This window comes from Barbus barbus (assembly GCF_936440315.1).
Source record: "Barbus barbus genome assembly, chromosome: 23".
NCBI lineage: Eukaryota > Metazoa > Chordata > Actinopteri > Cypriniformes > Cyprinidae > Barbus > Barbus barbus.
Window position 1 is genome coordinate 22,018,077 of NC_136751.1, and position 116,841 is coordinate 22,134,917.

The 116,841-nt window shown below is 37.2% G+C and overlaps 6 protein-coding genes across 10 annotated transcripts; 2 read left to right on the forward strand and 4 right to left on the reverse strand.

Annotated features, from left to right (window-relative positions):
- The first annotated feature begins 1,663 nt into the window (after positions 1 to 1,663).
- LOC306843108 (pleckstrin homology domain-containing family G member 7-like) lies at positions 1,664 to 19,775 on the forward strand. Its single transcript, XM_079374381.1, has 17 exons — positions 1,664 to 1,964; positions 3,462 to 4,191; positions 5,355 to 5,377; positions 8,731 to 8,849; positions 9,016 to 9,056; positions 9,428 to 9,526; positions 9,997 to 10,143; positions 10,350 to 10,445; positions 10,614 to 10,715; positions 11,177 to 11,290; positions 11,690 to 11,864; positions 14,174 to 14,289; positions 14,394 to 14,481; positions 14,575 to 14,654; positions 16,023 to 16,176; positions 16,354 to 16,451; positions 19,033 to 19,775. Exons 2-17 carry the CDS (start codon positions 3,583 to 3,585, stop codon positions 19,135 to 19,137), a joined length of 2,166 nt encoding a protein of 721 aa, XP_079230507.1. The 5' UTR covers positions 1,664 to 1,964; positions 3,462 to 3,582; the 3' UTR covers positions 19,138 to 19,775.
- On the reverse strand, positions 19,205 to 45,492 carry LOC306843107 (early endosome antigen 1-like). Of its 4 annotated transcripts, XM_079374377.1 has the most exons (30): positions 45,313 to 45,492; positions 42,799 to 42,873; positions 39,517 to 39,629; positions 39,261 to 39,315; positions 39,030 to 39,101; positions 38,850 to 38,883; positions 38,433 to 38,537; positions 38,153 to 38,274; positions 37,863 to 38,018; positions 36,102 to 36,116; positions 35,412 to 35,528; positions 33,544 to 33,882; positions 33,052 to 33,201; positions 32,699 to 32,818; positions 32,129 to 32,332; positions 31,838 to 32,038; positions 30,979 to 31,092; positions 30,721 to 30,876; positions 30,276 to 30,415; positions 29,233 to 29,563; positions 28,947 to 29,048; positions 28,638 to 28,832; positions 27,944 to 28,126; positions 27,677 to 27,862; positions 27,290 to 27,421; positions 24,781 to 24,966; positions 24,386 to 24,624; positions 24,185 to 24,305; positions 23,961 to 24,059; positions 19,205 to 22,842 (listed from the first exon to the last, which is right to left on the reverse strand). In XM_079374377.1, exons 1-30 carry the CDS (start codon positions 45,334 to 45,336, stop codon positions 22,720 to 22,722), a joined length of 4,209 nt encoding a protein of 1,402 aa, XP_079230503.1. In that variant the 5' UTR covers positions 45,337 to 45,492; the 3' UTR covers positions 19,205 to 22,719. The 4 variants fall into 4 exon arrangements, with proteins under 4 accessions (XP_079230503.1, XP_079230504.1, XP_079230506.1 ...); XM_079374378.1 differs by lacking the exon at positions 36,102 to 36,116; XM_079374380.1 differs by lacking the exon at positions 36,102 to 36,116 and having other exon boundaries at positions 38,128 to 38,274; positions 45,313 to 45,475.
- Positions 45,493 to 46,587: 1,095 nt separating this feature from the next.
- On the reverse strand, positions 46,588 to 62,174 carry LOC306842662 (diphosphoinositol polyphosphate phosphohydrolase 3-beta-like). 2 transcript variants are annotated; one of them, XM_079373657.1, is made up of 5 exons: positions 61,541 to 62,133; positions 53,513 to 53,623; positions 50,860 to 50,904; positions 50,578 to 50,665; positions 46,588 to 48,268 (listed from the first exon to the last, which is right to left on the reverse strand). In XM_079373657.1, the coding sequence occupies exons 1-5, from the start codon at positions 61,766 to 61,768 to the stop codon at positions 48,063 to 48,065; spliced, it is 678 nt and encodes a 225-aa protein (XP_079229783.1). In that variant the 5' UTR covers positions 61,769 to 62,133; the 3' UTR covers positions 46,588 to 48,062. The 2 variants fall into 2 exon arrangements, with proteins under 2 accessions (XP_079229783.1, XP_079229784.1); XM_079373658.1 differs by having other exon boundaries at positions 46,589 to 48,268; positions 50,578 to 50,662; positions 61,541 to 62,174.
- Positions 62,175 to 62,766: 592 nt separating this feature from the next.
- On the reverse strand, positions 62,767 to 72,359 carry LOC306842531 (ubiquitin-conjugating enzyme E2 N). Its single transcript, XM_079373461.1, has 4 exons — positions 72,080 to 72,359; positions 67,874 to 68,120; positions 65,022 to 65,162; positions 62,767 to 63,997 (listed from the first exon to the last, which is right to left on the reverse strand). Exons 1-4 carry the CDS (start codon positions 72,107 to 72,109, stop codon positions 63,951 to 63,953), a joined length of 465 nt encoding a protein of 154 aa, XP_079229587.1. The 5' UTR covers positions 72,110 to 72,359; the 3' UTR covers positions 62,767 to 63,950.
- Positions 72,360 to 77,105: 4,746 nt separating this feature from the next.
- On the forward strand, positions 77,106 to 78,092 carry LOC306842879 (complement C1q tumor necrosis factor-related protein 4-like; the record flags this gene model as incomplete). The annotated part of the gene is made up of 1 exon (XM_079374032.1): positions 77,106 to 78,092. One exon carries the CDS (start codon positions 77,106 to 77,108, stop codon positions 78,090 to 78,092), a length of 987 nt encoding a protein of 328 aa, XP_079230158.1.
- Positions 78,093 to 80,099: 2,007 nt separating this feature from the next.
- On the reverse strand, positions 80,100 to 108,020 carry LOC306843024 (chitin synthase chs-1-like; the record flags this gene model as incomplete). The annotated part of the gene is given in 11 exon segments (XM_079374264.1): positions 80,100 to 80,321; positions 80,437 to 80,547; positions 81,618 to 81,817; positions 81,820 to 81,879; positions 82,452 to 82,631; positions 85,798 to 86,082; positions 86,159 to 86,359; positions 87,730 to 87,871; positions 87,964 to 88,065; positions 88,147 to 88,321; positions 107,917 to 108,020. Coding segments are annotated over 11 exon segments (1,782 nt in total).
- Positions 108,021 to 116,841: the final 8,821 nt, after the last annotated feature.

The following is a 116,841-nucleotide window of genomic DNA, read 5'->3' on the forward strand; positions in this document are numbered from 1 at the left end:
ATAGTAGCCTGCAGGTAAATGGACAGACCCCAATATTGGCCAATCACAGCACATAGTATGTGAATTCTGTTGACATCCAAATACAGTAGTCATCATTGACTAAGCATTAGCTTCTCATGACTTCATCATGTGTGTGGCACCTCAACTAAAGTGGTGACTTGCTCCTTTGGAATACTGATAAACAGTGTGTTATTAATGATGGCATAATTGTGAAATGACATGAATATGAACATGAAAATTCAAGCTTTTGCACACAATGTACTGTGGACACAAAGGGACTTTGATCATGACTTTCTACTTTATTCTTAAACAGTATAACCCAGTTAAATCAACAGTAATGCCTGGGAAGAGCTGAGAAGGAATTCAGTACATACCATGAACTTTAAGTGTCTGTATATCTGAAAACTTTACAAAACCATAAATAAAAAGATGAAACAAGGTTTCACAAACAGCATGGTCTTTTTTTAAGGTAAGGAGACACCTTTTAGTGTAACAAGCTACTGATGTGGACTCCTCATTGAATATTTAATGTTGAACAAAAATAAACTGATCAAATAAATGGCACAAACATGGCAGTACATATACAAACTTGTCCTTTATAGGGTATAGAGTGCAGAAAACAGAATTATATGTTTATTGCAGGGGGTTTTGTGAGCAGGAGCCTACAGGAGCCTACCTTCAGCTATCTTAAAGAAAAAATGTATGGTTTTGTAAAGACTTTTCAGATATACAGACACTTAAAGTTCATGGTATATGAAGTCACCACTTTAGTTGAGGGGCCACACACATGATGAAGTCATGAGAAGCTAATGCTTAGTTAATGATGACTACTGTATTTGGATGTCAACAGAATTCACATACTATGTGCTGTGATTGGCCAATATTGGGGTCTGTCCATTTACCTGCAGGCTACTATGAAGAAGATATGAACATGATTAATAACTCATATAATATTTAATGAAAAACATTAGTTCTCACATTAAATGATATACTGTTCTAGCCTGTATGCATGAGGTAATGTGGATTTTTGTATATTCCTTTAATAATTCAAGTATTCTTACAATATAATGCTTTTTTGAATCATGCACCAAAAGCATAGCCTTATCCACAATGGATAGTAAAGACCTTATTTTTTGGTGACCAAAGAAAACATCATGATCATGCATAATAAATCATGATGATGTACTCACCTTAGTTAATGTCTTAATAAAGGTGTTGTTCATCAGGAAGTCATGAATGAAAGAATTTGAACTATTGTTAGTTCCTGATAATTCATGAGAAATTAATGCATGAAGTAATGCATAATTCACATATTTATGCAGGAATTCATGTACCCTTACATGTTTTTTGAAAATAGATTCTACAATATCAGCCATCCTAATTCATCACTGACCCTACTAACGTCTAATAACTATCTAAAACTAAGTAAACTAACTGACTGTCCCTATTAATAACTAAGTACTAACTAAATAAATGAATAAAGGAACAAACAAACAAACAAATGAGCAATCCTATCACGTGGTCACACAGAAAGGAAAGCTAAGATGCTTGACATTTGCTCAGAGTTTCCATGAGGTTTCAGCTCATGTGAGACTAAGTCATCTAACCTGTCTGCTACCTGTCATTGACTTTCTTACCTATCTCTCTAAAGAAACACGAGGTCATAACGCAGTAGGCTACTGCTCGCTGCACACCGCACACTCGCACATATATCAACACAATACAGCTATGCTCCACCTCCATTGACCTTAGGCGACAAGGCAGCAGACCTCCCTCACTCACACAATACCTGCTGAGCCACACAGCCCGAGCATGCTTATTATCACAGTTTAAACGGAGCTGGATTCTGTTGTTGCGTGTGATATTTAGCGGATAAACCTCCTGCGTGAAACTATAACAGAGACATTGTATATTTGGTCCAGCTGTTTTCCCTCCAGCAGCCCGATTCTCAGATCGACTAGGCGGTAAGTGGCATAGTCTTATAGGATCGAGACTTATCAGAAATAACTGGCTTGTCTGAAATCATCTGCGATTTAAAGCGATCGCGCGATTTTGCTTATTAGAAGTAAGTAAGCTAAGGTAGTTTACAGCATGTTTTATTACAACAGCGTGGCTTTGACTGTGGTAAATAAAGTGGATTAAAAAAAAACAGATCTTCACCGTAAGCCTACACTAGTTGCCCATGTCTTAGAGCAGGATCAGGTGCCTTTGTTTCCCACGCTGCCCTGTCACAGTGATGGTGCGAGTCAAAGTTTCTTTATAATGCACAACAATGAAGCATGCTGTAATCAAATACAGGCTAATGCTGAAAATGTACTGTAGTTGGATCCTTATATAAAGGTGGCCTTTGCGTTTCCCATGAAAATATGTGTAAACAATGACAAAACATGGTTTTTGCTGTTATTAAAGGTACAGTACATTATTGTTGTCCTTCTGTATGAAGGATGCGCTTTGCTTAATTAAACAATATAGTATTTATATTGATTTATCACTCTACATATTACCTGACCTTAAAATATTAACCGTGTTACCATAATCTGTATGCAAACATTATTATTGTAAATTTGATATTTCTAAAATGATTACTGCAAACTTCTATTTTGAATTCTGTTAGGTTGATCTTATATAGTCAACTCTTAAATCATGATTTTGTACCATAAACAAATATCGAAAACTAGATTTTTGTGGAAACAGCAGCATTAAATTCCCTTTCTAATAAATACCTTGTAGATACATGACCTTCAGCACCAGGATTGTAGTGACTAAATTAACTGTAAAATTATTTTTTAATGTAGCTGATGTGTATATATAAATGAAATATGCTTTTAAAAATAAAAAAAATTAATGGAAAAGGCACCCAGTTTCATGTAGCTAATGGCCCAGTTTCTGCAGGCTCCACAGAAGAAAACAGACAGGCTAATAGGTAAAAGTTAGAAACTGGACATACAGCATATAAACACACATAAGTACATACTAATGATATAATAAGTATATATACAATATGAACTCAAGAATATCAGTTAAAGAATACTGAATGATAAACTACAAACTGCCTATTGAGAATGTGGTAAAAAATAATCCTCCTGAATTGTTGAAAATTGCATAACGTTTATAGGGGCTTTCAATGTCTGGGTGCTTAACGTCATAGGTATTGGTAAATGCAGATTAACCCGTTTAATCCAATTTGTGTACAAAAGTTATGTTGGAATTTTAAAGGCCTTAAAGATGTTGTTGTTGCAGGTTTTGTGGAATTTATGTAAACATAATTTTATTCCCTTTTTCACCAACACTAATTAGTAGAAAAAATAATATTTTGTTACTTTATTGTTTGCAATTGTTCATTGGGTCTTATTAAATACATTTCTGTAGATGCAAAGGGTGGTCATACTGTACATGGCTAGTTCTACAAGAATTGAAATAAACGTAGTGGGTGGCTTTTCTAATCCTTTCTTGCTTTTCAGAAGCTCCAGAGACATGGATTTTGGGATTGGACACATTTTTGTGGGAATGACTCAAGCCAAACTTGCATCTGATTCTTAATTAGTCTTCTGTTGTTGGATACATAATGCCGGATTACTCAAGATGACGGAGTTGAATTTTGCTTTCATAAGTGAAAACGGGAAGGAAGTGGATAAAACTTTGGACTGGAGTAACATAGACTGGCATGAAAAGAAAACGGTCAGAGGGACAGATGCACAGACCCAAACCCAATGCGTGCAACGTGAGGAGAAAGACACACAAACTGCTAGTCCTTTAATAATGCGAATAGATTTAGGAAGGACGCCATCCAGACTGAGGTACGGTTCCCTTACGGAGTCTGACCGCATGCCTCCACACTTATTTCAGTTTGACAGACAGGCCCCGGCCCGCATCTCCACGTCTCCCACTCTGAGGAGGATGAGGAGTACGAGAATGTCCTACCGAGATCCAAGCAAGTCAGACGGTCCTTTAGGAGAGGAGTCTCCCACTCCCACGAGTCCCCTTTCTCCATTATTCCGGCAGAAATCTCCTCTGGCGGTTCAGACGGATGGAGAAAATGGGAACTTTGAACCTTCAGTGTTTCAGGGAACAATGAGATCACACAGATCAAAAACCCTTGACAATGGCGTCATTTGCAAAAGCAAAGAGTCTCGTGATTCAAAAGAGCCAGTTTCTGATGATAATGAGAGCACAACTGATGACAATGACCAGGTATACAATGAGTTCAAAAATTCAAATGTGCTTTAAAAAAAAGTTTCAAAATTAAAAATGTATTTTCTAATATAGCTTTTGCATTCCTAACCCTAAATAAATATGAACCGTAATTATGAAACTTCACTGAAACTTTTACACAGCACTCAGGATACTTGACTCTGATTGGTCAGTTGCGCTATCTAGCGATCTAATATTTTTTTAATATTCCATGCTGTCCATGGTAAATGCAACTGGCACCTTCCTCGGTTTTACGGTATTATCGTTTTTATTTTAGCAGAAGGTTTAAGGTAATATACAAGTAAAATAATGAATTAAAAACTCATGCAAACTTATCTCCACTTATATATTTATTATATTTATTTAGTAGTAAAATTAGCTTATTTAAAAAAAAATAGTTTAGTTTTCATTTTAATATTTTGTGTGCTTTTGCCAATTTTTTATATTATTATTTATTAATTCAGTTTTAGTTTTTATTTATTTATTATATATTTTATTTATTATAGTTTTAGGGCTTCAGCTTTCCAATTTTAAAATAAGTTTTTCATATAATATTCATATTTTATTTGAGATTTATTTTAATTAACAAACATGTTTTTTAATAGTTTTAGTTTCTCTTAACAATATTAACCTGATTATCTGCTGAATTATTATTATTGTCCATTTCTGCTGGCTTTATATTATCCAATTCTAAGTTGATAATAATCAGTTTTGTTTGTTATGATATGTGATGATACAATCTTTTTTTCAAATGGCAAGAATCTTTCCACTCTTAGCAAAGAAAGCCTGTCTAATTCTTCTTCGAAATCTCCAAGTAGCAGTTCACAATAAAATCTTTTGACAGGAATTGAATCAGTCACTTCATGCACTGACAGCTTCGAGCAAACCCTCTGATGAGACTCTTTTCATCACAGTCAGCAATCACCAAATAATGGAAGGGTCAGTGAAGGATCAAAAGTATAAAAAAGAAGCTCCATTCACGCATTGATCCAAGCCTTGCCACAATAGAGTGAGATATCAGTAGAAGTGAGAACTTTAGGGGTTTTTAACTCGCACATTGTATGATGATATCCTCTGAAATTGATATTTTGCAACTGATGACCAGTGTTTTTCCCTCATCAAGTACTTTGCTCACGTTTTGCTGTATCTTCTTTTTATTACAGGTCAAGGATCCCTGTCATAAAAGGTTTGTGATCTGTCTCTATCTAATGTTTTGCATAAACTGTCCCCACCTGAGTAATTTTTGCATGTGAACCGTAATTCTGCCCTCAATGTCCTAGTCACTTTGTTCTGTGTCAAACCAGCATTTCCTTGTTCACTTAAACTATTTGTCCTGTACTTGTTGCTCAACATCTCTAATTTGTAGTGTTGTTTCATTAATCCAAGAATTTGTTTGTGTGGAAACACATTATTTGTGGTAATGAGGCCAAAGCAGGACACTTTTTCAGTAGAGCGCCACCGTGCTGACGCAGGGGGAGCTGGGGTAGAGGGAGGTTCATTGTTCATTGTATTACTGCTTTGTTAGCTGCACATGAACTTTTAAGAGAGAGCTATTAAGAGTCCCATCATTCAGCCCAGACAAACTCTCATTAGTGCTGCTTTTCCCCCCGTCGGGCCCACTGTGCTTGGACCATGGTCGTCTTTTCAGCGGTGGATAATTAGGTAGCTATTGTGGCCTTAATTACAGTATGGCACCGTCTGATTGCAGTGCTCATCCCTGGATGGCGATTGGACGGGACAGTTATTCATTATTCCGTGGAGGTGCGAGGACAAAGCTCCCTTCTTTGTGGCTGTGCCGTGGTTGGGATAGTGAGGATAGAGGGCTGCTTCATTCTAGGACTGCATTGTGGATGTGCCTCTAGATAACAAGCCATTAGCAGTGACCTGTTTTTAATGTCGGTAAAAAGGAGATGCTAAGGGATTTTAACTTGTAGGGTTTCAAAGCCTAATGTACTGGCATCTGTGTTTCTGTTTGCACTTGCAAAAGAGAAGTTAGAAGTGTAAATAGCGAACACATGAGGCTTTTTATTAGCCTGTGTATCTCTGAAAAGGTCCAAAAGGATGCAAATGATCAAGTAAAACGTTAATAAGGAAGTATTTGATGGGTTCATTGTGCCAGGTGCTGTGAGAATGGGTGTTCACTTTATAATGCTGAAGAATTTCTATCTCATAGCAACTGACTATGACTCAAGTGTTTATTGGTATATGATCCCATATTTACTGTGATGAACACAGACAGACTGATAATAGTATCTGCAGTTGTTATTATATTTAGTTCTTCAGTTAGTGAACTTATGACAAGCTCAAACTTTGTACACCAATGTTGTCACAGACCTTCAGCCTTACCATCCGTCCGTCCATCCGTCCGTCCATCCATCCATCCATCCGTGATGGACTTAAATTATTATTTACCAAAAACTAAATTAAAGATTTAATTTAGCCTAAAACCCAAACCAAAAACAGTTAGCCAGTTAATAAATTAATCAACAAATGTTAATAATCAATACTTGATTTTAATAATCAGCTGAATTGTATATAAACATAATTCAGTTTTTAACTTAATTATATCAATATGTTTCTACTGCAGTTTTTTGTTGAATTCTAAACATTTAAATGATGGCTATTATAACGTATTGACAGATCTATTCAAAAATGCATCAAATAATTAAGACAACAAGTTAAGTAAAAATGAATTAATATGATATAGCGCATATTATTAAAATCCTCATCTTGGGAGTTATTGGTCTAGCTAAATAATGAGCAATGGACATTAAATGGGTTTTCTGAGGTAAATGTGACATTGTGTTACATCATATCCTTCATGAACTGTTTTATTGACATCTTTCCACCTTTGAAACACTGTGATTACATGAGACGTGATACATTTCAGTAAGTTGTACAATTTTTCTCAGCATATTTTCTGATGTTCATTCATGTTTATTTTGTGCTATAACTAGAAGTAAAGAGGAAAAGATGATCAATCTGTTACGCCACATTGAAGTGACATTTATTGTTTGAATTTCGCAGTAAAACTGACTTAATTTGAAGGCGTACTATTTGTACTGTGACACTATTTATCAGTCCTATACTGTATATAACTTTCAAATTTCTTCAGATAAAGATTTGTCAAGCCAACAGTCAACTTTGTCTTGATCAACTTTAGCTTCTAGTAGTAACAGAATGGTATTTATTACATAGATGGAAGGTACGATTAACTTTTACTTCCAAGCTCTTATTGCTCTCCCATACCAGCATCTGAAGAAGAAAACCCCTGTAAAATGTTTATTGACACACATCACATAGTGGCACATCATTGAGTCTCTGTACAGCTGGATGTGCACAAAGCTGAGAGTAACTCAAACAAAAACCAGACTGTCCAGTTGTCTGTGAAAACAGTCATAGCTCTGCCTAAAAGCCCTTAGGATTTTATGTCACACTGTAACAGAGGAACTGAAGCAGAGCAACACAAAATCACTATACGGAACTATAATCTTGTTTAATCTAAGTTATTGCTGATAAGCTATAATGACAAGGAACTGCACAAGAGAACAAGACCAAAATGCAGGTTTTTCTATATTGTTTCCAATCCATGAGTGAGTTTACGATTTATAATCATGACATTTACATTACATGTAAACCATTTTAATTTTAATACCAATTTAGTTTAAATTTGAGTTCATTATACGTTTTCAGAATTATTGGAACCTATGTTTTTATTTTAGTCACTGTTTTAGTTTTGCAATTAACGTAAATATTTTAACCCACAATGTTTGTCATAGTTTTAGCTTTCCTGTGTATTTAACCCTGGTTAATACACAAAAGCACTAGGAAAAAAACAAACATTTGACTTGATTAACAACGACTTCGCTCCTACGGCTGCAGGCAAAAAATCAGGATGCTTTTCCACCCCTGCTGCTCTTTGTTCTTAACCTGTGGATATATTCAAATTTCAGTCTTTCAATATATCCAACTGTTCAGGCCTGTAGATCCACTATGCAATGGTGTGTGTGCACAGCTGATACATGGTATGGTTTTGTTTATCATCTTTGCCATGCAGTTTCGGCCACCAAATAATAGCAAGGCATGTTAGAAATGTGAACATGGAATTCTTTGATTTCCTGCTAAAGCAAATCTGCCTTGAATTTTCAAGTTTAGCATGGCTTGGCTCTGCATAAAAAGATTACAACAGCGCATTGGCCAGGGTTTATCAAACCTTCTCTGATTAATTTAGTGGAATAATTGTTTTCTGTGGTCTAAAGAACTATTGTGCTATTGTGGACTGGAGTAAAGTTAGAAATAATTTGGCAGAATTGCAATTCACATGCAGATTTACCCTCTAAACTTGTCCGGCTTGTGGCGAACTTGTAGGAAGAGTTGTTATACAAATACGAAGCAAATAAATCTTAAATATGATGCTCTGTGGTTAACCAACATTATTTCAGTGAGCATCCATCATGCATAACTTTGAACGGCTGGCTGCCTCAGGGGCCAGAATGTTCTCCGAACTCACCTGTTCTCTTCTGGTTTGCTTTTTCTCAGGCTGCAGGAGAGGAGGCGGAGCTCCGTGGTTGTGAGTCTTCCTGGATTGGACGTTTCCCCTGGAGATTTGTTTGTGTCCAATGGTGTTGCTGATATTTTAAATAAATCAGCCTATTCAGGTTGGTCATGCCTCAATGTCATGACTACTCTCGGTTTAATATTTTTTTGGTAACATATACTACTGTATACCTGTAGAATATATATGTATACCATCTCCAACTAGCAATACTTCATAAAATGCATGACTTTATGCAGAACATTTAGTTTTATTGCACTCTTTTACAGACACTAAGAAATCAAAGTGGCCTTTCTCGAGGCGTAACACAGTAAGTGCAAATATTCGCATATTTTACCGTTTCAATACCATCATGCGGAGATCTCTTCCGTGAAATTTTGATCTTGTGCCAGTTCTGTGGTTGTTGCCATCTGCAGATACTCGTAATTTTTTTTAGATGCTTCGGATGATATCTAGCACATAGTGTTCACTGACCCGCTTTGAGCTAAATCAGATTTGAATGCACGCACCCCGTTCCCCCAATCAATTCCATTTACAGTAAACAACAACAAAACGGCACATCTAACAGAGCTCAAACATGTCGTGCTATGCAATCTGCTCCACAGTTTGTGCTCAAACACAAAGAGACCTGTCGAGAGCAGGGCGCTGTGATGTTGAATAAATGTGAGTGGTGTTTTCCAGCAGACAAAAGGGAAGACTCACAGCGTAGCTGACATTGACAAGTGTCTGGCTGGCATTCAGATCCAGGAATGGCGAGACACAGACCTTCAGAAATATAAGGTAAGTGTTCAAAACTGATGCCTCAAAACTGCTGTGAGGTGAAAACTCCCTGAGGTGAGCACATTAGTTTTTATGCAAGGCCATGGTCACACCCCAGGTTACTTGGTTAAAAAAATAACAAATAGGTATTACCATACTTCCTTGGTTGGTTGATTACATTAAGTATTGCAAACTTTTTTGTATTACACTTTTTCTGTATTGTTATGTTTAAATGTGCAAAAGAGGCATTATCTAATTAACTGCACTAATAAACACATTTCCATAACAGAAGTCTAAACATTGAATTCAATTTGGTTCAATTTGTTTACATGTTAGTTTCTTTGTTTTTTTTATCACTCCTTAATATGTATATTATCATATGTATGAATTGTAATTGAAATTTACAGATGCAAATAAACACTTTCATTTTTTCCACTAGTCTTTGCCTGTAATGTCTTGCCTAAAGGAGTCAGTTTTCTATCATTTTTCAGGATATGTCTTTGGAGGACTTTTTGAGAGGTCACTCTAAACTGGGAGCAGCGGAGAATCCAAAAGCCTACCGTAAACAGGAGGCAATTTGGGAGCTTTTCACCAGTGAATGTGTCTACTTCCTTGATCTGCTCATGGTTTTAAAAGAGGTATGAACACATGCCTTCAGAATTATGGAATGGCATGTCCTCCAGTGAAAGAGACAAACTGTCTAAACTACTGTATGTCGCATGGTTACAGTAGCTGTAATTTAGTAGCGAACTATTAGCTAGCACAAATGTTCTGGGGCCAACAGACCATTTAATTATTTTGTAAGAATAGAACTTACATGTGTTTGCTTCTGTTCTGCATGTAGGTGTTTTTGACCACACTAACAGACCTTCAGATGAGAGAGTGTCTTCAGGATATCGACTCCTGGAGGCTCTTTGCAAATCTCAATGAGCTCTGTCTGGTAAGACTTCAATGAATTAGGTGGAAATATGTGACTGGAAATTAACAGCTTTTTTAAACTTCGTTGGATGCAGTTTTTTGTTATAATATGAATAATATTATTAATATTAATATAATATTATAATATGAAATGTTATAATGTCTCAATTTGTTTCTTACTGTATTGCAGGTTAGCTTTGGCTTCCTTACTAGTCTCTTGCGTGTCATTAAGGAGATGTGGACAAATCCAGACAGCTATAGTACTCAATCTCTTCTTGAACTCCTAAAAAAGGTAAAATACTATAGGTTGATATTTTTATATATAGCGTATGCATAAGATGTTTTAAATGTTTATGACAGGTCTCTTATGTTTAACAAGGTTGCATTTATTTGATAAAAAATACAGTAAAAAGAATTTTCTGCATTCATTACTCCAGTCTTATGTATCACATGATTAGAAATCATTATAATATACCAATCCAGTGCTTTTATAATATTATCAACGTTGAAAAAAAAATGCTCATAGAAATGGAAAGTGATGGTCAGTGACCTTTAAACATAATGTATAACTGCGCAAATTTAGACTATTATATTATGCAGTTAGCAAATGATTGTTCTAGAAAACAAAAAAGGAAAAAAAAAACTGAACACCATTAAACATTTGTTCCGTATTTGCTGAAAGATAACAGTGTTTTCTCTAATCGCTATTGTTCTCTTCTGATGACTCTCCTATATGGACTGTTTGCTTTGCAGGCGTTTGGTGACAGCATTTGCCATTGTCTACAGAAATACTGCCTGAATTACAGTACGGCCATCCTTTATCTGGACAGCCTGAAGCTCAGGGAGGACTTTGGCTCTTTCGTGAAGGTAACTGTGACAAGCGTGATTTGACACGGTAAATCAATAATGACAAGATCTAGGGAACAGGGCAAACATTACCATGCAGGTTCTTGCCACTGTTGGGTGCTTGTCAGGAACCGTTGTTTTTCACGCAGGAATGCGGTGACCAGCTCGCTGGTGAAAGAGTGTTGACTCAGCTACTTTCCCTTTCTTACATCATCAGCTCCCGCCGAGTATTGTTCCCTGTTGCATTCTTAAGCTGTCTTCACATCAATTTTGCCCTGTCACTTCTAGCTTATGCACTCAGTTGCACACAAGGGATTTTGTTTGTCAGCTGGCTTTATATTCAAGACAAAATCAGTACAGTCTCATTAGACGCTTTACATTCTAAATCTCCTCCTATGCTTGACTTTTTCTCTCATCCAGTGGTGTGAACAAAACGAGCAGTGCCGCAGGCTGCAGTTGAAGGATCTGCTGGTGGTTCCTCTACAGAGGTTTACACGGTACCCGCTGCTGTTGAAGAACATCGGGAAAAAGAGTTGCTCGGAGGCCGAGGAGAACACCATTCAGAGCATCGTGGATCTCGTTGACAGAGAAATATGTAAGTTGGTGGCATTTTTGTAACAGATGAAAGGACAGGTGCACTGACATAACAACTCTAGCCAATACCATTAAGCAGATCATTAATTTCCTGTTATTATAGCTGATAACTTTGGAAGGCTGTTTCCGCTACAGGATAGAAAAATTAAAAAGGACTTCAAGACATTTTTACTCGCAATTCTTAGAGAAATAGTATCAGAATTGCATGATATAAACTCGCAGTTCTGAAAAAATTCTGAATTGTGAGAATTTCCTTTTATTCCGTGGTGGAAACAAACAAACAAAAAAACCAACAACAAAAATTGCAAGATGAAAACTCACAAAAATGATTCTTAAAAAAAGACTTGTGAGATAAAATGACCTTATTTTTTATTTTGTGGCAGAAACAGCTTCCAGAGGTAACAATATTAAATATTAATAAATGGGCAATATTAAAATTATATGCTGCTGTTTCTAAATAAGTTTTACAAATTTTAAAAAGTTTTAAAAGTTTTTAAATGCTACAAGTGAATTTAGACATCAAAACATTACATGTATGATATGAAAAATGTTCATTTTTTGATAACATTTAACATTTTTAACAAATAATTGTAAAAACAGGGTAAATAAATATCCAATATTGGCCAATACTTGTCCAATTGGCTCCATAATGAAAAAAAAAAATATCAAGTGAATTTAGACATCAAAACATTACATGTACGTATGAAAAATAATTTTTATTTTGAGATAACATTTAACAGTATTATTAAATGATTAACACTTTTATAGTCCAACTTTTATTGAGCATTATATGATAGCAAAGGTAGGTAAATAAACATCCGGTGTTGGCCAGTATACTGTATGTCTATTTGGCTCCATATTGAAATTGAAAAATAAAACAAAAAATATAGTATCAGCTTTGAGTATTTTTTCCAATAGTTGGTTTTCACTTTCAACAGTTCTGACTGAAAAGCTTTGTTTCTCAGATGAGGACACTTTGATCTTGTTTGGGTAAAACACTCATGTCAAACCAGGTGACAGGTGACTTTTCCTGTTCTCTGACTGCCATCACAGGGAAGCTGTTTGTGAGGCGTGAGAAGCCACTGTGAGAAATGATATGCAGTGACTCTGTGAAAGAGAGCTATTTTTGCCTCAGAGATGTGAGCCAAAACAGCTGAAAGAACGCCATGTTTTAGTAAGCTATGAAAATGTGACATTTGAATTTACATGTCCAAGCCCAGTAACCTTTTATGAAGCATTACACAACTTCATAAATCCATTACGTGTTTATCAAGTACCTTGTTTGATAAGGAAGTGAGATTAATATACTATTTTGTTTCATCCATTTCCATTAGCCCTTTTAAACTGTTGAAAATACTTTTGTTTACAGTATTTTTATACACATTAATTAATTTGTTGTATATAAGGTGTTATCAAATATATTTATTAAATACTTTGTTTTTATAAAATAGTTTTATTAAAATATATAATTTACTATGAAAAAAATAGTAATTGAAAATGCCCCATGATGGTAATGACGGTGTATGTTGTGGTAGTGATACAAGATTTTACTGATGACACAAAACAACAAAATATTTGTAGTAATATTAAAGGGCAAAATATTTTTGTATTATTTTACAACAGCTAACCTAACAACTGATTCTTTGTGATGGTAATGACATTTTTTATAGCAAGCTAGCTGGCATTAATTTAACTTTTAACCAAAAATACACTGAAATTTGCTGTTATGAATTCAATAATATTTTCTACAGTGCTTGAGGTGATGGTAATGATCAAACTTGCCGTCCTGTGACCTGTCTTGACTTGTTGACCTGCTCCGGGTCTGATTTATGGCTAGACGGGCTTGAAATGATTAATAGGTTAATCTTCTATACAAAAGCTTTCTTTTCTTTTTTTTAATTCAAAACGTTCCAGGATTGCAACAGCTCATTTCAACACACTTTATGACACCATTCCCATAACCAATATAAGGGTGTGTGTCCAACTCTTCTTGGTGACTTTCATGCAATTAAAAAAAGCGTATGAAGAGTCGTCAGATGGGTGTGGGGCTCAAACAACACGATTGTGTCATTGTTGATGAAAGCGCCTATACTTGGAATCCAGTAGGAAGAATTATCTACCATTAAAATGCAGTTGATTGTCACCAACTGAACAACCAAAAACAGGATCTGTGGTTTTACAAAAGCAGTAATGTTTGTTTGGGGAGGTGTGGATGAACATGCTAACCTTTCGTAGCCAACCGCCTTTGTGTAGGCTGATGATACAATAGAGTTCCCACCCAAATCTCTTTCTCTCTGTGTCTCTGTACAGATGATCTAGAAGGAAAAGTGAAGTGGTTGGACAACTATCAGAAGGTGAAGCAGCTGAAGGAAGCGCTGGTGTGGCTTCCTGTTTGGGAGCAAGACAAGAGGGCGCATGTTCCTGAGGTTTATGTCAAAATCTGTATCTTCAAGCATGCTGTGTTAATTTTAGTTTAATTTGAACTGCGGTCATACAGATTTTAAGGCTTTGTGTGTTTGATCCTTCACAGAACCTGAAGCACTTGCTAAAAGCGGTAACCCTTGAGAACCTGGTGTCTCATCGTAGTCTTCTGCACGATGGGAAGCTCGTTCTCATAGGTCAGATAAATAAATCCATTTTTCTCATTGGTCCATTTAGGCTTTTAGGACGGCTGTGTTGTGTTTGCTTACATTATTTTCTTTTGCACACAGAAAATGCAAAGATGCATGAGGTCTACCTGTTTCTATTCTACGAATTTCTTCTAATTACAAAGATCAAGCGAAGCAAAAAGGTGCGGTTATTGATCAGTATTAAGTACGTATGTAAAGATTGAAGGAAAGTGACGATTGTTTGGTGTTATTACTATGAAAGGCTTAGCAGCCCTGTCTATGTTGACATAAATCAAAGCATGGGCGTGTGGTCAGAGCGTGTGGCGGTGATGTGAAAATAGATTTGTTGATTCTGGCTGGGAGTGATTATTGATTCAAGCCATTACTATCCTTTTACACGCTAAGGTTGAATAGAGATCAATGGATTGTGTCAGATGATAGTACTGTACTGACGACTGTAAATGGAGATTAAAAGTAAAACATTTATATGAACATATTTTATCTTATATATGAGATGCTGTTAAATTTACAATAACTTTAAGTTTGCAAGATAATAATGCTATAAAATGTAAAGTACTGAAAAGTAAACATGAAAAAAGACTCCATATGCTTTTTAAATACACTACTATTCTAAAGTTTGGGGTCAGTAAGATTTTTTTTTTTTAAAGAAATTAATACTTTTATTCAGCAAGGAAACAATTAATTCATCAAAAATTATAGTAACCATGTTTATATATATATATATATATATATATATATATATATATATATATATATAAACTATATTAGATTAACTTTCTATTCAGGTATCCTGGAAAAATGGTCTACACAAAAATATTAAGCAGCACAAATGTTTTCAACATTGATAATAATTAGAAATGTTTCATGAGCGCCAAATCAGCATATTCAAATGATTTCTGAAGGATGATGTGACAATGGAAACTAGAGTCATTGCTGCTGAAAATTCAGCTTTGCCATCACAGGATAAATTACATTTTAAAATATATTAAAATAGAAAACAGTTATTTCAAATTGTAATAATATTTCACAATATTGGTGTTTTTTCCCCCTAAGTAAATGCAGCCTTCATGAATATAAGCTGCTTCTTTTAAAACCATAACAAATCTTACCTCTTTAAATGGTTATGGACAGAATTTTTAAAAATGTCTTTTAATAAAACAATGAAATATAAACTAAAAAATAAATCATATATGTAATATAACATTTGGCCTCATTAAACATAAAAAATATTGTTTGATTTTAATTTAACATTAGTTAACATTTAATGTATATTTCAAAGATGTAGCATTCAGGTCTAGAGTGGAAGGGCCACTTTTCACAATACAATTAACTCTTGGAAATTATGAATGAAAAAGTAGATGGATACAAGTCCAATCTCATCCTATATTTATTATATGTTTAAATATTTTCTTTCACTTGGAAATACAGCACAATAAAGAAGTAAAATAGATTTCAAGTGCTTACTTTATGCATAAGTTTGGCAAAACTTTCAAACGGCTAATATCACAGGCTTGTGCTATGTATTGTAGAGGTCTGGCGTGGTGGAGTCGAACCCCCTGCGTTCGGCTGCAGGCCAAGAGCTTGATCTATTATTACAGGAGAGCTGTAGTTTCATTGTCCTGGACCAGCCCATCTCTCTGGACCGCCTGCAGTTAAAGAACATAGACCAGCTCAACGCCACAGGTGCCAACAGCACACACAGATATACCATGTTGCAGTTGTTATGTAATTGTTTAGTAATCCAGACATTTCCATTGAGGGTGGACCAGTCCATGTGTGATCAGCACTGATAATGATGTAGATACAAACGCTGAAGTTCTCACTACTGATGGACTGACATTTTGTCTCTGAATGTTTCAGCATCCGGTCTGCCCAATTCTTTCATAATAATGCACCAGAATCGTTACCAGCAGTGCATCGGAGTCTTCATTCTGCAAGCCCAGACTGAATCTTTGAAGGTGAATATTTGATCCTGCTAATGTTTTCTCAAAGGCTTTGATTTTCAAGCAACACCCATAATTCACAAACTTAACCAGTGCTGACATGTCAAACATTATCAGTGTTAATGTCAATTTGGCATGACATTACTTTTTTATGTCAATGACAGATGCTTTCTCTTTCTATTCATTCTGGGAAGAAAATGGTTTACATAAATATATTTCAACATTGATAAAAATAAGAAATGTTTCTTGAGCACCAAATCAGCATATTAGAATGATTTCTGAAGGAACGTGTGATAGGGCTGTGGTCGAGTTGTCCAAGACAAGGACTATCGAGTCCGAGTCAAGACCGAGCCCAAAGAGGTTCGAGTCCAAGTCAAGTCCAAATGAGACAGACAAAACAGAAAGAAACATACTTAACTATTGATAATTTATGTGATACGAGAGACAGCATATATTCTATTCTAACATAAACATTTTGCATTATTATTTGTAATGATCTAAAAGCATGTGCAGCAACACTGTAGGATCAAATTAGGCTATTTTATTTACTTTAGGTTTAGCAATTTCATTAAAGTCACATAAGCTGAAGTGCAACTTAACATTTTCAGCATTTTTATTATAGTGATCACATGCTGGGCTGCCAAAGGAAAATATTACAAATAACAAACAACATAAGTGTAAAAAAAATCAACATGTTCCCATTCTTGAACTTGTTACTTGTTCTAAAGCAGGGTGTCCAAACTCAGTCCTAGAAGGCCGGTGGCCAGAGTTTAGTTCCAACTTGCCTCAAAACACCTGCCTGAAAGTTTTTAGTATGCTTAGATTAGCTGTTTCAGGTGTGTTTGATAAGGGTTGGAGCTGAACTCTGCAGGACACCAGCCCTCCAGGACCAAGTTTCGAGGCCTCCGTCCTAAGGAAACCATAGTACAATATAACCCTCCCAAGCAAGGCTGTGTAGCATATAAACACTTTCAGATCTGTGTGTCTGTGTGTGGCCGTGCATGCATTTGTTTGCTGTTTGCCTTAGGCCATATAATATAGGTGCTATATAATATAAAGTAAAGTAAAGTAAAGTCGTGACGTATTGTCAAGTATGGTGACCCATACTTGAAATTGGTGCTCTGCGTTTAACCCATCCCAGCAGTGAGTAGTGAACAAATGCGCACACACACACACACACACACACACACACACCCGGAGCAGTGGGCAGCCACACACACACACACACACCCGGAGCAGTGGGCAGCCATGCTGCGGCGCCCGGGGAGCAGTTGGGGGTTCGGTGCCTTGCTCAAGGGCACCTCAGTCGTGGTATTGAGGGTGGAGAGAGCGCTGGACATTCACTCCAACCACCTACAATTCCTGCCGGCCGGAGACTCAAACCCGCAACCTTCGGGTTACAAGTCCAACTCTCTATCCATTAGGCCACGACTGCCCCCTATATATACAGGGGGTATGGGGGATATAGACAGGTGTTCATTTAGAGAACAGATAATTAAAGATTGAAAAATTAAAGAAATTAAAAATTTGAAGTTTTGTTTATTTGTTTCTATTGCTGGGTAATATGGCAAAAAAATTAAATCTTGATTTGCTCAGATCATTTGTCCAATTCTCGATTTTGTACGATTTTAACTAGTCAACTTGAAAATGTAACTACAACATGATTCAAGCAACGTTTTCTTTATTAACCCTCTAGTTAAAGAAAATTATATTCTAAGTGCACCACACATGAAGTTGTCAGTTGTAAATGTTCAACATGTTCAAAAACAAATCACTAAATATCTTTGCAGAAAAGATGCATGAACTACAACTACATCTTGTACAAACTTTTCTGATGCATATTATATGTTCAGAAATAATACAAGAAAAATGCTTAAAAAATTCTCAAGTAATTCAAATTCAAAATGACTGAAGGTATAACACTTACCCCTGGTTTCAAAGACAAGGTTTAAGCCTAGTCCTAGACTCAAATGTAAATCTGAGCTGTTTGAACTGAAAGAAACTTGCACGGACTGATCTTAAAACATGTTAGTGCCTTTGTTTTGTCTTAAGATGCACACCAGCAATGCTTTTTTCCAAGGCATGTTCATAAAAATGACTTAAATGTCCTGGCTTAATCTAAGCCCTGTCTGTGAAACCGGGCCCTAGAGTGCTATTATTAACTATAAAGGCTCTGTAAAACAATGAACAGTAGTTTTCATTATGTCACCCTGATGCAAATATGAAATATCAGACATAGAGTAGTAGTTCTTCACAGGTTTTTTATTCGAGTACGCTGCTTTTCCATTGTATTTTCTATGCAAACATGGACACGTTTGACTGTTGTGCTCGTGTCTCTTGCAGCGTCTCGTGCATGAAACGGCATTCTAAAAACGCGGTGCTCTAGTTAAAAGATGTTTAACTCCCATCATCTTGCATTTTTTCCTATTTCACTGCCCGTGTCGCATCTTTGTCAACACAAAAGCACATTCTGTGTGAATGGCACCTAGAGAGCATCACCCTGAAATCTTATCAAGGTTACATAGCTTTTAGCGCAAACCACAAAATAATAAAAAAAAAAAAAGTCTTATCAGGCTGTATGTTGTGTATGTTTCAGAAAGCGTGGGTGTCGGAGATCGAGGATGCCATCAATTCTCTGCTGAAGCAGGACTGTCAGCAGCCGCGGGTCAAGAACTCGTTTCTGGAGTCTTCACAGATTTAATTTATATAGAGACTTTCTAGAGAACTTTTCCAAGATTGCCAATGAACCACAGCAGTGCACAAAGTTCACCCAAAAATCATTTATTCCAAACATGACAGGCTTTTACGAGAATGTCTGTTCTTTTCCATACAGTAAAGTAGGACTGAAGCTGTCAAGCTCTTAATAAGACAGAAATCACCATGAAAGTATTCATGTCTTCTATATGACTCAAATTGTGCAAAACGTCTTTTTTATGTTGTAGAAAGAAACCATAAGGGTTTGAAACAACTTTTTTTTTTGCTACAAATGGAAATACATCACCACTGTAACAGTAGCAACACCGAGCAGTTTAAAGTTCCTCAAAAGAAACAGCTTTTCAATTCCCTTTTTTCATTTTTGGAGAACAGAATGTTGCCCAACACAAACAAATAAAGATGAATTTGTGTGTGTCAGAGTGACACGGTGTTGTGGGGAAAGTTAAATGCTTAGATACAGTAAAGAACCTACTGTATGTGTTGTAATACAGTGTGCAAGTTAGCTAAATTCTCATTTGTATAAATTCAAATTGTCTTTAAAACAATGTTATGCATTACATTGTTTTGTGAATAATTTACTTGTTTGACCATGAAAAATTAAATATTAAGGTTTTATACATAATGAATAAAGTATTTCATTTAGTAGTATATAAATAATACTAAACAACACTGCGGGACACTGAATGAAAATAGAAACAGCTAGTTTATTTACTTTTAAACATGATGAAAAATTAGAAAACAATACCATTGAACATTTTTTTTCCTCAAACCAAATCTTGGGTGGTGAAGTAGTTTAGCTGTTCCTCATGAGAGTCAGGACTTTCAGGCAAACAAACCAATTAACCTGAAATCACCTTCAGTTTGTGATATTTCACACTTCTGCAATCTTTATATTTTCGAACTCATTTTTCAGATTTTTTCATCCATTTCCGATACTGCTTTCACATGGCAAATATGTAGGAACCTGCTAAACAAATTAACATGTATCTGATGGGTTTTGCCGGTTAAGACGTGTCTGCATTCAAAAATGCACCAATGTGACAGAAACAAACCTTGATATAAGGCACACAAACACATTACCACAACATGAATGTGAACACCCTGCTGTTCAGCACATCAAAAAATATGAATCAATCAATAATAATAATAATGCATGACAACCATATACAGATACTGTTAGTGAGTAGTGCTGATTCAAAAGCCTACAAGTGATGCACTTTGCATATTGCGGTCACAAATTAGCTTTATTTGCAAGCTGCACAACCCGTTTTTCTTCAAACACTTTGCTAATAATTAAAGCATTGTTAATGGTTAGAGAAAACAGGAAGTGATGTCAGATGAAGGGTTTTGACCAGTTATATGGCACTGAGTGTCTTCTATCATACTGTTGTTGATTGCAGCATACATTTAATCCAAAATCAAGTTAAAGGGCTGTTATTCATATAATACTCAATTTTCTGAAATCACGTCACATGACTGAGCTGGTGATGAGCGCAAAACATCCTGAGACACTTTTGATTCATCCTGGGATACATATGAATCACTATGCATTATGCTCCTGAATCATCTACCGACACAAACAGGAAGTAATCAATACCTCAGAATCACACTGACAGCAAACAGTGCCATCAACACTGCAAGCCACGTACAATCTCTTAAGCAGAGGGAAAACATCAGAACGTGGCTATTGCATAAACCGCATACAGTGAAGCATACTTTACAGCAGTTAGTTGTAGTGCACTCGCTCGCATTTAGTTCTACGCTAAGCGCTTACAATGACGCTCGCCACACTTTAAGCTTCTAATAAAGGAATAGTTCACCAAAAAAATGTAATTCTGTCATTTACTCACCCTCATGTCATTTCAAACCTCCATGACGGGGAGATGTCTTGAAAAATGTGTTTTTTTTCTCTATACAATGGAAGTCAATGGGGTCCAAAACAATCTTTTGGACCCCATTGACATTCACTGTTTGGACAAAAATAAAATGGAAGTCAATGGGAACTGAAACGGTTTGGTCTTCAACATTCTTCAAAATATCTTGTTTCGTAATCCACAAAACAAAGAAAACAAGACAAAATATTTTGAAGAATGTCGGTAAATAAAGACTTTGGGTTCCATTTGACTTCCACTGTTTGGACATTTTTGTTTGTTTGGTTATCAACTTTCTTCCAAATATATTTTTTGTTCTGTTAAATACGAACAAACAAGGAAAACATATTTTGAAGTATGTTGGTATCTAAAACAGTAACAAGACATACAATAAGATACTTTGAAGAATGTTGGTAAATAGTTTTGATTCCCATTGACTTGCATCGTATAGACTTTCTTTTTTTGTTTGTTTCTTCAAGTAACTTTCTTCAAAATATTGTTTATGTTCTGTCTAACAAATAAAGAAAAGAAGACAAATTATATTTTACAAATGTTGGTAACTAAACTGTTTCGGTTCCTATTGACTTTCATTGTATGGACAAAAATACAATGGAAGTCACTGTTTGGTTTTCGACATTCTTCAAAATATCTACTTTTATTAAGTCTGTAATACAGGTTTGGAATGACATGAGGGTGAATAAATGACGACAATTTAAGTTTTTTAGGTGAACTACCCCTTTTAGTCTAAAGTGTTGGCTTGCAGCATTGTATTCGCTTAATTGCGTAGATACCATGAATGAGAGAATCCGCTCAAGTTGATGAGAAATGTAGCAGCTGATATTTCAAACACAATCAGCAGTCTGTCATTCATTTTCAATATACTATCACACAAACAATCACACCCAATGCACAGTTATTGCTTAAAAGCAGGGCACGTACATCCAACATGTACAAATTGATAAAAGAAAACAAAAAAGATGTTTGTGTGCATAAATCTTTAAAAGAATCACCAACTTCTACTGGTGAGATTATGAATGCAAAACAAACATCAAGTGTTTCATTTCAACAGACATAAGAGCAGCAAAGCAAGCATGTACGCTACACCCACATACCTTGTTAACATGCCCACATTGAATGAACAATGATGCAGTCTCCGTAGAGTGACAGTTATATATGAATTATTCACATGTGCCTCTTTTGTCTGTACATTTACTTACAAATATGATATATCAAATAAGGACCCTGCGAACAGCTTTGGTTCTACTCAGATTCGCTCCGACCCACATCTCTTACACTTAAATCTTTTAAAAGACGATATCAATGTAAAACTCGATCCTGAGTGCCAAAGCTGCTGTACTGTAGCACAAAACTTCTGTAAGGAACTGGTTTTTATATTACAAATTATACATCTGCTTACGCTGTCCCTCCCTTTTGATTCCTCTGGGTCTGAAAGTGGCCCCATAAGTGGCAAAGGCACTGGACAGATGAGGACAGCCGTTCTGGCCGGTTTAATTTAGTGTTCCCTCTATCTGAATGGCAGCATCGCGTGACCACCATGACATGCTGCTCCTCAGTGGTCCCTGCAGCTTCTGCGTCTGCCCTCGGCTGGCCTCTCCTGGTGCTCATGTTTTCTGGGAAGAGGTCAGGGAGAGCGGGGCGCAGAGGGCTGCAGGGGATGGGGTTGGGAGAGAGGGAGATCAGCACTGGAGCTCCTCATAGCAATTGTCACAAACTCGGACAGCCTTCTTGGAGGAGGGTGTCAGGGCATTGCGGGCGGAGCACTCCGCACAGAAGATGTTGCCACAGTGTCGACAGTGGTGCTGGGGGAAAAGAGAGACACGGGGTCATGATTCAGGTCAGGTCGGTAAGTTAGATTAATGTGACATTGATTAAAAACTGAATGGACGTGACAAGTTAGATGCTGGTATTGTTAGGCCTGGGTATTGGCACTGATTCGATTATGAATATTTGATTCGCACTTCCATTTGGTTCATTTGGAGAAAGTCTGGTTATTCAGATATTTCTAGCTCAAACAATGGTGTTTTGATGCACATTTTGGAAAGTTTATTTATTCATCTTAAGTGTTTCCATCCATGTATTCTTATGTAAATGCCAAAATGTGAATAAAATTTCCAAAATGCAGCTACAAATGTCTCACATAAATGACTAACCTGCAGGATGGCGGCACGCAATACAAACATGTTTTTATTATATTATATTATAAATTATTTGTAGCTCATCACCTGCCTTGCAGGTTAAACATTTATTTAAATAAATACATTAATAATAATAATATTATTATTATTATCATGAAGCATTATTGGTAGTGCCTTAATAATAATAATATATAAATAATAATATTGGTATAATTATTAAACAACAACAACAATAATAATTGCAGATTAGTCATTTATTTAATTAAATTATTATTATTGCTGTTGTTGTTGTATAATTATATCAATATTATTATTATTATCATCATCATGAAGTATTATTTGTAGTGTACCTTCCATCCTGCAGGTCAGCCATTTATGTGAATAAATAATAAATAAATAAACAATAATTATAATTATATGCGTTCATTGTAAAAAGGCATAGACTAAAATACTGATGTTTTAAGAATTAATATCAGATAATTCAAATGAAAATGACTAAAAACAAAAACAACCTTGTTTTTTTGGCTAATATAAATATGACAGAGCCTGATGTGGATGTAAGAATGATTCATTGCCAATGACTTCCTGAGAACATCAAACAGACGTATTTGTTGGTGGAACGTGCTTTGATGCACCATGTCATGTGATCACACAGTCCTTTGAACGCAGAAGCGCGGAACAATAGGCTAGATCATTAACACTGTATTAATCTCATACTTTGATCCATTTGAGTGGCTGCTTCATCAAACAAGAATATGAGCGTGTGTGTGCATGATGCAGACCTTTCTGACAGTGACAGAGAAGCCTTTCCCACAAGCCATACAGTTCTGCACCTCGTGATCTTCCGCCCACTTTCGCGTGAGAGACTGCGACTGTTTTATCTGGAACAGGAAAAAGGAGCCACATTTGACTAAAAACTGAAGTTTCCTTAGCTAGAGATGCAAAACAACACCAAAACTGAATTGTAAGTTCAGTAATTTCAGTCTGGGGTTGGCGTCAGTCTGACCTGTAAGGACTGGTTCTCCCGGCCAAGCTCCTGCATGGCGGCTGTAGTGTCATCCAACTTCCTGCGCATTTCCAACAACTTAGCCTGAAGCTTCTCGATCTCACCCTCACCCTGGACACACCTGGAAAAGAATCAAATTGAAAGTGATCATCACTTTTTCTCTGTGTATTTATGCCGAAAAAGTTTCTTGAGCATTCAAACCTCTCCAGCAGTGCACGCCTCTCATCCTGGTTGTTCTGGACGGTGGCCTCCAGCACGGCAATCTCCCCTCTTAGCTCATCTGTCTGTTTCTCCAGCTCACCCACTCTCCTCTGGCTGCTCTGCCACTCTCGCTTCAGCGTCGCCACGTTCTCGTTCAGTGCTGCCACCTGCAAAGACATCTTCACCTCCGCCTCTTCCCTCTGCTTCTCCACCTCCTCTTTAGCCTTCACTTCTGATGCCTGAGAAAGAAGAGAACAAAACTTTTCTGTGGAAAATTTAGAAAGCATCTTAGCTACTGTATTTAAGTCAGCAATAGAGGTTACTTACTAATGATTAATAATAACAATAATAGTAATATTACAGTAATAAATCAATGAAGTTGGTATTATAAGTACCAGTTGCTGTTGTAGTTTGTCCGTCTCAGCTTTGAGCTGCTGCTGTTTTTGTTTGATGGAGTCTCTGGTCTTCTGATGCTCTCTCTGTTCCTGCTCGAGAGATGCTTGAGCTGCCTCCACCTTCCCTTGGAGCTCCACCTTCTGCTGGATCAACAGCTGCTTTGCAGCCTGCAGCTCCTTCAGCTCCTGCAAGTGATATACAAACAATTCTTTCAGTTATAAACATAGTTGGATGTTAACATATAACACTATCGATACAAGCCCAGATCATCAAACTATGCTACACAATTCATAGGAATCCAAAGGTCATCAAAATACTTAAGGTAGTGGAGAATGAAAAACAATGATATGCCTTTTAAAGGTGCACCAAGTTTTGTGTTCATGTATCAGAGTTTTCACAAAAATATTAAGCAGCACGTTTTTTTAACATTGATAATATGAAATGTTTCTTGAGAACCAAATCTGCATTTCAGAATGCAATTTCTGAAGGATCATGTGACAATGAAGACTGGAGTAATGGCTGCTGAAAAGTAGCTTCGCCAGAGGAATAAATTAGATAAAATAAATAAATATATATGTGTGTGTGTGTATATGTATGCCCTCCATAAGTATTGGAACAGCAAAAGACAAAATTGCTCTGTTGGCTGTGGAGTCAAGACATTTGCAAATATGATTAAAAGATGAATATGAGACAAAACTACAGAATGTCACATTTTATTATTAGCCGTTTCAACACATACATGTTTTACCAAATAAAAAGAACAGCACTTTTAGAGTTCATCCCACTCATTGATGTGAGCATAAGTATTGGGACAGTTGAACATAAGGCAGATATAAAAGATTAAAAGCTATTATTTAGTTGCAGATCCTGTGCGCACAATCCCAGCAGTCTGTGACCCATATACATCACCAGACTCTTGGTCTCACCCTTTGAAATGCTTTCCCAGCCTTTAATGCAGCCAATTCCAAATTTTGCTTGTTTTGGGGAGTTTCTGCCTTTACTCTCCTCTCCAGCTGGTGAAATTCATGTTCAATCAGATTTAAATCTGGAGATTGACTTGGGCAATCTAAGACTTTCCATTTCTTTGCCCTTATAAATTCCTTGACTGAACTGGCAGGGTGTTTTGGGTCATTGTCCTGATGCAATATGAAGCACTTCCCAATGAATCTGGTGGCATTTTCTTGAATATTGGTAGGCAAGATGGTTTTGTACCCTTCCAAATTCATTCTGCTACTGTTATCATACATTAAGTCATCAGTAAAGTTGAGAGAGCCTGTTCCAGAGGCAGCCGTGCATGCCCATGCCATGACACCACCTCCACCATGCTTTACAGATGAGTCTGTATGCTTGGGATCATTGCAGTTCCCTTTTTCTCTCCACATTTTTGCTTTCCCATCACTTAGATAAAGGTTCATCTTTGTCTCATCGGTCCATAAACACAGTTCCAAAACTCTTCTGGCTCACCTTTGTGCTTTTTTGTAAACTCTAATCTTGCCTTTCTATTTTTGGTGCTGGTCAGAGGTTTGCATCTTGCTGTGTAGCATCTGTAATTCTGTGTTAAAGTCTCCTGAGGACAGTAGATTGTCAGAGCATCACCCCAGCTTTCTGGAAGCTGTTGGTGATTTTACAGACACGTCTTTTAGGGTTCATTTTCACAGCTTTTATGATTTGTCTGTCATCAACTACTGTTGTTTTCTCAGCCGATCAGGTCGTTGTTGGTTGCTGGTGCTGGTTGTTTCCAAACTCTTGATTTCTCCATGCCCTTTGTTTTTGTTATAGCTCTAATTGACTTCCTCTTTTAGCATCCAAATCGCTTGCTTTTCTCTTAAAGTCAGCTCCCTCATCTTCATCCTGGTTTGTGTGCGTCATCATCGAATGCAAGATTCAGAATACAGAAGTAATGGATATAACTGATACGACACATTTCCTGCTTTTAATATCTGAACAATTAATGGAACAGGACACAGCTGATCACTTAGAAAGACCTGTGAGGCAACTTCCAATACTTATGCTCACATCAGATAGAGGGATGAAACTCTAAAAGTGCTGATCTTCTTAGCTGGTAAAACATCTATGTGTTGAATCACCCAATAATTCTGTAGTTTGCCTCTTTTAATCATATTTGTATATGTCTTGACTCCATAGCCAATAGAGCAATTTTGTCTTTACTGTTCCAATACTTTTGGAGGGCACTGTATATATATAAATAAATGTATTTAAAAAAAAGTTAGTAAAATAAACAAAGTACTTTGGCTGGACATTAAAAAGTATTAATAATAAGTCTCATCAAGGGCGTCCCCATCATGGGGTGTCTCTGCTTAGAATAAAGCAGCTGTTTTTAGGACACTGATAGGATTCATTCAAAGTACTAACATTTTATGGGAAAAATAGCAATTAATTAATTATGGTAGATATTTTACAGTGAAACAACATATAGTGCACATTTCAGATTTTAAAGGCTGCTATGATTCATAAAAGTGATTTGGGGTCAGAGGTGATCAGTCTGACCTTCTCATTCTTCTCGACCAGAGTTTTAAGATCAGTAGACAGTTTGTTTTTGTCCTTCTCCAGAGTGCTCTGGCACTCTTTGAGCTCCTCGCATTGAGCCTTCTCCTTCTTCAGCTGCTCCTCAGTTTGTTCCTGAAACAAAAGATACAGTCAGCTGAACAATGTCTGTGTTGGTAAGCAAATTAAAGTTATAACAATTCCTGCTCACAACAGAAGGTTGTATTGTAGTCTCACTGTGTCTGGAACAGACTCTTTATTTATCGCCACACAATCGAGCCCGACAGCATTTGTTTCCGTAACCTTCACACCACAGGAAAATCTGTGGTTCAAAGGCTTGCTTGAGGGCACAACGGTGATATCTCAAAAATTTGCAGCATATTTCGATACCTGTTGTTGCTGGAGCTTCTGTAGGGCCTCCACCTGCCGTTTGATTTTCTCATCTCTCTTGCTGAGGTCTTTCTCCAGCTCTGTGCGGGCCGTCTTTAGCTCCTGGATCTGGGTTTCGTGAGCACTAAGCTGGTTTCTGTTGGCCACCAGCTCCTCCTGAGCTAGAACCAGCTTCTCCTCACACACCTACATGACAAATAATAAGATAGTAATCAGATACTGCATGTAATCATTTATTAAGATGTGCTCGTACTTTATAAAACAGACCTTGAGGTCCTGGCGTACAGCAGAGAGCTCAGACTCTTTGCCGTAGTAATCAGACTGAAGGGTGGCGAGACTTTCTTTGGTGCTGTCACTGGTCTTCTGCAGCTCTGCACAGCGATTCTTCTCAGCGTTGAGATCTTTAGACAATGTCGTCAACTGCTCTTTCAGCTTGGCCTCCTCTTCAGTCTGAAACACAATTCAATTGATTCACACAAAGTTCAGTCATAATGTCCAACAACATGGCAGGGACTCGTCCTTATCAAATCTGTACGACTTTCTTCTGTAGAACACAAAAGAAGATATTTTGAAGAATGTTGGTTCTCATTGACTTTCAATGTATGGACAAAACAACAACAACAAAAACAAGTGGGAACTAAAACTGCTTGGTTATCAACTACTCTTCAAAATATCTTCTTTTATGTTCCAGAGTGCATAAAATACAATGGAACTGGATGGAAATCAAAACCATTTGGATACCAACATTCTTCTACCAACATTATCTTCGGCTATGTTTCACAGAACAAAGAAAAGCATACAGGCTTGAAACAACATGAGGAAGAGTAAATAATGACAGAATGTTAATTTTTGGGTGGACTATCCCTTTAAGAACAGAAAATAAATCAGTCAATTTGGGTATGCTATGAGTACATTTAAGTGCATTTTATGACACATAAGTGTCTAAGGAAACTCTACATGCCTTTTTAGCGAGGGAAGTCTGCAGCTCGGACACTTGAGCCTTAAATTTCTTCACTTCCTGGCTTAAGGACCCCTGTGTGATCTTCATCTCTGCCTGTAGCTGCTGTACACTATTTTCTTTCTCTTTCAGCATATCTTGAAACTGTTTCAGTTGAGTGTTCAATGCGGTCAGCTGAGATTGAAGCCCCTTTTCTGCCTAAAAGATTCAGCATAATTGCAAAATATCATGATTCCATTAACATGGGTTTAAATAAAGGTCATAATCAATACTTTTTGAAATATAAATGGGAGTTATAATTCCCAATCTTACCTCTAGCGATTTCTCCAGCTGACCTTTGACATGGCTGAGCTCTTTAGAAGCAGTCTCTGTGTTTTTCTGAAGCTCTTGCTGTGCTTTCTGATAAAACTTCTCCTACAAATTAGAGAAAGCTTGATATTTACATTTCTGTGAAAAGGTTTGTATGAAAAAGTGTGTTTGTACTGTACTACTTTTAAATAAATAGCAAAGGATTTGATCATTTTTATGTCATACTATGAATTAATTTTTTTTGTACATACACAAGTATCCAAATATTTTTTGGGGCCAAACTTCTCACCTTCTCCTCCAAAGTGGCCTTGCTGCTCTTCTTCTCTGCCTCCAACTGAGTCTGGCTCTCTTTGAGAGCTTTAGAAGCTTTGCTCAGAGCCTCTTTCACCATTGCCATTTCTTCAGTCAGAGCTTCCTTCTCCTCCTGAGCTTTCCTAAGATCTACACACAGACCCTGAACTTTCTTGTCCAGCTCTGCTTGCCGCTTCTGACCCTCCTGAGACAGTTTATCCAGGCTGGCCTGCAGGGTTACACGCTCCTGCACTGCCTTCTCCAGCTGTTGTTTTGTTTCGGAGAGGGCTGACGTTTTCTTCTTCAACTCCTCTTGCTGGGTGGCAGCACTGAGACAGAAAGGAAAGGGAAGACTGACAAGTCACACCTGTGATCTATACTCATTAGATTCAAAGTCTGGGGTTGGTTACATTTGGAATGTTTTCCATTCCAAAAAGTTCTCCAAGGCTAAATTTATTTAATCAAACATACAGTAAAAATAATTTTGTGAAATGTTACTACAATTTTAAATCATGGTTTTTAATTTTAATATATTTTACCGTTTTAATATATTTTAAAGTAAGCTACATTTTATTCCAGTCTTCAGTGTCACATGATTCTTCAGAAATCACTTTAATATGCTGATTTGGTGATCAAGAAACATTTATTTTTATTATCAGTGTTGAAAACAGTTGTGCTTCTTAATATCTTTGTGAAAACCTTATTTTTTTAGGATCCTTTGATGAATCAAAAGAAAAGCATTTATTGGAAACAGATCTTTTTTTATATTATGTGTCTTTACTGTCACTTTTGATCAATTTAATGCATTCTGTATAAAAACTATTTAAAAAAAAAAAAAAATACTGACCTCAAACTGTTATATTAGTATACTCTTAAAATTAAGCATGTACACGTATATGTATAATCTTTTTCTTCAGAGAAATTAATAAACTATATTTTACTTAAAATCAGATCAAGGAAATAAGCCAAGATTGGAAAGAAATCTGCTAATTAAACCTTTCCATATTCAACATTGTACATTTTCCCATATGAGGTACCTACCCTTGTTTCTCAGAGTCTAAAAGATGGTTCAGCTCCTTTGTCTTCATCTCCAGCTCACTGATCTGCTTCTTCAGCATCTGCTGCTCCTTCTGAGCCTGTTCCCTTCCAGAGCGGAATTCAGTTAACTCTACCTCTACTTTCTATATAAGACAAAAACACAGAAAAAACATCTGATCACAGAAATTTCAATGCATAATGCAATGCATATTGAAAGATTAAATTAATACAATGGCATGAAGCTTTCAAGTATTTCTCAATCAAATAAACACTGCAATTATTTCCATGTAAATAGTTAAATAGTTAATAACAAACAGCAAAGAAATAATTCAAGACCATTTCCTTATCAATATAGTCGTTTGATATCTGTAACAATCACAACAGGCCTGTGACATTTTCAAAATGAAGTCACAATGACGAAGCAGAAATGTGCTGCAGTGACACTGACCTTGGTCTGGGTCTCCAGTGTCTCTATCCTCTGCTCTGCAGTCAGCAGTTTGTCTCTGCTGTCCTTCAGACTAGTCTCCAGCTGAGAGCACTGCTCCTGCTTCTCCTGCAGCCTGCGCCCCTGCTCCTCCAGCTGAGCCTGCACTTTACTCAACTCCTGCAGAAACACACATACACCAAAAAAAAACAAAATGACATTCTTGTATTGAACAGATATTAATACACTATGTTCAAATGGTGTCAAAGCAATAGTACATACTTGTTGCTTATCTTGCAATGCATTCTGGGCGGTCTCTAGGTGGTTCTCCAAGTCGGCTCTCTGGGCATTTTTTGCTGCTTCAGCAGACAACAGCATCTCAGTCTTGGCTTTTAGCTAAAAGACAAAAAAGTAATATATATAAACTTTACTGGTATTTTTTTAATACTTAATTTGGTGACAATAATTAAATATTAATAAACTTTAATAATATTTTAACACATCTATAAATCATTAGACTGGAATAAATCCAATTTAAAAGCACTATAATGTCACTTTGCATTAAAGGAATGGTTCACAAAAAAATCTGTTTTACAATGGGGGGGGGTATTTTTTTTTACTATTATTTCATGTATATACTATAGTGCTGTAAAATCGATTTATCACATCTAAAATAAATGTTTGTGTTTACATAATTTATGTGTGTGTACTGTGTATTTATATGTATATATACCAGTAAATACACACACATACATGTATATATTTAAGAAATATATGTACCTGTAATATACATGATTTATGTATAATATAAATCATTAATAAAAATATATACACCCAAATGTAAATATTTGCAAACTTTTATTTTGGATGCGATTAATCAATTTGACAGCACTAATATACTATTATATTATTTATTAATATTTTGAATAGTCTTTTAATTCTATATTTTCTATTTCCATTTAAATTTTGTTAAAGTTTTAGTCATTTTGTTCTGTACTTTTTTCATTGATAGTTTTAGTATTATATATATTAAGTTTTTCATCTCTTATTAAGATTACTTAATTTCAGCTTTATGGACATCATTTTCATGTTTGCATTAATTATTATTTGAAATAATAATGAACAATCACAGCACAAGTACCTGTGTGTCTAGCTGGGCAATCTTCTCTTTGCTCTCTGTGAGCTGTGTGGTAAGCTCAGAGATGGTGGTCTCTAGGCTCTGGCAGCGGTCTTGTGCTGAGCGCAGGTTGGTCTTCTGCTCCTGCACCTGCTCGTGAAGGTTGTCCTGAGCCTGTTTGTGGCTCTCAGACTGGTTTTTGAGCTTGTCGGTAAGCTGTGTAATCTGAATTAACACATGGGTGGAAAACAAGAATGAGCATCTGCCCTGTTCAAGAGTAGGATTGTGCACTCACACTAGTCCAGTGTCCAATACCTGTTCCTGTAGTGAGTGATTTTTCTCTTTTAGTTGGTTCAGCACAGCTGCCTCTCCTTCACCGGCCTGGATCTTTGCACACAGATCCTCTCTCTCTGTCTCCAGCTGGCTCACACTGTCCTTGCTCTTCTGCAGCAGAGCTTCAAGATTCTGGATCTTCTGGTCCTTGTCCCCGATCTGACGCAACACCTGCTCCAGGTCGTTCTGCATAGGTCAAAGGAACACAAGTTTCCACAAAAATATTAAGCAGCACATTTATTAAGCATTTTCAACACTGAAAATAATGCTAAATAATTCTTGAAAACCAAATCAGCATATTAGAATGATTTCTGAAGGATCATGTGACACTGAAGACTGGAGTAAAGGCTGCTGAAAATACAGCTTTGCAATCACAGGGATACATTACATTTTAACCTATATTAAAATAGAAAATAATTAGTTTAAATTGTAATCATATTTTACAATATTATTGCTTTTACTATATTTGTTTTCCTGCATGGTAAAGCAAATATAGCTTTTTATAGAAACATTCACTGATAGAACTCTTAGAGATGTGACAGTTATGTTTACCTGTGCTTCCCTAAGTTTGCCATTAGTGCTCTGTTGAAGTGTTTGTAGTTCTTGGTGCTGCTGTTTGGATTTGTCCAGCTGATGCTGCAGGTCAGTAGACTTGGTAGAGCTCTCTTTTAACTACACACACATAATCACAGTTATGCAGTCACAGAGAGAAAGACAGACAAGTGTAGTATAGTAATAATTATTTGGTCTGGGTTTTGCATGTAAACACACATTATAAATTAACACGCTGACTACTGCAGTAATTATTCTTAGGGTGCTTTACTGCATTCATGTGATCCATGTCTTCCAGCTTGTATGTGCAGTGCTGTAAAAATTTGTACTAATCAGCTGTTTTTTGTCTTTACCTGTACCTCCAAGCGAGCGAGTTTAAGCTGCAGGTCTGTCACCTGCTGCTCCCGATCTTTGAGTTTCTCTCCTGACAGCTGTCTCTGCTCTTTCAGCCGGCCCTGCAGCTCCCCCAACTGACGCTCGGTTTCCAGCAGCTTCGCGTGCAGCTAGAGAGGATGGACGTATGAGAGCTTGATTACAGTACAAGTACAAATGTGTAATGGATCAATGGGTTTGATTCAGGATGGGTGGATCTGATTCTGAAAATTTTGATTCTGGATGAATTTGATTATTATTATTATAAATAAAAAGATAGAATTGCATGGATGAATGGATGGATATGTTTGATTGACTCTAAACAGATTAAATTGATTCTGAAGTAAAGTATGGTCAGATTTGATTCTGATTCTAACCTGATGAATTTGATTCGGAAGTAAAAGATGGATGGAATTGATTCTGATTCTAACTAGATGCATGGTTCTTATAATATTGTCCAGTTATTTACTAACCTGGCTGATCTCACTTTGCTGCTGCAGGCCCTGGTTTTCTTTATCTTCTCTTTGCTGTTGAAGTTGCTTCCTCTCTGCCTTCAACTCCTGGTGGTTCTTCTCCAGCTCACCGAGTTCCCGTCTAAGTCGTGCAGCCTCCTCACCACGTTCGGTCAATTCAGCCTGGGCCCGACTCAGAGCTCCTTCTCCCGATGACACCCGGGCTTGGCTTTCCTGGAGCTCCAGGTCTTTCTGGTGCAGACTAGCCTGAAGACTCTTCTTAGAGGCCTGCTCCTGACCCAGACGCTCCTCAAGTTCCTGACTCTCCTTCTCCTTACGCGAAAACTTCTCTGACAAAAGCTGAGGAGTGACAGAATAATTAGACCAACTCACTCATACAAAACTTACTGTCTTATTATAACAATTAATTAAAATGCATTCTTCACACCAGCGTATGCTCACTGTACAGAGCACCAATATCCAATAAGATGCCAAATAACAGTGTTGTGGCATGCTGACAAATATTTGGGAATTCTGGGATAGCTTAGGGATCTCTTTTATGAGGGCAGGGCAATTGTGTTGTGACCTTTGCCTGTGACAGCTATTAAAAAGGGCAAGGTAGATAAGGTCGCATTTGGTTATGTGTTGCTGTTAACAGTGTCCCATTTTCTGTTTGGTCCTTCAAGTGTACGAAAGAGTCTTAAAGGGATAGTTGCCCCCAAAACTGAAAATGTCAACATTAACAAGCTGATCTAAAGCTGTATGACTTTTTTTTTTCTAGTCACCCATTTTAGAGCAGTGGTTCTCAACCAAAACCTACTTGAGGTAACTTGCAAGTGGACTGCAAAATGTCTTAATTATTAAAAATAAAGAATGTTAGATAATTTAACAAAAAATGCCTGCTTATATATTTATATAAAGGAAAAAAATTATGTAATGAACCTAATGAATACATGCATAATACATATAGAAATATGTAAAACTGCTAAAATGCATAAAAAATATAAATATCATGAACTAATAACAAACAACACTTTTACAACATTTGTCAATCTAGATTAATATTAAATCTGTATACACTAATATATATTTAAAAATTTTAGTTGTATAAATTAACATACATTTTTGTATTCTGAAACAATAGGAATTAACAATGAATGGCATACGCTAGTTGAGACAAGATCACTGTCAAGTTTTAGTTTGCCCTCTTTCTTATTCCTGTCCTTGCATGCATCTTCCTTTTGAACTTGAAATTATCATTTATATTTATTCCGTTGGACACTTCACAGGGATGGTTCTATTAATGACCTCTTAATCGCTCCTATTTCATTTCCAATCAGTACCATGGTCCACATTTTTTCAGAAGTCAGCCAGCTTTGGAGTCTGATCTCCTAATCCCGTCCTGACAACTTGAACGATGGACTAGACTAGAGAGTTGCGGGTCATTACCTGTGGCTGTATATCGCTCTGACTGCTACAACAGGCACGCGACGAATCACTCCCTGCTGCTTTAATTACACAGCATCTGTGATGTGTCTGTCAACACTCTTTAACAGCCAATCAAAACACACGGTGTGCTGACAGGTCAATGGGGCGACTTTGGACTGGACACACAGGGCCAGCAGCCCGAGAAGCTTCATATAAAATGTGTTGGGCCATTTCCTGAAAGCCAGCAGGTGACGCTTGTAAACGGCGGTACAGTAAACTTATATTTGGAAGTGGGTCTTAACATAGCCAGCAATGGCGTGTGCTCTGTGAAGCTGTAAAGTAGGCCATTAAAATATACAGCTGGATTTGCTGTGAGCATACAGCACATGCCTTGTTGCTTAGGGTGGTCCAGTAACTTCAGACACAACATATCTCTATCTGTTTGTGTATGTGAGTGTCACCTGGGTCTGCTGCTGGTAGTTGTTGAGGCTGCTCTGTAATTGGTGGATTTGTTGGGTGTAGACCGCTGCCTCCTGAGGACCCTTCTCCAGTTCTGCCTTCAACTGAGCAATCGTTTTCTGCAAACAAGCAAGCAAATGTGAGATCGCCAAAGCAAACAAGTCTAGTCAAAGTATAGCCCGTAATTTTTTTGAAGAAAACAGAAGCTGTGAGGGATAGAGGTACAGTCACGTAGGCTTAGTATTGTTGTTCATTTTACTGTAAATTTTACTCAAAAATGCTACTGAAATATTCATATCGTAGAGCCCAGAATGTTCTTTCAAATTCTGTGAAAATCTGCAAAGACTGTGACTATACTTTCGTCCTTCACCGTGTCATTTAGGTCCACATTAATTATAATATGCCTTCTACTCTGGCCAAAGTATGATATTTTTGCACATGGCAAAACAAGAGAGCAAGAAAAGAATTTCATTGCACACTACATTTTTCATTGGATGAAAATGAAAAGAACATTACGGTGGTAAAAAATTCTAAAGCTGATGACACGAAGAACATAAAACACAGACATTAGGAAAGACTACTTCAATGTTGCACAACATCTAGTAACTTAAATTTCTAAAGATAAAAAGGGCATTCAGGTAGAATTATGAAAAACAACTGACACTGAGGAATTCAAGAGGAGAAATTGTTACCTCCAGTTTACGAATCTCCAAGAGCAAGCAAAGCAGGTGCAGAGTTAAGTGAAGGGTGAACGAGGGAGAAGGACACACAAACACAGAGCAGTGAGGTGAGACAGGACACACAGTACAGAGACAGAGGTGCCAATACACTGCGTCTACAGGTTATGACAAGTACTTTAGGGCAAAACACTGGCTGTGTTTCAAACCCTGCAGAGCTGCTCACCTAGAACGCCCTTGTAGACAAGCTTCTAATGATAAAAATAGTAAATATACACTGTTCAAAAGTCTGGTGTTGTTTTTTAAGAAATTAATACTTTTCATCAGTAAGAACACAGTAAATTGAATAAAAGTTATAGTAAAGATTTTAACATTGTTCCGTTGTAATCAGCATATCAGGATTATTTTTGAAGGATCATGTGACACTGTAGACTGGAGTAAAGGCTGCTAAAAAATCAGTTTTACCATTACAGGAATAAATTACATTTTAAACCCTCGGTTTGACAGACAAGGCCTATAAGCCTAGTCCTAGACTAAAATGTAATTCTGAGCTGTTTCAACTGAAAGAAACTTGCACTGACTGATCTTAAAATATATCAGTGCCTTTGTTTTGTCTCAAGATGCACACCAGTAAAGTTTTTTCTAAGGCATGTTAATAAAAATTACTTAAATGTCCTAACCTAACTGAACTATGGCCTAATCCTGGCTTAGTCTAAGCCCTGTCTGTGAAACCAGGCCAAAATGTACTGAAAATGTTTGTTTTTTTATTGTAATAATATTTCACAAGATTAATATTTTACTGTATTTTTGATCAAATGAATGCATCCTTGGTGAGCACAGGAGACTTTTGAAAAGTAGCGTGACTATTTTATTTAGTGCTAAAAAGTATCGAAAGAAAACATCTAGTTCAGAATATAAAGGAGAAGTTCACACACTTTGTGTGTGATTCATGTGAGGAACAACTCAGTTATTAGGCTGCATATTATTGCTTAACTAGACAGCTCTCTATAGGGCCTAAAACAAACACTCTGAAATAATGGATCTATGGAGGCATATTGTAAACTAAAGAATGATGTCAGCAACCTTAACATTTCATTGTACCGTACACTAGATGGCAGCCTTTGTATTAGGTACACCAACTAAAGTCAAAACGGAATATCTGAAAAAAAGTACACTACAGTGACCTGTTTGTAATGATCTATGAATCTGAACTATTCTGCGTTTGTGGGACCTTATATAATGAAAAGTAATTTTTAGGTCAGAAGAGTAGGCGATTACAGGCATGTTTACAGGAAACACTCAGAGGTGGGAGGCCTGCCAGTGAATTAATGGTTAACCTCAGGAATCTGTTTGAGAGGACAGTCAGTGTGATCCTTAGATGTTTAGCAAACACGTTGGGATACGACATTACGATTGTAACTTACAGTACGAAATAGCTTGCAAGTTTTAATGGCTTCACAGTTTTTGGGTATATCACCAAACCTGCCATTTGCAGTCGTACATTATTTCGGTTTGCTTCAATGGGCGAAGTGACGTCACTGTTGCACCCATTCAAAGGTCAGCTGCTTGTCGCTGTCTCTAAATAACCTTTCATTATCTCTGCCTTCACAAGCTATTGATTCTGGCATGAGTCTCCATATTTGTCCGCTTCTATCAATACTTACATTTTCCGAATAAACAGCAGAGATTGACTGTTTGTAAAGCAAAGCATCATGGTAACTCTGTCCTTATGTTAGTTATACAGTGTAGACAAGGTCACAGCAGGTTTGAGCTCACCTCTGAGGTAGTGAAGTTGGCCTGCAGCTGTTCGTATTGGCTCTTGAGGCGCTCGGACTCCTCCTCCCTCTCACGGGTCATGTTGTCCATGAGTGTCTGCACCTGCACCAGCTCTTTCTTCAATACCTCCACGTCTTCCACTCCAGGCCTCTGGAGCTGGAGGAGAGCCAGTGACAGACAGGATTAAGCCGGGAGAGATTGATGTGGTAAGATGTTGATGAGGTATGGGCAGCAGCAGCTGAGAGGATGCAAACTCATTAATTACCATGAGACAATAAATGTGACATTACCAGCTCTGTCGCCAGTTTCTCCTTCTCCTGTTTCTCTTTCTGCAGATCTTGGTTTAAATTGGCCAGCCTTTGCTCCAACGCTTCTCTCATGCTTTTCTCCTCATCATAACGAGATTTGATGTCTGGGATATGAAACACACGCTCATTTAAAGCTACTTTTTAATTTCATTTTAGAACTGGCCTTAATCAGATCTTTTTTTTTTTTTTATATAAATGTTTTTATATCATTTTAACACTCTCACATAAATATAAAATGCAGGAACTTTCCTGCAAAACTTACCTACTATCTCAGTTGCAAGCTGAGCAGCTTTCTGTTCAAACAAGTCTTTCATCTGTTTGACGTGGAATTTTTCAGTCTCAGATTCGTTAAGCCTCCTCTCGAGCTCTGAGAAGAAAGAAATACTGACTGAAACATCACAAAATGAACGATTATGCTTTAAAACAAAACATTTGTACAAAATTCAAGACAAGATACACTCTGTTGACAGCATTTGCACTGCAAACTATTTTGATATATCCCTTCATATTACATTTTTTTTTAACATGGTTATAGTATATATACACACACATTTAAAAACTGCAATATCCTGTGCTAATTTGGCAATCAATGTAATGCCACTGAGCTATTGATTGAGCTTAACTTGTATTGAACCCAGTACATTCCTTTAAAGAATGAAATGAACACTACTCAACTAACCTGATTCTTCACTAGTACCATCACTCTGTGGGCCCTAAAATCAATACAAATCCAGCAATTTAATTAGCGAACACAGCAAACATTCCTTCAGTAATCAATAGACATCATGAAAAATGAAATCTCTTCTTTATTCGTCTTTGATCTGTTTGAACAACCAAGCAAGCATTTCAAAGGATTTACTTTGTTAGTTGCTAGTTGTCCTTGTACTTTGTCTAATTCTTTTTTCAATTCCTCAGAAAACCAGCGCTCCTCCTGAAAACACACACCAAAATTGCACATCAGCAATTTTAAACCCAATACACATATCCAGTGGAACTGATATTATTGAGTAATGGTGCTACGAGTAATGCACAATTCATGCATGCTAGGGCTGATAAGATAAAAGAAGGGTGGGAGTCAAAGGTAGAATACCTTCAGTGAAGCCTGTAAATCTTGGACTTCCTGTCGAAGATGGGTTAGATCCTCCCTTAACAAGAAAAACACAAGCCTTTATTATATATATTTCATATTAATGACTAACAATATGACTATTTCATTATTTCTGTATTGCTTAAGTCTTAGTATAGTTCGCTTTAAGATTAAATCGATTGCTAGATTATCTGGCTGAGTGACTGAGTTTCTCTGACAGTAAAGGCAGCAAGAAGGTTTCAATATTACAGAAGCCCACCTGCCAGGGCTGAAGGGGGACGGCTGGTCTCCTGGCTCATGGAACACCTCATAATGTTTGAAGAGCTCCTCAGCAGAGTTATGTGACTTCATACACTGGGGACAAATGAAGCCCTGTTGACAAACAAATTAACACCACAATGAAATCAGGCGAAGATACAAAACACCAAAGAACACGCAACTTAACATCATCGTACATCAGTCACTAAAAAGAGAGTTAAAGGGAGAGTTCATCCAAAAATTAATATCCTTTGATTATTTATTCACCCTCATTTTATTCCAAGCTCATTTCTTGCTGAACACAAAATACGACGTTCATGCTACTCTTTACTATATTAAGAAGACATTCTCAAGAATGCATTTTTACATTTTAAAATGGAAGAAACTGGTTTTTTTAAAGTTTAAATACTTCTTGTGTGCCTCATTTTTAGAAAGTTGCATCATGTGCAAGACACTGGAAAATATGTTGGCCTAGCATGTTTATATAGAAAAATGAGGGAAAAAAAATATTTCTTTGTGGACGGTCCCAAAGAAAGTAAATGGTGACCAAAAATGGGCAATAAAATACCAAAAATATCTTAATGGATAGTTCACCCAAAAATGAACACTCTGTCATCATTTCCTAATGTTGTTCCAAATCCATAAAACTTTGCCTAGTCTTTAAAACACAAATTAATATATATTTTTAACGAAACCTGAAAGGTTTTTGCCCATCCATTGAAAGTTCAGGTAACCAAAGCTTTAAAAGGATCCCTGGGTATTAAGACTTGTATAGCTTAATATAACGTAAATTATGTCTCTTACTGAAATATGTAGTAGAAAACGCATCAAAGATTTTAATTATTTTTAAAAATCACATCGTTTTATATATATTTTGAACTATGGGGGCGCCATTATTCTGATGACGTAAAATGGTTGCACTCGGTGAGCTACTAGCGCTACCTGTTGCTATTTTTACCACAACACATCTCGGAATAGACAACTCGGAAAATAAAATACTTATATGATTACCAAAGCTACTGAAACAGCTTACATGTGGCGATGGATATAAGTATAGGTTTAAACCAAATGCTGTACCATCGATTTTTCCCCACAAGGAGTCTAAATGCCCCGGATATTGAGGGAAATCAGCACTGAGGAACTCCTCTAGCAGCCTTTATCGTATTTAATAATAAATAGGTAAGATTTTATTAGGTGTAGCCTGCCAAATAAATTGATAAGAAATTCATTGACCCAAGATAAGTTTCCTAATCAAGCTAGTCGAAATAACCGGTCTCAAATTTTTCCCAAGAATTCTATTTTTAAATTAAGAACCATGTATCTTCTCTCCTTTCCCATACCCCCCCAAAGCCAAGGAAGTACACTTTAAAAATTTGAATGATATCTATCCATCTTTAGAGTTTCTTAGATATAGATTTAATATTGATCACAATAATTGTACCTTTTGTGATGTTGATACTGAAACGACTGTACATTTATTCTTTGACTGTTCATTCAGTAGAGCCTTTTGGTATGAGACATTCGAGTGGCTTAAAGATTCAGTCAAGCCGTCTTCTCAGTTTTCTAAAAATTATATAATTTTTGGTTCATTAATGGAAGATGTATGTACTCAATTTATAATGAATATTATTCTCATTTTGGGCAAATTTTATATTCAGAAATGTAAGTGCCTTAAATCAAAGCCATTGTTTTCTGTTTTTCAAAAGGAATTTTGGATGTACTGTAAGTTTGCTAAAATGTAAAACTGGAAGAAAACGGTATAGTTTATTAAACTTTTAGAAGACCCTATTGTGTAATTAATTCTCTTCATTTATTTTTTTCTTTTGTATTTTATTTTTTTCCTTCATTTTGTTTGCTACTCTGTTCTCAAAGATCGTATTGTGATCTTGCATTGCCTTATTGTGTTTGTGTTTTTGCAATAAAAAATTCCAAACAAAAAAAAAAACCTCATGATTAGCGTCGGCATGTTTACATGTTAACAGATGGCATCTAGCGTTTCTTGTCTCAGCCGTTTGTAAGCTCTTTCAGTAGCAGTGGTCTACTAAGACTCAAAGGCATCAGGGCTAAAGTGGAAAGAAAAAAGAAGCGGGTTTTATGACGTTTTATTCGTCCACAGGCATCTTCCCATGCTTTTCTCCTCCTATTATCACTAGGAAAGCAGTCTTACATTGCTTCTCTTGTTGCCCTTTGAGTTGTGTTGCGGTAAAAAGCCAAAGATCATAGAAATAAGCGCCAGTAGCTCACTGAGTGCAACCATTTGATGTCATCGACGCAGAATATACTGTGCACATAAAATAATGGCGCTCCCCATAGTCCAAAAACGATGTAGATTTTTTTTTTTTAAATAACATACATTTTCATGGGTTTTCTATTACATATTTAAATAAGAGACATCATTTACGTTATATTAAGCTATACATATCTTAATGGGGGGGATCCCTTTAAAGATTCAAAACATTATAAATTAAGTGAAGTAAAAAGCTAAGTAAGAAGGCACTGTAAAACAAACCCATATGAATCAAGTGGTTTAGTCCAAGTCTTAATTTAGACTTTCATTCACATACTGTATAAACATGCATACAGCGAATCATATTTGGTAAACAACAAAGCCTGTTCGTTTACCTGGACTTTCATTGGAGGGACAGAAACCCCTCTCAGGTTTCATTTAAATTTCTTAATTTGTGTTTCGAAGATTAACCTCTTATGTGTTTGGGACAACATGAGAATGAGTAAATGATGACAGTTTTAATTTTTGGGTGAATTCTTTTTTAAAATTCGTACAATTCGAATATATGCATATTCATATTTGGCACGCTGTGGTTGATTATAAGACACGCGATAACCACTAACATTTAGCATCTGATAAAAACCTTGTATGCAAGTGTTCCTTATGTGAATATATAGACACGCATGAACGAGATTTGAGATCAACAACTTAAATTTCAGTCTGTTCCTCACATAAAGGACTTCAGAAGACTTGACTCATATGGACTCATTTTAAGGTGCTTTTTGTCGTTTCTTTGCTTGATGGCATCTGGATCTGGTCACCATTCACTTTCATTTTATGGAAAAAGAGCAGCATGGACATTTTGAACTTCTAATTTTAATAGCAAATCTACAGTTTTAGAAAAAAAATTTAAGTGAGTAAATGATGACAGAGCTTTCTGGGTGAACTATCCCTAAAACAGGCTTGAATCATTTCAGCAAATGAAAGAGAAAGACTTTAAGGCAATAAGGCATTTAGCCAGTAATATGGTAGGGCTATAAATTTAATTTGGCTTACCTCTGAGGACTCGTTATTCATATCAGCAGACGGCTGCTCGGACTCCGAACTCTGGGAGCCTCCTTTCCCAGGAGTCTATTTCCACAAAGATACAGACAGAGAAAGGAAGAATTTGAGTCAGTGTCAGCTGTGATAAAATTCATCTTATTACATCACACTATTCAGGTCTGGCTCAGCTGATCAGGTATCTAGGAAGCCGATCAAGACTGAGTCCTGGTTTGGCCTACTCACTGCATGCCATTCACAAGGTGTAAAAGCAAAGATCGGTTTGTTCGCTTCTTGGGATGTGCTTGGCACTGCTGTCATTCATACGACAACGTACATCGGGCTGAAACAAAATACTCAGCAAGAGGGGCGTTTAGTATTTCCCTCGGTCTTGGCTACGAGAGCGCTATGATGTCAAACAATGCTGTTTTCTAACACTGATATGCCCTTGACATTTCATTTGTGTCTACTGTGAGATGTCACAGTGGTTGGAAACTGCTCTTTAATCACTATTGGATCTCACGCTCAGCATAACATAACATTGGCCTGTTTCAAAAAATCATTCTTCTTTGATAAAAAGTTCTGTCTATGTCCAAATATGCAGCCTTATAGGCAAAAAATCAAATCAAATCAAATAAACCGTATAATAAGCAGGATGTTTAAATCCTTGTTATTAGAGAAGGGAGTTGAGTGAATCTCACGAAAACCTGCCAAGAAGCATTGATGTCACACCTCAAAACCATAAGGAAAAAGATCATTTATTTTGCATAATTTTATTTTGATATAACCAACTATTAGGAACCAACTATTGGGCTGTTTTATTATTTTCAGGATAATTAGTAACATTTCATCCCCAATTCCCATTATTGTAATAAAGTCTCTCTATCTTTAAAAAAAAAAAAATAAATAAAAATAAAAAAACTTTATTACAGAACAAATACCATTTTACGATGATTTAAAATTAATTACATTTTTAATAAAGGCAGTGCAGCAAATGCTAACGAAACCTTGGATGTTAAAATAATTATATAATAAAACATACATTTTTAATTTATTTACTATTGATTTAATTTGTTGCAATAAAAATAAAATACACTATCATTCTAAAGTTTGTTAAAAGACTGTTATTAAAGAAATTAATACTTTTATTATCCAAGGATGTATTAAATTAATCTAAAGTGACATTAAAGGCAGTTATACTAGTAGTTATTAGTTATTTATTTCTATTTCCAATAACTGACTTTCTTTTGAATTTTCTAATCAAAGAATCCTAAAATAAATTAATGTTTAAAAAAAAAAATATTAAGCAGCACAACTTTTTACAACACTGATGATGATGATGATGATAATAATAATAATAATAATACATTTTTCTTGAGGATCAAATCAGAATATTTAAATTATTACTAAAGGATAATGTGAAGACTTGAGTAATGGCTGCTGAAAATTCAGTTCTGACGTCAAAAGAATAAATAACATTTTAAAATGCATTAAAATAGAAAACATTGACATTTAGTCATTTAGCAGATGATTTTATCCAAAGCGACTTACAAATGAGGACACTGGAAGCAATCAAAATCAGCTAATAATTCTAATAATTAATAATAATACATTCTAACATTATTTGAGAATATTACTGTTTTTACTGCATTTTTAACCAAATAAATGCAGCAAAAGAGACCTTTTTCAAAAACATTAATACAGACCACATTACATGCTTTTTAATGGTATGCCAAAGCATTTTTTAAAAGTCACGTGTTATTATCATCGTATGTCCAAATAAATAAATAAATAAATATCTAACAGTTATATTACCATGGTGGATTCCACAAAATGGTACGTTGCCTGGTTCTGGACCAAAACCTATTGTAGATCTTTTAGCTAATGTCACATGACATAATGAACACGTTTTTCTTGTTATGGTAGAACGAGAAGATAAATATTTAATGATTCAATGAACTGCTGAATTACTCCCATGCATGACAACTGACAATCATTAAGATCAGAGCTTACAGGAATATTAAGCAGAAATGATGGATTCCTGGGCTGGCAGCTGCTGCTTTAAAAAGGGAAGGCTGTATGATTATAGCAAGAGGATCTGATACACCAGACATTTCACTTAATGGAGATATCATCTAGTGTGAGTCACATGTCACTGCAAAATACACACACACCAGCTATTTCAACAAAACACATCTTTTGGACAAAATTAACAAAGCTGACACCTTGTCGTTGCTTGTTGATAATCATAAAACGGCTTATTAATAAGTAATTGTGCAAAGCTATGTAGCCTGCTAACAAGCTAACAGCTCAGTCTCCATGTCAACATTTACGCAGAATGACATTATAAGGATATTTACTGTTCCTCAAGAACAAAACAGGTCTTCTTCATTCGCAATTTGAGGCTGTCCTCAAGAAACCACAAGCGAAAAGTCATGTTTAATCAAACTCGCACAAGGCCATCATCACAAGGCCGACGAGCTACAAATCACATGCAACTGAATGAGTGTCTGTGAGGATTTCACTCACCATCTGTAATATTCTTCTTAACATTTTGATCCTTTCTCTGGCTAGAACTATGAATAATCAAATCTTAAAAGTTTTGTGCTAATGAGGGAGTGTTTTAATATTTTGTTGTTGACACCTGCAGACACACTCTGCTGCTTCTGTACAAACGCACCCGTTTTCCGATAAGTCCCGCCCTTCACCGAATCATTGTTTGCCTGATTGGACGGCTTGCATGAGGGGCTTCTAAAATGCCCAATCATAGGCTGTCTGTAAGGAGCGTCCACCAATCAGTGGAAAGAGAGATTAGGTCAAAGGCGGGATTTGTCGGAATGGAGCCCAACAGTGACCGCCCACTTTTTCAGTGGCCTTGATTCCGGAAGTATTTTCCCATTCATTTTTTTCATTCAAGATTTAAAAAAAAAAAATCCACAGTAAAATGTTCAATGTTATAAACACAGCCATCCAGCTCAGAGATTGTTTCTAATATAAGCAAACATATATTTGAAAACCGGAGAACCCGAATTTAACGTATCAGGCCATGAACTACGTATCCCATGAATCATTTCGAAAGACGTAATATAACGTTCTTAAAGCATTTAAGTGCAGAAATAGTCAAATATACCGGTATATAAGTTGTTTGAGAATATGGGTCGTCTGATTCAATTTTATTTCGATATTTGTATATTTTTGTATGCAAAAAGTATGCTGCTCTGTTGATGCATTTTGATAGGGGTTCCCAAATCGTTTCAAGCTCTTTCACCCGAATAGAGAGGTATAATCAATCTCGAGACCCTTTTTAAACTTTTTAAACAGATATATTAGGGATAATGCATTACTTTTAACATTTAGAAATTCAGGGAAGATGGAAGATCAGCTAAGAACAAATTGTGGTTTAATGTTTTTTTTTTCTCTCCAGCAGATTTATAGTAAGGATAAAGATATTTACATTTGGAAAATAGAGAAATAGCCTGCAGCTTTTGAACAGAAGACCAACATACTTGCATGTTTTTGCAGCCTCATAATAAACTCATACTTGTAAACTATATGCCTCCAGGAGAGGGCTTGCCACATGACTTTCCAAGCAAGTTCATAATTCTCTTTGGAAAGTTTTTAAGGGTGTTTTCCGATTATAGGTTATCCTATGCTGCTGAATCCCTCTTTCAAACATGTTTACCATTCATCGTTGCATTAAAGTGCTCATAAATCACATTTAAAAACCCATCTGGTATTTACCTCAGGGAGTTGAGCTATCATTCCTCCCTGTAACCACAATCAGCACCATTTACAGAGATCATTCCAACTGTAACACAGAGATGAGTTTATTTCGTTTAAAAGTTGTCAGGGTGTTTCTGATTTTCCGAAGACAGGCAAAACACATTTTTGCCATTTCGGTTAAATCACATAGGGGACATTTTAATACCGTAATCTTTTACATATTAAATGTGTTAAGTAAGCCTCACTGATAAACAAGTAAAGAGCTGAGGTGCCTGTGTTTAGCAGTGCAATTCTTTAATCCTGTCTAAAACAAACTGTGGGACTAAATAAACTACTTAGGCAGAAGCTGACATTTTTAATATCAAAACATATTTACAACCTAACATGCAATCTTGCCTCTGAGGAAAGATACAATGTTTACCATTTACAGTCTTAATAAAACAGTTTGGCAACATATTCCATCCCATTCAATGAATTCCACATAAAGTTCATTATGGAAGATTGCAAAGGCCCCAGTTGAAATAAGTAGTATGCAAAATTAAATGAAATTCCTCCTTTGAGTTATTGATGTGAGAATTGTTAATATAATGACAATACATGTGTATTGCATTTCTGTGGCCTTTAGAAAACACTGGTTTGACTAGATTAGGGTTTAAATTGGGCGTTTTGCCTTCTCTTTTTCTGAAATATTCAGAATATCACTTCAGGCAATATAGACCTCATATACATTCCATAGTCTTTCATGGACCAATGACACCAGGAGCATATTTTTTCTTTGTTCACATTTTACCAAATGCCATCTTGTTTTAAAGAGACAGCGGCTGAAAAGTAGTTCTTCTGCCTTACAGGATATGGAAAATTAAAAATGTATGTGCAAAAAGAAAGAAGGGTGATCAGATTGCACCGTTTAATGTGGCAAATTCACATTTAAGACCAAATTTTGAAAACACCTTCAACTTCACAGCATGTTAAACCTATATTACAGGTAGATATCTGTGATGAAGGCATCTAATATAATCAAAAGCAGCCCAAATCTTCTTTTAGACTATTTACATATTACATAATTCATGATTAGACATGTTTTTTTCTTATTTGGTTCTTTATCAAGAATTGTTATATACCCAATGCCTAACAAATATGCCTAGTTATCTATTAGATATAAATAGACAGCATTTCAAAAGACCAGCCTAGTTATGCATTCTAAAAAACAATCAAACCTTGGCACATTCCTCATTGTGTTCCTCCACCTAAAGCCATCTGTAAAATAATATTTCCAAAATGTCCATCATGGCAAGCATCTCCGTTAATCTGTGCTTAATACTTAACATCACAATCTTCTTGTTTAGCTTGAAATGCATGTTTACAAATGAAAAGTTATGAAAATAACTCTCCTTGTTCATTTTGACCCAGAAACTTGCAGGCATTTCACAACAAGCCTTTGGTTTCTACACTTAAAAAAAGAGGTTCAAATAGTAAACATTGAAATTATACATGCAAAACTGTCTTTTCCAGTCCAAGGATAGTTTCCATTGCATCAATGCCCTCTGGTGGCAGTTCTATCTGTGCAAACGGGGCAGTCCACAGTCATGTGAGGCTGTCTGGCGGAGGGGGGCGTTGTCATCCGTGTTTACTGGCTCCTGAGCGTTGCCGTTCATGGGGCCGCAGCGAGGAGTGAGTTTGCGGAGGTACTCCGCGTGGACAGGTTTGTGGCATTGTAGCACCCGGATCGCCTCGTCAATCTTGAACCATTTCCGCTTCCGACCTGCAAAACGTATTTTTAATAGCATCTTGTAACACTGAAAACCAATACAAAACATTTGAATTAACAATAGTACACTTTAAAAAAAAAAAAAAAAAAAAAAAAAAAAGGTTCCTTATTGGCTTATTGGTTCCATGAAGAACTTTTATCATCCATGGAACGCTTTCATTACACATTGGATCCTCTGCAGTGAATGGGTGCCGTCAGAATGGGAGTTCAAAAAGCAGATTAAAAACAACACAAACCACAAGTAATCCATATAACTCCAGTCCATCTATTAACGCCTTGTGAGATAAAAAGCTCCATGTTTGTAAAAAACATCCATCATTAAGACATTTTAACGTCAAACCGTTTCTCCAGTGAAAAAGTAATCCTGTCTGAATAAGCAGAGGAATATGCACAGATCAAGTCAGTGTATTTTGATGTAACCTTCCTCCTTTTCACTGGAGAAAGCATTATTATGGATTAATTTTTTGGCTAGTAGCAAAAGTTTAAAGATAAAATGCCTTAATGATAGATTTGTTTCTTACAAACATGAAGCTTTTCACTTCACAAGACTTTAATTGATGGACTGAAGCTGCGTGGATTGCTTGTGGATTATTGTGATGCTTGTATCATCTGTTTGGACTCTCATTCTTACGGCACCCATTGACTTGATGATCAAGTAATGTAATGCTACATTTCTCCAAATCTGTTCTGATGAATAAACAAACTCGTTTACATCTTGGAAAGTGAAAAAAGTGAAAGTGACGTGACATACAGTGACCCATACTCGGAATTTGTGCTCTGCATTTACCCATCCAAAGTGCACACACACAGCAGTGAACACACACACACCGTGAACACACATCCGGAGCAGTTAGACTTAGCAGTGTAAGTTTTTGGGTTAGGCCACGACTGCACTCTACAGCGGGATAGAGGAAAAAATAAAAAAAATTAAAATTTGGCCTGAGGGTACACTTTCAACAAATTTAAATTTTGGGGTGAACTATTCCTTTAAGAAAGAAAGATTCTTGAGAGAAGCCAAACTGGTTCTTCTATTGCATTGCTACAAATCCCCCTTTTGGGACCTTTGTTTTGAAGAGTGTAATTACATTTTGTCCATTGCCTGAGGTGACTGAAAATTAATTGTGTTCTCACAAGAGTTTCATTTACTTCTAACATACTGTTATTAACTACACTTGCTGCTTGGGTTTAAAAATGTATAGCTTTATTTTAAATACGGTACAAAAGGTCAACTTCACTGTGAACTTGTCAAACGTTTGGCTGCCCAACCATCTGGCTGACAAACATTCCACTGTATTTATAGTCCTGAAAACAGTCTCTCACAAAGTGCTGAAACTTAAAGATTCACCTTAAGTACTTTTAAAGATGTCATAAATGCAGGAAGGTTAAAGGTCATTACTTCTGACAATCAGACTATTGACCTTTTTTGCATTTGCTGCTCAGCTCTGTGTCGAGTGAACCCGTTTCCTCTCTGTGTATTGAGGTTATGATGCCCTATTTGGCAGCTGAAACTATGGTACAGGCAGAGCGAGGCCAGTGATAGGGGAGTGTAGTGACGCTAACTGGAAAACAACTGTGCCCCTGCTAACAGCACGCCTCCCTGTGAACAAACTTCGGTCTATTTATACGGCTGCCGGGAGTGAAGGATTACCCGTTTTTTTCTTTCCTCGCATCTACAAATAGTGCAAGTTTTGAATTGCGCTGTCTGTGGGCAAATGTTATTGTGTATCCTTCCGGACAAAAAAAAAAAATAAATCAATAAGGAAAAGGTTTTAAGTGGCTAATCCACATGCCAGCTCTTGTTCTGTAATAGCTTAGTAAAATAGTTATATAAATCCCCATATTTGCAGCTGCTTACAGACCAGCAGTTGTGTCTTAGCAAAAGAAATGAGCTGGTTATGATAAGCTCGTCTAAAACTATTTAAATTCTGTCCTGTTAGCAGACTAAGCTGTTTCCACACAAATAAAGTCCCTTATTGATTTACTGTAGACATGGGAAGAGGTCACTTTGGTAAAGTTACAAGTGAGTTTCTTGAGAGGACTCAATTAAGTAGTCAATGGCTGAAATCCCACAACTTAATTAGTAAAAATGGCTTTCAAACACGTCACACTGCCGTCATACCTTGATAAAATTCTTTCTTTCCTCTGAGTATGGTAAACTGAATCTACAGCGTAATCAGTGAAGTCTGATTCTGAGTCAATGACTTCGAGTCATTTCTTTTTAGTGAATCTGAATCACTTGAAGGAGTGAGTTACTAAAACACATCTGACTAACTGAACCATTTACACACATAACATCAACTCACCAATATTGACCGAGTCCTCCCAGTCTTCCAGTGTCTCTGTAACAGTAAGCACATACACATAGGTCCGATGCTTGCTGTCCTGGTTCTGCTGTACAGAATGAGAAATAAAGTTATCACATGGCTACGCAATGTGTGAAACAGTAAAACATGCATTGAGAAGGTGTGAAGATAAGATATTTATAAATGTTTATGAAATAAAGTCTTGTTTATTGAAGCATCAGCGACGTGCTAAGAGGGGCTGAGTAACGTCTTACTTTATATAAGGCAGTTTGGCAGTCTTACCTCAAACACCCCCAGTAGCCTGCCAAGGGTGCCCCTCACACCAGCCTGTTTAAGCAGAAACGGACACAGAAAAAGCATTAGACAGATCTTTTCGGTTTTAAATATGGCCTCAAACTATAAATCATACACAAACATTATGAAGATAACTAACGAAAACACTCAAGTTCTGTTCCTTCTATCAGGCCACACAAACATTTAAATATACACATGATGCTCATTAGGGTTAAGGCACTTTAAAAAGGAAATGACTTCGGCTATGACATAAGCTGCAGCATGAGTCCATCCGTGTTAACAGCGGCTTAACAAGAAGATGAACACACTGAATTTCTGGAACCGTACCAGTCGATGCTGACACATCAGGCCAGAACATTAGCCCCGGCTCACTGATCCGGGAGACCTGAGCTGCATGTTTCCATAACACAGGAGATTCCCGGACAACATAATGCTCACAAGGGAACATCATGTCTTCATTCAGACACGGCAAAATGCCCCAACCAGCCCGAGCTTACCCCGCAAATTGGGTTGATACCACCATTCCCAATCGGAACTGACAAACAACAGGGGGCGATTTTAGAGACTATGAGAGATTTTGTCTATTTAAAACGCCCTGAGCGTGTTTCTGTCATCTCTATGTATCCTCATCTGACACGGTCACATGACATGTGTATGGCCCTAGACAAACCCTAAAAACGAACAGCAACTTTCATTCTGTCAGCCGGAAAAAGACCAAATTTAAACATAACATTTTATGGCCAGTCTACATTAATTTAACATGACACAAGTAACCAATTTTTTAAGGTAATCCTTAAAACAAAAAAAAATGGCAGGGTTCTTTCTCACAAGCTGCCCGTTTTAAAAAACGCCAAGATCTTTGGGACACCCCGCCCCTGGCAAAACCCCTAGGGGTAGTAGTTTGGGTCCCAGGAGTGTTGCCATAGCCAGAAGCAAGCCGTAATTCACAGACAGGTTTATGGTCTCCTCCAGGGTCTCCCTAACACTCAAATGTCTTGAGTTACACCTTTTAAACCATTATGTAACAAATAAATCCCTCGAAGTAAAAATAAAGTCTTATGCATTTTTTTAGTGTTATGCAACTGAAGTTTAAAACCTGAACCATTCGATTCGAAATGATTATACGGAGTAGAATTCAACATGTTATTAAAAAAAAAAACTCACAGCCTGTTTTATATTATTATACAGTCAGATACAGTACAGCTCTACTGTAAATGTCATTATTGGTTTGGCGTACCATAATTAACTTCACCAAAAAAAAAAAAAAAAAAAAAAAAAAAAAGGACTGCTGTAATTAAGCTGCATTCAAATTGGGCAACCACAAGCGTCCAAACACTGTGACTCTTGAATCTCTGGGACATGTACATTTCAGACAGACGAGGCCAGCGGTAACAGGACACGGTTTCTAAATGTCGCTGCAATGCTTCACAGCTGTCAACAAATTACCCTCTTGGCAACCTCTACGACGGCCCTTCAATGTCATGACACAGCCCATCCTTGAAACAAACAACATAACCATTAGCTGAGATAGACATGAAAAGATTCATTTAGCGAAGCCGCTTAAATTGTAGATGACAGAAAACAGGTTCATGCGCATATTGTGAATGACGACTGAGGAATCTATAGGGTGGTGGTGGTGGTGGTATCACATGACCATAGTTCTCATACCCGTATCTGTAACAGTTGAGTCAAAGGTGTTGGCAAAACTGAATGGAATGCAGTGTGGATGAGAGGCATTAATGGCCTTTTTATGGATAATTTAGATGCGTAAAACACATTTTAAAAGATAAACATGTAACAAGCTTACTCGTTAGTTTTTAATATTAAAGAGAGAGCTCAGCCAAATATTAAAAGCAACTTTTTGTCCATAAATTTGTCCAAAACCACATTAGACCCCATTGATTTTCATTGCATGGACCAAAAAATTCAAAAACATCTTCCTTTATTTTCCACATAAGAAAGAAAGCCCTACAGGTTTGGAACAGCATCAGGAATTTGACAGAATTGTCATTTTTGGGTCAAATATCCCTGTAATATTACATCATATTTTTCTTCAGTCATTATTTGACTAAGTTTTAGACATTTTTCCACAACCGAAGCGAAAATTGGCTTACTGAGATGACTATTTGCAGCTTGCTATACAGTGTCACATATTACTTTTTAAAAATAGTACACAGCATATAGTGTATATACTGCCAAGTATGCAATAAGCAGTATGCATGGTGCAAAGCAAAAAATCCTGGTGACAAGATATGGGACAGCTGCAACCCATAACTCACTTAAACATGAGCAAGGTCAACAGCCCCTCAAATGACTCGGGAACCACCAACAGACCACCTGATGATGTAACCCCCCAGTAAACCAGTGAAGATAAGATTTTTATTTTACTCTAATACATGGAGATAAACCTTTTGTGATTCCTACATGATAAATGTGATTCCTGCAAAATATCTAAAATCATCATTCTTAAATTAATGAATGTCGTTCTCATACACAGTATTAATTGCTAATGTTTTAAAATATATTATGGTCACATCATGATCCTTCAGAAATCATTCTAATATGGTGATTTGGTTTTCAAGAAACATTTCCTATTGTTATAAATGTTGTTGCAACAGTGCTGAGGTCTTTCTGAGCTCACCTCCTCATAGACCTCTCGAACCGCCGCTCCTCCAGGCTCCTCTTCCGGCTCCATCCCTCCTCCTGGAACGATCCACTGATCTGGATGTCGACTGCTGCTAACAAGCAAAACCTGACGCACACATTCACAAACAAAGCGTAGTCAGATAGACCCAATCCAAATGCTCATCAACACTTTGTCAGAACATCTTGATTACACAACTGAGTCTAACCTGATACTGCTCACAGTACATCAATCTACAAAAATACCATCCATCTGATAAACTTTCCTGGCACTCTAGGAGAAATGTTGAGCTCATTTAATTTAAGTGATAGTCCAAACAAAACCATTTCTGACATCATTTACTCTATGATTTCATTTCTGTGGAACACGCACAAAAAAATGATATTCTGAAGATCGTTTTAACCGTTTCTGTTCATACGATGAAAGTCAATGGGATCCAAAACCATTAAAGGAACACTCCACTTTTTTTGAAAATGGGATCATTTTACAACTCCCCAAGAGTTAAACAGTTGAGTTTTACCGTTTTTGAATCCATTCAGCTGATCTCCGGGTCTGGCGGTAGCACTTTTATCTTAGCATAGATAATTGAATCGGATTAGACCGTTAGCATCTTGCTCAAAAATGACCAAAGAGTTTTGATATTCTTCCTATTTAAAGCTTGACTCTTCTGTAGTTACATCGTGTACTAAGACTGATGGAAATTGAAAAGTTGAGATTTTCTAAACTCTTTGATTGGCTGAATGGATTAAAAAAAACAGTAAAACTCAACTGATTAACTCATGGGGAGTTGTAAAATGAGCCAATTTTCAAAAAAAGTGGAGTGTTCCTTTAAAAGAGATAGTTATTAGGTGCTTTATTATATTTGTGTATATGGTACATCATTGCGTGATTATGTAAATAAACTGGTGAATCAGTTATTTGAACCATTTCTCTGAAACAAACTGTCCGAAAGAACCAGTTTGTGAAAAAGAATCAGACTTCTCCGTTTGGCTAAGGCTATAGTTTACAGGAAATAATGCTGTAAACAATGTTCAGTTTCTTGCACAGACCAATTGCTTTGTTTTAGAAGACCTCAATATATCGTCAGGAGCCACTGGTTTTAAAGGGATAATTCACCCAAAAATGAAAATTCTGTCATTAATTGCTCACCATCATGTCATTTCAAACCCGCAAGACCTTCGTTCATCTTCAAAAAACAAATGAAGATATTTTTGATGAAATCCAAAACTTTCTGACCCTGCAAAGACAGAAACGCAACTACCTCGTTCAAGGCCCAGAAACAGTTAGGACATCGTTAAAATAATCCCTGTGACATTAATGGTTAAACCTTAACTTTATAAAGCTACGAGAATACTTTTTGTGTGCAACGAAAACAAAAATAATGACTTTATTCAACAAATTTCTTCTCTTCTGTGTCAGAATTTGATGCAGGCTTCACGACAGTACCACATCGCATGCGTGTGCATTCCTCCCTTTGCAAATAAGCCGCAGCACACCCGGGTTCTAGGTTAGAACGCTGGCTCCTGCGTCAGCAGCATCACACGTGTCATGGTACAGTCGTGAATGCGCAGCGGAGACTGACACAGAAGAGAAGAGTTGTTGAATAAAGTTGTTACTCTTGTTTCCTTCGCGCACAAAGTATTCTTGTAGCTTCATAAAATTACAGTTGAACCACTGATGTCACATGGAATATTTTAACGATGTCCTTACTACCATTCTGGGCCTTGAACAGTTGCATTGTTATCTACTTATGGTAAGAAAGCTCTCGAATTTTATCAAAAATATCTTCATTTGTGTTCCGAAGATTAATAAAGGATTTACGGGTTTGGAAGGATGTGAGGGTGAGTAATTAATGACAGAATTAACATTTTTGGGTGAACTATTTTGTGTTGCCTGATATGTTTGTTTTTTTGACTCTCAGAGTGACGGTAGCAGCTAGCTTGCATTATGAATCACCTAGGACCATGGTTTGTTAGCTTAAAAAAATCATCTTTACTGTTCTTGGCTAGCCTGAGGGTGAGTAAATTAACAGCAAATTTTGGGGTTAGTGATTGCTAAGAAGTTGCTAGGGTTTTCTGGACAGTTGTTAGGTGGTTGTTCTGACAGATAATTACAAGCTTGATCATTTATAAAAAGGTTAACAAGCAAATAAATTATTTTTACTGAATTCTATATTAATTACGACTGCATTTCTGCTTCCATAATGAGCTACTGCGATTCCATTGCATTACTCTCACTGAATGCGGTCACTCTCCACTACTATTCTAGAAGGCAATTGTATATCTGTGAATTCACTTCTTATAAATAAACTACCAGCAACAGCTGCCTCAGCCATAGTGACAGATTCTGTCTGCTGAGAGTCAAGCTCTGCTTTGGGGTATGAGTTGTGGAAGCAAAAACAGCTGCGGCCAGACCAGGTGACCATGAGAGATGTGGAGAAATCTCACAGGTTCAGCCTTCACAGTGCTCAGTCATAGCCTTAATTTGGGAAAACCTAAGAATCAATATGCCAACTAATGCAGGTTCAGCGAGTTGTTAAAAGAATACAAACATAAAAATACAGCATCATAATATAGAAAGCAGGATGCAATTAGCATTGCTCACCTTTATTTTTTAGCAATTCAGTGCACTTTCATTCCAGTAAGCAGTCAACATTTGGCTATGTGACATGGCAAGCAAAATTCCCCACCCACTGATAACAATAAAAGCTATTTTGATAACTCTTTTGATACAGTCATCCTTGGAACTGATAAATTAATAAAACTAAGCCACAAGGATAACAAAACTTCTGGCAGTACTACGGTTTCAAAGTGTTATCTACATTGTTTAATATTACAGCCACACATGCTATAAAGTTCAATACCTTTTATAAAAATATTAACTGACATTAAATTTGGAATATTTTGATTATATATTACATTGGGTATATTAGAGCATTCTGGGAAATTTCTTCAACCATATCCGTAACATAAAAGTTAAGGTAGTAATAAAGATAAATTCATAAAGTGTTTATAACATTTTAGAGAAAATGTGTATATAAAACAAAACACAAATTATGAAATTAATAAAATAAAATTACCACAGCTGGCACTTTAAATATAAATATAGGTATAAATATTTAATAAAAAAAAATAAGTTATGACAATATTTATGGGTAAATTAAATGAAATTAAACGTTTTCATTTAAAATGTTAAATTTTGCATTCCATTCTAAATCAAAATCAAGTCAAGTACCTTTTTTGTAACCTTTAAAATTATTTCAAATTATTTTAGTATCACTGAGATACTATTATAGTTTTCATTATTACATTTAATTATACTTTATTTGTATTACGTTTTAGTAATTTTAATTAATCAAGTTTAACTGAAATAAAATGCTTAAACTAAAAAATTAACAATGTTTAATAAAGTGTTTTTAATAAAATATTTTCCTGATTCACATTTAACCTGAATTAGAATTTAAAAACATTTTTAACCCAGTTCTAAAGGGTACACAACCCTACTGTTTATAGATCAGTCTAGCAACTAATGACGTTCAAAATTAAGGATAAAGAACATTCTAAAATCAAGGACGGTCTGAAAGCCAAAACAAATGGATAACAGTTTCAATGACTTATACCATAAAAAAGCACATTCTTCTGAATAACATTACCTAAACAACTGTCTAATAAATTTATATTTTTCTCATTATACAAGGCTCCAATCCTTCACAATCCTGAGCATCTGCTGACACACTGACCCAGTTCAGAGCCCCACTGACACTCAAGATGAATCCCAGCATGAGCACGTGTGGCCCCATCATCATAAACACGACCGAAGAGTGCGCAAATCTTTTCGCCCCAGCAAACAGTGGCTGTATTCCAGTCACGATTAGCATCAGGGTCAGGGCTGTTTTTGAGGTTCCAGGAGAGTCTGTGAAACTATTTATGGACTAGTTCACAAAAAGTATTACAAGATTCACATAATATTGTGAAACTTCTTACACGTGTTTTCCTGGGAATCGAACCCATGGCCTTCCAGTTGCTAGTGTACCAAAGAAGCTACTGCCGTGATAAAATAACTAACGTGCATAACAGCACGTCAACACAAAATCTGGCAACCAAGACATTCATGCTTTCAAACCTTTCACTTCATTTGCAAGTTTGAAAGGTAAAGCTCACAAGCCAAAGGAGGAAATGCTTACAGCTTAAAATCAGTCACGTACCGCACGCAACTGAGTGCTGTTCCATTCTGGTTTGTTTTAAGGGTCATTGTTCAGGTTCAGTCCACTGTATCATGTTCGCATTTAACAGAATCATTGTTGCTATGACTACTCCAGCACTACTCCAGCATTATTGTTATCGAACCAGCTTGACAATTCAAAACCTGCAATAAAGTCACTGAGGCGAATGTGGTCCTTGTGGTAGATCTGAAATTACAGCTTATCGCTAACATAAATGTTTGTACACTTAAACAATAGCTAGAGTTATAAAATCTACTTTTGTTTAGGACAACTCCATCCAAAGACTAAAACAAGCAAAGCCAACGCATTCGATACAAGTCATAAGTGGGCGAGAGAATGACAGTGGCTCAAACCAAAAGCACACCCAAAAACACAAACACATTTTTCAGAAGCACTGTATCAGCAGTATTCTTTCTGATTGTAAACACACATATATAAACCACACTCTCAAGAGAACCACATTGAAAAGTCAACCAGTCATGTTTACGTAACACTGTTTCAATGATAATTAGGCAAAAAAAATCCCACAGATTTATCATAGGCTATGTTCGAAATAGTGTACTTATTATTGCTGCAGCACACTATGCAATTTTTTTTTTACATACATGGAGCACAACAGAGCACACCGTGTGGAATACTGTATCCCACAATTCTGTGCTCAACTTTTGACTTTACCAGTGTGTATATGCATCATTTTAATAAAATTTTTAAGTCATTATTTAATTAAACTGCCAAATATTTTTGAACACTGTGAAAATTTGGTTTCGAGTTGCTTTGATGAATAAAAAGTTCAAAAGAACAGAATTTATTTACAACTGAAATCTCTGGTAACAACATAAAAGTCTTTACCGTCACTTGATCAATTCAATGCACCCTTGCTCAATAAAAAGTGTCAGTTACTTTCAAAAATACATATTGACAAAACATTTGAACAGTAGTGTATATAAATTTATAAATAGGTTATATATGTGACCCTGGACCACAAAACCAGTCATAAGTAGCACGGGTATATTTGCAGCAATACCCAAAAATACATTGTATGGATCAAAATTATCGATTTTCTTTTATGCCAAAAATCATTAGGATATTAAGTAAAGATCATGGTCCATGAAGATATACCATAAATGTCAAAACTTCAATGGAAAGCTAATTTATTTAGCTTTCAGATGATATATCTCTCAATTGGTATAAATGATGGAAAAACTGACCCTTATGGTTTTGTGGTCCAGGGTCACATATACACACACACACACACACACACACACATATATCTATGTATGCATGTACACACGTTCTTATTTAGCAGATATGCAGATACTGATTCGCAAATCAATTAAAACACATTAGCAAATGCATAACACTGCCCTGACATCCACCCAAAACACCAACCAGACCATAACGGTGAGCTTTAGACAAGCAAAGTACCTTTTTCATTTTCTTAGAAAAATGTGAAGATTCAGCTATTATTTTTATGGGTCTTTGTGAAATCTTGCAGTAGGACAGGAGCACAAACAGCAGAAGAGCTGACGGACTGCACTTAGTGCACTTCTCGAGGATATGCAATGTTGTCGCCTGAACTCCGCTAACTGTCGCTATGACAGGAATGTACTGACATCCACAGTAGATCGAGTTCCTATACTCAACTATTAAAATGATCAGGAGTCAATAGAAATACACAAAAAAGAAGTACAATTCTCCCCAAACAGGAGGATAAAAAAAAATAAAAAATATTGCAAAACTGCAATCGACTGAATCAATTAGACAGAAAAAGACTGTTAAAAAGCGGGAAAAGGAGTCCATCAGGGGACAGTGGGTGCTGTCATTCTGGTTCTATAAATTGCTGCCGATAGGTCACTTGGAGCCTCAGAACATAGTGTAACTTACCACCTCTCCTCCCCCCTCTCAGTGCTAATCACATGGAGGAGAGACCTGGGAGACCAGGTCCTGTTGCAATGCGGAATATTCAGGGTCCAAAGCGCCCAACATGTCTTATGTAATCAAACTTCAACAGCTCTAGCGGTACTTCTTAAGATACACTGACTTGGTACTTTGAACAAGTTTGAGTTCATTTAAGGAAAAGAAGACATCTATGAGGATGTGTTTGTGTATACAACAGCATTTTCCTGTAATTTCTGAGTGCACTACCCACATCGGGTCAAGCCCTCATCTCAGAAGTCAAGAACACCTCGACTGTGACTGACACGTTTCATAATAGACAGTATTTTTAGTCTAAGCCGAACCTACTTTCAAAGAGGTCGCAAAATGTTACGGATGATAAATTTAATAGTCACTGCTCTTTAAGAATTTTCAGTGAGAGACTTTAAATTAGGTTTTGTGTTCCATTCTAAAGTCATGGTTTAGAAATACATGAGGGTGAGTAAATTATGTAAGTGATTGATTTTTGGGTAAACCCCTTATAGAGCCTCTATTAAACTACATATAGTTCAACTGAGTCTCTGATTTTAATAAATACTTACCAAACCTGTGGCAGACCAATCAAACTAACTGTTTGAAACTAAAATCTCATACTAGCATTGGCTGATGTGGTACATTTTAAAAAGATTAGGCAACAACCCTGCAGTTTAAGAACATCGTGTCCCCTTATTCTCTCTCTCATATAGACTACAAAACAGTATACAAATACCTTAAACCACAAAAACTTAGATAATGGGTAACAGCTGTGAGATAGGATCTGAATGAGAAATCATGTCTTAAGCAGAAGGTCAGTTGCTACCTGTTGTGGACAGCTGTCATTACTCAGGAGTAAAGCTCACTGCTGGCTTTCAGCGAGCTGATCTCATTGATTACATTTATAACACCTGCCATCAGTCCTCCATGCAGAGTCATATATTTCTAGACATGAATCATGAATTAGTGGTCGTGAGAACCACCCATAAGAGTCTTATCATTGTGATTTTACTTGGGTGTAGTACAGTGCATATTTACTTTAGGGAGTTAAAAAGGGTGAAATATGACAAGCCATTTTAAAATTCTGTCCTTAAAATGAACTACTATCTATTTACGTTACTATTACTTAAGAAGTTCCCATTAGTTAAGGTTAGTTAATGATGGCTCATGTAAGCTCAATTCAAGTACCCTAAATATTAGCAGATACAACATTTGATTTTGAAAAAATGATTAGTCTCAAAATTATCCTTATTTTTAAATATTATTAGTTACTGGTACTCAGCTTTTGTAGCACTACCAGCATGTATTCATTTTTTAATTTTACTAGTACAATTTTTAATTGAATTATCCATGAACAGTTAACTAGTAAAATAGGAAATGTTACAAGTTAGAGCTGGGATAGATACTGGTCACAAGCAAAAGTACAACTAGTAAAACTGGAATGATACTATTGGAATATATTAGTAACTAAGAAATAACAGTACCTATTGAATAGTTACTAGTGAACTGGATTAGGTCAGAAAATAGTAGTTTATACCTGAACCACAGATACATTTCAATGGCAATGTTGCAGTGGAATAGTCACTACTTAGTGACTACTAACTAATTGAGTTGACCACTGGATGGTTCTAGTTGTTAACGTTAGTGAACTAACAATGAAGTGATTAACTACGTTTAAGTAATGGGACCTTATTGTAAACTGTTACCAAATAAGAAGGACTCGAGTCACTATTGGTTGGCTTACATTACTTAATGGAATATTAATTGTATTGTAAAATATATTGTTAGTAATAAGGAATACAATTGAAAAACGGCTTGTAATATCTATTTCTGTCGTCAGTAGTAGTAGCCTACATGTAAACCACCAAACACATCTGCACTTTTCTCAGCTTTACCTCGTCCTCCCGGTCGTTCTTGAAACACAGACACGCTGCTCGCTTTTTGAAGCCCTCTCCGTCATATGTCCTTGTCTGATTGGGCTTAAATTTCATCATGTGGGGTTTTCTCCGAACAAAACAAGAATACAAGTGTTCTCGGTAGCCTAGTTTTTGGATCCTACGCGCAACGCAGCTGCCCTTCAGGCCAAGAGCTGAAAGTCGTCCCAGATTTCCCAGGCTGATCATACAGTTTGCATTCACAAGACGCGCCTCACGTTGAAGACATAATTCCTCTCTTGACAGCGGAGTTTGTGAGTTGAGGTGTTCTCGTCTTGAGCATGGTGGCTGGTTTCTGCTGTGTGAACACTCCTCTGCTGCGGCTCTCCGGCTCTGCGCAGTCGCTTTAAATCAGCTGCAATAGGATCTGCGTTACAAACCCAAGATACCATCAACAGATAGGCGTTTCCCTTTCTGAAAATATGAATGAGACATCATCCCAGCCGCCAAACAAAAGAGGAAACTGATTCACGAGCGTTAGAAGAGGGTAGAATTAAACAATGCTGCATCGCTATAATTTGTATACAAATGTCAGCAGTTATTAATGTAACACTAGAGACAAAAGCCACGCTGCAGCGCGAGAACAGATTGTGATGTTGTACTGGCGCCATCTGCTGGTAGCCGTGAATAAATACAATCATTTGAGAGCGCAAAAACAGAATATATTATTTCAAGAATAATTCATTATTTTAACTCTTTGATGTTCTCGAATCAACGCCACGCCGACTAATTGAACAGCAAACCAACTTTTTCTGACAGGTTCGACTATAAGAGTGAATCGACGATTTGACTGAGCTAGTGAAAAAAATTACTTTAATAGTCAAAGAGCAGAAATTATACACATAAAACGTACCATTTGAGGTTTTACTAAAACGTGCAACTACTAAATAAATGTCGAATTGTTTAATATTGTAGGAGAAACAGTATGGGAAACGCTGACTCCAGATATTTCATAAAGTTTAAAGATGCAAACATCGCCCTATATAGGCACAACAGCAATCTTCATACCTTAAAATAAATCTATAACTGATCACACGTTATTTTGGAGTAATGATAAACATTATGCTGCGATTAATATTTTCTCCAGCGTATGAAAGCCTTCTGAAAGGCAGTAAAACAGCAAGACACGAAAAAACAAATGAGCACGTGTTAGTCATTCTCGGAAATGTAATAAAACCACCACCATAAATATTTCTTATTAATCAACAGATTTTATTTACAGAAAGAACAGAAACATGTGTGTGGACATTTTAAAAAGCAGGATCTTTTTCCCCTTTCTAAAGAAAGCAGGAACTTACAAACACGGTTGAAATTGATGTTTTAACCAAAGACCAATCATGGAAATTGAGACAAAGCCTTTATTGATCTTTTGCAATGTTTCTGCAGTGCAAACATTCCCACTCCTTTACCAAAATCTCACAATTCATCATTTGTCTCCCCCCTCCCCCGTTTCAAAATAAATGCTTAAGGGAAGAAACAGACAAATGAATCTCGATGCACTGGACTGTGATGGACACAAGAAAATAAAAAGCACGCAATGATAGAGTTTCAAGAGTGCAATTAGTACAGCGATGGCAAGATAGATAAAACAAAACACTAAAACCGGATACATTAACAGAATTGTTATACTAAAAGAAATATTACGCAAAATCTCCTTTCACGCTAGCGCTACCTTGCCCGTAGTCCAAAACATAAATCAAGTCTACATTAGGGTTTACATCCTTAAGTTTATGTGATGGTGGAACGACTTTCCAGTTGAACCATTTCCCAGGTGAAATTACTGTTTGCATGTGGTTTAAATCTGGCATCTCTTTTCCATTTTAGTGAACTTACACTTTTTTGCTATCAGGGTATGTCTGCAGTTTGACAGAAAGGGTGCTCTAAATGGGGGCTAGTCTGCTGCTTCTCATTAATAAAAAAAAAAAAAAAAAAAAAAAAAAAAAAAAGAGCAATAAGAAGAAAATGGGTTAAAAGAAATAAAAAGTTACCCCCCTCCCACAAAAGCAAACAAACAAAAGGGACAGACAAATGACAGTCAGTTTTAATGCACGCTTCATAGCAGAAGACTGCGGCTACCTCCTCAACCACTGTAAAAGAAAGCCGTATGAGTAGATCATCTGCCCATGCATCTCAACAGCAGTGAATCAGGACAAAGACATTTTTTGTACTAATGTGCATTTAAATCACAAATTGTCTGAAGTTTTCTTTTTTTACTTTTGTGTTAATATATTCTTTACAGTTTATCATAATTTTGTGTTTCCTAAGACTGTGTCCTTTACATGAAAATGAATAGGTCTTGGCAGAACATGGAGTTGTTTTCACTCTTGACTTCCTTGTTTTTCTCTCTCTTTTTGTCTCCCCACATACAATTCTAGACTTCAATATTGTTTCCGGCATAAAGCCTGGTCCATGTTCGGGCTGAAAAAGAAACAAATGCAGAATTAAATTACTTGGTATCTTCAGCACAAAGCTGACTTCAACTCTAGTTGTGTGAACAAAAAGGGTGCAGATTTTTCCAATTCATTACGACTAACTGTAAAAAGCAATTAGCAACAGCAAAACAATGTACTTCGAATGCAGCTACATGAGAAGAACTATTTCGCAAGAGCATCATTATGGATTAAGGCCTCTGGGACACACAGACTATCACTGGCCTCTTAAAGCTCTTAAAGCTTATTGAACACCCAGAGAAAAACCTCTAATGTAAGTGAATTTAAAACAAACAGACAAATAAATATTAGCAATATCTTTTACTCATTCAGAGATGGATTCCTCGTGCCATTCTAAACCTTTATGATTTTCTTGTGTTGAAGTTGAACACAAAAGAAAAATGTTTTGAAGACTGTTTTTGTCCATAAACAATACTGGAAGCAATTCATTGTCATTATATGGGGAAAAAAAATATTTTAAATGTATTGTGTTCTGCAGAAGTCAGTAATTAAGATTCAGAATGTATGGAAGCCTGTTTCCGCCATGGAATTTAAAAAAATAAAAATAAAAAGGTAATTGGGCTTCTCACAATTTTAAAACCTTTTTTTAATATAAATTCAGAATTATGAGATATAAACTCAGAATAGTTAGATGTAAAGTTAGATCGCAATTGTGAGGAAAAAAAACTCTGAATTATGAAAAAAAAATTGCAATTACCTTTATTTTTTATTCTGTGGTGGGGGAAAAAATAAAGTTGCGATATTTTCGAAATTCTAAAATACATCTTGCAATTATAACTTAACTCATCATTGACTTCTCACAATTTTGAGTTTCTCATTAAACAAGTTTTTCCCAGAATTGCGGGTTTATATTTTGCAATATTTTCTCAGAACGGAGAGAAGAAAGGCTGAATCGTAAGACAAACTCAATTATCTTTATTTTTTCATCAGAAAATTTAAGAATTTTCTTTAAGAATCAGCTATGCCTTTAAATGCATTTAACCAGCACCCACCTGTCTCTATGGCTTGAGCTTCGTTAGTCTTCCACTGCTCTGCGACATCGTTTGCTAGAGGATCATCAGGGTTGGGAGCGCTTAGTAATGCCTGGATTGATAGCAGCACTGTGCGGATCTGCAAGGCTGGAGACCACTTATCTGTGTGACATCATGCCATGTAGAGAGATAAACAAGAGAAAGAGCATTAGCAGAAAAGTAGCTGCTAGCTACCATATGTGCCAAATCCAGCCCTGGACAGTCGAACAGAGAGATCATTATCTGTGGAGTCAAAAGTGTGATCTGAGATCCTCAATCTTCCAAAAGAGATTAAATGGGCAAACCTTTCACACTATGTGCATGTTAGGTAAGGGAGCTATAAAATTTAATAGACTTAAATTGCCAATCCTCTGAGGTGAAGATAAAATAAGTCTTTTCCAGAAATCATAACTCGTATTCATTTTTCTCCCACAGACTACTCAAGGGACAAAATCCTAATTTCCCAATTTTTTTCAGCACATTTTATTGCTTACTTCAACCAAAAGTAAGGGGAAAAATTTAGATATTTATAATTTTTACTGTCTACTGTTCAGTTATTACTGTGACAGGCTACAGAAATGAAAAAAATTAAATAATTCAGAATAATAAAATTTTATGTAGCAAGGAATTATTTTGGACAAAGATCTTAAATATGCTTTAAGTTTTTTATCTGTTTTCTATCATTTTGAGCAAAACAATTCTATAATATAAATTACTGTAAATATTGACAGTCTAGCATTCACAATGATGAATGAATGAACTGAGAACAAAGGCTGTTCTCATTTTTAGCTTTATCTATTGAATTTTCACCATTATACAGAAACTCACATGACAAAATCATATCTTGCATATCACATGTATTAAATGAAGTAGCCATTTAGTTTCATTTATTCCTGTGATGGCAAAGCAGATTTTTAGCAGTCATTACTCCAGTCTTCAGTGTCACATGATCTTTTAGAAATTATTTGAAAATCTAATTTGGTGGTCAAGAAATATCTCTTCTTATTATTAATGTTGAAAACAGTTGTGCTTCTTCATTTTGTGAATGCTGTTATACATATTTTTTTCAGGATTCTTTGATGAATAAATAGTTCAAAAGAGCAGTATTTATTTATAACATTTTACATCATAAAATGTCTTTACAGTTACTATTTGTCAATTTAATTCTTCCTAGCAGGATAAAAGTAGTAATTAATATATTTCTAAATAAAATAAGTCTTGCTAACCCTATACATGTAGATGTTAATGTATATAAAAATGCATGATGTGTTTGAAGTCCCAGCAGGTGATATATAGAAACTGGCCCTTCTGGATGTGACGTGACATCTAAATAATGAAACATCTAGTGATCATCTGATTAACTTCAAAAGAGAAATGTTGCCATTTTTAAAGGGGTCATAGAACGTTGCTAAAAAGAACATTATTTTGTGTTTTTGGTGTAATGCAATGCGTTTATGCAGTTTAAGGTTGAAAAAAAAAACATTATTTTCCACATAATGTACATTATTGTTGTTCCTCTACGCGCCGCCTTTCTGAAAAGCGCTTTACAAAGCTCATCGTTCCGAGAAGCGAGGCGTGCTCTGATTGGCCAGCTATCCAGTGCATTGTGATTGGCCGAATACCACAAGCGTGCGGCGGAAATGTTACACCACTTACTGTATTGTGATGCCGTGTCCCAGCGTGACAACACAAAAACAATAAAACCCATTATAAACGAGGGATTTGTTGCATCCAGTGGGGACATAATTACTGATTACAATGACTTATAGTGTCTTTTCACAAACATTACCATGTCTGCATTTGTGATCGGAGAAATGACAAACAAGAAGCGCTACTCTACACTGCTAAAAAAAAAAAAAAAAATAACATTTGAAATGTCAGTGGCAAATTCTTTAAATATGAAAACATACTTACAGGCTGTGAGTCAGAAGCGCCGGACTGTCCTTGCAAAGCTGGAATTGCCCCACTTTATAGAAACAGCCTTTGTGCAAGCCAGCATTGTAGGCCTACATAAAACGCGCTGCACACTCTAATATTTGGGTTGAACTGTTCTGGAACAGTGTTGTAAATACAACTTAACCACTGATTTCTAGTTGTGTCCTCTTTTGGAAGCCCAAACTAAGTAGTTTCTCTTTCACAGCGAAACACAGCATCTCCAGGACATGGCGCCGGCGGCACCAACAATACTACAGCGAGAATAAAAGTTGCGCCCTCTTTCTTTCCGTATACATTTGGGCAGTGTTAGGCAAATCTTCCCACACTGTGACGTAGACATGTTGGGGCATGTTTAAATGAGGCGTTTTAGGAGGGCGTGGACAAGTCTTAACTTTTAAAAAGAACTATTTTGGTTTGAGACTTTAGTTTTTGCAACTTTAGAGATCTTATCTATGCATGAACAGCTTGTAATACTCCAAAGAGAAAGGAAAATTGAAATCGCATCATATGACCCCTTTAAAAATTAATGGCAGATAAAATGATGAATCACGTTTTGTTCCATGTCTCAAGAAAATGTGTTCCATTATAGCAGAATTAAAGCATTAAGCACTAATTACATTCGTGATTAGGTCAAGATGACTAAAATCAGCATGATCTGCTATTTAGAAAGTTTTAGAACAGGGGTAGGCACCGTCGGTCCTGGAGTGCCGCTGTCCTGTAGAGTTTAGCTCCAACCCTAATCAAACACACCTGAACAAGTTAATCAAGATCTTCAGAATTACTAGGGCTACAGGCAGGTGAGTTTTTTTCAGGGTTGGAGCTAAACTCTGCAGGACATCGGCACTCCAGGACCGACGCTGCCTACCCGTTTTAGAAGATGAAATAAAACAGTCTCTCACCTTTCAAAATATCTAGACATATTCTTCCCAGCTTGTCTACATTGGGGTGATATATTTTGGTCATGAAGCGTACTTTCGGAGCTGCCATGGGATATTCTTCAGGAAGAAAGAGTTCAAGTTTAAAAGTTCCTCCCTCAAAGGGGGAGTCTTGAGGTCCGGCGATGACCACATGGAAGTAGCGAGCGTTCCCCTCATCTGGCTCTGCCTTTATACCTGGCACCGGCTCTGCCAACAAACGCTGTGTTTCCTACACACACACACACACACAGACACAGACACATGGAAACTGGATCAGTTAGGCTGGAACATCAAGAATCTACACACTCAGTTAATTAGCCAAAGCACTGGTATTGAGATAGTCGGGTACACAGGAGTAAACAAATCAGTAGAAAGAGACAACATGTAACGTGCACAGTGACAACAGTTTTGTGTTTTTGAAAAAATGTATCGCTTCACTTGTAATCTTCCACAATGGTCATGTAACGAAGACTTACTTACATGTAACTGTCCTGCATCAACACAGCACATTCCAATGGCAAACAAATCGGTATGGCTAGGTGATATAAGTACTGACAGGCCATTAATAATTTTAGATTCTGGGATATTTTAAGTAAATACAACCAAGCCTAGACAGAGTTTCCACACAGACCTTAGGATGAAGATTGTGGAATTTATTTAAACATGGTAAAATGAGTTACTTTGAGATGAGAGTCCTGCATTCTTATCGGTAGACAAAAGTGTTTAACAAATTAGCATATAAACTTGAAATCTGCTGCATGTTATTATTATTATTTATTCATTTTTTATTAAAGCAAGCTTGTATATTATTATTCAAAAGCTGGGGTCCGCAATATATTTATTTTTGCTAGAAATGAAAACTTTTATTCAGCAAAGGTGCATTAATGATGAAAAGTGACAGTAAAGACATGCTACTTTTGCTAATGTTACAAAAGATTTATTTAAAAAAAAAAAAAAGTTATTTCGATCTATTAATCAAAAAATTACATCACTGTTTTTACAAAAATTCAACATTTTGAGCCGCAAATCAGCATATTAGAACACATGTGACACTGCAGACTGGAGTAAAGGATACTAAAAATGTAGCTTTGCCATCACAGAAATAAATTACATTTTAAAATAAATGAAATTAGAAAGGTTATTTTAAACTTTAGTAATATTTCACCATTTTACTGTATTTTAATCAAATAAATTCAGCCATGGTAAGCATAAGAGACTTGTTTCAAAAACATTTTAACATAACAATGACCCCAGAGTTTTGAATGGTACTGTAGGCACAACTAATTGAACCATGAAAGGTTTCCTGAAAGTGTATATATCTTAAATAAGATAAGTGTTTTAATGTAAATATCAACTAAGTCACAAACGTTTTGTTTAAATATAGTTACTAACGTCAGAACTACAATATTTACATATAATACAGTACCCTTAACCTTCAGTAAGGTAGAGGATGATCTTAAATCACCACAAACACTGCTGGTTAGGCACTCACAATGTTTTCAGTAAACACTCTCTTTGCAGGACATTAGAAAAGACACTGCCTTGCAATTTCAATATCAAATCAGTTCTTATTACATGATCAGCCTTTACGCTGTCCTGTAGCTTGCACTGCTCAATGACATTTAGCATAGTATTATCATGGTATTATATCACAAAGGTGTGCATTACTCATGAATGCCGGGTAAAATTCCAGTTTTCAAAGCCACCGGATCTCTGTTCCTTTCACACTACAAAACTGTTTTTGGGCATCATGAAGCAGCTGTGGTTTGCATTTTACATGAGAGATCACCAACTGGGGGTCACACATTACATATTTCACTAGGAAACAACCCAACAACTTGGTCTCCTTTATAAAATGCATACACGAGAAGTGATACATGGAATGGCGCAAGATCAAGTGAGTGGAATCTAGCACAAACATTTTTATTACAATTTAAAATAACTATTTTCTATTTGAATATGTTAAATGTAATTTATTTCTGTGATGGCAAAGCTGAAAAATAATTAGATAAATCATACTTTTACAGATTTTGGCCTTTTATGGCAACCTCTAGAAGACTGTCGGCATGTGAAAATCGGACCTAAAATAATGTAGTTAGTGTATATACCCGGCATTAGAGCAATGTTTCATCTGAAGCTAAGTCTTCTAGGGTTAAATTGACTGTCACTAAAACTGAATCAAGACACTTTGGCGTCATGTGAGAGAGAGACAGGGCTGAACCTTAAAGCCCTTTGGAAACTCACACCTATATGACTAATGAGAATCTGATATCACCTGTGGAATGCTTGAGTCTGGAGACGTCGTTCATCTGAGAACTGCTGTACTATGCTGTACTCTACACCTGAAAGATTGTCTACTTGGCATCTGAGAACTTGTGCCAAAGAGTGGATATTACAATCTCAGTGTGACAAACCTATTCGCAAAAGATACCTGAATATACCTGAAAATCTAAATTTATTCCTGTGTCAGCAAAGCTGAATAAAACATTTCTTCTCATTATCAATAGAATTTTTTTCAGAAACCTGTAATTTATAGGAAGTTCCAAAGACCATTTATTTGAATTCTATATATAGCAATATTATAATTGTTCACTGTTACTTTTGATCAGTTTAATGTGTCTGCTGAATAAAAATATATTACATTCTAACTCAAAATACGGCCATATATGATATGTTATTTGTATGTTTTTCCTGTTATTTCAGTTAACATATACATTGTACTCAGACTGAAATTCCTCACATTTTTTTCAGATAACCCACAGTCAAAACCATGCAGAGCAAACACAGACAAGAGAGGGGCTCCCTGTCATGGTCTCATGCTTGGGGGACATTACGGATACATTCTCAGCCCTCCAACTCACATTAGTCAGTTAATTTCCCAGCAAACCTGAGAAAGTATACATTTATAGATGCAATAAAATCAATTAACGGTATCCTCCCTGTGACCAAAAAATGTACAGGTGCAAATCACTAGATATTAGCAGAAGTACCCACATATAACCAAAAATACAGAGGCACAGAGGATGCACTAGGGCCAACTCTAATGCATCTCATTTCTATCATAAATATGCGGAAACATGCATTCAGAGTTTAGATCTTATCAGGAGGAAGCAGCTTGTGTCATTTCACTAGCCATAAATCTGTTTACTGTTATTTAACAATATTAAATAATAAAAAAGTAATTATTTGCTCTAATGTTGTTCCGAAAAATTATCCCATTCTTTTGTGGAACACAGGAGACGACAATTGGGAATATCAGACACTGACAGCTCAAGTCCCCATTTACATTCACTGCATTTTTTTTCTATAATATGAAAGTGAACGGAGACAGAGACTTTCATTTTGTCTAATATTTCCTTCTGTGTTCCAGACTGACATACAACCTTTGTTTTTGGTTTGGAAACGCACAAGGGTTAATAAATGATGACGATTTAAATCGGATTTTTTTGTGAACTGTCCCTTTAATTCAGCGTTACACGTTTAATTTTTCTGGTGGAATAAACAACAGTTCTCATTGAGGATGTTCTGTTTTTCAATTAATTACTTATTTAATTATCTCTTCTTGTATTTTATTTGACATTTCTGTTTGGGGCCTGCAGTCATTAGCTCATTTAGCAGCACAAGCACCGCAACAGCTTCCCTAGCCTACAGGAAGCGGGCGAGCCGAATAGTTTTGCTTATAATCGTATCCTTAATGGCCAGATAATCATCCTGCACGCAGGAAAACAGACATATGACTGTCTATAAGTGACATCGTTGGGGAAATAATTGTGTGACTGCTTAAATTCGACCATTTTACCTAGTTTTACGCCTAGCTAGCGTCTCCGGAGCGGTTAGCTCGCGAGCTCACACACAACAGCTCGAGCGCAAGAAATGAATGACCGCGAGCCATTTACACTTCAGTTAGTGCGGGGACGTTTGTCATTTCTTAATGCTTTTGATTCTGGGTTGCAAATTGTAATGAATAAGACACAGGCCCTTCGCCGCCTTCCACAGCGGTGGATGTATTTTTAACCCACCCATATTCGGGAGACGAGTGAATGCACCGAAACGGAAGTGGCTAACAAACGCTAATCCAGCTGTCGCTTCTCTTTAGCTGATAGTTTCAATGATATTTGAGGATTTTGTGATATTATGATTAAAAACAGAATTACTAAAAATGTGTAGTGTGTCTCACTTCACGGTTACCTTAATGATCCTGCGGGGCAACCCTGCCATCTTGTCTTGAATGCGGATTTTAGCTTTGACTCTCGGTGCCTCTTACTTCGTTCGCATTGACGGCGGAGACGCAGTGCACACACGCCTTCCGGCGCGCTGCGTCAAGACGCACGCGGAAACGTACGAATTTCATGACGCTATGGAAGTTGTAGTTTGTATTTAATGAAAGCTGTTGCTTTCACGCGTCCCGATAAAACACATGATTAAAGTGTTTCGTGTCATTCCTTCTGTGCAGTACTTTTTACACACTTTTGTTTAATGAGGACGTCCTGTATTTGACGTGAACATTTAGAAATGAACATTTTTGATAAATATGCACATGTATGAACACTACATTTCCACATTTGCAGTCTTTAAACCTATTATTTAGAATAGTCAGTAATCAAATCATGAACTGCATTGATAAAGTAGATTCGTGAAGCACCACTCTCTCTCTCTCCCACCCCACCCCAATACCTCTTTTATTTGAACATGGGGACTGAAGTTTTTGGAGTAGATGCCACACAGAAATAACATTTGGACCTCTTCACAGCGGTGTACAAACTGAGTCTTTCAAAGGCTTACAGACACAGAGGAGCAGGTCATCACAGAAATGAAGTCTCTTCAGATACTAAGACCAGGTATGAAAAGTTTTTTTTCTGCCTAAAGACAACATTTCTTATGGTTTTTTATCAGTATGATTTATCGTAAAATATTGTGTCATATTTGTAAACAATATAACTGTAAAAATCTTTATAATTTTTTTAAATCTAAAAAAAAAAATACTATATTAAGTATTTATGTTCATATATTTATACAGGCATTTACACATCACAGCAGGACATATTCAAAAGTAATGATGGATGAATAGATCTTAAAATTGAAATAGTGAAGACTCTGAGAGTCCTTTAATATAATGTATCAAACTAATACTAATGTTATACACACACACACACACACACACACACACACACACACATATATATATATATATGTATATATATAACATTTAAGTCAAGTCAAGTCAAGTTTGCTTTATTGTCAATTCGTCCACATGTACGGCGCATACATACAGAGAATTGAAATTGCGTTACTCTCAGACCCTTGGTGCATACAGTTAACATTAAACACGTTCAAATACAGAGAATACAGTTTAAACATATGTACATACAACTATACAGCTATACAAATGAGACATTGTAGAAAAATAAAGAAATAGATAAAGTGGCATAAGGCGCATGGCAGAATAGATAGAGTGCAAACCAGTTAAATAAAAACAAAACTGTGCAGATATATGTGTAGTGCAAAAAGAGCTTATCAATCTGAGGACATTGTAGAAAAAAATAAATAAAGAAATAGATAAAGTGGCATAAGGCACATGGCAGAATAGATGTGCCATTCATATCAAGGAACATATTAAAGTTATATAATTATGAATAATGTGTTATAAGTACAAGCAAGTATAAATAGTAAAAGCAGTATGCCTAATAAAAAATAGGAAAGGAGAAACATGATGATAATAAGGTAGTTGTTGGAATTCTTATTAAACTTTTCCTGATTGTCGATCTGAATTATTTTAGTAAGTCAAAACGAGAGGAAATACAATCAGTGACCTCTTGTTCACTAATTTACCCTTAATGTGTCTTATTATGGTCTTCAATGTGCTCTTCATCTGTTAATAACCGACTGGGTCTTCTGAAGTCTCCCATGGATCTGCACCCCTGACATGTTTCAATCCTCCCTCCCAAATATGCCTTTGTTCCAGCACATAGCAGCAGATGAACCAGAGTCTAATCTATTGCCTTTTCCCGGTGCTCATTGTGAACAGACAATGCCAGCTGAATTAGAGGGACTACTGCTTCCACTGAGCACTTGATATGAATGGCAAGATCCATTCTGACAGGACTAAACCTAACTTCCTTGCATGGTTATGTGGCATTTTAGCTAGTTCAATACACATTTCCATATGCCAGAAGGGCAGGGCTTTGAAGTTGTTTTTTGAGTGATTAAAAGTGGGGGAAAAAAAGAAAAAACACTTCAGATAAAAATCTTTATTTAACCCTTAGTTATTCCTCACTATATATACAGTTGGGCAAAAAGTATTTAGTCAGCCACCAATTGTGCAAGTTCTCCCACTTAAAAAGATGAGAGAGGCCTGTAATTTTCATCATAGCTACACTTCAACTATGAGAGACAGAACGGGTGGAAAGAATCCAGGAAAATACATTTTTAAAGAATTTATTTGCAAATTATGGTGGAAAATAAGTATTTGGTCAATAACAAAAGTTCATCTCAAAACTTTGTTATATACCCTTTGTTGGCAATGACAGAGGTCAAACATTTTCTGTAAGTCTTCACAAGGTTTTCACACACTGTTGCTGGTATTTTGGCCCATTCCTCCATGCAGATCTCCTCTAGAGCAGTGATGTTTTGGGGCTGTCGCTGGGCAACACGGACTTTCAACTCCCTCCAAAGATTTTCTATGGGGTTGAGATCTAGAGACTGGCTAGGCCACTCCAGGACCTTGAAATGCTTCTTACGAAGCCACTCCTTCGTTGCCCGGGCGGTGTGTTTGGGATCATTGTCATGCTGAAAGACCCAGCCACATTTCATCTTCAATGCCCTTGCTGATGGAAGGAGGTTTTCACTCAAAATCTCACGATACATGGCCCCATTCATTCTTTCCTTTACACGGATCAGTCGTCCTGGTTCCTTTGCAGAAAAACAGCCCCAAAGCATGATGTTTCCACCCCCATGCTTCACAGTAGGTATGGTGTTCTTTGGATGCAACTCAGCATTCTTTCTCCTCCAAACACGAGTTGAGTTTTTACCAAAAAGTTCTATTTTGGTTTCATCTGACCATATGATATTCTCCCAATCCTCTTCTGGATCATCCAAATGCTCTCTAGCAAACTTCAGATGGGCCCGAACATGTACTGGCTTAAGCAGGGGGACACGTCTGGCACTGCAGGATTTGAGTCCCTGGCGGCGTAGTGTGTTACTGATGGTAGCCTTTGTTACTTTGGTCCCAGCTCTCTGCAGGTCATTCACTAGGTCCCTCCATGTGGTTCTGTGTCCCTCCATCTGGTTCTCACCGTTCTTGTGATCATTTTGACCCCACGGGGTGAGATCTTGCGTGGAGCCCCAGATCGAGGGAGATTATCAGTGGTCTTGTATGTCTTCCATTTTCTAATAATTGCTCCCACAGTTGATTTCTTCACACCAAGCTGCTTGCCTATTGCACATTCAGTCTTCCCAGCCTAGTGCAGGTCTACAATTTTGTTTCTGGTGTCCTTCAACAGCTCTTTGGTCTTGGCCATAGTGGAGTTTGGAGTATGACTGTTTGAGGTTGTGGACAGGTGTCTTTTATACTGATAACGAGTTCAAACAGGTGCCATTAATACAGGTAACGAGTGGAGGACAGAGGAGCCTCAAAGAAGTTACAGGTCTGTGAGAGCCAGAAATCTTGCTTGTTTGTAGGTGACCAAATACTTATTTTACAGAGGAATTTACCAATTAATTCATAAAAAAATCCTACAATGTGATTTCCTGGATTCTTTCCCCCCATTCTGTCTCTCATAGTTGAAGTGTACCTATGATGAAAATTACAGGCCTCTCTCATCTTTTTAAGTGGGAGAACTTGCACAACTGTTGGCTGACTAAATACTTTTTTTGCCCAACTGTATATATATATATATATATATATATATGTGTGTGTGTGTATTGTCACGCCCGGCTTTGCCGTGTTGGGTGTGCTCACTCCACCATGGACAGAATATGTTTGGGCCATCTCTCTTCCCCCAATCTGAAGGGGGAGCTGTTTGTTTTCGGTCCATCGGACAGTAGCTGATGGGCGGGGCTGTTTAAAAACACGACCTGCCAGTTGTTCTGCTCGGAGTCTGCTCAGAGCTGCGCGTCTCTGCTCTGGTCTTCTGGCTGGCTGGCAGCACCAGCAACAGCACCAGCACCATCCTACTCCTATTTCTATTTGTCTTCGTTGCAGTACACATAGTCTACACTTGACTGATTTGCACTACACTTTTGATTAGTTTTCTTTTGCTTTTTCATTTACTGACTTGATACATTTATTGATTTAAAGTTTTAATAAATTATTTTGGATTTATATAACAAACGGTGTGGTCTCCCCTATGTCATTGCTACTGTGAGCTAGGTAGTCGTATATATATATATATATATATATGAAGAGTTCAGATGCAACATTAGATGATATTCACCTCTAAATTGTGCACCATTTATTTATGTGTAAAATAATTCAAAAATAATATATTTTTTTTTATTAATATTGTTTAAATTAAAAATAGAGCAAAGTTATTTAAACTACAGTGCAAAGCCATCTGGGGGCAGAAATAAAGAAAAATGTAATGCCATCATTTTCCCTTGTTACTCTTTTATTAAGATTTTTTCCATTCGGATTTATATTTATACATTATCAAAGATTACTTTAACATATCTGATTTGTAGATTGTACCCCAGAAAATTGCTCTGTATTTTTATATTTCTTATTTCCTGTGGTGGTCATTTCTGACCATGAAGATCACCGATGTGACTATTTAGCCTTTTCTAATCATGTCCACATTTTTGTTTGTGTGTTCATATAGAAGTGCCACAAAAGCCACCAAGTTTGGTCTTCATCAGTACTATTCTGATGAAATAAAATGTAAAAAGTCACAACATAACATATTTAAGTCTAAGGGTTAAAACATTAATTATCATGGTCTCATAATTAAAATAACTCAAGGACATTGTTTGTTTTTTATAGTTTTATACATAAATAAAAGTGATTAGTTTTGTATGTGTTGTGCAGAATATAAAATTACAGTCTGATACATTTTTTGAGAACTCTTTTTCAACAGTGCCAAAAAGTGACATGAAACACCTCTGATGACGATAATGTCTTTTTACTACAGCTTGTGTGGCATTATGGAGACCAAACAGATCCTGTCTACTTGGGCTGATCATCTATCTGGGGTGTGCGGCATCCTTCAACATCAGCCCAATGACAACAGGCCTGCGCTCTGCCTTTTCTGCCACACGTAGCAGCAGCATATTGGGTGGCACTCAGCGAGCTGTGACCTTTGACCGCCTTTTAGTCAACATTGGAGAAGACTTCAATCCAGAGACGGGCACTTTCCGTTGCCGCCTGTCTGGCGCATACTACTTCTCATTCACAGTGGGAAAGTTCCCGAAAAAGATGCTGTCGGTCATGCTGGTGAAGAACGGGATGGAGGTGCAGGCCATGGCATACGATGGATACCAGAACCAGGGCCGCAAGGTTCAAAGCCAGAGCGTGATGCTCAGTCTAAAACCTATGGAAATAGTCTACCTGCTGCTTCAGGAGAATCCCCACTACGCCATTTACAGCAACGTCGGACCGTACATCACATTTAGTGGTTATCTCGTCTACCCAGACTCTACATCTTCTGTTGGATATCTCAATAACCACCTATCTCCTCCAGGCCTCCATCTTCCAGGTTGTCCTCCCCCTGTAGATACTGATTATGATTGGAGAAGAAGAACAACCATTGAGGAGCCACGTTCTGCATTTTCAGTGGCAAGAACTAGATCAGCGCTGGGAGAAAGCAGAGGGCGTCGTGAAAGAGAAGCTCTCACGTTTGATGTAGAGTATGTGAACATTGGTGGCCATTTTAACAAAACATCTGGACATTTTACCTGCCACTTCCCCGGTGCGTATTACTTTGCATTTACCGTTGGAAAGCATCCTCGTCGTGCGGTTTCAGTGAAGCTGATGACGGGCAGAGGGCAGGTGCGGGCCATGGTGTTCGACGAGGATATGTCACGGCGGAGAGAGATGCAGAGTCAGAGTTTGCTGTTGTCACTGAAAAGAGGAGACAGTGTCTGGCTGTACAGTCAGCAGGATGACGGATATGCCGTTTACAGCAACCAGGGAAGATATACGACCTTCTCTGGTTTCCTGGTCTACCCTGATGGCGAATCCATGAACACAGACAGAACTTTCCCTTGAGAACCAAAGCCAGTTACAGTACTCATTAATTCATAGTTATGCCTTCAACGTTTTGTTTTTGTACTAAATTGTTTTTTTTTGTACCTCTAACATAGTGCTATGGTTATGTGCTTCCATAAAATACAGTCATTATGTAAATAAATACTGTATATTTAATTTTTGGTGGGGTGGGGGGCTAAATCTTCATTAATGACTTAACAAACATTAGGGCTTTTCACACTTGAAATAGTTAACCCTGGGTCATTCTAAATCGAATCCTGCATTAATTAATCATGGGAATTAATAATCTGAAGTTTAACACTACATTAGACCCAGGGCTTAGATAATGTAGTGTTAAATGTCAGCTTATTATAAACCGTGCTCTGGAGCAGGGCTAAATAACCCTGGGGATAAAGCGGCTAACCCCGCCTCGAAATTACAAGTGTGAAACATATAACTTCACTTTAGTTTAGTTTAGAATGGAGTTTAGAACTATGTGAAAAGCCCTTATGGTTAGCAGATCATTAGTTATTGCACATTAAATTGGAACTTTAATATATATTCATATTTAAATGTAAATGAACTACTGATCTGTTAAGCATTAGCCTATATATCACTTTTGTTAAGTTATTAGTGAACCTTACTATCAAGTTACTATTTCTTGTAAGCTATAATTGTTTAGCCTGTTATGTTAGTGTAACTGTCTCATATGGTTAAAAGAAAAATTTACAGATTTTGTTGTTCCATTGTGATTACTGTTGTTAACATGTAGCCTAGTACTTTAACAAATATTAAAAGTGTCCAAGATCTTTCTCATGGATCATTTTTATTTTTAGCACAAAATTGACATCTATAAGTGTTTTGTTTCATAGCATTCATGCTTATGATTATCCTCTTTTTAAATTTTATTTTACATCATGCAAAACAATAAAATAATTATTTCTAGCATTTAAAAAACCCCAAAAAACAATAGGTGGAGCTCAGTCTGTCTTTTCAGAAAGAGAAGAAAGTACATAAGTATTCACACAAAACTTCTGTTCAAAACCATGAAAATTTCCAGAATCACAAAAAGAGACAATTTCAAAAGAGCATATATCTTTTTAATATATTTCATATATTTACATTCTACAGTAAATAAATGGATTTAAATGACTGCGAATTTAACGTTAATTTAGTGCAAAAAATAAAGAAAGAAATATAATTGTATGGTATATGGAATGGAAATAATAAACTAAACAAATAATATATTGACTAATAAACAATACATAATTGATTTCAAAGGACATTTATTGTAATGTGTATAATATTCAATGCTAATATTCAATACTATGTGATTGTGATTAATTTGATAATTACTTGGCATATCATGTAATTAATTCAATAAAAATTCATTAATTGTCAGACCTGATGTTTTACACTACAACAGAGCATTCAGGTTTAAACACTAAATAAATATTCTGAACATTCTATTTGCACTATATTATTATACACTGGACTATAAACATTAATTATTAAATGCAAAACATTATACTTAAGTTATAACCTCTGGAGAAGGGTTCTGAAAAGATAAAGCTGTGTCTGGCCCATACGTCTCAGGCTGGTGGTTTGAGTCCAGGATCTGTGCAACATGGTGGACATGGTTCATTAAAATAATAATAATAACATTTAAAATGTCATCATTTTGTGTGAGATCCATTGGCTCACCTGATGTGCCTGCTTTCTATAAGATTTAATTTCTGTGTCAGCATATGCCACAAAATGGATTAATGTGTAGATTCTGAAACAAAAGAACAATTCATATACTGTATAAAAAAAATAGGATTAAAACAGGATGATTCATTCAGGAGGATTTATATATTCATACTGTTTTACACTTATAATGTTTAATATACATTATACAGTAATATGTAAATCACACATTGATTTTCTACTTTTTATTGACATACTAAAACAAAATAGGTCTCATAATTTTTAGCATATAAATCTCTCTATCAGTAATTGTGATTTGATTCTTGTGTGCATGTTTAGTTACCTGTGGTAAAGCATTGCAACAAACTGCATTAACAGCAGTACTGCAAAACTCAGTAGAAACATCAGTGCGATTGGATCTACGGAAAACACTTCTGTTGGGTCATAAGTCCCATTGGGATAGAGTTTTGGGATCTTTATGGAGACTGAGTCACCAATCACCTGAAGGAAGAAAGTTGCCACCAGCCAAAGTGCATTGCAGAAGAAAAAGGCAAACGTAACCTGTAAGGAAAAGAAAAGCATGGAGACAAACATGTTCTGTTGCAGATCAGTTACTTTAGACAAAACCACATAAAAGGTACTTTTTGCATAGAAATAATTTACTTCTTTTGCTTACCTTATTTCGAAGTTCTCTCAGATCATCAGCGATTTTTTCCTGTTGTTCTTTATTCTCTTTAAGAGGTTCCAGATATTTCTTCTGCAGTTCTCTCCAGAAATCGACTTCATCCTGCAACATTTAAAATGAAAAAGAGGCATTAAAACATATCAGTGGAAATTTATTTAATGTTAATATCTAATCAGCAACTCAATGCATAAAAGCAAGACATGGTCAAAAATACAGTTGTTGTTGTTGTAGTTTAGTGTATTGAAATGGTAGTTTAGTGTGGTCAAACTGTAAATTTAAAGTATTAATATTCAACTGAGGTATCAGCAATTTAGCATGCCCCCCCCCCAAAAAAGCTGAGAAACGTAGCTATTATGGCACAATAATACATGACTACTTTTTATATAATACAATAAAAACAACAGCTAAAATAAATAACAAACAAATAATATTTAAATGATAATATATTATAATATAATATTAAATCACACATATTTCGTTTTAGACTTACCAAAGCGAGTTTAGATTCATCCAAGGGAAATTCGTAAGATTGCATCTGCAGATGTTCAATCCAAGCTTTTGGAATTAAATATTAGTTTTAATGGTGATCAAATTCAAAACATCTACCTAGAATATTATAATATTAAAGGGATAGTTCACCTAAAAATGAAAATTCTGTTATCATTTACTCACCCTTAAGCTGTTCTAAACTTCTATGAATTTCTTTCTTCTGCTGAACACAAAAGAAGATATTTTGAATACTGAGGGTAGTCAATCAGTTTCTGGTTGAATTCCATAGTATTTTTTCTTCTTCTTCATTCTTCTTTTATATCCAACATAAGAAATAAACTAATACAGGTTTGGAACAACTTGAGGGTGAGTAAATTATCACACAATTTTCATTTTTCATTTTCATTTTTTGGAAGCCATACTTACTTTGATGAGGACTAAGCTGGAACTCACAATCCCTACATTGTAGGAATACAGTATTAGTTTCAGTAGTAGTATTAAAAACAGGCCTAAAAATAAAAATAGTTACAAATATAACACAGATGGATTGAAGTACCAGTGTAAAATTTTCCTAATGTGTAGACATGTTTTTACCTTTGTGTTATTTCTTCTGATAGTAATATCTTCTCACTCAGATCTTCAGATTCCAAGCATGGACATTTGCAGCATGTGGCATTCATGACCTTTTTCTTGATGGTATCGACTGCCGTAGTTTTAGTCTGGCTGCCGGTTTCACGAGTGCCCCACGTGACATTGTTCATGTTGACTATGGAGTAAATAGCTAGGAGTAGATACCCACTGGGAATGCATAGGAAGTATAACAATCCATAGATGACCAGTGAGAATTCCTGAGGGTGTAACGCTGCCGTGATTATGTACAAACCACCATGCCGATGAGGAACAGACCACTGGGGGTCAGAAAAGTCTTTTGCTTCACTAAATCACCTATGAGAGTTGACATGCGGAGAGCAAGTATTACAGATTAATATTTCGTTCAGCTAATTTACATGTTTGCTCTCTGGACATGGCTATCTAGAAACAAAATGTTTTGTGGCAATGTCCAAGAATAATAAAGTAGCCTACTGCCATCTTTTAGCAGTCTATTAGTCTAGTAAATACCGATGGACTAAAAGGCTGCATTTATTTGATCAAAATACAATAAAAACAGCAATATTTTGAAATATTATTACAATGTAAAAGAACTATCTTCTATTTTAACATATTTTAAAATATAATTTATTTCTTTGGGGGAAAAGCTGAATTTTCAGCAGCCATTACTTCAGTCTAATCTATTCTAATATGCTGATGTATTGCTTTAAAAAACATTTTTATGCTTCGCTTTACGTCAGTTTAAAATGATTTTTAATTGTTTAATTTAAGTATCAGTTTTCATTTTTGTTAACTGTAATAACCCTAATTCTTGAGAAGTACTAATCTCTTTCAAAAAGTAAGCCTATATGTGTCAACAGGAAATTGAAAATAAATTGTTTTAGACATGAAAAAACAACAACCATTACCTATGATTGAGAGAATTGTTCCTGCCATGAGAAATGCATAGAGTACACTCATGATTGCTGCAATTTTAATCTGTGTGTCAGATTTCAGTTTGAAGCACAGGATGAGGTAGACAGTCGGGGGCACTATGGCCAAAGCTAGGGCTATATTTTTATCCATATTCAAGATGAACACAAAGCTTCCTGCAATATAAACATAGCACTTTAATAGATATTTTGAACAAATGTAACTGTAAAATTAAATCTTGTTGGCATATTGCAAAAACAGGACAATAAATTCCTATTTTTTAAACATTTATTTAGTGATGCACCGATGATCATTTTTCATGGCTGATTGCCGATTTTTGTCATTGTTTAAGCTTAATTTATTCGTTGTTTATTTTCTCATCATTTGAAATAAGAGGCAATCACAGTATTTTAATTACGATCCAACCAAATGTGGCAGGGTAAGGATTCTATCCGCTATTGGCCCCGGTTGAGGTGATTGGCAGACCAATGAGGTGTAAGCGGCCATACTATTTAAGGACTCTTATTTTCCTGGGTGTGGTGGTATTCTATTGACTCTGGGTTCTCCTCTCCCTGGCGTTCCCCTTTTCGTTCCTGTTGTGTGTTCAGGTAGGATAGGACTCTATTGATTGTGTATTGCCGTGGGTGGCTTGAGGCTAATCTGTGCTATTTATAGTTTGAATAGAGTGGGGCTGATTCTTTTACAACAGTGTTAATTTATCTTGTTATTTTTGGTTGGTATTTTGTAGCTTTAAAATTGTTAATTTATATTTTTGGTTTTGTCATGTCTTGTACTGGGTCATTATAACGAGTTTATAATTTTTCCCGCTTATTGTCTTTTGGTGCCATTCAAGCACTGCGATCTGCTCCCGCTGCATCTTGTGTACAATTATTTATTTATTTTTTTTCATTCCTTATTTATTGCCTTTTTTTTTCAGGAGCCAGTAAGGACTCTGTGTGGAGCAGGGTGGGCTAGCCGCTTTCCTTCGGTGGCGTGTGCTTCACAGGGTGCCGTGTGTGTTGGTATCATCTCCTTTACTGTGTCGTGTTGTGTTGTGAATTTAGGTGCCTTTTTACACAATCCCCCGAGTTGCAGCCGGCCTGCCCTGTTCCCGCTAAACCTGGCCATGGAGAATCATTTTAATAATCTTGTGGTGTGTTTCCTGGGGGAGATAATTTTATTAATGCTCTTTATAATAAAGTGTATTTTTGTATTGACACTCACATCTCGCTATTTATTTCTTTGCCCTTAATTGGTAAAACGTACCTGTGTCCTTATTGGGAGTATTTACCTGGCGCTCCACCAGGGTGGCGTAGTCGGATTAAACTAATTGTGATTTAGGGTCTTTTAGACCTATGTGAGTGCCACACAAAGATGCTACACACGAGCACGTGCAGTTTTGATTTGAATTAGACTGTATAATTTCAAGCTTTAAAGCAAAAATAGTGGTCTGACTTCAGATTTGTGAAATTGTTACACATGACATTTGCACAGAACGAAAACGTGCAGAATATGCACATTTACTCTCTGATAGCAGGTGCTGCTTACAGAAAAGCAGCAATATTGTCTTTCCTCGGTTACCGCTGTAAACGACATCATCACGCAGAGCACAAGCGATCATGCAGGATATAATGCACACTTCACATCAGATCTCACAGCTGGATTCGACTGTTTGCAAGGTTTGTTCATTAGGCATTCAAAGATTTGTTTAAATGCTGATTCTGAATGACGGCAAGATAATTTTATGATCTTTCCCTTTTAATAATATAAAAGAAATAATACTTTTTTGTGTACATCTTAATTCTTCCATTTAACCGTTCTATTCTGTCTGTTTATTAGAGAACTGTTAAAGGGGGGGCACAATGCTGTTTAATGCATTCAGAGTTGTTTACATTGTTAAAGAGTTGGATTCTCATGCTAAGCATGGACAAAGTTTCAAAAAACAATTTGGACGTATAACAGTATTACTGTGCCAAAAATCTCACTTCCGGGTTCGTACAAGTTTGAGTTTTTCGATCGTGGTTCTTGCTGACGTAAACGACGGTGGAACTCCTAATATTGGCATTTCTCCCAGAAGAACGTGCCCGTGCACACATCAACGCGTTTCATTCGGCAGCACTGCACAGGACTCCCTCGGGAAGAATGTCTCTAAAGAAGTGTGTTTTTGATTGTAATGGAAAGATAATCTTGTTCAGCTTCCCAGAAGAACGTGAACCGTGGATATAGTTTGTTTTTCAGGGGCAGCAATGGAGTTTCTCAAGTGTTTTGTTGACGAACGTTTTATAACCAAGGCCCAGTTCGATGCTGGATTTGCACGTCGTTTAATACTGAAAGATAGAGCAGTCTCAGCTATAAAAGATCCCGGCCGTGATTCAGAACTGCAGATGGTAAGTGAAATGGCATCAAATGTCTGCGTTTTGTTGGCAATCGGCGCAAGTACTCGTCACTCTTTAGCTCCGCCCACATGACACAACTCCAGGAGCTCGGCTTTGCCCGGAGAGAATCGTAAAGCTGTAGCTGTCCTATATTAATATGCAAAAACTAAAGACTTTTTGGAGATATGAAGGATGCAGTACTACTCTATAGGTACTCTAGATTAATATGTGATTGGGTGAAACTGTGTGTGTTAGGTCCCCTTTAAGGACATCAGCAAACAAGAGGGAGAATGTGAGCAGCACTGTGTGCTCTGGCGCTGCCGTTCTCAGCACCGTCAAAATTAAAGTCCCACGTCGAACGCATCGGCCAAACAGAAAAACGTATCTGCCGATATTTGAAAAATGCCAAATATCAGCCAATATATCGGCCTTGGCGATATATCGGTCGACCTCTAATTCAATATTTATATTTTTCTTTCAATATTTAGTGCATTACGAACAGTCTCTTTGCATCCATCTTCTGTTATTGGCCGTTTACAGACTTCATAATTGTCAGTCCTCTGTCGTGTGTGTCATGAGTTTCCATATTTGGTTTGTTTCCGGTCCTTGTTTAATGTGATTATTAGTTTATCCTGTTCAGCTGTGTTTGTGTAATTAACCTGTGTATTTATGTTTCTGCCTGTTCAGTTTCGTGTGGTCTGGTCTACTCGTTACTCCCCGGTGTTCCTGTCTGTGTCAGCCTTGCTTTGTCTTGCCCTGCCTTGTTTGGATTTGATTAAAGACTGTTAATTTGAGTTTACTCCTCGTCTGCGTGTTCCTGTATCCTCCTCGTGTGTGCACTGTGACAATAACATTTCCACACAAATGGCATTTTGGGAAATTATTGCAATGCAGTTTGTGTGCAATTCTGGAAAACAGATCAGTCGGTCAACTGGTGCATCTCTAATTTTTTTAAGCAAAATTTTACCTGATGTCATGAGACAGACAGCGGCAGGGCCCAGGATGGAAGCTGCCATGCTGATAATCTGGTACAAGATGTAAGGTTTTGAGATAGAGCTGTTCCTCTGAGAGGTCAGTCTTCCTGAGCCCAAGAGGTCGATGGTGTTGGCCATGGTAGAGGGTCCCCAGTGTCTGCGCTGGTTGTAGAACTCCTTAAAATCCTGTGGAGCGTTGGTGTAGGCATCAGATGCTGCGTTATACTCCACCCTCCAGCCCTGCTGCAGCAGCAGAGTGCACAACCAGCGGTCCTCACCTGACATTACACCAAACAGAGGGTGAATTACTTGGCTTAACTGATATAATTTGTCAGTGGTTAGCTTCAAGCAGACCTTGATCATACTGGACATAGTGGCTGGCTTCACTGGCTTTGGTTGTGCATCTCTTCATGACGTTGTCGTCCATGAGTGCAGCTCCTCTGAAAAGACTGAAACATCCAGGGCTGCACAGTACACAGCCGAACACGTGTTCTGCAGTCTTTTGCAGCCAGTGGCCTACCGCATATTCAAACTTCTGATACCACACCATGGGCCCTTCAAGCATAGTGAAGAAATTATCTGATTAGTCAATTTATCACCTTTATAATCTACAAGTAGTCACTACTGCATTTTTTTAAATAGATCTTTTATCTACTTTCTAGAGCAGTGGCTCTCAGATTTACAGTGGTACGTCAGGCTGCAAAATGATTAAATATTGTTCCAAAATCCATAGAATTGTACCATTTTTGAAAACCATTAAAAAAAAATCTATAGAAGGTAAAGAAAATACAGTCCCTACTACTTATTTACTTATTTTTATTTGTTGAATTATTCTTCTCTTCATCATACTTTGAAAACAATTCTAGAACTAAGGCTGCAACAAGCAATTATTTTGATAATTGATTAATCTAATGATTATTGGAACAAACAATTGACAAATTGTCAGTTATTTCGCCAAATGGTCAGTTGGCTTTGATCGATTATTCAGTTTTTGGAATTTGTTAAAATATTAAGTTTCACATATTATAAATAATAAAATAAACTTCGGATTTTAAAAATGTCAAACAATTATTTTACTATTATATAATTATGATTATTACAAGATAATGTTTTACAATACAAATAAATATATTTGGTACACAAAATGAGATGACATTAATTTATTATTTATTAATTAAATTAATTAACTGCTTGAAAATATAACTGACAGACACATACTTTTGCCTAATATCTCTTTTTCATATTTTCTTTTATTTTTGGAAAAGTCATTCACTAATAAAAAGATTTAACATTAGCTTCTTATAGCAAGCTGTAATTCTAAAATCAGATCTGTTTGAGGTCAAGTTGTAATTCTAACTGAAAAAAATCAAGTTGTAATTCTAACTGAAAGCAACACTAACACGTTTCATGTTTAATATTATAAAGCTGCTTTAAAGCAAACAATTGTATAAAGGCCTATTGTATAAATGGCTTTACTGTGCGGCAAAGGATCAAGGGATTCGGTGTCTTCCAGCGTTTCTGTCACCTTTTTTGGCGTTGTTGCCATGAATCTGACTTTTGCTGGCAGTCTAATCATAGCTTTACTGACCCAAAACTTTTAAACAGGTAGATCTGTGGGTATTTACACTCTAAAAAAACACTGGGTTAAAACAACCCAATTTGGGTTATCTTGGTAACTTTGGTAGGCTTGTATAGTTTCAGCGGTCAGTGAAATTGACCCAGCCACTAACCCAACAGCTGGGTTACACACAAAACTACCCAACACTGGAAAAATAACCCAACATAACGACTCAACAGGCATAACCCAGCAATTGGGTTAAAAAAATAACCCAGCATTTTTTAGAGTGTAGGAACAATGGAATGACCAAATAATCAGAAACAATAATAACCAAATAAAACTGGTTTATACTTAATAGCTATCCAACCTGTGCCTGTTGGATGAATCCTGCCACAGGCAGCCCCAACTTCTGGGTAGAGTTTAAGTCTGTCGATTAACAGCATGACTGCTGACGGCTGGAAATCAGTGTCCCCGTCCAGGGCCAAGATGTATGTGTTCTCCCTGTCTTTCTAAGGAGCATTGAAAAAAATAGTAAAACATTAAGAGCCTTGGTTACTTTCTAGAAAAAACTAGTAATGAAGTCTAAAGTTAAGTCACTAACCTTCAGTCTCTCCCTAAGGGAATCCAGTTCTTTACCTGCCTCAAATTCTTTGAAGTACTGTCTGTTAAGTCTCCAGCCAAGAATGTAATACAAGTACATTATCTGCAAACAAAGATTATTAGTGAAAAAGTGGGTAAAAAACATCTGTAGATCCATTTTAACCGGATCTTTAATGAATCTCACTTGCGACCATCTTTTTTTGTGACGGATAAGTGACTTGTCTTTGAGGTGAACCATCATCAAATTGCCTTTAGGGAGGGTGTATTCCAGCCGACCCCCATAACGGGTGTTTATGATCTTCTGGCGTGGTACTGCTACCTTCTGTTTGAATATACATGGATCCTCGTCACTGAAAATGCTAATGTATGTAAAGTATTAGTAGATTAGTCTTGCACATAATTTCTCAGAACACATAAGCAGATATAACGAAGGAGGATTCTTACGTGCACTGTAACTGATTTCTGTAATTTGAACAGTATTTTACTGTAATATGTACAGTAAGATACTGTAAAATGTATATACAGTATTTTACTGTAAACTGCAAAGGATTATGGGAAAATATATGTATTTTACAGTAAACTACTGTAAATTTACAGTAGTGAACTTGCCCGCGAAAAACTGACCAATGGCAAGGGAGATTTATTTTATTTACTCTTTGGTGGAAGCAGCGGTAAAAGGACAAAAGAGAAAGGTTACACTGTTAACCAGACAAAAAGGTAAGTATATTATTTCTGTTTTATACAAAACTGAGATATTTTAAGATGTTTTAACTGGTTAACAACAAACTAACATTATTCATTGTGTCATTTTTCATATTTTTCATATTTTTCATAAAACCGCGAGCTAACATGAAATACTGAGGAAAACTGAGTTAAGAACTACCACTGTAAAGTACATCTTTTGTATTTTATTTTCCAGTTTGTGGTCTTGTCATCTGCATCGGAGGAGTACTGGAGTCTTTTCCTGTGATTGCCGTCGAAACAACAGGTGAGCTTTCATCAACTTTAATGTTACTAAAGTAGCCATAATTAGCCACGGGCTGCTTTTCTCCACTAACTCCAGAACGAGTTTACTTTGTAAACAGAGGAACGGGCTAGCAATATATTCATATAGTAAGTTTTGCTTATAAATATTAAAAATGTGGTAACACTTTACAATAAGGTTCATTAGTTAACATTAACGTTAGTTAAAAACATTAGTAAACATGAACTAAGAACGAACAATACTTCTACAGCATTTATATCTTAGTTAATGTTAATTTCAGCATTTACTAATGCATTATTAAAATCACAAGTTGTGTTTGTTAACATTAGTTAATGCATTGTGAACTAACATGACTAAACATCAACTGTATTTTCATTAACATTAACCAAGATTAATAAATAGTGTATTAAATGCATTGTTCATTGTTTGTTCATGTTGGTTAATACATTAACTAGGGCTGTAGTCAAGTCCACCTTTGTCGAGTCCAAGACAAGTCCAAGACCAGGACTATCGAGTCCGAGTCAAGACCGAGTCCAAAGAGGTTCGAGTCCAAGCCAAGTCCAAATGAGACAGTCAGAGAAAGAAAATAAAAGCATCTTCTTCAAAACCACATACTTAACTATTGATAATTTATGTGACACGAGAGACAGCATATTTTATATTCTAAGATTATGATTTTGCATTATTATTTGTGATCTAAAAGCATGTGCAGCAACACTGTAGGATCAAATTAGGCTATTTTATTTACTTTAGGTTTAGCAATTTCACTAAAGTCACATAAACTGAAGTGCAACTTCACATTTTCAGCATTTTTATTATAGTGTAACAATCACATTCTGGGCTGCCAATGGAAAATATTACAAAGAACAAGCAACATAAGTCTAAAAAATAAATCAACATGTTCCCATTCTTGAACTTGTTACTTGTTCTAAAGCAGGGTGTCCAAACTCAGTCCTAGAAGGCCGGTGTCCTGCAGAGTTTAGCTAGTTTCTAGTACGCTTAGATTAGCTTTTTCAGGTGTGTTTGATAAGGGTTGGAGCTGAATTCTGCAGGACACCAGCCCTCCAGGACCAAGTTTTGAGACCTCTGTCCTAAAGAAACCATAGTACAATGTAACCCTCCCAAGCAAGGCTGTGTAGCATATAAACACCTTCAGCTCTGTGTTTCTGTGTGTGGCCGCGCATGCATTTGTTTGCTGTTTACCTTAGGCCATATAATATAGGTGCAATATATGTCCCCTGGGGATAGGGGCATATAGACAGTATTACAGGTGTTAAGCTGAGGCCATTTTTAATAGTAGAAATAAAAATCATTTAGTTCAGTTAGAGAATAGACAATTAAAGATTGAAAAATTAAAGAAATTAAAAATTGGAAGGCTTTTTTGTATTTGTTTCTAGGCTGGACGATATGGCAAAAAAAAAAAAAATGATATTCATAGAATATTTGACCAATTCTCGATTTTGTACAATTTTAACTAGTCAACTTGAAAATATAACTACAACATGATTCAAGCAACTTTTTTTTATTAAACCTCTAGTTAAAGAAAATTCTATTCTAAGTGCACCACACACACATGAAGTTGTCATCATGATGTAAAAGTTAAACAAATCACTAAATATCTTTGCAGAAAAGATGCATGAACTACAACTACATCTTGTACAAACTTTTCTTATGCATAGGCCTATATGTTCAGAAATAATACAAGAAAAATGCTTAAAAAATTCTCAAGTAGGCTAATTCAAATTCTAAATGACTGAAGGTATAACACCTAGAGTGCTATTATTAACTATAAATGCTCTGTAAAAACAATGAACAGTAGTTTTCAGCCTGTCACCCTGATGCAAACATGAAATATCAGACATACAGTAGTAGTTCTTCACGGGTTTTGTATTTGATTATGCTGCTTTTCCATTGTTTTTTCTGTGTAAACATGGACGCGTTTGACTGTTGCGCTCGCGTCTCTTGCAGTGTCTCGTGCATGAAACGGCTTAATAATTCTGCAAGTTCATTCAGTGAAGGATTCATCAGACTGATTCAAACAAATGTTTTCAAGTAATGGAATAAGTCACTTCTAAACTTAAAGCACATGGTCATACAGTAAATGCTGAGTGAAGCAGTCAAAATCATTTACATACTACAGAAACTTGTAAGATTAATTAAAGTTGGGTTTGTGAATGAACCGTCCTCTGGAGACCAATTAAATTAATCAGTTGTTTCAAATTACAAAACTGATTTGCTCAGATCTGGACTGATCAGTATTTCTTCAAATCAATGAATAACAACTTTGGTCTGTTTGTCACACACTGTGTTTGAAACATCAGTAAGGCGTGTTAATTAAGGCCTTTTTTAGTGTGGGGGACCTATTCCTGTCAATTACAGTGACAAATCTTAATGTTATGGTATACAATGACATTCCAGAGAACTGATTACAGTTTGGGAGGCGCCCTTTTAGAGGGCACAGGGACCTCTCTTTTTTTTTTTTTTATTATTAAATTAAAGGCTCAAGGCTCTATTGTTTTACACTTTTAGTCATTTTGCAGACACTTACAAATTTTCCAAAGCAACTTACAATTGGGGAATGCATAAAGCGATTCATCTTAAAGAGGCAAACAGGAAGTGCTCATAATACCAAATTTCAGGCATTGTTCAAATAAGTACAAGCTAGAAAGGGAAGGAATAAATAAAGAGAAATATATATATTTTTTTTTAATTTAGGATGAAGTCAAGTAGTATCGAAAGAGATGAGTTTTCAGCTGTCGCTTGAAAATTGTCAGTGATTCAGCATTCCGGATAGGGGTGGGAAGATAATTCCACCAGCCAGGAACGGTGAGCAAGAATGTTATGGAAAGTAATTTTGAGCCTCTCTGCGATGGTACCACGAGGCATCGCTCACTCGTAGATCTCAGACTTCTGGAGGGGATGTAGATTCTTACTACTAGTGAGTGGAAGTAGATGGGTGCTGAGCCTGTGGTTGTTCTATATGCAAGTATCAATGTCTTGAACTTGATGCGAGCCGCAACCGGTAGCCAGTGCAAGGAGATAAAGAGAGGTGTATTTGTAGAGGTTTGTGCATGATGGAAGTCCAGCCAGAAGAGCATTGCAGTAGTCCAGCCTAGAAATGACAAGGGCCTGCACAAGAAGTTGTGCAGCACGCTCCGTTAGAAAGGGCCTGATCTTTCTGATGTTGTGCAAAGCAAACCTGCAAGATTGAGCAGTCTTTTCAAATGTGGTCTTTGAAGGTCAGCTGGTCATTAAAGATTACACCAAGATTTCTGACTGGAGTTGATGGGGTAATTGTAGAATAACATAGCTGGATGGTGAAATCATGCTGTAGAGTTGGAGTGGCAAGGAAGACAAGAAGCTCAGTCTTTGCCAGGTTGAGCTGTAGGTGATGTCCTTTCATCCATGCCGAGATATCTGCCAGGTAGCCTGAGATCCGTGCAGCTACAGTTGGATCATCTGGTTGAAATGAGCGATAGAGCTGTGTGTCATCAGCATAGCAATGGCAGGAGAAGCCATGTGCCTGTATAATGGGACCCAATGATGTAGTGTATATGGAGAGGAGGAGGAGTCCAAGAACTGATCCCTGAGGAACGCCAGTGACCAGTTGATCCCGTGATGCCCAGTGATGAGAGAGTGGACAGGAGGATCTTATGATTGACAGTGTCAAAAGCGGCAGATAGATCCAGCAAAATAAGAACTGATGATTTGGAATCAGCTTTTGCAATCTGCTAGGCTTCAGTGACTGACAGTAGCACAGCCTCAGTTGACTCCTGAAACCTAAAACTCCTGAAAGTGCTGTGCTGGCGCCGCAAGCGTGCACACAGTTAAGCATTGCTACCTTGAAAATGTAGCCTGTTCATTATCATAATAAAACAATCAGTCAAACATATGTAAAAAAAAACACATTGCTCCGTTCAAATATGTAGTAAAATTTGTGCCGTTAAGTGTTATCATCGCACCGCCGTGATGTTACACAAAACATTTTGTTTTACATGGATATTGGAATGCGAGTGAAGTACATAAGCTAATAAATAATAGCCTATTTGGCATTCAAATAAATCACAGATACATTTACAATTGATTTTGTGTCGAATGAGCGACCCAACATTGGTTTCAGTTTCGTTTTAACCTAAATAAATTTGTTTTGGCTTTTCGTTTATATAGCTTCTTATATTTTTAATTCTTGGAAGGACATGTTGTGGAGTGAGGGGAACTAAAATAGCATAGCTATGTTTACAGTGTTTATTATAATGTTTGTAAACATTTCACGTCGGCATTAGGCCCATTTCTGAATGAAATAAAATGCGACTTATAAGCGACTTATGTTTTTTCTCTTTAAAAACAATTTTTTATACGCATAGCGTATTTTAACCATGCAGCAACCTTTTAAAAATAATTTGATAAATTACTAAAAAAAATAAATAAATGACTTTTTAAACCATTTAACTGATTGTATTAATAATTCAAAATTCTTATGGTCGGTTAACGGTTAACCAGTTAAAATGAGCATCCCTAGTTTGAGGTCCTGTGTGTGGGGCTGAGAATTGACTACTGATTGTTCTAGTTTTGCCTGTGAAGAGTGTGGCGAAATCATCAGCTGTTATAGAAGTGGTGGGAGGTGGTGGAGGGGGACAGAGGAGGGAATTGAACATTTTGAAGAGATTACGTGTGTCAGGAGCACTGCTGATCTTGTGTTAAATATGAAGATTTGGTAGTATGGACTTCAGCAGAGAAAGATGAAAGCAAAGACTGATACATACTCAGGTCTGTCAGATCTTTTGATTTGCATCATTTTTTCTCTGCTACCCTGAGTAAACGTCCGATGCTCACAAAGAACATCGGATAACCAGGGGTTAGAAGGGGCAGCATGTGCTGGCCTGGAGGAGAGAGGAAAAATATAATCTAGACAAGAAGTTAAAGTAGAGCATAAAGTGTCAGTGTCAGAGATGAGAAATGGGTGGGTGAGTGAAGAGAGGAGGATACAACAGAGGAAAGATGGGAGGGTGAAAGGGATCGAAGGTTTCGTCAAAAAGTAACAGGTATAGGAGTTGGTGGCACACAGGTAGCAAACTGTAGGTTAAATATAATGAAGAAATGGCCAGAGATATGTAGGGGTTTTACCAAAATATTGTCTGCAATACAATTGACCGTTCTCAAAGAGCTTGATTGACAGGTGATCTGACCAATCAGAACACGGATATTATGTGCCGACGCTGCTATCCACCATCTTGCCCGACATCTACGGCCGGTCTCCATAAAAATCCATGCTAAAATGGGGTAAACAAGATTAACTGAGTTGAAACTTTTTAATATAACTAAATATCAATATGTGCAGAGGGTTAAGCTGTGCTGTTGTTGGCTGCCACAGTAACGGCAATAAGCTAAGGAATTCCTTTTAAGTACTTGTCTTGCGTACCAGAAAACCTGTCATGTCTGGCGCTGTTTGTATGGCTTGCAGCGCTTAAGTTAAAATAATGAGTGTGAAATAATAAAATGATATGTTAAACGTGTGCTCTTATCATTCTGTTGACAAAATCCTGTGAACTTCACTCCGATCGGGAGCTGTATATGCACATCTGTTTTCAGTGCGGCTAACTTTGCTTCACTTCATGTCATCTTCCCTCTCATTAAACTATGACAGGTCCTTTACTGCAAAAAGACGGTCACTGCGACACTCTAAGTGATGAAACCATGGCGCCATGTGCTTTTTAAAACCATTTTCATAGGTTTCATGTTTTATTGTTGGCTCGTAAAATATGTAAATGCACATGCCCAGTAGCCTTAACCATAAATCAGACAGGAGAGTAGAATAATGTCGGTGGATTTAAACTTGAAATATGGTGCGTTCAGCGGTTAAAATAAAATATTTTCTTTTGCTTATTCATGTTGATTTCGTGCTCTACATAAATATGAAAAGACGATCTGTTCACGTGTTTGAGGCAATATAGTGATCTCCCAGGACACATTAAAGAGCCACAAAACGGTATTTATTGTTTGAATTTCTTTAAAAATGACAAAATTTGAAAGCTGAGAGTCCTGAGACCTTGTTTCATACCAGAAGTAACCTGCTCTGTCTTCTCCGTCTGTGTTGTCAGTCTCCTCTTTGCTCTGCGATGTATTTTTCACTGCATGAGAGCAATGTGTAAGTGTGAAAGCTGCATTGTTTGTCGGGGGTAACAACAGTAACTAAGGAGGGCGGATCTTTGCGAATGGTCAATTGTGTGTGTAAATTAAGTCATGTTGGTTGCCTGATTTGTGCGTATTTGTTGTGGTAAGGCGTTTGAGATCAAATGAAGCAAGGAGTGAACTGAAGTCTGTAGCATAAAGCTTGTCCAGATGAATGTTGAAGTCACCAAAGACTAAAAGTGGACTGCCATCCCCTGGGAATGAGGACAGCAGCCCATCCAGCTCCTCTAGGAAGGTGCCAAGAATTTGCCCAGGAGGGCGGTAAATGATCACAACCTGGAGTTTTATAGGAGCTGTTACAGTAATCGCATGAGATTCAAATGAGATATAATTGCATAGGAGAGAGTGGGAGTATTTCCAATTGTTTGAAATGAGCAGACCAGTGCCACCACCTCGCGCAACTTGACGAGGGGTGTGAAAGAAAGAGAAATTGTTAGACAGAGCAGCTGGGGGTTGCTGAGTCTTCTGGACGAATCCAGGTTTCAGTCAAGATGCTGAGTGTAGAGCGTTTTGAAAAAGCAGAAATTAAGTCTGCTTTGTTGACTGCTGACTGACAATTCCAGAGACCCACAGAAAAAGAAAGAGGTGCAGTAGAAGATGTAGAGATAGGCCTATCTGGTGGCGGCGACAGTCTATGGAGCCATGGAATAAAAGAATAAAAAAAGGTAAATTTGATTTTATATTTTAAAATTCTCACTTTATTCTCGCAATTCTAAAAGTAAGCGAGACTACTTTGCCGTCTGCGTGTGATAGAGCGTTATTGAGAGACAACCGGAATGTTTTGGAAACACATTATAGAGGTGGAAAAGAGAGGACAGAAAAGGAGAGTGTGTAAACAGAAGATAAAAATAATACTTAAGTGCGTTGCCAGATTTGTTGCTCGGTTAAAGTAGCAGGTCTTTACACTCGTCGGTCGCAGGTCTTTACACTCATCGGTCTGCACACGAGGAGGCTGAACACGAGGGCTTAACGCTTCCGCTGAGGCTTCCGCATCAGCGCACAGATAACAATAAATACACCATCTAACCACGCTTAAGTAAAAGCAGCTATGGCCGCCTTTAATTAACACACCCAACAACCTATTGCAGGGCAGTTGCTCAAATCAAAACTACAGTTCGCACTTCAGTGCAGGAAGGGAGCAATGCCAATGATACAGACTCCTTCTTAGCCGACTACTATTATCAACAAATTATTCCTTCCTAGCAGCAAGTAATAATCTAATTTTAACAGCAGATCTACAAACAAAGTATTAAGCAAAACACTCACGAGCTGTGTCTCTTCTTCTGACTAATCGCTTCTCCCAAGTTATGACAGTGAGCAAGCAGTTTAAATAGTCTACAGTCACTGTGGGGGCCTTCTAATTTGCACACTCGACAGCCTATAGCAAGGCAATTGCTCAAATCGAAACTACAGTTCACACTTAAGTGCAGGAAGGGAGCAATGCAAACGGCACGGACTCCTTCTTAGCCGACTGCTATTATTATAATTAAGTGCAATTAAAAATACATGTAAAGGAGTTTAAATAATGTTGTTAAATTCATGCTTTAAATGGGCAAACTCGCCATTGGCTGTTGCATCACTCGCAATTATGCGTGTGACATTAAGGGCGGAGCTACGTCATCGCCAGCAGAGTTTCACATCTCTCGCTGCTGATCTATGAGCAACATTGATGCGTGGATGTAGGGGAGACCAGGGACAGTTGTAACACTTTTTGCCATTTTAGCAATACATCAAAAACCATTTATACTGGAATAACAAATTTGTTATATTATAAACTTCAATCTGTCAACTTCTGAAACAATGTATTTAAGTGGTTTTATGAACTATGTACAGGTTGCAAAATTGATTTTAATACAGTCTCTCCACTGTTACAACCGTCCCAGTGAAACACATGTCAGGGACGGTTGTAACATGTCTAAAATATACATAATTAATCAATCATATACTCAAAATGGAAAATATTATTTATCAGTCATGTTATTGTGACTGTTCATTTAATGTTTTTAAGGAATGATTACCTTTTTTTCATACTACATGACAAAAAAGAGGTGAAACCGTCAAATTATAATACAAGAAATTTATTTAATGGGTAGAACACCTCAAAAAAGTTTAAACATGAACTCAAACATTCTCAACAACAGAGAGAGGGCTCAACCCATAATATAAATCAGCTGCCTGCATTAGGTAGTCTTTTAAGAGGAGCTCCTGCTCTAGTGTTCGGAGTCCAGTATCCAACTCTGGGAAGCGTCTTTGATCCCTGGCTCCTCTTCTTGTAGAATCGGTGCAGGGTCACATGGCAAATGCCATATGTTTTGGCCACTCCCCTGACTGACTTTCCCTGTCTTATTTCATCAGAAGCCCTTTCCAGCACAGGAAATGGGACTCCCCTGTCTGTCTTCCTCTTCCTGATTTTTGGCATGCTGTAAGCAATCACGTTTCCACTGACTATCTTTATATAAAAAAAAGATAATTACATTTTACATTTAATTTGCACAGTGTTAAAATGCACAGTGCACATTTTACTTTTAATTTGCACATTAAAGCTAAACTATGCAATTTTTTTTAGCTTGATTAGTTTTTACAATATAAATGAAACTTGAAACCAACCATGTTTTCATCTCATGTGAGCTAGCTTGACTGCTAGTTTGACACTTGTTAGACATTTCTATTTGTAGCTTACAAAACAGTGATTCTAATAATACTTGTTTGAATTCATAGACATTTGGTCCTATAACAGCATCCAAAAAAGTACATCAGAAAAAAAAGTATTTTTTTTACCTCAAATCAACCTTTTTTTATATAACTCCGTCCAGACGTTTCAGATGTGGCTCCCTTTTAGCAAAAATGGAGGGAAACTAACGGAGCATGAGCACAGTGAGTGACATCACTGTAGGTTGTTTCTGATTAGTGGAATTCAAAGTGTTACAACCGTCCCGTGTTACAACTGTCCCTGGTCTCCCCCTGTCCTTTTAACCAGCTTTTGGTCCTTTTTGTCCCAGGTATGTTTTTATATTCGGATTTGTCATGTGCTGTGTAAGAATATATTAGTCGAACTGAGTGTTAGCATTATCACACGTGCTATGTGCTCGCACGTGCTGAACTGTGTAACTGCGCCATTTAGGTGGCCGTTCTTTTCTTTCTGTATTCCATTTTATACAAAGATACACAAAAATGATGGTTGCTTAAATTTAGTTTCTCTGTATTTGTGAATTTATGAGAAATGAGAACAGAGACAGTGATTTGTACTTTATTTCTTTAATGTATGTTTTATCTTGAGTTTAATTCCACTATACGATCACTTTGTAAAAATGTATATTCAGCAGAGTTTCACATCTCTCGCTGCTGATCTATGAGCAACATTGATGCGTGGATGTACTGTCCTTTTAACCAGCTTTTGGTCCTTTTTGTCCCAGTCTGTCTGTTTCAGGCTCAGTAAAGAGATCTTGAGTAACCATCCACCTGCTCTCAGTGTGATTCCATCCACACAAACACACACAGTCACACAGACTATAACAAAAAAAACAACATAGAAATAGGTACGAATTATTCCTTCCTAGCAGCAAGTAATAGTTTAAAATGTCTCTTCTAATCGCTTCTCCCAAGTTATAACAGTGACCAAGCAGTTTAAATAGTCTGCAGTCGCTGTGGCCACCTTCTAATAACAGCATGGGCATCGCTAGGCCGTTTTTGACTACTCAAAATGACTACTCAGCCCCACTAAAAATTTTGCGATCAGCTCCATGAACTACAAGAATTTGTAATCACCTCAGTCCCCTTTAAATTTCATATGAAAACAATGGCAGACTTCAATCGAATCCTCTCCTTCTTTCAGCGCGTTCTTCAAACCGCAGGGCGAGAAACAGAGGACAAGCCAAGGTGTAATATCTGTCATAATATCTACATTTGCATATGTGCAGTTCTTTGTCATAAATCCAGTTTACAAAACAAGAAGTTAAATTTACTTTTTACTTTTTACTTTTTATTTTGCAAGTTTTTGCACGCATATTTTTAAAGTAAAATTTAAATGCAGAATTAAGTAAAATCTACTTTACTAAATTATGTAAAATTAGCAAAGCAAATTAAGTAAATTTAATGTGGCCAGGCAGAGTTTGATGAGTAATTTCTACTTAATTATTTTAAGTTTACCCTGCAATACTCAAGTACATTTCACTCAGTCACAGTTTGTAAATTTTACTCAAACTTTACTTCAACATAGCACAGAATAAAAAATACAAATCCATAAAGCATGTGGTTAAGTTACACTCACGTAGGTAAGCAAGTACACAACTCTTTATTCCTTTAAAGATAATATGTTGACTCAATATAGTTATTAACTGAATGAACACAGAGACCTGAATACTTGAATACGTTACTGTAGCCTATGTTTTCGCTGTGTTCACCCCTCATCACACCACAGCTGTTTCCTCCAGCGAAAATGAAGCCCTTAAAGTCCCCCTGTACTCAGAAATTTTATCCCTTAAAACTAATCTTTGATAATCAAAATTACATATTTAAATGTTTTTTTTTTTCTTGTGAAAATAATTTTCTCATGCCTTAAAATAGCTTGAATGTAATTCTACACCCTTGCCTCTTTTACTATACATGGATCTAAGAATATCTAAGAATAATACTGCCAAATAATTAAGGCACAGAAAAGTATAAAAGGCATCGCCAGAATAGTCCATCTGCCATCAGTGGTTCAACAGTAACGTTATGAAGCTACGTGAGGTGAGTCTAACACAGAACAGCCTATGCAGTTTGCGTCCAGCGGATATTCTCCAAAATGGCACTATGCTAACGCAGAGGAGACGAATGGTTGAATAAAGTCTTTTTTTGTTCTTTTTCTTTGTGTACAAAAAAATATTCTCGTAGCTTCATAACAATAAGGTTGAACCACTGATGGGAGATGGACTATTCTGACAATGTCTGCATACTTTTCTGTGATTGACAGTGGTAATTACTTGGCAGTCAATGGGACAGTTGCAAGCCTCCTGATTTTCATCAAAAATATCTTAAATTGTGTTCCAAAGATGAACAAAGCCTTTACGGGTTTGGAACAATATGGGGGTAAGTGATTAATGACAAAATTTTCATTTTGGGGTGGAGTAACCTTTTAATTCGCTCCCGCGAGCATATGCGAGTGAAGTGCAGCCGCCAATGTGGGAGAGGTGGGTCTGACTCCGGGATACTTTTACACTGTTCCTGCGGGTTATTATTCAAGTTAGCAGTTCTAAATTCACGTTAAACCATGGATCCTATGGTTTTTTGCTCTATTTTATTTTTGGTTTTGTGCTGGTAATCCTATTGGCATATTTTGCATTCAATGCTATGATCTCTATGCGCGCCGCGTTTGTGTAAATGGAGAGAGGGATATGCTAGGAATCTATCCCTTGATGTGATTGGTTACTGAGTTTTGTGACACAGCAAACCGAGGGCTGTTTCAAATGGCGTTTCTGGGTCTTCCATTAGGAAACTACAGTTTTAAGGAGAAAATACTCAGCAATGGTGTTGATTAATGGATTGGCACATGGTTTGTCTAAAAGCAAATTAAAAACACTAGAAGAATAAACAACATATAAAACTTGATTTTCACTACAGGGGGACTTTAACACATATGATCGCATAAGCTACTTTATAAGACAATCATGTTGCCATTTTCATTTGAAAATTTAACTTTCAATATAAAACATATTCAGGGCTCCAAACTGCGACTAAAATGGTTGCATTTGCGACCAAAAATATTAATTTGCGAGTAAAGTTTTTGCTGAGGTCGCCACTTGTTTTGCGCTCACATCTTTTGTTATGTTCACGTATTAAACTTACATAAGACCATGCGCATCAAAGTTTTACTGAAAAGAGTTTCAAACAGTCCTCGTCTCTGCCGCACACAGTCTGCTGAACGCAGTGAGAGAGACCTGAAAGGGCCTGTTTACACCTGGTCACTTCATGCATTTTCTCTGATCGGATATCTATATGATTTGTTAAAACGTTTCCCCATTTACACTTGGCCACATAAATGTGTCTTCGCAAAACGGATATAAATCCGTTCTTCAATTCCCGCTTCATATGCAAATATAACGGAGTTCACGTCAATGAAAGCAACGGATAATTTTATTAATTATCAGCTAATTTCAATATCAAGAGAGCGCGCGGCATCAGCACTGGAAAGATAGGCTAGTCTCGCTACTTTTAATGAAGAAGATTGTGTGTTGAGCGTCTGCGACTTACTTTCAGGTTCATTCAGTTTGCGCGTCTCTTGCTGAAGAAATACTCCGCTACTCATCCGCGGTGATGCTTGTTGCATTGCGCTGTCATATCTGACTATAACATGCCATATAGCCTAGAAAACGCTCTCACACGTCTATTATTTTAATATTATGGGAGGAGTAAAATTACCATATGTGGTTTCAACAACCAGATGCATTTACACTTGTCCGGTCGATCTTCTTATCGAGATCTTAGTCTATATGCTGTGTTCTGTTAATGCATGGACTTCCTGTTATTTGAAGCGCACTTGCCATCCAGTAATCGCAAAAAGCTTTGTGCTGTCTTACTTTTTAATAAACAAAGTATCAGCTTTAAAATGCTACGAAATTCAAATGATGCGGTTTGGGTGCTCTTTAATGCGGACCACAAGCGCACAATTTCGGTAATATAAACACCAGTACCCCGCGTCCACACGGTCCGTGTATGCGTCCTGATCGCGCGAGCAGAGAGTATCGCACTTAATGCTCAGGCGCGATCTCTTTAGCGCCTCAGTTAAAGCAGCAAGTGAACCCATTATATATTTCGATTTACTACTATAGTATGAAATGAACATGATCAAAAGGTAGGCAATAAGAAAGCCTATAGTACAACTTACTGAAATGTTTTATGTAAAAGCTCATTGTTTCAAACTGAGGAAATGTATAAAGCTTGTAAACATTGCATTGTAATACATTTACCTCAGAATAACCACTCAGTGTCCATAAACTCATCAGTCAGCTAGAAAAATAACTATAAAGATGAGCGTTTTGCTATATTCATGCACTGTTGCATATTAATATTTTTACTTATTCTGTTGTACATGATTCAACTCCTCCTATAAAATTGCATTTTACTAATGAAGAAAAACAGACTGAATGTGTGAAAGACGTGACAACATTTATAGGATGCACTGCACTCAGTTGCCAAGTGATGCTTATGGTCCATGATATTGGTATAGATTCTGTGTAACGAACAATTCTTTGTGACTGTATATTTCAAGTTGTAAAAGACATTTAATTCACACTTTAAGTGAACCTTGGTCCCTCGGTTGACCTGATCATCTACAAGATGGATTAAAATGCTGATAAAGCCTAGAAAAGATAAGACAAACACATGACAAAATGATTGAAATGTTAAAATAGGGGGGAAAAATAAAATGATAATAATAAAATAAACCACTTTTATTCTGTGGCACCTAAAAAAATAATTTGGCGCCTAAGTTTTTCTTTTATAGGAGCCAATGGCTCCTTACTCGATTTTTTTGTCTGGAGCCCTGTATTACAGTGCATGTGGCAAAGAGGTTTACATACTTGAAAGAGGTTTGTACTAGAAATGCAAACATTAAAATTTTGTGTTTGTACAGTAAACAGGTGTGTGTGTGTGTGTGTGTGTGAGAGATCAGGAAGACTTTAACTTATTTGGTACTGAAATATTATACCTATCAATAATACAGTAAGTTTAGTAGCCTATACCACCCATATTAGTCAATTTAAAATTTGTATTTATTTTTATTATTTTTATTATTATTATTATATCCTCACTGGGGGCTGAGCCCCCCTAAAATGAAAATCCTAGAATCACCCCTGCCCAACAGCCTATAGCAGGGCAATTGCACAAATCGAAACTACAGTTCGCACTTAAGTGCAAGAAGGGAGTAATGTAAATGACACAGACTCCTTCTTAGCCGACGGCTATTATTATAAGTAAGTGCAATCAAAAATACAGACCATTTCAAACAAAGTAGAAATAGGTAGATAAAGAATTATTCCTTCCTAGCGGCAACAACAAATCTACAAAGTATTAAGAAAAACACTCACGTACTGCCTCCCTCCTTCTTACTAATCGCTTCTGTTTTTCAAAGGACATTTTATATTATTGTTTTCAACTGTCCGGTAGGGTTGGGTGGTATATCGAGTTGGTGTATCTTTTTTAAACTTTTTTTATGATATATAATGAAGCAATACCCTTATGAAAATTAACCATGTTTTTACTACAAAAAAACCCCCCCAAAAACAACAAAAAAACATGGTTAATGTAGTTTAACCACAATTGGTCTTAAACATGACAAGCTTTATATTAAGCTTTGAATTATTATTTTTTTTGAATGAAAGATCAAAAAGATAAATGATGCAGATTTATTTTCACAGGGCCTTTGCTCATATTTGTATCATAGTGTATTTTTATGATAGCAGTACCTGTAAAGCAGGCATCCTCAAATCTGGCCCACTCCTGCAGAGTTTACCGCTAACCCTAATCAAACACACCTGAGCATACTAATCAGAGTCTTCAAGATCATTAGAAAATCACAGGTAGGTGAGTTTGATCAGGGTTGGAGCTAAACTCTGCAGCAGATTGACCCTCCAGGGAAAGATTTGTGGAACCCTGGTGTAAAGTGACTGTTGTAATGGGGTAATCAAAATTAGGGCTGCAACGATTCGTCGACGTTGTCGACAAAAATCGATAATAGAAATAGTCGACAATGAATTTCATTGTCGAAGTTGTCGCCAGACATGTTTTTTCCGACCGAGTGAGGCATCTCTCTTCATTACAATCTCTGCCGAGAGTCGCACATGCGCATTAGCTTCTCTGCTGAGTGATAACATACAGAAATGGCGGCGTCCAACGCAGCAGCTGCGCGTACCAAAACATCTAAAGTTTGGGAGCATTTTAGCCAGGATACGGCGAATAAAAAGATTACCTGCATGGTTTGCAAAGCAGTCCTTGCGTATCACGGCAGCACCTCGGTGATGCACGAACATTTAAAGAGAAAGCACGTCGGACAGTTGAATGAAACGGAGTTTGACTCGCCTCAGTAAGATTTAAATAACATGGAAGCCAATACGTTTTGTTTTGGATGTACATTGTACATTTTATAAGCGTATTTTCGTTTAAAAAAAAAAAGGATTTAACGTTATGCCCGATATAAAAATGATAGAGTTTCTTTATTTATGCATTTATGTCTAAGTTATACTGACCGAGCACTGTGCCTAATTGGTTTTAGACTGGGCATTTTTATTTACTTTTAGTATGAATCGGCCTATCCCAGGTGAAAAACAAGTGCACTTCCATAATGTACTTAAAGTGCTCTATTTTCGCGCACTAATTTTGTACTTAATACACTAAAAATGATCCTTTAGTACTTCTTAAGATAAACTTAAGATCATCTAAGTGTACTCAACTGTGCTATTTTGAGACACCATGAATATGAACTAAAATGCACTTTTAGCATACTATCTTTGTATTTCAAAAATGTATTTAGCTACCACTTGTAGTACACTTGAACCCATCTTTCATACACTAGTACACTCAAGTGTACTACAAGTGGTAGCTAAATACATTTTTGAAATACAAAGATAGTATGCTAAAAGTGCATTTTAGTTCATATTCATGGTGAATATGAAAATAGAGCACTTTAAGAAAATAGAGCACTTTAAGTGCATTATGGAAGTGTACTTGTTTTTCACCTGGGATCAGCAGCAAAGTTCAATAAAATATGCATTTTTCATTGAAGTACCCCCTTCTTTCTTGTGTTTACTATCATTTTTCACAGAATTAAAGCAATCTCATGCTAAATTTTAGAAAATTTTTATAATTATTCGATTAGTCGACTAATCGTTTCAATAGTCGGTGACTAGTCGACTATTAAAATAGTCGTTAGTTGCAGCCCTAATCAAAATATAGGCTAATGCAGTTTTGTGCTTTTGTTTTTATTCATATTTATTTTAGTTTAGTGAATTAAATTAGGGCTGCCAACTTTCATGCTTTCAGCATGAGACTCACACAACTGACATTGTTCTCATGCTCTCATGCCACATGTCTATTTTCTTATGCATTAAAAAGTGCCCTCAAATGAAAGCAAGAACATCCTTACTTTAAACTGTAATAATTGAGGAAACAGATTTGACAACCTCTCCAGTGCGTATTAGTGTTTGCACTCTGGAGAGCGTCAGAAGTTTCAATTTATGTGATTTGTAGCATTGAGCAGTGTAGCTGATCACAGACATATCTTGTGATTTCTTTGATTCCGTAACTCTTTTTTTTTTGTATGCTTGTGAATCTTCTCATTGTAATCCGAATCAGAATCACGCTCCCGAATCCTCTCAATGTTATGAAATGTATGCACAATTTAAGTAAGACATTCATCGTGTAGTGTAGAGAGCTTCATTGATTGTGATTAAAATATAAAATGTAAAAATAAATGAATTGATTAAAATGTGTGTGTGTATATATATATATATATATATATATATATATATATATATATATACACTCTGTTATTTATTGTGCGTAAATGATTGTTCTAATTATTCTGTATTTTCGTTCTATGCGATTTGATACGGAGTAGCAATTTGACGATTTCATGTTAAATTAGTAAATAAAAGATTGCTCTGATCTGTCTTATAGGCTATTATGTCTTAAACGGATCGCAGTTGATCCGTGATATACGGACCAGGTCCAGACCCTACCATTCGGCATGTGATTCACAGATTAATTTGGCACATTAATTTACACATTCAAGCTATTTAAAGCCACAAGAATAAGAAAGAAACAGAACTCAATGGATATCACATAACGTGTAAACTTTGCGCACTAGTTATGCCGGTGAACCGTAACCAGTCCATGGTGTAAAAAAGGTTGGAGACCCCTGGTCTATAACATAGCTGCTTTGGTTAATTTCTCAATGGTATTGTAAAAAACACCCTTTTACCCTGTCAAAATCAGCTCTATTTTCAGCACGCTATTCTAGTCCATGTTACTTTAAATGCTAATGAGCTCTGCTCACCCCGCCCCTCTCTTCCGTGGGGTTAAGCTAACAAGCACATATTAGGAAAGGTGGTTTGCAAAAAAAACATTAAACTCACTTCTTCTGTAAATGAAGCTGGATCACGAATGATTCACACGAACTTAAATGCATTTAGGCAGATTGGATTCGGGGATCGGCGCATTCCCTTCAAAAATGAAAGTAACGTTAATCCTTTGCTTCTTCAGCGGCTCAGATGATGGGAGTAAATGACGACTACTATGTTCATTATTACATTCAAAAACAAATGCCTCAATTGCTTAATCAGCGACATTCTTGTCTTCCCCTGCACCGGAGTCAACACTATGGCGGACAGCTCACAGCTCACTCAGGGCGGGTCTAAGGTAAAATGGTCTTGTCAATCAACTATCGTGGGAGCGGCTTGTGCAGAACTGTCATTCTGATGGGAATCTCAGAACACACTGATTTGAGAAAGGGGATTTTAAAATAGGGATTTAAAAAACAACACTGGGTGGATTTTTATCATTATAGGGTGGATGTGTACACACACTTCCAACACACATTTATATTAAAGTATCGGAAGTCGGAATTGACCCTTTTTTTATTTTTTAGAAAAAAAAAGCCTTTGTTCACAGCCAGCCTTGTACTCTGGGAGGTTCACAAAACTGTCGTCTATAAAATGCGTTGCACAAATTCAAACATTTGGGTTGTGCTGTTCTGTTGTAAACAAATCTTAGCAATGATTCCTAATTGCATCTACTTTCGGAAGGTCAATTAAAATGCTTTTGCGTTCACACAGAAACACACAGCATCTCCCTGACATTGCTGCATCAATACTACTGCGCATACTGAAACCACGCCTTCTTTCTTGAGTCGCTGGGGTATATTTGTAGCAATAGCCAAAAACACATTGTATGAGTCAAAATGATTGATTTTTCTTTTATGCCAAAAATCATTAGGACACTAAGTAAAGATCATGTTCCATGAAGATATTTTGTAAATTTCCTACTGTAAATATATCAAAAATTAATTTTTGATTAGTAATATGCATTGCTAAGAACAATTTAGACAACTTTAAAGGCGATTTTCTCAATATTTAGATTTTTTTGCACCCTAACCCTAACCCTCAGATTCCAGATTTTCAAATAGTTGTATCTCGGCCAAATATTGTCCAATCATAACAAACCATACATCAATGGAAAGCATATTTATTCAGCTTTCAGATTATGTATACATCTCAGTTTCAGAAAAAAATTACCCTTATGACTGGTTTTGTGGTTCAGGGTCACATTTGGGCAGAATTATGCAAATATTTCCACATTGTGACGTAGACGTGGGGGCGTGTTTTAAGGAGGCGTTTTAACCCGGTCTGGATGAGCCTTCTCTTTTAGATAGAATAAATCCTTTTGTGGGAGACTTTGAGCTTTGTAACTCAGATTGTATACACAAACAGCTACATAACACACTAAAGAAAAGGAAAACAAGAAATCGCATCATATGACCGCTTCAAAAAAATTTTTTTTTAAGGAAACACTTTTTTTTGTTTGTTTGTTTGTTTTTAATCCAAATAGAAAATACTGATATATTAATCACAATTCAGGCAAGATCGCCCAGCCACCAACTGTCAGCAGGAAGTGTGTCACTTTCAATATGCTTTGAAATCACCCTTTTTTTTACCCAATTTGTTTCAGATTTCATCAGAATAATGTCAAGACACTCTGTGCACAAGATGTGCCGGTGAGCTTCGGCGACGCAAGTGTGTACATACTTACTTCTGGTCTGTGTCACACATGCCAGAGTAGATGGTGTTACAGCTCATGATTGTGCCCCTCCTACTCTCCGAACGGAGCACTCCAATCTCTCCTTGCAGCGTCATGGCACCGTTTCCAGCACAGCATCATAGGCGTGGGACAGATGGTGTCTCAAACCCCCTCCCCTATTCAAAGAGGGATGCTCCACCTTTACATGAATCGCTTCCTTTACGGCTCTTTCAAACCACCTCTCTTCTCTATCCAGAATTCTCACCTCATGGTCGTGAAAATAGTGTTTCTTTTGTTGTAAATGTAAGAAGACTGCCGAATCCTGCCCAGAAGAATTTGCACATCTATGCTGAGCCATGCGTCGATAAAGTGGTTGTTTTGTTTCTCCTATATATAAATCCTCACACTCCTCATATATGCCGTTGAGTGTAGTGAGGAGTGTAAGGATTTATAAATATTGTGGCAGGAAGAGCAAACGGCAGACACAGTTTTATTAAACAAAATAAACAAAATAATAAAATAAAGTGTCCAAAAGGGGTTTAAGTGTCCAAAAATAAACAGGGGGTCTGGTGTCCTCGTCGTGCTGCGGAGTTTGTGAAGGAGGGCAGTGTTCTGAAAGGAAGGGTCCAGGTAAGGGGTGGAGTCCGGCGGTCGCACGCGCTCCCTTCACGGGTCCGGGGCGCGAGGGGCGGCGGCTTCGTTTAGCGGCTTCGTCCTCCTTTGGTCCGCGGCGCTTCCGGGGGTTATACGGCCCGACATCCTGGCCCGTCCGCTGTCTCGCGGGTGTGGAACTCGGTCCCTCCTCGACACTCCCTTCCTGGATCCATGAGGACACCGGCGTGAATGTACAGGGAAGAGACTGGTCTCTCGAGGAAACGCACGCTCAGCATTTAAACAGCGGCGGTGATGAGGCTCTATTCACATTAGGTGCGCCTCATCACACGCCGCCAGCCCTGGCTGTTTCAGCGCCTCCTTCTCTCTCATACACCCACTCCCGTCGGGAGCCTGGTGAAGGGCGGCGAATAAGGGACGGGGTGGTGCTGATAATATGGCAGCCAACTATATGGATTATATACTATATCAACTATATAGAACTATATCACAATATGGATTAGATACTCTTTTCTTAAAAACTCATAAAGAATTATTTACCGGACCTCTAACTCAGGTTTATCAATATATCGATAACACAAGGAATTTTTCCCTCTGCATGGAAATTTGGAGTACTTACTCCTATTTATAAATCTGGAAGCTATACAGAAATAAATAATTATAGACCAATAAGTATTCTCTCTGTAATGTCGAAAGTCGCTGAAAAATGGGTAGCGGAGCAAGTAATCACATATCTTGATAATAGTGCCTTTCCACTTCCCCCTATGCAATTCGGCTTTAGAAAAAAATATTCTACAGAAATGGCAAATTGTTTTATGTCATATCTTTGATGGATAAAGGAGATGTAGTTGGTGTTGTATTCCTGGATTTTAAGAAAGCTTCTGAAACTGTAAATCATGAGATTTTACTTTCTCGGTTATTACAGTTAAATTTTTCAACTGAAGCTGTTATGTGGTTTAAATCTTATTTAGAAAATAGAAAACAATGTGTACGGATTATAAATGCGAAATCAGATTACTTGCATTATAATATTGGAGTTCCGCAAGGTTCTATTTTAGGCCCATTATTGTTTAGTATGCATGTAAATGATTTACCAAATGTATGTCCTCCAGATGTTATGTGTCAAATGTATGCGAATGATGTTGTGTTGAATGTACATGCAAAAAGTCAACAACAGGCTGCACAGATATTGACTGACACTATGAATCAAGTTGCACAATGGCTTATCAATTCACGTTTACATCTTAATGTCAGAAAAACTGTATGTTTTTTACTAAAAGGCCAGATTACGATGTGAAAGCAGATGTATTTGTTCAGGAACAAAAACTTGAGGTAGTACATGAATTTAAATATTTAGGATTATTATTGGATTCTCAACTTTCTTTCAAAAAACATGTGAAGAAAGTGGTAAATATAGCGAAATTTAATTTAGCAAATTTCAGATTTATTAGAAATAGTTTGACTAACGAAGCAGCAGTTTTATTCATGGATTCAATGATTATTCCCCATATCACATATTACATGACTACCTGGACTCAAACATGTAGGTCTTTTTTAAACCAGTTGAAAGTATTTATAAACAAACTCTTAAGGTCTTGGATAAAAAATCATTTGATTCAATTTGCTGAATCATTTTACCTCTTAAACGGTTTTGCTCCACCTGTGTTTAAGGATTACATGCATCAGATAACAGGAAGATATACACGTGCCGGTATTAGATGTGATAGTAATGTGCCATTAAGAAGAACTACCTTTGGTCAATTATCTTTTGCTTTTAGAGGAACACATGATTGGAATAGACTCCCGGTGGAGCTGAAAGAATTAAAACATTTAACAGGACACTGTGGTTTCTCGAAAAAGCTGAAAATATGGCTATTGACCCATCAAAATTGTGATCATTTATAGTGATTTATGGATATGGTATGGTAGTAGTAATTTTATTTGAATATTCTTGATTTATTATTTTTTATGCTCTCAAATGTTCTTCTTGTTCTTAATTTGGTGTATTAATATTTTGTTTATATTTTATTCCTGTCCTTAACATCAACCTGCCAAAAGAGACTACGGATGAAAATTAGCCAGTGTTGGCTAAATCTGGTGCATTTAACATATTGTATGTGTTATTAATGTGAATTGTCCCTGATTAAAGAAATGAAATGAAATGAAATGAAAATACATAGGAGAAACAAAACAACCACATCGACGCATCGCTCAGCATAGAGAGAGTAAGAGGGGCACCATCATGAGTAGATAACACCATCTACTCTGGCATGTGTTACACATTTAATCTAGTAGTCATATGACCACTATAGGTCTGTTGATCATGTGACTTTTGTGGACATATTTGCCAGAGTTACTTCCTGTTTTTATAACTGATGAAGGTGTTTGGATAGACACCGAAACGTCTTGTTAAGCTTTTTATAGTCCAGTGATTTTTTTGGAAATATTCAATTTCACATTTTTTTTCTAATTTCTTTCTCATTTCATTCAAATTTCACACAAAATCTCTGTATCTCTGTGGATCTGTGATGGCGCATCCAGACATAGTTTTCACTCTCTTCGGTTGTGGTGTGGCTGGAATCAGACTCAGGTAAGCAAGCTTCTGATTGGTGTAGTGGTCACATGTTGATCTTGACAATTAGTTTCTTTTTGTACCAGTGACTGTACTCTTCCATTGACTGTTGGCATTAGATGTTGTCGATTTCGTCGGAATACTCCAGTCTCTGACTGAACAAGATAAGACCGTGGTGTCTCACACTTTCCCAGTATAGTGCCCGATTTCACCCACTCTCTTTCATCATCCACTTTCACTGCCCCCGAGGAACCGGGTGGAATTTCAGACAAAGATCGGGCACTGTTCCTCTTCTTGTAATACTTTCTATAGCTCCGTTTGGTCTTTTGATCTGCCTTTCTCACTTGCTGAAGATCGTGCCACTCCGGCTGCAGGTGTGACTCCTACGTGGGAACTGTGATTCTTATTTGTCTACCCATCATAAGCTGTGCAGGACTTACACCTGTAGCTTGAATGGGTGTAGCTCGGTAGCTCATCAAAGCTGAAAATGGGTCAGACTGTTTCAGAATCTTTTTAGCTGTTTGCACTGCCCTCTCAGCTTCTCCGTTTGACTGGGCATAATAAGGGCTCGAAGTAAAGTGCTGGAAAACATAGTCTCTTGCAAAGTCTTTAAAAGCCCTTCTGCTAAACTGTGGTCCATTGTCGGTAAAGAAAACATTAGGACAGCCCCATCGTGCAAACATGTTCTTTAAGCAAGCACGTGTTGTTTCCCCTGACAAGTCCTGAAGGTGAGCTATGTTGATATATCTCGAAAAATAGTCCACGACTATCAAGTAGTGCTGCTTATTCACTTCACAGATATCAACACCAATTCTCTTCTGTGGACGGTCTGGCAGGGGAGTGCTTAGAAGTGGTCCCTTCCTTTGGGTAGGTCTTGATTCCAGACAGTCCTTGCAGTTGTTTACGAGCTGCTGGATTTCTTTACTTAAGCGTGGCCACCACACACTACATTTGGCTCTCTCCCTACATTTCACAATGCCTTGGTGACCACTGTGCAGCCTTTGGAGTATATCGGACTTCATCTTTCGGGGAATTATGATCCTGTCATCATACAGCACTAGGTCCTGGAAAACGGACATGTGATGACGTGCACTGTAGTATGATTTCAAGGCTTGAGGGACATTAGCTGGATACCTGGGCCAGCCATCAGTCACATATTTCCTCACCATTTGTAGCTCGAAATCCAACTCTGTTTCTCTTTTCACAGACTCCATCTTGTTTGGGAGATTGGCCGTGCATCGCTGACTGCATTCTAATAAGTCTCTACTTCTTGCACTAGTTCAGAAACCGCTGACGAAATGGTGGGCTGAGGGTGTCGTGACAGTGTATCGGCAACCACCAGTTGTTTGCTGGGTACGTATTGTGCAACAGGATTGTATCGCATCATTCGCAGTAACAGTCTTTGACATCTCAGGGGAACTGAATTGAAATCCTTGACATTTATCAACGGGATGAGTGGTTTATGGTCGGTTTGCAGGATGAAACTCTCCAATCCATACAGAAACCATCATAGTCCTGCAGCAAAACGCCCCCCAGACCGTAACTGCTCGCAACTGCGCTGACGACTGTGGCCGTTATGACATCATAAAATGTTAGAACAGGAGCTTCTGTGATTAGAGGTTTTACATTATTAAAAGGCTCCTCTTGTACAGGTCCCCAGTACCATACTGCATCTCGTTTCAACAACTCGTTGAGAGGTCTAATGACATCGGAGAGATGAGGAACATACCTGCCCAAGTAGTGAATCATTCCAAGCATTCTCCTTAGCTCTGAGATGCTCTGTGGCTTTTCCAGGTGCGTGATAGCTTCGATTTTGGTTGTATCTGGGCGTATGCCCTCCTTGTCTATGACGTGTCCTAAGTACCTGAGTTGACTCTGTCGCAGCAGACATTTTTCAGTGTTTAACTTGAGACCAGCTCGGTCAACGGCTTCCGGTACCCGATGCAGTCGGTGCTCATATTCTTCAGGGGTGATGCCGTACACTAAAATATCGTCCATGAACACTGCAACCCCTTCTAGGTCTTTAAGGATGGCCCGTTGGAAGATTTTGGGTGCGCTGGTGATCCCAAAGGGTAGTCTGCGGAAGAAATATCTCCCAAAAGGAGTGATAAAGATTGTTAGCTTGGCACAGTCTATATCCAGTGGCAGCTGCCAGAAGCCACTAGCTGCATCGAGGAGTGAGAAAATTTGAACATGTGCTAGCTTAGGAAAAATGTCATCAATTGTTGGCAGCACAAATTTCTCTCTTTTTACAGCCTTATTTAGTTGTTATAGATCGACACAAATCTTAATCTGACCTGTCTTCTTTGGGACAGCCACCATAGGAACACACCACTCAGTAGGCTCAGTGATCTCCTCGATGACAGCGCATTGAACCATTCTCTCTGTCTCTGCCTTGACTTTGGGAGCAAGGGCACAGAAACCCATCTTGCAGTTTGCACACTGTATGATACAGTATCCTCTTTCAGGCAGATTTTTATGGGTTTAATCTTTACTAACCCCAGTTCAGAAGAAGAAGAAATGGGTTGGAGCTCTCCTAGCCTCTTCACTAAGCCCATTGCACCTGCAGCATCACGACCAAGAAGATTATTTACATGGTGACCATTCACAATGAATGTTTCAAAACTGTACTGCTTATCTTTAAAAACAGTCATGGTGTTGAATTGTCCTCTGCAGTGCAATGCACCCCCTGGGATCTCAAGTTTCACATTTACCCTTTTGAGTTGTGGCTTGTACTTCAAAAGGGACAAGTTTTTCTCTGAAATGACACTTATGTCTGCACCTGTATCGATCTTAAAGTCTATCTCAGTGTATCAGGAGAGTGACTTTCTATGCTCCACTTTTATCATCAATTTCACCCAGAAAGTGTGTTATGTCGCTGCCCTCTTGTGGTTTGTTGACTTCATGGACTGTTCGGGTTCTACAAACTGCAGTGAAGTGACCCTTTTTCCTGCATTTGTGGCACTCTGCACTTTTTGCTGTACAGATTTCCCCTTTTCTGTGATTTCTGCTGCATCTTTTACATCTCCACTCAGATGCATGCTCTCTCTGGTTTCGTTTTGAGCCATGGTGCTGTCTGCCTCTTTCACTGTGATGGAATCTTCCCCTGCCACCTCACTGATTTGAGCACTAACGCAGGCAGCTTATTTGTTAACATGTCCACGAACTTGTTCAGACTGTCTCACAAGCTCTATGGCATTTCTGAGTGTCAAATCGGTCATAAATTGAAGCTTTTCTGATAACTTGTGGTCAAGAATCCCGATCACCAACCTGTCGCGAATGTAGAAACAACGGGGCCCAGATCACGTGTAGAGATGTTCCTTAGAGCCAGTAGCACTTAGGACACGCAAAAATACCTCTCACTCATGCCTTAGGGAAGAGTGTACTCAAGCCCACTCATTGAGGGGTCATACACTGGTTCACCATAAGGGCAGTGTGATGTAAACTGCAGGGTGGCGTTAAAAGAGTAAAGCTGCTCAGCGCCTCAGTGAGAGGATCTTCACTCAGATAATGCGTGATGATTGAGTGGGTAACCTTAACAACAGCAGGCCCCTTGGGGCGGGACACAGTGGCAGGCATCCCAGTCGTTAGATAACTGAAAGTAAAAAGACCTGCAGGTCCTGGAATTGCAGTGCTGACCTGGGGACCTGATGACCAAGTATGCTCCCAAAGAAACCTATGACTTGGCCACATGATCCAGAAGGTATGAGGCCTGGAACAGGGCTATCAACCTAGCCTGGATCTAGTATCGACAAGTGAGGTCATCACTCATCAGTCGATAACAAGAGGTGGCTGTCTGAGGACCTACCCTAACAGGCAAAAAAATCACACAAAAGACATGTCCCAGAAACACGGCAAAGAATGCTAGCAGAGGAAACACAACCACCAGCGAACAGATCTTTTAGAAATGGATTGTACTCACTCACCATTGTTCCCGTGCATGAGCTCAGTTCCGGAGGTGAAGTCCAAAGAGGCCTCAGGTCTGAACCATCAGTAAGGTAGATTCTATGAAGCATAGAACCTGACCAAAACATCATAGGTCCAGCATGAGAAACTGCTATGTCAAGCGCAGGAGGTTCCCACTTAACCTTGGTCAGGTGGAGTTAACGGTGGTAGCAGGGGAATTAGAGAAGGGAAGATGAGGGCAGATGACAGGCCCCCGGAGGGAAGGGAGTAGCACGGAAGTGGGCAGGTCCATGGTGGTAACGGAGAGACATCTGTGGGTAAACCTGGCAGATATTGGGAAGAAAAAGAAGTACTTTCTTCTCGATGCTCCAGTCTCGCCTTCCGAGCTTTTCAGTACCTGCGTCGAAATGGTGGTTGAGAAGTTTAGGGAGGCGAAGGTGCGGCAGCCTTCAGAACCTTCATTCCAAGAAGGTCCAGGTCTGAGCCCGAACAAGGCAGGGGTCCTGGCCCTTCTCGGTCTGGGGATCAGAGATGGGCACAGAAGGGTAGTGTCGCGACTTGTGCCCCTCCCCCGCCTGTGGGTATGGCTAGAGGAAGGTGTGGGTCGAAGAGAGGTAGGCAAGACCTGAGGGAGGTGGCTTCTACCTTTTTCTATAAAGAATCACTCTCAGAGTCTTGGGGTTTTGATGCCAGAAGATAGACTTTATTACAATAAGAGAATAAAGCCGAGAAGTTTTCTGCAGAAAAGATCTCCAGAATGTTCTCTGTGTCCTCTTTAAATAGTTTTTCCTCTAGGCGTGTTCAGTACATTTCATACATATGCATTATACCTTTTTTGGCTTTTTTCCTTATACATATGTTCCCTCCCTAGAGAAAAGGGGCTCCTAGACGTGTTTATAGTAAGGAAAGAGGCCCCCTTTGTATTTTTACATATGTTTCCTATCTCGAGGGTCAGCACATTCCATCCATGCAGGCCTCCGACACACAGGCATATGATTATAATGGAAGAATAGCTTGATACATAAATGGCTAAATTCACATTAATTATACTTGATTAATTCATATTTTGACTACACCTGCCGCCTTCATTTTTAATATTTGTTATGGGAACGTGCAGGGAGACTATATAAAAATGCGGACTTGTTAGAAAATGTTTACTCGATGAAATCATGGCGTAGTTTTAGTTGGTGCAACAGGGGCAAATATTTATTGGAAAGCTGGACGTTGCAAAGCCCAATGTAGGGCTTACACCCAGCTTTTTTACGTCTAGCTGGTGCAACTGGCCCCAGGTAGTTCCAAGTCAGTTTAATCACCGTTCTATATTAATGTGCTGCTTTAATTGATGTACACTAACCAACAAGAATCACTCGCACGCACACACACAGAGAGAGAGAGAGAGAGAGAGAGTGAGTTCGAAGGTGGCCGATTGCGCTGCACACAGACATAAACTTGTTTGTCAATGCTTCCCCGCGATTTTTATTAATAAAATAGCCTAGATACTAGATGGATTAAAGGATTTTAAATGCACTTCACAGAGGGTGGTTCTTTGCCTCTACGTCGTGCATTTAAAATCCTTTAATACTTCTGTAATTGTATTCATATTATTCACACCAAACTTTACATAATGTCAAAACACAGAGGAATTCAATTTATGAACTGTTTTTGGATATCTCAAACATTGTTGCCATGGTGATTTACTAAAGTAATGGATTAAAAGAAAACAGGAATTGTCTTATATCTTCAAAGTGCATTATCCAAACTTTTCAAAATATTTTACATATGAAGAACAAGACATTCAGAGGAAACCTGGTTAGTTTTATGATTTTATGATGCTCTGGGGCCTAACA

Coding starts and splice junctions, on each gene's coding strand:
- LOC306843108 (XM_079374381.1), top strand. CDS start 3,583: ATGACGGAGTTGAATTTTGCTTTCATAAGTGAAAACGGGAAGGAAGTG. Junction 8,850..9,015: donor AAATAAATCAGCCTATTCAG/GTTGGTCATGCC, acceptor ACTCTTTTACAG/ACACTAAGAAATCAAAGTGG. Junction 11,291..11,689: donor ACTTTGGCTCTTTCGTGAAG/GTAACTGTGACA, acceptor TCTCTCATCCAG/TGGTGTGAACAAAACGAGCA.
- LOC306843107 (XM_079374377.1), bottom strand. CDS start 45,336: ATGTTAAGAAGAATATTACAGATG. Junction 29,564..30,275: donor TTAGACTCTGAGAAACAAGG/GTAGGTACCTCA, acceptor TTTCTGTCTCAG/TGCTGCCACCCAGCAAGAGG. Junction 27,422..27,676: donor AGAAGCTCCAGCAACAACAG/GTATCGAAATAT, acceptor CTTTTGTTTCAG/GAACAAACTGAGGAGCAGCT.
- LOC306842662 (XM_079373657.1), bottom strand. CDS start 61,768: ATGATCAGCCTGGGAAATCTGGGACGACTTTCAGCTCTTGGCCTGAAG. Junction 50,905..53,512: donor TTCGAGAGGTCTATGAGGAG/GTGAGCTCAGAA, acceptor CTGCTTAAACAG/GCTGGTGTGAGGGGCACCCT. Junction 48,269..50,577: donor GGAGGACTCGGTCAATATTG/GTGAGTTGATGT, acceptor TACGTTTTGCAG/GTCGGAAGCGGAAATGGTTC.
- LOC306842531 (XM_079373461.1), bottom strand. CDS start 72,109: ATGGCAGGGTTGCCCCGCAGGATCATTAAG. Junction 65,163..67,873: donor ATGTCTAGATATTTTGAAAG/GTGAGAGACTGT, acceptor GATGTCACACAG/ATAAGTGGTCTCCAGCCTTG. Junction 63,998..65,021: donor AGCTCAAGCCATAGAGACAG/GTGGGTGCTGGT, acceptor TTTCTTTTTCAG/CCCGAACATGGACCAGGCTT.